Genomic DNA, 144,179 nt, shown 5'->3' with positions numbered 1-144,179 from the left:
GCAAATAGGAATGGGATTGGGGCTGCTCCAATGGGAAGGGAGGCATCGCGTTGCCTGAGCCTCGCTGCCTACGCCGCTCTCGGCCCTCCTTCTCTGCCTTCCATGCCTGACCCACCGTGCATCGCTTCCACCACCACCACCAAAGAACCAACAACTCAGGGGCTGCCCAGGCTCATGGAGAAAGGAGATAGAAGCTTCAGAGGAAGGGGAAACGTGGTGGTTGAGGTCAAGGCGGCGGCGGCCGCCCCTCTGCCACCGCCATTGCTGCAGTATCAACGTCCCGAACATAGTATTTATTTTATTTTATGTTATGTTATTTTATTTTATTTTATTAAGTGTCCCCGAATTCATTGAAAAAAATCTGGTAACCTAGGGTTACCCAGTGGGTTAGGAAGCTGATTCTCCCCACTTAACGTACCCAATGCTTTCCTCTCCTGTGTTTTGTTTCACGATATGTGAATTAAAACATATCCTTGGAAATCTGCACTGGTGTAAATTGTGCAAGGCAGTTAAATATATATATATATATGTACAAAAAATAATGCATATACAGTACTAGGGGAAAGTGTGCACATATTAATGAAGGTAACATACAAAAAATGAAATACATTAACAGAAAACTGCTTTGCAACAATATGCATATCAAGCAAAATTTGATACAAAAATGTGTATATTGGGAGAAATACACACTAAAATGCTGGTTTAAAACTTTTTTTTTTTTTTTTAAAGCCAAGTGATGCAGAAATGGGGCGAGCTAAATTTGAAAGCTGGAAGAATCAGACACCTAGAGAAACCGAAACTGACAGATTTGCCTGTCCCTAGGCTAATTGCACCACAGGCAGATGCTTCTATCAAATCTTGGGGGAGAAGCTATGGTTAAGACAACCACTGATGAAGAACGTAGTCCACCCTTCCTGACACTCTCCACTCCAAATAGAATTTTCTTCCATTAACCCAGATGTCCGGGTTTGTTCAAATAATATGATCAAAGGATAACACAATAATAATACTGTGGAAATACAAAATGATTGTCTTGTGAGTCGACAGCAGCTTCAGATCATCTTTGCGCAGCAAGGTGGGATATCGCAACAATCTTTTCCATAGGGTGGCTGAGGTTCCCTGCTTGGGTTCCTAGCATGATGGCTATTATATGCTGGTTTCGTGACAGGGATCCCTAGATTGTCCTTGGTATCCAACATATTACAAAATTCTGTCTGGATCTGATGTGTAACAGAGTCAACTATTTGGACCTGGTATGCTTTTTATTATTATTAATGGGTTTGTTTTTTTTAAATTACATATTCAAAAATACAGGAATACAAAACAAATCAACAATAATGAGAGAGCAAAACCAATAACCATTTATACAATTGTCTGGTCTGCCCACCGCACAGCATATTTATGCCTCCTTTTCTAACATATACTCCAGGATTAGGAACTGTCTCTCCCATCTATTGGGCAAGAAAGCATGTAAATAAGACTAAACCATTCTGAATAGAGCCTGTCTTGTTTTGTCTGGCCACTAAGCAAGTGAAACTTTGGGTCAGTTTTTTTTTCTGATCTAGCAAGGAACTCAACCTTCTACTTGCATCTCCCTTGAGATGAACTGGGGATTAGTTTCCCCAAAGCTGAATTTACATCCAGCTGGATCTTTATGTGAGTGAGACATGCTAAAGTGTACAGACCACAAGAGCTACCTGTCTTTAACCTCTTCATTATTAAAACCCACTGCAATGGGGCACAAAAAATTTGCTCTCTCTATAATTGGACAAATACAGTCTGAAGCACATTTGCTCTTGCTGAGTGCAGGGTAAGAAGATTAGAAGTGGCAAGGTTACTTACAGCACAACATCCGGTTTTATGAGTAATAGCTTAATCTTCCAGAAATAATCAATGTGTGGTGCTGCTCTGATGTTGTGGGTCTATCCAAGGAAATTTTATCTAGAAAGGTTTCCGTTAGTCAGCAATCTCTGTACTATAGTCATCAGAAATTCAGGCTGATCTAAAACATGTGTGTGTGTGTGTACCTGCCTGCTTTGTAAAATATCAGTGCTCCTTCTTCCATTTTTTTTTGGGGGGGGAGGTGGAGATTACTTTAAAATGTTTGCAGGACAGCTACTTAAAAATGATGTCATTGCTTTCGGCCCTCTGAATTGTCATTGTGGCATCATCATGCAGCCAGATCCTATTGGCTATGTGGCATCGTGATAGTGAGACAGGAGTGTTCATTATGTGGTTCATCCAGGGAAAGGTTATGACACTTTTTGCAAAAGCAGAAAGTGGCACATGATGGATAAAAAGGGGTCTGGGGATAGGAAACATTTGGGGCCTCTGAAAGTTCCCTTTTGACCCTGAAAATGAGAAAATATTCAGCTCTGCAATACCCCAAAAGAAACTAACATTTCCCCCATCTGTTACTCTGTATTCCATGACCACTGTCCATACTCATTCCTCATTGTGGGAGGGGGTGGGGTTGCCCCCTTGATCTTGTTTTGGTTTTGCTTTTTTTGTACTTCTACAAACTTCTGGGTTCTTTCAAGCATGGTAATATATCTCTCTTCTTTCTCAGTTGCCCAATTCTGCCACAATTCTGTTAGCACTCTTTGTCGGTACAGTGGTACCTCAGTTTTCGAACATAATCTGTTCCAGAAGACTGTTGGAGTTCAGAAATGGATTACGTTCGAGGTGCAAAGGGTGGTCTGCAAATTTAATTGAGAAAATTGGGGAAAATAACATATACGCTCAGTGGAAGCCATTCGACTTCCGAGGCACGTTCAACAATGGAAGCATTTACTTCTGGGTTTATGGTGTTGAAAAACCGAAACGTTCGTCAATGGAAACGTTCGAAAACCGAGGTACCACTGCTGTTAGAAGCAGTGGTTGTTATAGGCTGCTGGGTAGACTCATAAAGCCCATCAGATTGGCCCATGGGTATACCACAAATGTTGCATCCCCCATCCCATGGTAGAAAGAGGAATAACAAGGGGGATGGATAAACAAGATTATCTTGGACGCTACTTACAGTGCTTATAGTATAATTCTGTGCACATTTCCTCACAACTAAGTCCAGTCTCAGGAAAGTGTGAATAGGATTGTAGCCTAAGTCATCTCCAGGTTACAGTAAAATGTCAGTCTGGCCTTGTTGTGTTCTACTGTGCTTTTTGTCAGTGAATTTATGAAATCAAGTCTTCTGGCCAAGCAACAGAGAGGAGGAGAGCAGTGATCATATCTATGAAAATAAAAAGATATCAGGAGCACATGTTCAATTGGAAGATGCCAGTTGTTTATTCTTCTTGTTGTTGTGGTTATGTTATAATAACTGTAATTATAAGACACTGACATGGTAAAGCCACCGAGCTGCTAAGTTCCTCAACTGAATTTCACCACAACAATTAAAAGTTGGAGCATGTTTCTTAGTTCTAGGCTGCATGCTCTGTTCACCATGGAGACTTGGCATCTTCTTAGAGAGTATCCCACCCACCCTCACAGCTGCACGGCTCCGATTCCTGCTCCATGCCGATGGGGGTTACTAGGTGGGTGGTTGAGGAAATTATTTTCCAGGGAATTGGCTCTAGTTTATGCAGTGACTGGCATTGTGGCTGTGGGGAGGGAGGAACAAATCTGTCAACTGTGGGTTCTTCCACTTTCTCGCAGTTTGCCACATTTCCACACAAAATAACAATCAAACGTTGTGGGGTTTTTTAAACAACTCCTAGGGTGGGATTCATTTAATCACGCAAGTCGCCCTGGTGGAATGATCAGAAGAGTGTGACATTGAATTCCTCCCCTAATGAAAATTCCTCAGTATTTTAGTGCATATAACACACATCTTTTTGTATGCAGTATTGCCTCACATTCAATTTTTTGTAAACAATTTCCCCTAATATAATGTTTTTTTATATGCTATTTTCACAAATATAGATTTATTTTTAGGTACACTTTCCCCTAATATATACATTTATTGTGCAGATTTTTGAGCTGGAGGTGTGCTCTGAATAAATAGGAGAACTGCAAATTTCGAAGGAGAGCTGCACTTCAGATTGTGTATTCTTTTGGGAAATATTCATCTCAAAATATGAACCAAACCAAATCTCTCCCCTATCCCATGCGCTCTCTCTCTCTCTCTCCTCCTCTCTCTCTCTGCGTGTGTGTGTTGGAGGGGAAATCCGTGCCAGAAATGTAACATGTAGCCTGGTCCTATTAGTAGCTTTTGGAATTAGTAGCTTTTGCCCACAATTAATCCAGTTCTGTGTACACATTTTGCACTGTTCCAGCAGAGCTGCTATATGAAGAAGAGTTCACAGTCTGACTGATGCGGAAGAAAGCCAAGCCATGTGTTTGGGACAGTGCAAATGGGTCTATTATTCATTGATACACTGAATGTGATTGTCCTTCGGAAAGCTCATTGTCCTTTGCCACAGTTCACTGCTGCTCACTGCTGCCACTTCTGTCAGTCTCAAAGCGCAGCACGCTTATGTCTCTGTGTGGGAAGAAACTTACCTGGAGGTAAAGAAAACCAGAGTGTTTGTCAACCACAACTGCAGCATACAATGTCCAGCATTTGTTTACTTCAGGACTTTGCAGAAAGTGGTTCAAAGCAATACGTCATTCAGAATGGCTAGAAGCGGTAAGAGAATGGTTTGCCACAAAAGGAGTCTACGATAGCAGCTAATTTCCCAGCCTAGTAACACAGAGACAGATGTGCATTGGGGACCCAACCTCACCTTGATGCTGCAGCTCCCTGTATTGTGCTTGCAGTGCAAACAGACTGCCTCCATGTTCCCAGCTGGTCTCCCTTCCAGGCACTGAAGAGACACAGGTCTGCTCAGTTTCAGCAAGGCTGATGCATTGCATGCCTTCTGGTTCTTCTCTCCTATATTGTGCTTATACATACTCTTTACATAAAGTATAAGACGTGGGTGGCGCTGTGGTCTAAACCACTGAGCTTCTTGGGCTTGCTGATTGGAAGGTCGGCAGTTCAAATCCCTGTGACGGGGTGATCTCCCTTTGCTCTGTCCCAGCTCCTGCCAACCTAGCAGTTTGAAAGCACGCCAGTGCAAGTAGATAAACAGGTACCACTGTGGCTTCAGTCACGGTGTTCAATTGCACCAGAAGCGGTTTAGTCATGCTGGCCACATGACCCGGAAAGCTAACTGTGGACAAATGTCAGTTTTCTCAGCCTGAAAGTGAGATGAGCGCCGCAACCCCATAGTCGCCTTTGACTGGACTTAACCATCCAGGAGTCCTTTACCTTTTTTACCTTTGCATAAAGATATAAATCCACTGCTTCACTGGGATAATTTGAACTCTTTAAAGTTTCTTCCATGCATTTGTATTTCACCTTTCTTCTATCACAGAGCTCAAGGTGTCATACATGCCCCCAAAGTTGTTGGGCATTGCCATTCAAATGGTGTGCCTGCACCATGTCCTGTGATCAATTATGCTGGGTGGGGCTCCCCCCGAATGTTTTATTCAAGTTGGCACCCCTGATGAGAGGGCTGTATTGCTGATCCTTGGATTAGATCTTGGAACCAACATGAATATATCCTTTGACCCTTCTTGGGATTCTTGGTCTTTTTGTTATTAAAACCTTGAAATGATGCCCTTGTTTCTCAAAGTATAGACAACCCCATGTGGAGAAACCAAACAGCTGCGCTTTCAACCCATCACTCTTCAGGTCCACACTATTCTGATTTCACATCTCTCATCCTACTCTGAGTCCTTTCAGCCTTGTTTTGCTTACTGCATCTTTCTGCCAGTTTGTGCCCTCTAGGTGGATTGGACTACAACTCCCATCAGTGCCAGCCAACATGGTCAAAGATGATGGGTACCAGCTTGAGGGAGGCTGTCCTGTTATCTGCAGTTTGGTTAATCCACAGTCTCTTGTCCTTCAATTGATTAGTTATGTGTCAGAGTCTATTAATAGATCTTCCATCGCCCTCAGCTGCTCAGCAAAACTACAAACTGGATAGTAGGTTATGGTAGTTCCGTTTTAATTTCCCAGTTGACACACAGCCCTTTTTGACATGCAAACACTGCTCCTTTTATTCTCTTCCCCGCTTCCCCTCCTCCTGCATCTCAGTGGTTGGGAGTGCGGTGATGGTACAAGGAGAGAATAGAAATCAGGCGGAGCATGGTTCTGCTGGGATTTAAGAAATGGTGGATCTTGTTTGCTGGGGGTTTCCCAGCCTGCATAAAAAAGGATTATGTGGGTTTTACTGAGAGCAGAGACAAGAGAGGGAAAATGTGAGCTTACTGTTAATACCTTGCAAGATATTGGCTTTGCTTCTTTCCGAAACAATGGCAACAACTTCAAAGAACTTAGCCCAGAGCTTTGATGTGGAGGAGAAGCTGGGGTTTGGTAGACTGTGCACTGATTCTGCTCTGGCACTCTTACTTACTTACTTACTTACTTACTTACTTACTTACTTACTTAAAAATGAATCCTTTAGTGTAAGCCCTTGAGACCTTTCTTGCTGGCCCTCAGCAACATTTGATGCCCACCCAAGGGCTAAACAGGATGGTCCAGCTTTTCATACCAAGTGGCCACAAGAGTATTTCAACATGGAACAAGGATATCTTCTGCTGCTCCAGAGTGCAGGATCTGAACCAGTGGATGATGATGATTGATTGATTGATTGATTGATTGAATTTAATTTAATTTGTTTACTGCCCTATACCCGCAAGTCCCAGGGCAGTTACAGCATAAAATCATGATATAAAAACACAGAATACATAATAGAATAAAAACAAACAAACCAATAACCCAATATTAAATTATTCAAATTACATATTCCAGTTAAACATTAGGAAGATCTTTCTGACAGTAAGAGCTGTTCAGCAGAGGAACAGTCTCCCTTGGGAAGTTGTGGACTCTCCTTCCTTGGAGGTTTTTAAGCAGAGGGTAGATGATCATCTGCCATGGGTGCCTTAGCTGAGATTCCTGCATTGCAGGGGGTTGGACTAGATGACCCTTGGGCTCCCTTCAACTCTTCAATTCTATGATTCCATGAAAGCATTAAAAAGAATAAACAAAATAAACAATAAGTTAAAAACCAAATTAAAATGCATGTCAACATTCTACATGCCTGGATAGCCTTGCCTAAAGAAAAACCTTTTAAGAAGACACTGAAAATAGTACTGTGAAGGTGCCTAGACCACAAGTGGTGCCAATTTACACCAATGTCTTCTCACATGATCCCCACTTTTGAGAGAAGCCACATGTGTGGTAATATCAGGAGGAGAAGTGTTTGTATTAATGGTTAGCCAATCCTATTTAGCATGCATGGAGCATGCAAACCAAACTGCTTGCAAGGATAAACATACGGGATACTTTCCCCCCCCCCCCTTAATGGAGATCTTTCAATACTTCTCAGTTCAGCAGCCAAAATCTTTTTTAGTCTTTTTTGTTGTTGTTGTTGTTCCCTAGAACTGTTGGAGCCCTTTTCCTCAGCTAATTTGTAATCCAGTTCAGTAGCTGCTTCTTGTTTCTTGCGCTTTCAGAATTTGTAAACGGTGCTGCTTGCTTGACTTGCATTCCTGACAAACTGGCTGTGCTGTTTCACCCCAAGGTGGTATGGATCTGGGAGATGAGCAGCTTTGATCTCGCTTCTCTGGAAACTTAAAGCTGATGCTCTCCATCTAATTAATTAGAGCCAAAATATCAGATAATGCAGCGTTTTCACTCCTACACTGACTAACAAAAAGAAAGGACGTTTTATTTGAGGTTAAAAATTAAGACTGGAGTCCAGTTGGTACTCTGGCACTCGCGAAGGAGGTTTTTATTTTATTTTAAATCCATTGGGTTCCTCCATTAGTAGAAGGAGTGGTGGAATCACTATCTTCCCGCAGCTCAGAGAAATTGGCTCCAGAGAATGGCAGGGCCCTCCAAAACAGAATGATGGATGCCAACTTGAATTACTTTCAAAGAGGACTAGACAAATCCATGGAACATAAAGCTATCAATGGCTACTTGCTAGGATGGTTATGTTCTGTCTCCAGTGTTGGAGGCAGTAATCTCTGAATACCAATTCCTGGGAATAACAAGTGGGAAGAGGGTTGTTGTGTTCAGGTCCTTGTTGCAGACTTCCAGTTGGCCACTGTGAGAACTGGATGCTGGACTAGATGGGTCATTGGCCTACATTGGCTCCCAGTACGTTTCCGAGCACAGTATACCTGAAGGAGCATCTCTGCCCCCATCGTTCAGTCCAGGAAGAACTGACTTTTAGAAGACATCTGAAGGCAGCCCTGTTTAGGGAAGATTTTAATGATTGATGTTTCATTGTATTTTTAATATTCTGTTGGGAGCTGTCCAGGGTGGCTGGGGAAACTTAGCCAGATGTGTGGGATATAAATAAATCATCATCATCATCATCATCATCATCATCAAACAGGGCTCATTTTAGGCTCTTAGAGGGAACAAAGCTGCCATGGGGGAGATGCAAACATGAATTGGCAAAAATTGCATCTTCTTCTCTTCTGTTAAGAGATGTCAACATACCCTCACCTTGGAGGATAATAGCTAGTGATATCAAATGCCACATTTCTGGATATTCCTCTCTCAGTGTTTTAAAACTGGCATCTTTACTACAGCACCCTTTGATTCACATCAGAGTACCTGAAGAAGGTTGGAAGCCTTTAAAAAAATGCTTTAAAACTATCTGTGTTTTGTGAGTCACTGTTATCTCAGGCATGGAGAACTTCAGGCTGAGGAACCTAGCATGGCCCTCTAAGACTCTGCATCTGAGACTCTCCCTCGGTCATCCACCCTGCCCTTGTCACACCCTTTATTGCCCCTGCTTCATATCATTTTTCATTGCTTTTGCTTGGCTGGAATGTGTTCATCAACTCTGACAGTGCCTCCTGCTTCCCTGGGATGGAGGATAGAGCCGTGTGTGTGTGTGTGTGTGCTGTACAAATGTAAAGGGCAATAAAATTGGGGGAGGAAATTTCAATGTGTGCAATGGAACCTCCCCCGCCCCCCCATGACAATTCCAAATATTCCCAGAGGGTTGGGGGGGTGTCCCCTAGGACAGTTATAGAGTCAGTTGCACTCGGATAAATCTTTGCACTGAGGGGATGCTTGTTATATTGAATTCAACCGAATGTTTATATTAATGACCACTTTTGCCTCTGACTCCACCTACCTCTGGCATGTGGTCTTCAGAAAGTTGCTAAGAAGATTCTGTGGCCCTCAGATTGAGAAAGCTTCCACACTCCTGATAAATATGTTTGTGTGTGTTCACTAAATGGAGTTTTTCGCCGTTCTTCCCTCCTCTGAGCAACATTTATGTTAACCAAGAACACTTCACTCAGTCTCCTTTGGGCCAACTGATACCGCAGGGGTTCGTTGCTGGGCCTCTTCTCTTCAGATGCCGTGTGATAGCAGCAGATCACTGGGGAATTTTCTTTCCCTCCTGTTTACAATACTCTCGGTTCCTGTCACAGCCTGGCATGTTTACATCTGCTGCTCATTCTTCCAAAGCTTCCAGCCATCCTGTTTCCACATCATTCCCTGTGCTCCACCCACCCAGGCACAAGCTTTGGGTGGGCACATGAGTAGCAGTCTATTCTGCAGGCAACATTTCCTCTTAAATTCAAACCAACCCTGGAATTTCCTTCTACACCTGTGATTTATACTATAATTATGGTTTGTGGATTATTAATATTAATACAATTGAATTTATTAATAAATTGTTGGTTTATTAATTAGTTAGGCCCCTCAAAAAAGTGAACAAAATATCCATATAAATGAAAGATACAATAAAAGTGAAATAAGTCAACCAAAACAATATAAAATAGCACACTTACCAAATACCCACAAATCTCATTGGTGAGCTGCTCTCCATCATTCCACCTTTTATTTGGAAACCAGTTATTCTCTCCCTCGCCCTCCTTCCCTTCCTCTCTCCCTGTTTGTCTCATAGAATTGAGTTGGAAGGTACCCCAAGTGTCATCTAGTCCAACCCCCTGCATTGCAGGAATCTCAACTAAAGTATCCATGACAGATGGTCTCCCTGTCTCTCTCCCACCCACAACCAATTACCATGAAGGAACATCCTTATCCACATTATACCCCAAAGGAGCAATTCCCATTGACGTTGTTCCCTTTGTAGCCAACCCATCAGTGGCAACCCATCACAAATCTTGGTCTCCAGATATATGGTGTCCCCTCTCCCCAGAAACCAGCCAAAGTTGTGTCAAAGTTCTTACTCTATATATAGTCAAACCTTCCGATTCTTCCAACAGACTGTTCTTCCGCAGTTGCAAGACAAAAGGGCTGAGGAAGCTAAGATGCTCTCCATCTGACAGCCAGCAATAGTCATAGAATCATAGAATCATAGAGTTGGAAGAGACCACAAGGGCCATCCAGTCCAACCCCCTGCCAAGCAGGAAACACCATCAAAGCATTCCTGACAGGTGGCTGTCAAGCCTCTGCTTAAAGACCTCCAAAGAAGGAGACTCCATCACACTCCTTGGTAGCAAATTCCACTGCCGAACAGCTCTCACTGTCAGGAAGTTCTTCCTAATGTTTAGGTGGAATCTTCTTTCTTGTAGTTTGAATCCATTGCCCCGTGTCCGCTTCTCTGGAGCAGCAGAAAACAACCTTTCACCCTCCTCTATATGACATCCTTTTATATATTTGAACATGGCTATCATATCACCCCTTAACCTTCTCTTCTCCAGGCTTACTTGTTCCCTGCTTCCACTGTAATGACCACAGTACAACCATGATAGCAGAAGAAGAAGAAGAAGAAGAAGAAGAGTTTGGATTTGATACCCCGCTTTTCACTACCCGAAGGAGTCTCAAAGCGGCTAACATTCTCCTTTCCCTTCCTCCCCCACAACAAACACTCTGTGAGGTGAGTGGGGCTGAGAGACTTCAGAGAAGTGTGACTAGCCCAAGGTCACCCAGCAGCTGCATGTGGGGGAGTGGAGATGCGAACCCGGTTCCCCAGATTACGAGTCTACCACTCTTAACCACTACACCACACTGGCTCTCTGTGCTGCCAAGTTCAGCAAACTACAGTTCCCAGGATTCTTTGGGGGGAAGCCACGTGCTTTAAATGTTTGGTATGGATGTGACAATTCTTTCCCTCCCCCTCTCTCCCCATGATAGTTCTCCTCTGCTTCCTCATTTTGTATCATCCTGTCTCCTTTTCATGTTAACCCTCCCCACCCACTGCAAAGCTGTCACTCCTCCTGCAACAGCCACCATATTAAGATTGGCAGCGGTAACTAGCGTGACATATAATAAATTGGGGGGGGGGGAATCATTCACAAATCTTCTCCTAATTTCTCCCCCAGCGACTGCTTTAGTTGTCAGGAAGAAAGACACTTCTGTTCACAAACAATCCCTTTGCATCATCCATCCTCCTCTGAGGGCAGCAGCCAAACTCCACAAGTTTCAAGGCATATTATTTTGCAAAGCAGAGTCCTCTCTGGAAAACAAAAAAACGGTGCAGCAAAAGGATCAATCCGCATTATTGGCATTCCCTTCACTAATTAAAAGGTGCCATTTTTCTTCCATTTGAAAAGCACCATCTCCCCATCACCTCTCTCTTTCTTGCTGGCGGTTTTGATCAGAATTGGGCTGTACTCCAGAAACTCATTAAAAAGAAAGTGCAGCCAACTCTTACTTTAAAAGAAAGTGTGTGTGTGTGTGTGTGTGTGTGTGTGTGTGTTGGCGGGGGGGGGGAGATTGCTCATCTGTCAGAAGAAAGACAAACAATGTCATACGATTGGCTGCTAATTTGCTGTCCCCCAGGAGCTCTCCTTTATTTTAACTTTTTTATTAAAAAAAATATCTAAACACAGAAGGGAGCTGAGCTACTGAAAGATGCTGAGTCAACCTGGGTTCCTGTCAGCTGAAAGCACTTTCCTTTCTTAGAATGGGCAGGGAAACGACATGCAAAACTCTCCACTGCTTCCTCAACACCATGGGGGCCAAAGGGGCCAAACTCTCCTCCTCCTCCTCCTCTAAATAGCTTTAAAGCATAGGAATGAGGAATTTGCCTGGATAACACCACTACCTAATGTCTCTTGCAATATGCCACTGCAATGGAGTGTTAGGTGCGTTCTGGGAATTTTGAGGTCCAAGAGACACAGCCAGTTCCCCTTATGAGCCAAGTGTGTGTTATGTATTCAGTGGTCTGTATTTGCCTAAGCTTGAGTCTGGACTAAGGAATCTGAGCTCCTGTGTGCTGATTCGATACATGTTGTCCAATCACAGAACATTTCAGGATTTTAGCCTCTGCCATTGGCCCTTGAACTCTGAGTCATGACTGGCAGTTTGGAAGTGTAGACAACCAATCACGTTGGGAATGGGAGTGGCCCAGGCTTTCAGAAATGTATATACTGTAAGTAGTTGCTTTGCTTTGCCTCTGTTCCCCAGTTATGTAGTTCAGTAAAGGCTCTTGCTGTTATCACTGTGTCTTGCCTCGTGGGAACCCACCTACACTTCACGACCCAGAATCCTTTGCAAACACATTGGCATTCCATGGCTGTTGTGCGTGGCTACAGGGCTGGGGTCAAGAGTCAGCTTGACTGGGTGCCTGCCAAGGACTCACTCCCACTGGCACGAGCCTCCTGGACTTGCTCCTCCTCTCCAAGACTGCAACCTTGCTCTAGCCCAGAGGGGATGAATGACTAGGTCTAGGATGATGGCAACAACTGCTGAGTAACATCTGGAGGTCCACAGGTTCTCCCCACCCCTGCAGCGCCCACAAGGGAGTCCAAGGCTTTTGTTCTTCCAACAGCTGCAAGGAGATTTGCCAAGTTTAATGTCTTGTGTTATAATTCCGTAGGAGAGGCAAGCTGTCCCTGTGAGACTCCAACTCCCATCAGCACCAGCCAGCATGGCTAAAGTTGGGGGATTGGAAAGGGTGGTCTGTCAACAAGACTTTAGGATAGGGATGGATGGAACTGGGGTCCTCTGCTGCTTCCGCATCCGTGCTATGTAGGAGTGTCTGTTTTTGAAAAGGTCGGTGGGTGGGAGTGCCTTTTTATTTACAAGTCTTCTACATGCATATTGAAATCCTGTTAGTGTGGGAGCTTTTATCACTCATGTTCCTTCCACAGGCAGGCTGCAACTGAATAAAACAAATGCAAATTACAAAGTGTCAGCGACTTGGCCAAGGGTCAAAGGTAGCACAGAGGAGATGAGTCTGTGGTTTGTTACACATCGTTCCAGCATACAAATAGTGTCAGGTGTTACATTAATGAAACAGGTTTGTGAATAATTGTGTTTGTTTGTTTATTGAACAGGATTTCCATTTTGTGAAATTTAGCTAAACCAAGCAGTGCCCTTCCGTCACCATTGCTATGTAGGAGGAGGAGGAAGACACTTTCCAGGGCTAAACTGGGATATACACTCAGACCTCATAAATGTGGATGGGGAGGATAACTACATAGCTCTTGGACTGCTGCTGTGGAATCCTGCCAGTGGGTGTAGCTTGCAGGAAATCCAGTTACGAGTTCAATATCTGCAAGATTGCACCATCTGGCTGACTACAGTGGGAAGCAGGATGCTAGAATTGCTGGACTATTGAACCTATGCAGCAAGGTTTTTCAGATGCTTTTATGACATGGCACTACTGAATATGTAGGTTTGCTGTGGGGAATTAACAATTTAATTTTGTTTAAGTGTTTGCTAATGGATAAAACAAAAGGATCTAGACATGTAACAAGAGAGGGCACAATGGTGCTTGGTTGACCTTGGGGATTCTAGTGTGTGCTGAAGAGAGTGCTTAGGTCATTTGTTGTCTGTGCTAGAACTAAATGGTACTCTTTGGCTAGTGTTAATAGAGTATTAGAGACATGATAGTTGAATAAATTATATATTGCACTAAGAAGAAGAAGAAGAAGAAGAAGAAGAAGAAGAAGAAGAAGAAGAAGAAGAAGAAGAAGAAGAAGAAGATGAAGAAGAAGAGGAGGAGGAGGAGGAGGAGGAGGAGGAGTTTGGATTTGATATCCCGCTTTATCACTACCCAAAGGAGTCTCAAAGCGGCTAACATTCTCCTTTCCCTTCCTCCCCCACAACAAACACTCTGTGAGGTGAGTGGGGCTGAGAGACTTCAAAGAAGTGTGACTAGCCAAAGGTCACCCAGCAGCTGCATGTGGAGGAGCAGAGACGCAAACCCGGTTCCCCAGATTACAAGTCTACCACTCTTAACCACTACACCACATTGGCTCTCCACCACACTGAATAAATTATATCTTGCCATGTTCTTTGTAAACATTAATTGAAGACTAGAGACCTATAATGTGTATTTATCTACATTTAACTAAATGTGTACATTGCTTAAGGGACGCAGGTGGCGCTGTGGTCTAAACTACAGAGCCTGGGGCTTGCTGATCAGAAGGTCGGTGGTTCGAATCCCTGCGACGGGATGAGCTCCCGTTGCTTGGTCCCTGCTCCTGCCAACCTAGCAGTTCAAAAGCACGTCAAGTGCAAGTAGATAAATAGGTACTGCTCCAGCGGGAAGGTAAATGGCGTTTCTGTGCAGTGCTCTGCTTCGCCAGAAGTGGCTTAGTCATGCTGGCCACATGACCCGGAAGCTGTATGCTGGCTCCCTTGGCCTATAGAGCGAGATGAGTGCCGCAACCTCAGAGTCGTCCGCGACTGGACCTAATGGTCAGGGGTACCTTTACCGTTACACATTGCTTAATCGATGATGACATCTTAGTGTTTTATTAAGTACAATTTAAAACGTTCATTAAAAATAACACGATCTGTCTATCAGATTAACAATTTTAAACTGTTATAAAACAATGACACCTAATAAAAGTACGTTAAAATTAATATCTCTCGTGAATCTCCCACTGTTTAGGTTCATTGGATGACTGTGGGGTTCTAGTGTCACGAGCAAAACTTGCATGATCTTGTGCCCTTTTCCCTTTCACATCCCCCCTGCAACTTAATGAGTAATAGACTTTCTTCTGAATTATCAACAGTCAAAACCCAAATAAGACATCTCTGCTCATTTGTACATGCTGTCTCCATATTGTAATTTTTCTGCCAACTAGATTTTCTCCTCCATTAGATATTAACGGTTATTGAACAGTGTGCAAATCAGAACTTTGTCCTTCTACTATGTATCTGTGCCCACACATTTCTAAGCCTTTTCCTCAAAACCATGAGGACTACAAACTCCTCTTTAAAGGGAAGAATGAAACCTCTGATTGGGACAGCAATAGTATTCTGTTATAGCAGGGGTGGCCAATTCCCAAGAGACTGTGATCTACTTACAGAGTTAAAAACTGGCAGTGATCTACCCCCTTTTTTGGGGGGGAGGTTTCAGGTCAAAGTTGTTGAGCTTTTTGGGGAGAAGGAAAGCCCCATTTTTTAGGCATTCAGGACAAAGTTGTTGTTGAGCTTTTTTTAGGGCGAAGGAAAGCCCTGTTTTGGGGGGTGCAGGGCAAAAAATCGAGCTTTTTAAAGGGGAGCCAAAGTTGTTGAGCTTCTTTGGGGGAGCCAGTGATCTACCAGTGATCTACCACAGGTGTCCTGTTGGACGTGCCTATGTTATAGCATACTCAAATGGCAAGCTGGAAAGCCTTGTGGTATATTCCAGCGTGTGCATGGGTAATAATCAACAGCTGTTGTAGGATATTAAAAATACAGAATCATTGTTGGAATATGAGCCTCAAATCACATGTTTTTTGTGATTGCTTCTTAGTGTTTCTCCCTTAGTCCAAGGTTTCCTGCAGTTGTTTCCATGGAGATCAGGCCTAATGTGGCTGCTGACATGGAATATTCTTAGCCAGTTTACATCTGATAAAGAAATCTCCCCCCCCCCCACACTTCATTTTCTTCTCGAGTCCTTTGCAATGAGTTAAAGGCTGCTTGCTTGCTCTGAAAGTCACACAAAGTGGTGATAACTAAACTCAGAGAAAGAATGAGGAAATCAATGTGAAGGGAGAATATGCACACACTCTAAATTCACAAATTACACTATGCGTATAAAAATCAAAGTATTTTTTTATTTCTTTGAATTCCTGGGCAGAACTGGGCACTCCCCAGTATTTGAGGGGCTGGGGTATTGCTTTTGTTTGATACGAAGTTATGTATTTTTTGTGTTTTTATATTGATCCTCAGATGGTGGGCGGAATAGGATTATGATTATGATTATTAAAATGATGCCTGGTCTCTGGAATGCTGGGGGAGGAGTTGCTTTAGTGAAAGTATTCTAGGTAGTTAGAAACCAGTTGAGAGGATCTAAGGGACAGTGTGAGGCAAGGCCTTTTTTCAGCTGGAACTTGCCAGAACCTCTCAGGTGGGCGCCATTGTCATTCTAAGGGAATGAGGGAGGTGTTCACGGTGAGTTCCTGCATCATCTCTTTTTTTCTAGAAAAATAGCACTGGTGCAAAGCCTAGCTAGTGTCATAGAAATCAGGAAATACAACATGTGAGGATAAGGGTCAGAATAAAATGAAATTAGGGATTAACGAGGTAATCTAGTTGTTGTTTATTTGTTTGTTGTAAATTTGTCTCACTAACGTGCACAGAAGGACTTGTCAATTTTGGTTCTTTCAGTTTCTCATTTTCTAATCTTAAATTCAGTTCTCCACATTTTGCTACCCACTTGATCACTGGCTGTGGTTCACAGTGGTTCTCCAACCAGAGCCAGGCTGCTGAGTCTAGACACTGTTTTAATTTCCCCCAATGCCAGTTGTGGGGGATATGTATTTTAAACATATGCAACTCCTTCCCTGGGGAGATCTGACAAACTCCCTCCCTCCTTGTTATTAGGTGGGTGTTGAAAACCCTTTTTATTCATTCCAAAAGACATTTTATAATTGATTCTGCTGTTTTTATAGACCATCTGTTGTTGTTGATTTTTTTAACTGTTGGTTGCCACCCACCTCTAGTTGTATGACTGCTCTGGTTATTGTTAATGCTTAGTGTGTTTTTGTTGTTATATTTTATTGTTGTATGCAATTTAGAGAGCTGGTGTTAAAAATGAGATACTGATAACTAAATAAAAACATGTTGTTTGATACTGTCCTTTAGATTGCAATTCCCTTTCCTAAGTTTCTAGACATTAATATTTGAGTGTGTGTGTGTGTGTGTGTGCGCGCGCGCTTAGGGTATATATGCTAATTCATATTTATATTATTCTATTGTCTTTTTTGGCTTTCCTCTTTGTGCTTCTCTGAGAGTCTCAGGTGAACGATTAGATGTTTTTATTAAATTCATAAAATACTAAGGGCTGCTCTCCTGCTTGCTCTGCTCACCAACTTCCCTGCCATTCCCCCCATGAGCTTTCCCTTACTACCCCATGCAACTATTAGGCTTAATTTTCACCTTCCCAGCTCCATTTCTGAAGCCACTTTTCTCTTCTAGTCCCCTGACGATGTTTGCCTACCTTTTCACATACAGACCCCATTTTCCAGCAGTGTTTTGGGTAACTCAGGGATGGAGGGACATTGGAGTTTTGTTTTGTTGTTTTTTTAACGAAAAATGAATTGACCAGTTTTAAGGAGAAATATCAGAGATGGTTGCAACACATAAGCTAATATCCAAAAGCTAACACATCAAAGCCTTCCCAAACTCCCTGTACCCAAATCTTGTTTTAAACAGCTGCTTCCGCCTCCTCCATGTCACTCCCTGCTCACTCTACACAAACCTCTGACATTGTTTAAAATCACCACTTTTCCCCTGTCAGTGTCTCTTCTTCTGTGCTTTATTCAAATCTCTGCTGCTGTTCAAAGCGGCCACTTTTCCCTCTCAACATGTATCCACCCCCCCCCACACTTTACTCAAACTTCTGCCATTGTTTAAAACAGTTCCTTTTCTCCCTTTCCATATACTCAAATACCTCCTGCTTTTATTCCTCAGTTGCCTCTTGTGTGAGAGAAAGGATGCACAGCTCTCAAATATTAAATAAATCAATTTTAATAATGATGATGTCATGAGAAATTTGGAAGAAAGGTGAGAAATATATGTAATAAAACTACATCAAAATTATGTTTCTGTATTATGTCTTCAGATGAATTCTTCACATGAGTGAACATATGATGGTAAGGCAGAGGAGATCTCCAATGTTGATGCATCTTCCTAATCACACTCCCAACTGCACACAAAAGGCCACCAACCCATTTATTTATTATGATCAATGTCAGTAGTAGGTGGTTGAGAAATTTAACAAATAAATGTAAGTTATTAATTGCTTCCCATGAGGCACCTCAAAGTGATTTACAATATAATAAAAACATATATAAAATAGTTACACATGTAAAAACAATTAAAACAATTGCACATATACAATAATTGTTAGAAACCGTGTGTGTGTGTGTGTTCTTGAAGGCCTTCCCAAATGTTGTGTTTGATTATAATGTTTTGAAACAAACCAAAGATGAACTTGGCGATGAAGCACCACTCTGTTTTGTTTTATCTCCTGCCTTCTCTCTGTCTTCGGCTACTCTGGGCTTCAGGTTGGCAAAGAGCCAGGTTGTACTCGGAGTCTGGAGAACTTCCCTCCATTTGTAGTTGGCATCTTTTATCAGCCAGATTTCAGCAGCTCTCCTCTCTGCTCTCCAGGCCAAAAGCCAGTGTCTGGCAGCTGAGGTCAGTGGACGCAGAAAATGTTATGGCAGGCTGGAACCCTGAGAAATAAATTTATTCTTTTTCCTCCTGCCCTCCCAGTATCCCCTTCTTAGGAAGCTAGGCAATATTTATCTGTGGCTGCCATCCATAACACAGAACAGATGGTGCAGTTCTTCCCATGCTCCATTCTCACTCTCACACTCTCACTCACTTGTTGGCATGGGCGACTACCAATTTCAGTTTCTCAGTTTCCCAATCTTAATTTCAGTTCTCCACAGTGTATGTGTGTGTTTTGTTTTGTTTCAAGTTTGCAAACTGTTATGGTGAAGCCCTCATGAAAATTCACCAACATTTTGACACCAATTTTTCCTAATATGCACATTTTTATATGCAGTTTTCCCCAATGTACACATTTTTGCAAACCACTTCAATATAATACATTTTGTATGCTATTTTCACAAATATATCCATGTTTATGCATAAGTTACCCTAGTATGTGCATTCTTGTACACATTATTTGACTGGAGAGCTACGTTGCAAAATTCAGAGGAGTTTGAATTTCGAAGGATGGCTGTGTCTCAGTTCTCAGATGGTTATGGAAAGTGCATATTAGGTAGGTTTTTGCTTGCCCACATGGAATGTGCCTACGGCAAACATCTTGTAGGAATTTTCCCTCATCTATTTCACACAGGCTATGACAAATGCAGGTGGAGAGCTGCAAGTTTCTGTCATATTATGGCATTTTTGTCTGCATGTGTGAAATTCTGCTGTGTTCCTGCAAAACACTCAGAACTGGTGATCCAGGAAAAACTAAGATCCTGCACTCATGTATATTTTCAAGGGACACAGATCAAATATACACAAACAAATCCTTCATACTTACATCCATGTTTATTGTACTCAGTAGGGCTGACTCTCATGTTAACTGTTGATGACAGGGCCATATATTTTTGCACAACACATAAAGTGAGTGTTGACGCACATGATGCAGATCCTGCATAAAGGCACTATTCCACTTGGTACAGGCAGATAAAGGCAGAGGCAGGCTGCTCTTACTACTGATAGGCAAGGTGAGGCAGCCATCTCAGCAGGCCAGTTTATGGGTAGCACTTGTTGTTGTTCAGTCGTTCAGTCGTGTCCGACTCTTCGTGACCCCATGGACCAGAGCACGCCAGGCACGCCTATCCTCCACTGCCTCCCGCAGTTTGGCCAAACTCATGCCAGTCGCTTCGAGAACACTGTCCAACCATCTCATCCTCTGTCGTCCCCTTCTCCTTGTGCCCTCCATCTTTCCCAGCATCAGGGTCTTTTCTAGGGATTCTTCTCTTCTCATGAGGTGGCCAAAGTACTGGAGCCTCAACTTCAGGATCTGTCCTTCTAGTGAGCACTCAGGGCTGATTTCTTTGAGAATGGATAGGTTTGATCTTCTTGCAGTCCATGGGACTCTCAAGAGTCTCCTCCAGCACCATAATTCAAAAGCATCAATTCTTCGGCGATCAGCCTTCTTGATGGTCCAGCTCTCACTTCCGTACATTACTACTGGGAAAACCATAGCTTTAACTATACGGACCTTTGTCGGCAAGGTGATGTCTTTGCTTTTTAAGATGCTGTCTAGGTTTGTCATTGCTTTTCTCCCAAGAAGCAGGCGTCTTCTAATTTCGTGACTGCTGTCACCATCTGCAGTGATCATGGAACCCAAGAAAGTGAAATCTCTCACTGCCTCCATTTCTTCCCCTTCTATTTGCCAGGAGGTGATGGGACCAGTGGCCATGATCTTAGTTTTTTTGATGTTGAGCTTCAGACCATATTTTGCGCTCTCCTCTTTCACCCTCATTAAAAGGTTCTTTAATTCCTCCTCACTTTCTGCCATCAAGGTAGTATCATCAGCGTATCTGAGGTTGTTGATATTTTTTCCGGCAATCTTAATTCCTGTTTGGGATTCATCCAGTCCAGCCTTTCGCATGATGAATTCTGCATATAAGTTAAATAAGCAGGGAGACAATATACAGCCTTGTCGTACTCCTTTCCCAATTTTGAACCAATCAGTTGTTCCATATCCAGTTCTAACTGTAGCTTCTTGTCCCACATAGAGATTTCTCAGGAGACAAATGAGGTGATCCGGCACTCCCATTTCTTGAAGAACTTGCCATAGTTTGCTGTGGTCGACACAGTCAAATGCTTTGGCATAGTCAATGAAGCAGAAGTAGATGTTTTTCTGGAACTCTCTAGCTTTCTCCATAATCCAGCGCATGTTTGCAATTTGGTCTCTGGTTCCTCTGCCCCTTCGAAATCCAGCTTGCACTTCTGGGAGTTCTCGGTCCACATACTGCTTAAGCCTGCCTTGTAGAATTTTAAGCATAACCTTGCTAGCGTGTGAAATGAGTGCAATTGTGCGGTGTACAAACAAGACTGTGTACAAGACTTCATGGATCACTGCCTTGTCGTGGCGAAGGGGCTTGAATTACTCAGGGAAACTATGGACAGGTCAAGATGGACAGGTCATAGTGGAGAGTTTGGACCAAACGTGATCCACCTGGAGCAGGAACTGGCAAGCCACTCCAGTATCCCTGCCAAGAAAACTCCATGGACAAAGACAACAGGTCAAGATGGGTAGCACAGCTGGGGATAAAATTTGTCTGTGTAAGCCCCAATGCAAGAAACAACAGTTGGACAAGAACCCATTCATTTCATTAAGGGGTTCACAGGAAAACGTCCCGCTGCCCACGTCCTGTGTTAATTTGTGAAACTGCCATGAGGGAAGCATTACTGTAAACCAACCAGAGCCAGATTGTGACTGTAGTCAAGAGAGCAGTCTCAAAATCAGTTGAAGCCAGCATCCAAATACAATGGAGCTGCATTTCCCCCTTGCGTACCAGGGCCCGAGTACTAACCTGGTTGGTACACACTGTCAGAGAGAAAGAAGCAGGTTTACTATGCCACCCACCGTGTCAGGTACAAACCACATAAGTCATGAGGTTTTCTCAATCCAGAGGCTTGTGTGCTGTAACCATGAGCAAATTAAGAATGGCTCATTGCAGACACCGTCATTGGTAATCACAAACAAGTGCTTTCCCGTGTTTGGAACTTGCAAGGAAAAAAACACAACAAAGTAATTAACATTCTCCCTGTGTACCTTCCATTCGCTTGCAAAACAAAACAAAACAAAACAAAAAACCACCCATCCACGCGGAGGGATGACAGAGTGTTTGTGCTGAGTCAAATGAAGTCAACAGCAAGGGCCGTGGCTGTGCCCCAGTGAGCTTTGTGCTCCTTGAGCAAAAAGGCAGAGGGCATGTCTTGGAGGATTCCTGAAACATGCTTGAAATGCTGAACAAGCACTATAGGAAAACTTCACTGAGCGGGAGTTTAGAAGCGTCGCCAATACTTCCAACTGCTGCCAGGACAGAAGGGAAGGGTGAACGAAGCCCATGAATCTGACAACGTGGAGGTGCCCCTGGAAGATGTGCATGCGATCCATGTTTACCCAAAACAGCCCTGGTTTTTGCTACCTGTCCCAGGGAAGTAACGGTTCCTTGCTTTGTCCCCTGTTTTGCTGTTTGGCATCCAGGTGAAAATGCTGCAATGTGGGAGCGCTCTTGTTCAATGTGCCAACTAGGCAGCCAACTGGGCCCTAACCAATATTCCCATCTCTCTCACCTGGCAATTGCACAACATTGGGCTGTGTGGGGCAGCAGTTGCACACCGCAAAGACTGCTCATTCCCTAGCTGTTGTTGTTGTTTCTGCAAACCTTGATGTTCCCCTGAGCATTCTGAGACATCCCCCCTCTTCTTTCTCCATGGCCTTATTTTGGCTACAGTCTTGTTTGTACACACCAGCTGAGTTGGCTTCTAGAAGAAGCAATTGTGGGGTAGGGGACACCTTTCAAAAAAGCTACTAAGGTTTCCATTCGACATTTAGTCCCCTCCATTTAGTCAGTGGATGTTAACTTTTCTGATGAAAAGCTGATGCATCTTGTCTCTGGTACTGACATGCATCTCAATGTGCACGCATGAGCAGCAAGGCACTCTGCTTGCCCTTTAATGCACTGCAATAATTCTGCTGCTGGCAGAATTTTGACCAATGCAGAACAATCAGGGATGATACAAGGCAAAGCCTGAGGGACGGCCGCACTCCTGAGGTGTGATGTTTCTTCCTGGCATGCCTTCCCTTTCCTTTGCTCAGTAGGCTCTGTGCTGTCACATCAACATAATATCTAGATGCAAAGGGCAAACTGTACAAAGAGGAGGCTGAACAAAAGATCCAAAACTTGCTCTTCTTTCAGATTTTATGATGAGCGACACTATTTCAACATTCTGTTTTGAAAGATAATATTCATCACATTGGTCAAGAGTGATGAAAGCACTCAAGTCTACCTGGAACTTCCTCCTTCTGATCTAGGAATTCTACTCCCTAGTGTTTTAGGGCAGGTTGGCTTTGCTCATTTATCAGCTAGGGTTGATCCCCTAGCACAGTGTTTTTCAACCTTTTTTGGGCAAGGGCACACTTGTTTTATGAAAAAAATCACGAGGCACACCACCATTAGAAAATGTTAAAAAATTTAACTCTGTGCCTATATTGACTATATATAAAGTAATTCTCTTGAATAGGAATCAAATAAACACAATTTTTCCCACGGCACACCAGGCAACATCTCGCGGCACACTAGTGTGCCGCGGAACAGTGGTTGAAAAACACTGCCCTAGCAGGTGGAAATAAGGACTATCGCTCAGTGGTAGAATATCTACCTTGCAAGCAGAAGGTCTCAGATTCAATCCCTGGTTGTCAATGTAGACAATACTGAACTAGATGGACCAACTGACTCCCGTGTTCCTTTGTACATAGTTGTTGTTCAGTCGTTCAGTCGTGTCCGACTCTTCGTGACCCCATGGACCAGAGCACGCCAGGCACGCCTATCCTTCACCGCCTCCCGCAGTTTTAGGGCAGGTTGTACATAGTGCTGAGCCCCAAATGAGAACTGGCTCAAATCAAGGATAGATGTTTGACATTACAACAACTCTACAAGGTCTATCATATTTACCAACACTGAACTCATTATCAGAGTGCTGGTTATAGCCAAAAAGGCACCATTCATGAGCAAGATGGAGCTATTAGAGGGCTCGAGGGAACCCCAAGGGTTGCAGAGGTACAAAAGGGGAGAACCCTGAGAGAGAGAGAGAGAGAGAGAGAGAGAGAGAGAGAGAGAGAGAGACAGCCTAATGAGGACAGAGCATCTTCAGTGGCTTCAGAACGCTGAGCGCTAGTTGGGGGGTGGGGGGAGAGAGAAAAGAAAATGAAAAATGCCTAGAAAATGTTATGGCAATCTGGGACCCTGAGCAGGACCACTCTACACTGCAACATTTTGTTGCAGTCCTACTTATTACTCAAGTTGTGTAGCAGGGAAACAGAAATGGAGAGACATTTAGCTGCCCGATGCCACACCATGACTCCATGGCAAATGTTGGTCTATCTCACCCAGTCGAAAGATGCTAAATGGGGCCTCCATGTAGAGGGGCAGTGTACCTGCAAAAACCAGATAGTCCTGGCGACAAACAGCAGCAAACGGCCCTTACTTCCAAGGCCTCCCTTTGAGCTTCTCAGAAATATAGTGCCAGCTGCTGTTCAAAGCAAGATGCAGCATCTTGGGCTGATCCAGCACGGCAGTTCCTTCTGTTTGAGCCAAAAAGTCTCTCTCCATTGCATCCCACTGGATTTCAAGTGAAATTACATCACTTTGACTTTCAGCAGTGAGCAAAACTCCTCCAAGATTTACATGCTGTATAAATACCAAACAAGAATGCTGCTTCAGAACGAATCATCTCGCTTCCAAAAACACACACGCATACTTAATTTCCATGACTAATTCATAACCGAGTAGCTTCTGTATAACCCGATTGGGGCACAAGGCAGCAACCGGCTCCTTCGAACAATGTCATTCTTTCTGAAAGCAAGGGGGGAAAAAAGGCAGCATTTGATTCAAAGCCTTGCTGCTGTTTCTCCACTGTTACCAATGACAGCATGGCTTTGCAGAGCCTATGGGGGAAAGAGTGCTGCAAAGGTCTCTCTGGGGCAATTAGGTTTGCTGAAACCTGGGGTGTGCAACGTTTATTTGGGCAAAGAGCACCGCGCATAAATGAGACAGTGACGTCATGAAATGGATGTAAACAGGTGCTGCTTCAGTCTTTCTGGAGAGGGAGACCTCATGGAGCTTCCATTTTGCAGCGTTTTGGTGGGTGGTGTTTCAACGGTCTCTAAACCTTCCCCAACCCCCCTGACCACTTGAAAATTGCTGGACCAACTTAAATGATTTCCCCGCCTGTTCTAGCAGCTGGAATGGGCTGTGCTAGATGCTGTTTATGATTTTTCATTGCATTTTTACAGAGCAGTTGAATGAAGCTCATCGGCCACAGTTTGAAAACCCCTGATCTAGACAAATATCCATTGAAAGCCCTTTCCCCCTCCGCCGCTTGAGGGCCATGTTCCTTCGGGGGCAATTTGTTGGGGGCCGCATGTTGGTGCTGCAGGAGCCTGTGGAGGGCAAGGTAGGTGCCAACAGAGGCAATTTTAGGGTAGTACAACCAGTGAAGCTGCATTGGGTGCCGCACTGCAGGGGGTGCCACAACAGTGCTGTAGAACTGAGCACAAGAGGTAGGGGTGCCACATTTTAGCATCACACAGTGTGCCACTGAATTTTAAGAGCCCAAAGTGCACCACACTCTCCTTCTGCCACCTGCTTCCTCTTGTTCACCTGCTGCTTGCCCTCTGCAGGAGCCAGGGCCATATGCAATGAGGCTGAGGGCCACATGGAGTCATGGGACTGCATGCTACCCAGCCCAGCCTTAAAACACCTGAGGATTTGATTTCGCTCTCACCTTTTGATAAATAAAAAGCGATCTATGTAAAAAAGAAATCTCGTACGACTATAATGCCCCCTGCAACACATGGTAGGCACTGCTCTGTGACAGCATAGCCACCCATTCCCCAAACCCAGCTCTCATTAGGCCGCATCTAAAGATGGTTTTTAAAGAAGCAGTTTAATAACCACCTCTTTCAGCGGGTCTGGGAAGGCTCCCTCACAGAGAGAAGCATTCACCACCCCGTGAAGCCCATCGCCCAGCCTTTCCTGGCTAGCTTATAAGGAGACAGGTGGTTGGTTTCACTCGTCCAAGCAGCCTGTCCACATCCTCAGAGGTAACAGATTGGAATTGATCCCATGCAACTTGAAATAAGACTTGGTTAGTTCCACTTGTGCAGGGCTGGCTCCAAGTTTGACAGGGCCTGGGCCACATGCCCTCTGGTAGGGGAGACCCCTGGTTGAAATGCTGGTGGGCTGCTGCCAGTCATCGCAGGGACAGCACTGACCTAGAATCATAGAATCGTAGTTGGAAGGGACCTTGAGGATCTAGTCCAACCCCCTGCAATGCAGCTGTCCCATACAGGGATGGAACCTGCAACCTTGGCATTATCAGCACCACGCTCTAGCCAACTAAGCTATCCAGACCTAGGTGAGCCAAAAGGTCTGTCTCAACACAAGGCAGATTCCTCTATTCTTATGACTATGCAATGGAAGAAGGCTGCAGCCTTACCTCTGGATCCAGATTCAATACACCGTAACCTCTACTCTTCCCTGAATTTGCCCTAACAACAAGCAGCTATTTGTCCAGCAAACTTGGGCTGCTGTTGAGCAGCTGATATATTTCAGGCACAGCCTGGTCCTCTGAAGCCTGCTTTCTTCTAGGAACTGGAGTACAAAAAGCTACAAGAGCAGAATGCTTAGCAGCTCGCCATAAATCACGGAACTGAAAAAGGGGGAGAAGTCCGTGTGGAGCATCAGTTCACGCTGTCCTCTGTCGCAGATGCTTCCTTTAAATGTGTCACAATAGATGACCTGGATGTAGGGAGCAGGGGGAGGGGAGGGGAGCCGACCCTGGTAAAGCCCCTGAGCATCTTTTCACTGTATCATGGAAGTTACAGGCATCTCACACAAGGGCCCTACACTGCTGCTTCTCTTGTGCTAATCCTGTTTAGGCAGGCATCATTTAACAATCTGGGCTACCCCCGAAGGCCGCAGCAGCCAGCCAGAGGAAACTGCCCTGTCAATCTGAAAGGAAGCTGAAGGGCAGCCACTCCGCTTGTGTACAAAGCAGATTTGAGCCGGGGGCACGCAGATGCAAAAGAGAAGCGCAGAGCGAAAACGCAGGCCCACAAGAGCGTTAACCCCATGGCCTGCTTTAGACAGCAATTCCCCTCCCAGCCTCTCCCCAGAGAAAAGCAGCTGCTTTAGCTCTGCCAAAATGTCACCGATCAACCTCTTCTTTTTAGCAAAGCAAATGTTGCCTTCCCCCCCTCCCCATTCTCCAAGTCAGCACCAATCCAGATACCACAACCAACAGTGTGCCTGCCAGAGTCTCCCAGCAAGTAAGCAAAGCGGTGGGCTGGCAGGGGGAGAAGTGAGGGGGTGGAGAGGAAGAGAGAAAAAGCTGGAAGACGCTTGTCAAATCCCAATGGCTTTCTGTGTTAAGTCTGTAATGCACCCGAAAGATCCAATACGAGAATCTTCTGCTAGGGAAACTCAAGGGAAATTACAGTGAGTTGTAATACTGAGTACAAGGCAACAATGCAAGTCAAGTTCCCGGGAAAGATGACAGACCTTCATCAGCTTAAGATCCACCTGTTTAAGGTTAGAATTATAGACTTGCAGAGCTGGAAGGGACACCAAGGGTCATCTAGTCTAACCCACTGCAATGCAGGAATCTCAGCTAAAGCATCCATGACTATTAATAATAATAGTGCAGGTTGGGTTCTTTGGTGCAAATGGGGCACTGCCCTATCAACCTCAGTCTGCCCCAGGGAATGTTACATGGGCTGTCACCTTCCTCTTCTTTAGCTGCCATTGTAGAACTCAGCCAGTCATTGGGTCAAGCTCTGCCAATAACTGATCTAGCTCCGCCTACTGGTGACCTCTCTTCCTTCTGCCCTACTGGTCCCAATGGGCATCAGTCACCACCACTGCTGCTCCAACCATGGGGTGGGGTGTTTCTTACAATTCTGTGTTTCACTCTTCCCTTTTGTTTTTGTTTTAAAGAAGTGCACCGTTACAGATCATGTGTGGAAGATAAGTTACACGTTCGACAATCCAAGCTGGATACTTTTTTTCTCCCAGGGGTTCCACAACACAACCATAAACTAGTGGGAAATGAGTGCTGCATCAAAAACACTCTTTATAGCTGTTGGTTAAGCTACAATTCCGGGCTTGTAATGCAACTTTTATAGATTTTTATTTTTTTAAAGGCAGGATATTAATGTTTTAAAGGACAACAGAACCTACTTCATTGCCCTCTGCCCAGTTGCTGCCACATGGCCAAAGCCGTATGCATGATGAACAAGCAGAAGGGAATTACAAGTAGGAAGGCATGTTTTTAGTCAATTTGCTAATGGCTACCCACATTGATTCCATTCTCTGTAAATTACCAATTAGACCTGCTGTGTCTTGTTTTGATTGAGGGGTCTGTACAGTTGCTGGCCAAATAAGAGCTAACTCTTCAATGCTCCATAGCATTTGCCACCTCAGGATCCAACAGTGGCTTTAAGTACCTTTTAACAAAACAGGCCCAGCTCCCCGTCGGAGACTAATTCAACAGGAATTTCCAGGTCAGTTGGATGAAGTTTTTGACTCAGCTGTGATCAAGGGCTGTTTTCAGACCCCAATTTAAATAGGAAGACAAGCTGCTTGTATTAAGTATTACATAACTTGACATAAAAGTGGTCTATTGGTTTACACCTTCCATATACTTATGTGCAGAAAATGAAAAGACTGCTGGACAGCGAACTCTGAGCAAAGGGAAAGTGTGGCCAACAACTGGCAGCTGTTTGTCACAGAGATTAGCCCGTCTCACATGGTATGCTCTAAAACAACTTCTTGGAGGATTCTGACATGACTGAACCAGGATACTATGTGTAAGCCCAGTTGAGCCCCTGATTTAATGGTGGATCTCGACCTTTTCTCAGATCAGGCATTTGCCCTGGATTTTAGAATAGTTTAAATTAGATGTTCTTCTGAGCATCTTTTTGTAAAACAGAGGTATCAGATTAATCAAATCTTCTACTGTGGCTGTGTTATGGTACAGACTGCCACTTTGGGGCAGCCTATTTTCATCCAGCTCTCAAAACGAAGGACAAGCACGATATCCATCCAAAAATCATTTTTATTATTAACATAATCTTCCCATTGAGCCAAGTGGGTTTATAATGCATAAGGAATGTCGGTAAATATTCCGTCTTTAGCATCTTTTTACATATTTCCATTGATAAATAAACTCTGAATTCACATAAAAAAGTTAAACTTAAATAACTAATATTTTCTTTTCATTTCTTCTTCTTCTTCTTTTAAACAGGCATACATTGGTAAAATATAAATATTCTTGTACACAACCTCTCTTCTAAATAAAGGCAATAACAATTAGCTACACATCACAGTTATAAACAACTAAAAACATAAACCTTTCGGTTAATTTGTCTGCCTGGACTACTGCAGAGATGGAGCACAGCAAATTTCACATTTTGATTCCGGGCCCAGAGAGGTTGAAAGACATGAAGAGAACGGGTCTTTGACAGGCTTGGTTAAAAATAGGCTGCTCTGCCACTGAATTTTAACTCGAATCTATTATTCTACAGTTGGTGTTTGATTCTATTTAAAGTTTTACATAACACTCAGATGTCACCTAATAAAACATGGCACAATACCCATTTGAACAATAGCGTCAGGCTTTAAAACTACTATGGGGCGAAGATGTAGGTGATACACGGGTGGTGGCATGTGTGTGGTTCCCCCACACTTCTGGTTAGTTATTTCTCTGCATTAACAATAAGATGCTGTATCACTTCCATAGTCAGAATCCCCCACAGTAATGAGCAGATTGCCTGTTTTGTTGCATTACCTCTCAGCCCTTTGAATCAGGAGGAAGGCTTACGCAGCATGCTTCCCAACATTCTCACATGATGATTCATCAATTTACCAGGACAGCCTTTCAGAGGACTCGAGGGATGATGGTGAAAGGGACAATGGGGCTGCTGGCCTCGAGCTCCAGCGCTGTCAGGAAGCACTCTGTTGCCGCATCGTCATTGCCCTGAGCTTGCAAAACCACCCCGAGGCCATTCCAAACCTCATGGGCCGTGGAGTTCACCTGGACAGCGTCCCTGAGGATCTTCTCGGCCAGGCTGTACCTTCCAAGCTGGTGAAGTATCAAAGCCTGCATTGAGCAGAGAAAAGAGTGCCATGGAAAAGAGGTTGAGGGAATGGCAATGAAATACCGCAAATTTTAAAAAGAAGAGCACATTCTTCAGAAAGGGCAAATGAGAAGACCACGGCAACAAGGCTGTGCCGTTACCAAATCCCAAAATATTTGGATTCTGCGCTCTGGGCAGATTCTGTAAGAGGAAGAGCACATGCTAAAATGGAAAATGAATGGAAGATGTGTATGTGCAGAGCTTGAGCCTCCGTTGATTTAGCTGAGAGGAACTCTTAAAGGGCAAGTGTAGGTGTGCAATCCTGGAGGAAAAGGCAGCTATTCAAGAGCATTTCTTGCAATTTTCCATTACAGTTAAGACAAGCAGTATGCATTCTTTGTCAACACACAAATAAATAGTTCAGCTGTACACATTAATGTGCAATTAATAGATTCAGTGGAAGGGAAGCATTCCACCTCTGTGTCAAGCAATTGGGAAGGATGCCCCCATAAAGCAAGATTATTTTTCCCAATAGGAAGTTTCCTCTTTGGCATTCTCAAATAAGGGCAAGCTTTTAAACTCCTAGAATAATGAGATCATCAACCTATTAGTCAATTGAGGACTCCTTCCACTTCAAATTCTGGCAAGTAGAAGCTAGCCTTTTGAGAAAACAAACAGAACAGCAAGTGGCTATAAACTATGCATTGTAAACAGAGAAAACAAATTAAATGAGTACCGTATATCGCGGCGTATAAGGCGACTCGGCGTATAAGACGACCCCCCAACTTTTAATGTGAAAAAACAGAGTTTGGGGTATACTCACCCAGCCCGGGATCCATGGCTGCTGAGGCGGTGGCAGCGGCGGGGAGAGCGTCCCCCGCGCCACACAGGAGATTTCCGCGCTTGCCGCCCAAGCGCACAGCGGCCCCCATGGCTGCTGAGGCGGCGGCAGCGACGAGAAGCTCCCCGTCGCCGCAAAGGAGGCCTCCGCGCTTCCCGCTGAAGCGCAGGACGGCCTCCACGGCTGCTGAGGCGTCGGCAGCGACGCCTGGGGCAGCGGGGAGAAGCTCCCCGTCGCCCCAAAGGAGGCCTCCGCGCTTCCTGCTGAAGCGCAGGACGGCCTCCACGGCTGCTGAGGCGTCGGCAGCGACGCCTGGGGCAGCGGGGAGAAGCTCCCCGTCGCCCCAAAGGAGGCCTCCGCGCTTCCTGCTGAAGCGCAGGACGGCCTCCACGGCTGCTGAGGCGTCGGCAGCGACGCCTGGGGCAGCGGGGAGAAGCTCCCCGTCGCCGCAAAGGAGGCCTCCGCGCTTCCTGCTGAAGCGCAGGACGGCCTCCACGGCTGCTGAGGCGTCGGCAGCGACGCCTGGGGCAGCGGGGAGAAGCTCCCCGTCGCCGCAAAGGAGGCCTCCGCGCTTGCCGCTGAAGCGCAGGACGGCCTCCACGGCTGCTGAGGCGTCGGCAGCGACGCCTGGGGCAGCGGGGAGAAGCTCCCCGTCGCCGCACAGGAAGCCTCCGCGCTTGCCGCCCACGCCCAGCCCGGGCTCCATGGCGGCTAAGGCAGCGGTTGCGGCTGGAGCGCCGGGGAGAGGCTCCATGCAGCCAGTGGCGGGGCGGAACTCCGGGTCATGATGTTGCCGGCGTACAAGACGACCCCCGACTTCAGAGAAGATTTTTCGGGCTTAAAAAGTCGTCTTATACGCCGCGATATACGGTACATAAAGATCACTATACACTATGTATACTAAGAACCACCCCCCTTATGGCAGAGATTTTCAACCTTTTTGAGTCCACGGCTCCCTTGACCAACTACATTCTTTCTCACCCTTTTTCAAACACCCTTCCTTGTGGAGTGTTCCCCCAGCCTCCTCTCTTCTTCCCTCTCCTTGCGAGTTTTCCAGGCAGCTGCTGCTGCCACCACCTCTGGTCTCTGAGCTGCCCCCAAAGAGAGCTGCCTGGGACTTGTCTGTCCATTCCCAACAGCAAGGACTGGCGGAGTGGCTGACTGGGCTCCCTCACCTGCTTACTTGCTTACTCTGAGGCCGCCTCAGCTCCTGGCAAGTAGCACCCCTGGCCAGCCCCAGAGGCACCATTCACCTGGGGCGTTTGTAGCCAGGGCTGCTGCAACAAACACCCGTGCAAGCCTTTGGGAGGCAGAGAAGTGAGAGGGCCTCAGAGGAGGGAGAGAAGGAAAGAGGGACAGAGTCCAGTGTTGCCCGCAGCACCCGAGGGTGCCCCGGCACACTGGTTGAAAACAACTGCTCTAAGGTACATAGAGGTGACATTTCCCATTCTGTTGATTGTTCTTAATGAGCAGAATGTACTTTAGTGAGCTGTGTTTATACACAGTATACCTTTAAATAAAAAGAGTTCTTTTCAGCCAGCCACTATAGCTAAAGCATCATTATAATTTATTTATATTTCAGAATTCAACCATACTGGATAACTAGCATTTTTTAAAATAACAACGCGTTTATAACAACTCTGTGATGTGACTATGCTTGGAATATTAGTATTCTAAATTAGTATTAAGGGGAGGGGTATTCCAGCTGTATCAGTTGCACATACAGAGAAAGGTACAGGTTTCATACCGACTGCGAGGGCAAGGTTAAAAGTATATCAGCAAATAAATGAATCCAGACATCTCCTCCTCTCTAGGGATTTTATTGTCTATCTAACGGATTAAAAAGGTAGCAGGAGTAGCATGGCTGCTTCTCTAAAGGAAGCATGAAATGATCCAGGAAACTATTTATTAGTGCTTTCGTTTGAAGAAGGGGCATGTGTGACATTTAATCTGTTTATTCTAATCAGGCAAGTGCTTTGGGCAAACGAGATAAAATCTTAAAAGTGGCATTCAGATTCGAAAATATGAATTTAGTAAAAAAAACAAACCCAAGAGGGTTTTAGAATGCAAACATTCCTTGCTAATCCTTCCTCTCTACCTGACTCACAATTAATGAACTTTGCATTCAAATAATAAAAACTGACAAAATTAATGGGTACTCTACTCAAACTATATTTTTGTATCAGTTAAGGCTATTACCCCTTCATGGATCACTGCCTTGTCGTGGCGAAGGGGCTTGAATTACTCAGGGAAGCTATGGACAGGTCAAGATGGACAGGTCATAGTGGAGAGTTTGGACCAAACGTGATCCACCTGGAGGAGGAACTGGCAAGCCACTCCAGTATCCCTGCCAAGAAAACTCCATGGACAAAGACAACAGGCATATAAAAGTTATGACGCTGGAAGATGAGCCCCTCAGGTCGGAAGGCGTCCAACATGCTACTGGGGAAGAGCGGAGGACAAGTACAAGTAGATCCAGAGCTGATGAAGCGGCTGGGCCAAAGCCCGAAAGGATGCTCAGTTGTGGATATGCCTGGAAGCGAAAGGAAAGTCCAATGCTGTAAAGAAAAGTAACATGAGTTTGGCCAAACTGCGGGAGGCAGTGAAGGATAGGCGTGCCTGGCGTGCTCTGGTCCATGGGGTCACGAAGAGTCGGACACGACTGAACAACTGAACAACAACAAAGGCTATTGGAATTTAATATCCATTCTACATTCAAACACATTTTTTTTTTTTACATTATTGGGTATTAGTGATCCTACTTTATCTAGGGTCTTCAAGAATCCCTCTGGTCAATGGCAAAATTACGGCTTATTCAAATAGTTCTAGATTCTACATCTAATATTTTGGGCAAAACTTCACCAGATAATTTATTTTGAGTTCTTTTATTGGTGGATTATTGATAAATATAAGGAAGCACCTCTCTCTCCCCAGGTCCAAATCCTAAATATGCCAGGGGAGGGCTATCAACAAGATATTATTTGTTTAGAGATGGAAGGTTTTCAAAACATTTACCGGTACTTGTTTCTCTTCTGAAGGAAAAAGAAAAGGAAATAATTTTTTGAAAGTGAAGTTGGCAAGTCCTCACAATAAAAGAATTGAAAACTGAACTAGACAGTGGAACACTGTTTGTATGCAATGTATGTCTTGACTACGTTATTACGTTTGTTTTTCATGCCTGTTCCTGCCTATTTGATTGTACAATGCAAACTCTCTAGTATATTACATAAATGCAGCTGTGCTATAGTGAAAAGTCCAGTCCTCACTGTTGTTACCCTCCTGCCCTGTCGCCCTCAAACAAACCTTGGAGCTAAGGTGTTGAATTGCTTTCCGTTGCTGCAAAACTCTTGTTGCTAAGGGGGAAATGCTCTTCTGCTTGACAAAGTGTTTTCAAAAGGTCAGCCGTGGTTGTTGCTACACGCTGAACTTTATTTTGCTCCAAAACAACGACAAATGAATGCATGAAACAAATTAGTGCAATTCTAGAAGTCTTTAAGAAGAAAGCAGCTCCTTGCAGAAGAAAGAAAAGCTCTGTAATGAGGAACATTTGAAATGGCAAGAGGGTATGGTTTGTTTTAAGCTGCAGCGCTCCAGAATGACAAATGTGTATTTTAAACATGACAATCAACTGATGTTTCCACTCATTTCAAGTAAAGTACCGGTAATTAAATCAATTTCAAAAGAAATTAAAAGGGACCTAGATATATTTAAAGCAAAGAATGTACAAGTGCCGTTTTAGGTGCACCATTGGTCTAACTGGGCATGAGGATGCTTGCTGCGTTAAAACTCATCCTAAATTCATACTAGCCATAACAGCTCATATCAAATGAAGAAGAGCTGGAGTAAAATAAAAATATACTTCTATTTTATTGTTATTGAATTCTAAATCATTCTCTTTCTTGCTGAGAAATCTTTGTTTATTCCTTTAATGCCATGCTGATAAATGGAGGCTCATGCTGCTTATAAGAAAACATTTGCCTTCCCCAGCCTCAAGCCCTTCAGAGGTTGTCAGATATTACAACTCTGCATGGTCCCTGACCATTGCTGAGGCTGAGGGAAGCAGTAGAGAAAAAACACCAGGAGAGTACCAGCTTGGTGGTGGTGGTGGTGGAAGCAGGGGCGTATGCCCTGGTTGCCCTCAGTGAGGGGGGTGACATTTGGCGTGGCGCGCACCCGTGACTCCCAAGCCTACCCCGACAGGGTAAGGGGGGAGCTGTGCCGCTTTGCCGGTGGCATTCCCCCCAACCCCCTTCATTTTGACTGCTTGGGGGAGGCTTGGGAGTTGCGGGTGGGCAGCACACCGAATGTCCGTCATGGGCGGCTCGCTCCGTCCCCGGCTGTAGGGTGCATGCGCCACTCTGGGTACCCGAGCAGCTATCCTACGCCTGGGAGGGCACCCTCCGCCTGCCCTGGGCAGCACAGGCATATGCTCCACCACTGCGGGGAAGCCGAACTATTTATTTACTTATTTGCTTGAAATGTTTACAGCTCCTGAACACCTTGGGAGTTGAACGCTCTGGCTCCCGAACGATCGGAAACCGCAAGTTTTCCAGTTTTTGAAAGTTTTAGAAGTCGAGCGGACTTCCGGAACGGATTCTGTTCGACTTGCGAGGTATGACTGTATAGGCTGTCCTAAAGCAGAGGCTTACAACAAGGAAACAATTCGCAATTAAATAACAATATGGTAAATATGCTACAGAAGAAAGACAAGTTGCAGAGAATTTATTTATTTATATTTTTTAAAAAATCTTAAATACAGTAGATTAAAAGGCCTGGGAAGATAAAAAGGCCTTCACTTGGCAGCGAAACACCACCAAAGCAAGTGTCAGGCAAGCTTTTCTGCTGGGCATGATTCAGCTGATGTATCTTATCGGCCTAAAAATTGTGAATGCACAAAGTAGCACAACAGTATACATCTTTTTGACTTTGCAGCATGGGCAGGTTGAAAAACCAAGCCCTGTGGCCTATTTTAACAAGATGTGTAATTGGCCTGCAGTACTGCCTCCAGGTTCCTACGGCAAAAGAACAGAAGACCAACTGCTTGCCACCCTTAGATATCTATTTCTGTTTAAATCATAACACTTCTCTTCAAATGCAAGTTGCATCCACCCACACAACTCAGCTGCATGAGGCCTGAGTCACACACAGTTTTAAAATGCATCTCTGCAACAGGTCAGAGCTAGGAATTCGATCGCAGCAAAAGGAAAAGGGAAAAAACCTTTATTTTTTTCAGGAATCCAGCTGCACCGAAAAGCCAGTTTGTACAATGACAAACTGTCACTAATACTACCAGACAGACAGTTTCCCTTGGCCTCTTTTTAAATACATCCTGCTTTTACATAGGTTTTCTTGATCAACTCCAAAGCTCAAGCACATCATTTTCCTGCTTTTTGTCTCATTGCTCCATTTATCACCCTACCTCAGCGGGACAGTTATTCATTTTTTTCTCAGTAACTAACGGCTGGCACAAAATGAACATGGTGGCGGCGGCGGCAACAACAACAACAACAACTGTATACCACTTATGTGCATTTGGATGAACATTTCTGCAGCTTATGAGAATGCTGGTGCTGTAAAAAGGCTGCCCGAAAAAGTGCCTGTATCTCTCTGTGTACACACAACACAGGGCCCTCCATGAAGTGTGTGTTGCTTTCAGTGCTTTTTTTCTAAAAAATTTTTTAGGGGTACGCTCATTTTCCTACTTGCATTGAAATACTGATGAGTCGAGTAGGAGAATTATATTTCCACATTGGCACAACTTCTGTGTCCTTCATTTCTAAGCTTATTTTCTCACCTCCTGCTGGCCCTGCTGTGTATTTTATTTTATTTCATAGGTGTACAGATTCAACTGAGTAGCTGTTTTTAATTAAAAGCAACAAAACAAAATGAGATACGATGTTTTCGCTTTCTAGTACAACAATGGTTACTTAAAGATAATACTGGTTACTTAAGTCATCCTTCCCCAGTATAAGCAGAAATAATTACAGAGAAGCATTTTCAATCTGATATGAATTTAACATTTAATCAGAGGAAGAAAAAAGTAAATAAAAAAAAGATGATTGAGCTTTGTTTATGCAGAATAGATCTCTGGGTGACTTGCACTAGACCACCAAGGATTTCTGTTTAACAATAGAAATAACCTTTCTTTCTTTTTTTCAAATTAGGCTACTGAAACAAATAAATTGTTGTTGTTGTTTTTAAAAAAACCTGTTTTGTATCTTTTACAGGTATTATACAGAACAAAGTAAATGGTGTTTTCTGAACGGAGGGGGATAAGGAATCTTGACTATGAGTCCTGGAAGACCTGCTCCCTTACATGCCTTTTTCCACCAGGCCTGGGAGGGCAGGGCCTGGACTGACTCCAGCTGCAAAAGCTGAGCCTGCTGAACAGAATATTGTCCAGGGGTTTTTGTTTGGGGGTGGGTGTTGCTGTTAATTTTCTGTATTTTCATTTTGTTAATTTTCTGTATTTTCATTTATGTGGCAATTTTTCGATTTGGTTGTGTACTTTTTGATGTTTTGTTTATGACTACCGGTACTTTTGCTATGTTTGCAGTCAGATAATTTTTTTATATGTTGTAAGCTGCCTTGAACATGGTTTTAGCTTTGGAAAGGCGGAATGCAAATAAAATAACTGACTGAAGAATGGATTTTTGTGTGACAGTTCTAGTACAACACCCCCCCCCCAAAAAAAAAAAAAATTGGGCAGAAGAGGTGCTCTGGGCAGAAGAGGGCGTCTCTGCCCTTTTTTCAAAGCCACTATTTCAAATTTGCAAGAACAACAGACAACACGGTAATATAGCAGGATGTATAGAAATAACACAAACCGTGAAAGTATTCAATCATGTATATATGTGCAACCGGAGGGGATGAAATACATAGCAAATACTAATGTCTCTGAAGAGCCGGATAAGGCTTAAAAAGTGCAACGTACAATGTGCAAAGAGTCCAATGTAATAAAGTGCTAAAGTCTCTCAGGCGTCCTCGTCTGTCCTCCGACGGGCGGCTAGCTTATGTTATCTCCGTTTCACTGGTATAGTTTCTTCAAGGGACGGACTACATCTTAAATAATAATTATAATGCACTCTGTGAGCATTAACATATCCCCTTTTTTAACAATAAGTAAAATAATATCTAAAAATTACTCACCAACATGTTCATACACTAAACTTAACAAGGCTGAGACGCTCACACACCTCAACGGTTCCTGATTGGCAAAGCTAAATTCATCAGTAAATTACAAGGTTAAATACAAGTCTTCAAAAACCATCAATCATGACAGTTTAGTGTATGAACATGTTGGTGAGTAATTTTTAGACATTACTTTACTTATTGTTAAAAAAAGGGATACTGATGCTTTCAAAAAGTTAATATTCAAAGTCTTAGTTTTGTGCTAGTGGTTCAGCATCAAGGTCATGCGTTCACAACCACAAACTTTTTTTTTTTTTTAAATGAAAGTTGGTACTCCAAATTCCAAGCTGACTCAATGGGAGAAGTCACAGCCTGGGAAAGGAAAATGAATGAATTTGAGATGTTTAGGTCTGAAGAATGGGAAAGTATTGTTTCAGAAGACATCTGAAGGCAGCCCTGTTTAGGGAAGTTTTTAATGTTTGATGTTTCATTGTGTTTTTAATATTCTGTTGGGAGCCGCACAGAGTGGCCAGGGAAACCCAGCCAGATGGGTGGGGTATAAATAATAATAATAATAATAATAATTACTGCTGCTGCTGCTGCTGCTGCTGCTACTACTACTAATATCAGAAGGTAGAACAGCTGGATGTTAGCCTAGAGAGAATATTTTGAATTTTTTTTTTATATGTAACTGACAGATGAAAATTGGAAGTTCGTTCCTTCCTTCCTTCCTTCCTCCCCTCCCTCCCTCCCTCTTGTATTCCTCTCTTCTCAGGGTGAGAGACTCCTCGGGAGAGAGCTCCACAAACTGGATGCCACAACCACAAAGACTGTAAGAAATAAGAAGGGAACATCTAGTCCAGCAGTCTGTTCTCACAGTGGCCAATCAGATGTGTATGGGAAGCTCGCAAGCAGGACCTGACTGCCACAAAGCTTTCCCTACTTGCGATCTTTAGCAATGGGCATTGGCATAGCCAAGGAGGGGCAGCTGCCCCCTCCCCAAATCAATAAAAACCAATAAAAATACATAGCAAACTTGAGGTTCTGCTCCCTCAACAAAAGGTCTGCTCCCCCCAAACAAAAATCCTGGCTACACCGATGCCATTGGGTATTCAGGGGCACACGGCCTCAGACAGCGGAAACCGTTGACAGCCATCACAGCCAGCAGCCTTCTCCCCTCTTACCACTTGCCTCACCTCAGATGGCAGAAGGAGAAGCAAGAGCGACTCCCTTGAAAGTCAAGCCTTGGGTAAAGAATATATACTTGGGGTTCTTACTCCATTATTAACTAGTTACATGTAAAACACATTTTTATCTAAAGCGAAAGTGTAAAGAAATGTGCGCACAGCTCTTGGGCTTCCCGTGCATTCTGCTTTCTAGCATCTCCCAAAGAGGACTGCATGATGCTTAAGCTTTTAGCTCCCTTGTAATGCTAACAGGGCCTTTTGTCTCTGTGCTCTTTCAAGGCTGGTGGTTTGCTAATGGTCTGCTTTGCTCCCCTTTTAAAATCTGACCATTAAGTGCTATAAAAGATCCTTTCTTCCAGGTCAAATGCTTTATACGAGGAAATGTGGCTTTTGGGCATGGAAGCTTCCTTTTGGCATGCCTAATCTTTGTCAGCGTAACTTCTCCGCCCAATTTCCTAAGCAAAAGCCCCAAACAATGACGCAGAGCTATATTCCCAAAGACAATGTCAGGGTCTCAATTTGTATGTTCCGGACGCTTCCCTAAAAGCCTTGCTTTCTGAAATAATGCCACAATATAAACTATGGGTAAGCAGAAGACAGGGCATGGGGATCCATCCAAACGCACTCAGAACCCCTCTTCAGACCTTCTTGCTCAACACAGGAAAAAAGGGGATGGAGAGGTGGAAGCAGATCATGGAAGACCGAAGTCAAAATATTGCAGCGTGCAGTCCTCCTGTTCAGTGTTCCTTCCAGGCAGCCATCCTGTCTCCTAGGATGCTCCACCGAAATACCCCCTCTTGCTTTCCCACCCCTAGACACTCTGCATTCTGTGGCCATTGAGTACGCTCAATCCTTACTGGTTTATTTTGGTCTGAAGATTTTTCATACTTCAAAATGCTAGGGCTTCCCAGGATGTGCTGATACCTCACTTCCGTGCATGGATGATGCCAGTTTGGTTACACAAGGGTCCACACTTTTGGAGAACAAGTTCATTATTACACATGGAATTATTTATTGGCCAAGTTTTTCTTTTAGACAGCTTAATTGATAATCGCTAAGCACAAAAAAATCTAAAACTAATGTAAAGCAAAGAGCCAGAATCACTCACCCAAGGGGCACTCCTAGAGAGGAAGGTCTTTGGGAACCTTCTGACATTCACCAGGGAACTTGCCTGGTTAAACAGGTTTAACCAAGAGGAGCCACCACTGAAAAGGCCCTTTTTCTTCTCCCCACTGCTTGTATTTAAAGAAGACCAACTGTCCAGATAAAGGCCTTAACATTTGACAAAGTGAGAAAACACGATAACTATTCTGCTGCATTCTGGTGCAGCAGCTCAGTGCAAGGAAAACAGCATGCTGGATTTAAGTATAGCATCTCACAAGGCTATGCAAATATTACAACTGTAGAACTAAACAGTGACAAAGATCAGAGAGAGAAAACAGATATAGGCAAGCAGCAAAGAAAATTACTACTTTCATTGAATTGCCTGTAGCTCACCCAGTCCTTAAGGGTCATGGGGGGTAACGGAATATAATTTAATCTCATTCAATGTTACATCTTCAGTGCCAGTTTTGTAGCAAAACTGATAATCAGTTCTTAATTAATGTTATAACATTAAATTGCTTTAAAAAGCCTTGAATAGGAGAGCCACTCACCAAATTAAAAGGTACAGTGTATTATCTAACTGAGCAGACACTATAAACACATTGTCAAGCTTCCTTACTTTTTTTTAAGATGCATGTTCTTCTTCTAAAAACAACAACACATGCTATACTTAGTCAAAATGAAGTTACCATCAGTTAATACTCAGGAAATGGCACTGTGACTGAGCATTAGTCATAATTTAAATTGCTAGCTGATTAATCAGTTGATTTACTGAAATTATTAGTTGGATCATTTAAGTTTCTATACATAATTATGTCTGGTTCAGAAATCATGGAACCACAGTTAAAGTGGCCTGTATACTAGGCTAATATTGATACTGATACATTACAAAAAAAATGGCAAGCTGATACAAAATTGGTATGTTGCTGCACCAGTGGGCTGAAATGCAGACATTCAGCATCTCTTTGAATTCTGTGAAATAGGCTATGAGATTAACCCCACTCAATGGACCAGAATGTGGTCTAAATCCCCCGTTAAATCCATATCAACGAAAAGAAAAGAACTCGCCCTGAAACTCACCTACAGGTGGTATCTAACACCAAGAAAATTAGTGCTAATACGCCCAGGAACCTCACCAAAACGCTGGAGAGGGTGCACCTCCACAGGCACATACCTCCACATGTGGTGGGAGTGCCCCAAAATCCAACCATTCTGGACAACAATCATACGAGAAATATGTAAAATAACCAAACAAGTACTAGAAATCACCCCAGAATTGGCCTTACTAAACATCTTCCAAGACAACAATGCCCACTTACACCACAAAGAACTCATAACCCATCTACTCTCAGCAGCCAGAAACATCATAACCAGACACTGGAGAAACCTGTCAGGAGTTAGGATGGACGAATGGTACCAAGTAGTATGGGAAACAGCCCTACTAGAAAAACTCACCAGTAAGCTGAAACTGACACAGGGACAAATAGAAGAAGACGCCTTCACCCCGGTATGGCTCCCCTTTATCACACACACAGCCCAACAAGACAATGACAAGAATCCACTAACAGCATACAAATCGATATGGCTAACCTGATCAAAAACACCCACCCACCCCCCACTCACACAGGAAACCAAAGACCACCACAACCAACCACAAATGAACAATCACATCCTACGCCAACCCCAATCTCTCTCACCACCAAAGGACCACCAGTGAACAACAGAGAACTTGCACAAACAACGCTGACACCAAACCCCACATATATTACGTAAAATAGAAACACCGTCACCCCACCCCACCCATCTCCCCATCCCGCCCACCTTTCCCCCCCTTTTCTTCCTAACGTCTCAACAAACGAAACTGATTTGTAAAAATGTTACATGGAAAAAAATATATGAGAGAGACATTGTGCATACCTTTGTAAATCAAGAAAATCTTGAATAAAAATATTTTTAAAAAATTAGGCTAGGTTTCTTGCATCCTCAAGAATTCTCTGCCCATTCTTTTAAGGCAAAACTATACGTCAGGCTAAATGTGTTATTAATAACTACATAAAGTCATCTGAAGAAGTGTGCATGCACACGAAAGCTCATACCAAGAACAAACTTAGTTGGTCTCTAAGGTGCTACTTAAGGAGAGCGCTAAATATGGTCTGAAGCTCAACATCAAAAAAACTAAGATCATGGCCACTGGTCCCATCACCTCCTGGCAAATAGAAGGGGAAGAAATGGAGGCAGTGAGAGATTTCACTTTCTTGGGTTCCATGATCACTGCAGATGGTGACAGCAGTCACGAAATTAGAAGACGCCTGCTTCTTGGGAGAAAAGCAATGACAAACCTAGACAACATCTTAAAAAGCAAAGACATCACTTTGCCGACAAAGGTCCGTATAGTTAAAGCTATGGTTTTTCCAGTAGTAATGTACGGAAGTGAGAGCTGGACCATAAAGAAGGCTGATCGCTGAAGAATTGATGCTTTTGAATTATGGTGCTGGAGGAGACTCTTGAGAGTCCCATGGACTGCAAGAAGATCAAACCTATCCATTCTCAAAGAAATCAGCCCTGAGTGCTCACTAGAAGGACAGATCCTGAAGTTGAGGCTCCAGTACTTTGGCCACCTCATGAGAAGAGAAGACTCCCTAGAAAAGACCCTGATGTTGGGAAAGATGGAGGGCACAAGGAGAAGGGGACGACAGAGGATGAGATGGTTGGACAGTGTTCTCGAAGCTACTAGCATGAGTTTGGCCAAACTGCGGGAGGCGGTGAAGGATAGGCGTGCCTGGCGTGCTCTGGTCCATGGGGTCACGAAGAGTCGGACACGACTGAACGACTGAACAACAACAAAGGTGCTACTGGAAGGAATTTTTTATTTTATTTTGTTTTGACTATGGCAGACCAACACAGCTACCTACCTGGTACATAAAGTCTTTAAAACAATTTAATAGCAGTTACACCAGGATAGCAGTGTGCATGGAGAATTTAAATGTTCATTCCCAAGCTGTGATTTCATTCCCAAGCTGTGATCTGAATGAGCGCTCCCCCTGACTATGAGTCTTAGGAAAAAGTTTGAAGGAGTTACTAAGGACACTTTTAGCATCATGTGTCATTTGTCCTAGTAAATCGGGAGGGTGGGGCGCTATACCTTGTACATCATTATTATTATAAATGATGAGCTTGGCTTGACCCTCGGACAGAACACTGTTCTCTGATATGCACAATTTGACAAAACATTAAATAAAACAAGCTAAATAAGTCTTTTGAAGAATGCACCTTGTTAGGTGAGTGAAGTTCAACACTAGCACTTGAACCAGATACAAGATGAGCAAATTGCAATGACATCATAAGTTTGGATAGAAACGATTTACTTAGTTCAATGCAATTTGAAACATGAGCATGAAGTCGTTGCCACACCTCTAGCTTGAACACTGCCATTAATTTATATTTTCCAAATCACAGAAGTGCTTCTGTTTAACTGATAAGCAATGGAAAAGAGCATCTTTTCCAACGCTAACACACAAAGGAGACAATAAAATGGAAAGCTCACATGAACCTGCCACCCGCCATTTCATCTTCAAAGGACCACTATAAAAACTGTTTCATTACGAGATGGAAACTTTGCTTCAGTAAAATTTCCAGTAGATTTTTTTTTAAAAACTTAATGGAATTATCTGAACTCTGCCAACAGAAAGAAGAATATCAAACAAGATATTCTGACCACTGGCCACTCTCCTGCTCCTGTATGCTGTTCAGGCATTTCTCCTGACCCCCTCGAGCCAATTTTGGGAAAGGCAGGCTCACTATATATGCATAGATGCTCAGCTGGAGCAGCAAGGAATGTCAACAAGGAATGTTCTTCTGGAGAAATGGGCTCTTGGAGCAGAATCTAACTCATGTTAGCATAATAATGGAGCAGAACTGGGTGAGTTTGTTCAGACGTAAGTAAATGCCGGTTCACACAACAAGGCAGCGTACAGCAATATATACAATCAAATATAATCCACCATCAAAGCAGTACAAAATTACCAATAAAAGTGAATTATTACAAAAGTCCTAGCAGAGACACAAATAAAACCAGCATCCACCCAAAGAAAACTTAGCCATAGGAAACTAGAAACACAGTCAAAAAACCCTCTCTTCAAAATTTTGGGAAGTGTGTACGTAAACCTTATGCTACTGATCTCTTACTCATTGTGTTGTTACTATGAAGATTTGTTATTCCCATTTTACAGACGCTAGCCCTTAGCAAACGCAAACTGTGACTGCTCGCTTGCATGTATTAAGTAAACCCTTGACACAGAAAACATGCAAGTTTTCGGGGCAGCGTAGGACCCAGCCTGCTATAATTGGCAGGGGCCCAAAATGTAAAGGGGGGAAACATAAAGGTAAAGAAAGGCAAGAGGACATGGGGAGGATGGGGAAGAGGGCCACACTCGTCTAAATCTTAGAAATTTGTGTAACGTTTGTTGTGGAAAGGGGGGGGGAGGCTTCTCCCCAGCATTAAGGGAAGTTATCCTAGCCCATTTTCTATCAGCTGAGGACAAGAGTCTCTATGGCGTTCAGAGGAGTCTTTACTGGAAATAGAATAGAAACTGCTTCTTTCAAGTTGAATTCAAGTGGGCAAGGCAGGGGATTTTAATGTATGGCTTTTATTTTAACATAAGTGTGCTGCTTTCTGTCCACCGCCCACGCGCTTTACAAGGTACCTTTTAGCACTTGCCAATGTGCTTAATTATCTCGAACAGCCGGAGAACTAAAAAAGAAAAGAAAAAGAAACCTTCCCCTGTTCTGTGCTCCATTCTGGTGTTTTGCCTTATGTGCTCTTTTTCGGGATGCAGGGAGGAAAAGCCTCTCTGAATAATTTATAGGGGCCTAGGCAGAAACAAGCTCCCACTTTTGAATAAAGACGTTGGCTACAAGGAAGGGATTATAACTTTTCCACCGAGATCTATTTGCAGCAGAGATACTTTTGAACAGCTATGTTAAAATGGGACAGTGGGGTTTTGGTTTTTTTGCGCAGCTAAGCTACATCGAAAAGGCTACTCTGCAATACAATTCTAATGGAACAGATCAAAGATACCATTCCTGCTGGCCGAAAGGAGATTCCCAAACTTGCGCCTCTAACTTCTGAGCCGTCCGCTAATGTCAAACTAGACATGGCATTCCCTAGTCCCTCATGGATGGTTTTAACAAATAAGACAAATAAAACAAGACACTCCCCCACTCCAATAGGCTTGGACTGTGTTGTTGTGGAATGAGGCAGAGAGAGCAGGAATACCTTGCCATCCTGGGGTGCCTTCTCCTAAGTTATTACATTTATTTCTTTATATCAGAGGCAGCCCAAGTTTTGAAAGATTAGCATTCTAGCTACCATCATTAAACGAACTACCGTTTCCAGGTCTTCTTCCAACATTATACCTCTAAGATATCCAAACGAAATTGCTACTAGATCCCTTGGAAGATAATATCAAAAGTCCTGCCCCCCACCTTTTTAATAAGACAGTCTTCCAAAAGATCTGTATTGTAGGACATTCCCATATCGCTGGAAACATATTTGCATTGGGTGTCTTATATCTTTGTCTTGAATTATATATTATATATTGGGAGGTTGTGTGATTTTTGGCACCATCCACATGTTTGAAACTATAGAAGGTGTCACATTTATTAGTGAGAAAATGTAGAGGAAAACCAAGGGAATTTCGCTGTTGTGTCCCAATATTTCAGACTCCCCTTCCTCCGTTAATAGATGTGAAACACACACACAGCACTTAGAAAGAAAACTGATTACAAAACCTGCAACCACTTGAAGAACTGAAAAAGAAAATTGAAATCAATATTAATTTCCATCCACATGAAGCAGAAGACATGAATAGGAAAGAGGTAAAAATCTTGAATTAAGTTGTACCGAAAATCAGATGCAGCGAAATGCCTTATGCAGCAGTTAAATGCCTTATAAGTAATTCATACTGTGAACAAAATCAAAATGAGCATGTCAGCAGGTCCAGTGTTGTACTGCAATCTGGGAGAACAATCAAAGCTACACTAACACCGGTGCAGAACTTACAGCCCACAGCCTAATTAGGCTCACCAAGGCAAGCATGGTGGTTTGGGCTTAGTCAAGCCACACCCACCCAGGCCCATACAGAGCAGGAAACAGCTGGGTACACTTGCCCGGGTCTCAGAGGGCTAAGCTGATGGGGGCGCCATGGACTTGCTGCTTTTTTTGCTTGAGTTTACAACTTCATTCTAACAAGACTCCTGCCTGGGCTTCACACAAGCGCTGCATGGGCCTGCACCCACCTGCCCAAAATCTGGCAGCATATAGGACATGAGCTTTTTGGCAGGTACGACACACAGCTGGCCCAAATGTGGCTTGTAGAGGTTGCTGATCAGCTGATAGGTGTCACTTGCAGAACCCTGCACTTAGTCTTGCATGGGGCTCTTTGATGCTTGCAGGGAGCTGTGTTCCTGTTGGGTTTTCTAAGCACGGAGCAAAAATGGATCACTTGACACCAGGTGATTGAAAGGGGGGACACCCACCTCTTCTGGCTGTCTCATCTCACCTTTCCTGGGTGCCCTGGCTGACCCTGGGGAAGGCCCCTCTGGGCAAAAGGCCACCACTGACAATTTTAAGTTGTGTGAGTCAAACTAGCAACCCCAAGAGAAATGCCCCCTCTACTAGCTGGCGGCGGCTCATGCTGCAACTGTGCTGTGCATGGGAGCAGCACTGGAAGTGATTTGTTCCTTATTTTTTATTTTTACCTATGTGGTTCTGCCCTCTCTTTCTCTTCTTCCACCGCAGATAGCCTCACAACAGTTTTGAGACCAATGCTAGACTGCTCAACAAATTTCTAATTATCCAACTGTTTGGGGCGCAATAATAATATTAATCACAAAGCACTTGACATATGCAAAGCCTTTTCCAGTTTTTAAGTGCTTCGCATGCATTCTGTTGTGTAAACTGGACTTACCAATCTCTGCATACTTTTGACATGCGTTGGGCTGATAGATAAGGCCTCTTCATACCAGCGTTTGGCTTCATCAATATTTCCCCGAAGTTCTGCCACTTGACCTCTCATGTACAGAACGTTGTGAGACATTGGAAAGAGGTTAGCAGCTTCCTGAGTACATGCTGTGGCTTCTGCAGGTTTTCCAATTCCTATGTATACTTCAGCTGTAAGGAGGAGGGAGAGAGACGAATGAATGGTCCTCCCTAATTAATATTCTCTCCATTGATTGTTTTATGGCTAAGTTCCCCAAGGAAACTACCCCAAGCAAAGATTTTCTCTCTCAATTATACATATTCCAATCTTCATTAATTCTCTTGAGACGCCAGCTTTTGTGAATCCAAGGGTACAAAGGGTAGGTTGGGAAAGGAACAAAGGGAAACTTGGGCTTAGCTCTGATGTGGGACAATAATGAGGTCGCATGGGTTGTTTCAGGGCTTTTTCTCAGCTGGAACTCGCGAGAAATCTGTTCCGGCACCTCTCAGGTGGGCGCCATTGCCATTATAAGAGAACAAGGGAGGCGATCATGGTGAGTTCCAGCACCTCTTTTGTGCATGCACACGAAAGCTCATACCATGAACAAATGTAGTTGGTCTCTAAGGTGCTACTGGAAGGATTATTTATTTATTTATTTTGTTTTGTCTAGAAAAATAGTTGTTTCCATATGAAAGATAACCGCCTTCAAACCTCTCCCATCTCTATCCACGCTATTTCTATCTCTGTGAGCGTCTCCTCCCCCATCATTCAGCCTGGACACTGAGGTCCAGCTCCGAGGGCCTTCTGCCGATTCCCTCACTGCAGAGGGCCTTCTCGGTAGTGGCGCCCACCCTGTGGAACGCCCTCCCATCAGATGTCAAGGAAATAAACAACTACCTGACTTTTAGAAGACATCTGAAGGCAACCCTGTTTAGGGAAGTTTTTAATGTTTGATGTTTTATTGTGTTTTTAATATTCTGTTGGGAGTCGCCCACAGTGACTGGGGAAACCCAGCCAGGTGGGCGGGGTATAAATAAAAAATTATTATTATATTATTATTATTACGATCCTTGAACTTTTTTAAACAACAACAACAACAACAACAACAACAACAACAATATGGCCCTGGAACAGGAGAATTCGGACAAAATACATTAAGGATAACATGAACTTTGAGACCCTTTAAAAACACAATGGGTGGGATTCAACTAAACTGTCATGTGTGCTGAATAAGGTCCAGTCACACAATGTGACTCCCACCCACCCACCCACCCAAATCACCTGTATCAGCTCCTGGTTGGGGCAGAGAATCAGGCAACTAGTTCCAAATATTCAGGGGGAAGTTGGACTTTTATTTCTAGGAGAGCAACCCCTCTGTCTACTATAACAACTGCTTTTGAAACCGAGGGACAGTTTCATAAACTGTTAGCAATATGGGATGGGGAAGTGTTCAAAGGCGGGGGTGGGGAATCTGAGGAGCACATGCAAGCCTTTGGGGATTCTTAAAGTAGCTGTCTGGATCCCAGCCCAGTAAGTAAAGATTATTTTAACCAAAGGTGTGAAGGCATATATTAGCACTTCGATCTGCTGGGAACCAGCAGAGGAAGAATAAAGGGAAATCTGAAAAGTTTGATGAAGCCCTTCCAATAATTGCATAAAATTGCATCAAGGACCTCATAAAAGCATTTGATAATATTAAAGCCAAAGTTTAAGTAAATTGCAGCCCAGACTACAGTACAAAATGCCTTGCGATTAGGCTCAGACGGGTACTCAAGTCTGCCTCTCAATGAGTTATTAATGATGAGGGAATGCAAGCAGTTTGTTTCCACTGACACTTTCAGGCATTTTCTCTCCCTCTCTCAAATTCATACTGCTCTGAACTACCTCAATTTTCACAGAAGCAGTAAAGATGCTGATTTATAAATTCCTAATAATAATAATAATAACAATTATAATAATTATAATTATAATTTATTATTTATATCCCGCCCATCTGGTTGGGTTTCCCCAGCCACTCTGGGCGGCTTCCAACAGAATGTTAAAATACAATAATCTATTAAACATTAAAAGCTTCCCTAAACAGGGCTGCTTTCAGATGTCTTCTAAAAGTCTGGTAGTTGTTTTTCTCTTTGACATCTGGTGGGAGGGTGTTCCATAGTGCGGGTGCCACTACCAAGAAGGCCCTCTGCCTGGTTCCCTGTAACTTGGCTTCTTGCAGTGAGGGACCACCAGAAGGCCCTCGGCGCTGGACCTCAGTGTCCAGGCAGAACAATCGGGGTGGAGACGGAGGCCGTTTAGGGCTTTAAAGGTCAGCACCAACACTTTGAATTGTGCTCGGAAATACACTGGGAGCCAATGTAGGTCTTTCAAGACTGGTGTTATGTGGTCTCAGCGGCCGCTCCCAGTCACCAGTCTAGCTGCCGCATTCTGGTTTAGATGTAGTTTCCGGGTCACCTTCAAAGGTAGCCCCACATAGAGCGCATTGCAGTAATCTAAGTGAGAGATAACTAGAGCATGCACTACTCTGGCGAGACAGTCCGCGGGCAGGTAGGGTCTCAGCCTGCGTACTAGATGGAGCTGGTAGACAGCTGCCCTGGACACAGAATTAACCTGAGCCTTCATGGACAGCTGTGAGTCCAAAATGACTCCCAGGCCGTGCACCTGGTCCTTCAGGGGCACAGTTACCCCATTCAGGACTAGGGAGTCCTCTACACCTGCCCGCCTCCTGTCCCCCAAGAATAGTACTTCTGTCTTGTCAGGATTCAACCTCAATCTGTTAGTCGCCATCCATCCTCCAACTGCCTCCAGACACTCACACAGGACCTTCACCGCCTTCACTGGTTCTGATTTAAACGAGAGGTGGAGCTGGGTATCATCCGCATACTGATGAACACCCAGCCCAAACCCCCTGATGATCTCTCCCAGTGGCTGCATGTAGATGTTGAAAAGCATGGGGGAGATGACAGAACCCTGAGGCACCCCACAAGTGAGAGCCCAGGGGTCTGAACATTCATCCCCCACCTATATATATATATCTCCTTTCCTGTTCACTTGTACTTTAATAACCAAAGCAACATCTACACACACACACACACACACACACACCAAAAAAAAATTGTGTTTCCCCCCTACCCATCACTGTAAAATAATGTTGCTGATATATAAAAAACTGCTTCCATACGAAGATTTTTAAATAAGCGCTATTTACTATCATCAGCATGATAAGTGAAAAAGTGACAGCCAGGATCCCAAGGGCCATTCATGATGTACCACATGGACATTTACTTAACATACTTTCCACTGTAGTAACAGTGCCTTACAACAAAACAAAACAAAACAAAACAACAGCATACCTTTCTGACAAACCACCTCTTACTTTCTCTCCCACCTGCCCACCAACCCCAAATATTATGGGACCATCCAAAGTGGCGCTGCATGCAATGCAAACAGTGGGGTTCTGGCATTCAAGTTGGAACCCCTTCTGATCAAGGTGTGGAAGAGAGGGAGAAGGACAATTTAACTCAATGGCATCACACTGGTTCTGTTCAGGTGAAACTCAAACCAGGGCTCAGGAACATCTAGCTGCCCAGGTATGCCAAAAAAGCTTGGGAACAGGAGGGTTCAAAAGAGTAGCCAGGCTTAAACAAGGCCAGTTATGCAATTCCAACTCAAACAGAGGGGAGGCAGAGTCTGTGTGAGTCATAGGGTAACTCAGGAATGACTTGTCTGGCTGCCATGCTTTGGAATTTCATGCAATGGGAGGCTGGTCTAGTCCCATTGCCGATGAAATTATTCCAGCAGGCCTTTGACTCATAATGTAGTCTTGGCCGCTGCAAAATAGGTGCATTTTATCTTCCTTGTTTAATGTTTTCACTTTGCATATTATTGTGCTTTATTTTATTTGCATTTCATTGCTTTTGGCCACCTTGAGCACCATTTGAAACATGTCAACCAACCAAAGGACTTCATCTGTTTAAAGGACACTGTCTCAGGCTTGAAATAAGCCTCAAGGCTTTCTGAGGCTTAGGGAAAAATAAAAATAAAATAAAATAAAATATATGAAGGACTGTTGTTCCAAAAGAAAAGCTCCCCAAACACACAAGCATGTGTGTGCTACTATGACATCACATTTTTTCTTCTCAGAACTATTGGGCATACCTAACAACCTCCACTAGCTGGAAGAAGTCAGTACAGGGAAGGCATTAGACAAGTGTGATCTTACAGAGGACTAAAGAAAAAAAGAAAAAAAGGGAGAACTTAAGCTGCTGTAAGACTGGAGGAGATGAAACTTATCCATCCTTAAAGAAATCAGCCCTGAGTGCTCACTGGAAGGACAGATCCTGAAGTTGAGGCTCCAGTACTTTGGCCACCTCATGAGAAGAAAAGACTCCCTAGAAAAGACCCTGATGTTGGGAAAGATGGAGGGCACAAGGAGAAGGGGACGACAGAGGATGAGATGGTTGGACAGTGTTCTTGAAGCGACTAGCATGAGTTTGGCCAAACTGCGGGAGGCAGTGAAAGATAGGCGTGCCTGGCGTGCTCTGGTCCATGGGGTCACGAAAAGTCGGACACGACTGAACGACTGAACAACAACAACCATAAATTGCTCCCATTTATCTGTCCCCTTTATAAAGCATAAGAGATCACACCATACATCTTTATGTTTCCAACCTCAAGGCTCAGTTCAGATCTGAGGTCAAGAACAGTCTTTTCTTCCCTGCAATATTCTTCCTCTCTTTATTTATCGTTTTAGGAAGCAGTCAAAGGCTTCTGTCCTAACCTTATGTACCTGGGAGCACGCCCTACTGAACTCAATGTGATTCGTTTCTGATTAATATGCGTAGGATCACAATATACAGTTGCAAACCTATATGCCCTTACTGGGAAACTGGTAGCTGAGATTTCCTATTCTTGTTTTTATCATCCTATTACTACCCCTACCAAATATTTTGGAATGGTATTTGTCCCTCTGCCTGTTTTCTATGCATTTTGGACATTTCTTAATGAAATTTTTGCATGATGGTTTCTTAGATCAAGGAGCAGGTATGGGCACTATTGGATTCCATTTTCAATCAAGATGGCAGACCGAACTTTTCAACACTGCACTGAGTTTTTGCTTTCTCAGCGTTCTGGAGCAATGCTGGGCACAAGGCTGCTAGTTTCTCACCTTTTATCCTACTAATGCACTCAGGACAGTGTACATGTCCTGACACGCCCCCCCTCCCCATTTCTCATAACAACCTTATGATGAAGATTAGGGCAAGATGGGTTTCATGAATGAGTGAGTAACTAGCATTCTAGTTTCTGTATTTGCAGACAACATTTGGGAAAATAATCTGTGGATCTGATTACTCTAACTTGCTGTCTAAGACAATACAGCGCAGTTAACAGATATATCATATGGGTCTTTGGCTGATTTGTTTTGGGGCAAAGTGATTTCATTTCTAACCTGTATTTCAAAAACAGCATCGTTTCTTGAAATAGGTACATTATAGTCCCTGATAATAGCTTGGCACCTCACTTGTGGGTCGAACTGCCTTAAACTTTATTCTATAAAGTGTAATATCGATATCGCAATATACCTCACGTATATTTAACACCAGAAGGTTCAGTCAGCCACTTTTACTCTATTAAAGCACATTTACATGAGTTTGTTATTGACATCTCAAGTCAGAAGAGCATGAGGCTCTTAATCTCAGGGTCATGGGTTCGAGCCCCACGTTGGGCAAGAAGATTCCTTCATTGCAGGAGGTTGGACTAGATGACCCTTATGGTCCCTTCCAACTCTACAATTTTATTATTATACATAAAAATGTATTTCCTATTCTCCACCCCCCTCCAGAAATTAGTTTTAGCTTGCTATTTTCTTTTGCAGTCTGAAAAGCATATAATTGCAGATGGCATTTTATCCTTTTTGTCTGAAATTCATAGTTCGGGCTGCCCAGATTAAAGTTCACCAAAACAACGTCACTCTTAATTTTCAATGAGGCACTTTAAATTTCCATGACTTAACACAACCTGAGCAGTGGATGGAAAGGGGGTGGCGGGGGTGGGGTGGGGAACTCAACCTTCTGACAAGGTTGTTAAATACTAAATGCCATCCTCCCCTAGACTACTGTTTCATAAATTAAGCATACAATGTTCTTGTCTTGAAATGTAACGAAATGCCAAATTCCGAATAAGTGTCCTTAAAAGCTGTGCTTTTAGCTGACATACAATAAAAACATTCTGCCCCGCTGAAGGCAATGAATACAGATTCCTGTAGCTAATGAGCAGGAAAAAAGAAAACAGCAGCTGTGCCCTATTACCTGCATGAAGCCAGATTTGAGCCAGAGTCATCCAAGGATGAAGAGGACCTTGCTTTGGAGCACTGCTCTGCAAAGACGAGGCAACTTCAGACAGTGCCTGCTCCACTCTAGAGGCTGCTATCGACGTTGCATGGATCGAACCTGCGGAAATAATAGAAATAGGTTGCATTAGTAGAAAGAAAGAGAAAGCCTGGATTTCAGCTGCTTGCTGTTCTTCATTTTAACTCTGTACATGTAAAGGTGTTGCGAAACCTTAAAACATCTACGTATGACAGGCTCCCCCTTCCCCGATTATAAGGATGTTAGTGTTAGTGAACCTGCATCAAAAGCCTATTATATTACTAGCGGAAATGACAGGTGAGATTGGAGCAGCCACTCGTGAAACACAAAGCTTTCGACTATCGACAGCAGGTATACAAGTTCCACGAACACACATACAAGCTCGAAGACTCAAAGAGGTTTGGGGATGACGCTTATATGATGTAACTCTTACTACTTACTCTTCACTGCTAGTTATCACTGAACACCCCCCCTCCCTGGAGGGGTAATTAGAATACTATTTTAAGGATAATAATAGAGAGACTAAAATAACCTAAGAAATGCAGAATGATCTCAACATTTCCCTGAACAGAAACCAATTAAGCTGCAAAGACTATAAAGTTCACTTAATCACCAATATTAGCAGCTGGGGAAGTGAACAGAAGCAGTACTTCGTCCAAAATGGAGTTGATAAATCTAGGGGGGGGGGGAATCTAACCAACAGATTATTCTTTTCCTTGCTATTTTACTATATGTTACGCTTTATTGCTTTTAGCCAATTTCTATTTGATATGCATGTACAAATAAACAAGCAGCTCCTGCCATAATGCTAGATATCTTCATATATCAGTTTTTCTGTAGTTTCTAAACATGTGAGACACTCACTGCATCTCTCTAACGTGGTACCAATAAAACATGATGTTCAAAGACTTAAATGCACGCTTGACAAAAGCTGAGGTCACCAAAGAATATAAACAAAGAGTGAAGCATCAGAAATGTTTGCGAGGAGAAGCAGAGAGACGAATGCCTTCTTTGTCAAGATACAAATAAATTGGCACACTCATCTAATCACCTTCTATTATTTCCTTGACGGCAATTTTGGAACAGAGCTGCTAAAATGTACCCCAAATAATGTCAGGTGTTTACATTGCAACTTCTTGTTCACACATAAAGTTATCGGCGTCTTAAGTCTGGCAAGAGCTCCTGGGGCTTTAAGACCTGTGTGACAAGCAGAACATAATCGACTGAAACTTTCCCTGGCATGCAGAAAGGGTAAATGTCATCTGCTGAACTGCTTGCCCCACAGAAGCTCCAAAAGGAACAACTTTAAAAGGCTGTCGTTAGATCTCTGGCCACAATGGCTATGTTCTGCCTCCGTTGTCAAGAGTCGGTACAGTTGTACCTTGGTTCTCGAACTTAATCTGTTCCGGGAGTCTGTTCAACTCCCAAAATGGTTTGAAAACCAAGGTGCGGCTTCTGGTTGGCTGCAGGAGCTTCCTGCACTCAATCGGAAGCCGTGTCGGACGTTCGGCTTCCGAAAAACGTTCGCAAACCGGAAGACCCACTTCTGGGTTTGCGGCGTTCGGGAGTCAAAACGTGTGAGTACCAAGGCATTCGAGAACCAAGGTACGACTTTATGCCTCTGAATACCAATTGCTGGAAATCCCAAGTGGGGAGATTGAACTCGAATCTTGCTTATGGGCTTCCCATGGGCATGTGACTGGCCACAGTGAGAACAGGATGCTGCACCAAATGGGCCTTTGGTGTGATCCAGGAGAGCTCTTTTATTTTCTTATGACTGGAAATGCCATGGGCACCACAAATTCAAGATACTACATAAGTAATGACTTCTCATTATTGAAAGGGGGACTGCTATGAGAGGACATTCATACGTTTTGGTAAATATAAATGTGGTGAAGACTAACCAGGTCTCCCCCCAAACCAGCTTTGAAACCTGATTTAGTACATACATTATCCCTGGCATCTAGGATTCTGGCCCCTATAAAGCAGCATTCAATCAAGTGAGCCCCAACTGCAGTGTGAACCAACACAACCCTGATACAGGCTTAGCACCTCAGTGAAAATGAGGCCTATGTGGGAGATTGTAGGGATAAGGCAAACATCTAAGGCCCTCTGTCTAATCTCCATACACACATCTATCACAACAACTGTTCCATTACCTCCCATTTATGTTTTTCTAGTCAATCGCCAACTGGAGATTTTCTGCTATCAACTATGGCTTGCTTGTTTAACTAGAACACCCTTTTCATGGTCAGGGCGTAACTTTTTGAAAATAGCAAGAATCCAATATTCAGCTGTGGCTTCAGCCACCAAATTTGCTGCCTCACTTCTTATTAGACTTCATAGCTATTTGTCTACAACTTCACCCTATATCCGTTCCAGGAGTCATTATAAACTTAACAAAAGTAACTGAGCTAAGATTTCATTCACTAGGATGAACCAGTGCTTTGTTTAAACAGCTTAATTTTATAGTGCTTTATTTCAACAAGGGACACCTGCCACTATTTGAACCACCAACAAAGGAAGCCTGTCATTGTGACAAGATGATTATTAAATTTTCCAGCATTTTTTGCTAGTGTTTACTTTGAGAAGGCCTTTTGTTTCTGAACAGTTGATAAATTGGCTGACTCCAGCACAAAAAAACCCCAAAAGAAGACAATTCTGTATTGCTTTTCTACTTGAACGTGTATGGGAGGGATCCACTTCTTAATATGATGAGCATGTTGCTACTTCCCCTGTGTTTATCTTTAGGATTGCCAAGTGAATGATGAAATGGTAAATACTTGACATAATGCAAATCCTTCAGAGGCTCACCCCTCTCCTTGCTGCAAAATGGAAAGTTGCTTTTCAATCAAATTTCATGAGAACAATGTCTTAATTAAAGGAAAGGAAATGAGCAAAATCATGCAAGGTGAAAACACAACCCGATTTCACATGCACACTCAAAAAAGCAGGTGCCAGAGCATGTAAGAGTGCCAAACCGTGATACATGCAGAGATCTGTATGCCGGTGCGAGTAAAACTCTAGATGAAGAGACAGTACATTCTGTAGGACCAAATAAAACATGTATGTGTACGGTCTAATCTAGGGGTAGCCAAGTTTGTGCCCTTCGGCTGTTTGGAATACAAAGCCCATTAGACCAGTCAGCATCATCAATGGTCTGGGCTGATGGGTGTTACAGTCCACAATATCTGGAGGTAATACCACAATGGCCGTCCCTTGGCTAATCCCACAAGACGGCGGGCAATACCCAATGATAGTCATACTAAGAGTAAGACCATTGACATCAATGGTGTCCACTGATTTCAATGGATCTAGTCTGAGTATGATGAACATTGTATATCACTCTTTATTTTTTTATAAGAATTTATTGACATTTTTACTTATAACAACATACAACCTTAACCACACCTACATTTATACACATACAAAACAAATACAATTACACATCTATTACAAAAATTGCCATGATTTTTCTTCTTAATTAGACATCTCAAAAAAAAAAAAATTTCTTTTTCCAATCTTGACAGTTGACTTCCCCTGCCTTTTCACCTTCGAGTTTATATCCATAATCTACTTTTTAACCTCTTCATTTAAAAAATTAAACTTAATTATATATATAAAGTAAAACATTCATCTTAATCTTCATCTTAATCTTAATCGTCTTAATCTATAAACTTAAACCACTTAAATTGACTTTATTTATACTACATCCTCATCAATCCTCACAAATCGTCCTCATCAAATCTATCTCTTCTGTCCTTTGAACTGCTGCTAATAACATAAAAACTTGAAATATCTCTTTTCATGTTCAAACAAATAATAAAACAAACTATTGTTGACAGTGTTCACCCTCCAATTTCAAAATACCATAACAGATTGCTTTAGATTTTACTTAATACTTCACCCCACACCCCCTCTGTCCATTCTTCTTCTCCTGATGGCATCAGCACTGAACTTCCATGCAACTTCCCTCTCCCAACGTCCACAGATCCAGGCACAGTCCAAAGCTCTCCTTGCCACGAGCTCCGAGGTATCCAACTCTCCCTCTCTCAGCTTCTCCGGTTCTTTGTAGCATTCCTTTTCTTCTTGTAAATACCTTAATTCTCTGTCCCTGGCCCCCGAGCTCACACCTCGGGGACTGGATATAGCAAATCTTGACATCGCCTTGGGACTGCCACCCCCAACAAGCGAATTTCTTCTCCGAAGTAGCTCATTCATTTCTTCCCATCTTTCCATCCATCCTCTCAGCTCTTTGACAAGATTTTCTTCCAAAGTGTCAAAAGTTTTGTTAGCCTCCTCTGTGGGCAGTTGGTTCCATTTCAGACCCCCACACAAGACTTTAACTTTTCTGTAAATTAGTTCCACCTTCAAGGCAGTGAGCCTTTGTTCATCTGTTAGTCCAGAGTTCAATACCAGTTCAAGGACGAAACCCAGCATACTGGCAGAGGAGGAGGAAGTGAGTATCATATTTCTTCTCCTGTCTCTTTGTTCGTCGCCATTTTCCTAAGCTGGAGCGCAAACACCGCAACTTTAAATAGAGATATTTTCCGCTAGTTAGCTTCCCAAGAAAAAAGTTTGCCAGTCTCATGTATCGATTTTAGATACTTTATAACCAGTTCTGTGGCAGCAATCCCTCAAATTGGTTAATTTCTTAGGCTCGAAGGGAGGGAGGCAGGCTGCCTTTCTCCTTCCCCCCGGATCGTTCCAAAAACACGATTTCTGCCAAGATTATTTACTCACGACCACCGGGTTCCTTTAGCTCCATTCTTCACAGGTAGAACTTAGACGCTCACCGCGGGCTTTGCCGCCGCATTTGCATCCCGGTTGGGGCATATCCCCGTAAGCCCGGCTCCGTTGTCCCTTCACCCCCACTCCCCCTTTACAGGGGGGCAGGGGAAGGGTTCGGAGCCTCCGCGGGCGCAGCCGGGGAGCCCAGGGTGCGGGACGCTCTTCCCGCACCCCAACCGGAGCCGCGCGCTGCGGTAGCGCGGCTCCTAACCCCCGGGATGGACAAGGCGCTTCAGACCCGAAGCAGCCTTCGACCACCCGGCGATGGCGTCGCCGCCGGAAGTCGAACATTGTATATCACTCTTTATTAGCAACTGCAATAACTCACCCCCCACTTCCAATATGTTAAAAGGTTCGTCGACGTTTTGCGAAATGGGTGGTATACATTAACGAAGAGGAGCCAGGGGCTTCCATCAACAAAACAAAACTTTCTTTGTTCCATAGGGTTGGTACATGAAACAAGTATCATGCGCTTTTTGCTAATTGATCGTACACTGCCATTAAGTGGCCAAAATCTAAATATAATTTAGAATGATGCCAAGACCACATAAATGGCTAATAAATAACAATACAGTATTAGGCTTAAGAATGCCAATAACATACAGTATCTTAAATAAAAAAGCGCTTTTTTTTTAAGAATAGGTCAACCTTGCTTTATTTTCTTTTAAAATCTTTTTATTACAAGTTCCGCCCCTTATTCCTTCTAGCCAAGAGACTAGAAAATGAACTAACTGATCTGGAGAAATCATAAATATGGTGGATATGGACTTAAGCAATGGATTTTTATAAAGTCAGCCCCTGCTCCCCAGGACCTTTATTTGCAGCCCTCCAGAAATGAATACTGCCTCTTTCATAACAGAACTCTAGTCCTAGCTGAGGGCATTCAGATCTCATAGGACTGCAGCCTCAGGGGTGACTTGAATGGCTAAGGAGCAGCAGCCTTGCTTTGCACAATGTCAAACCTCCATGACGAATGGACACACATTTACATTCTGTGGTGGAGGGAAGGTGTTATTACTAAGCCTTTAGAAGTTTAAAAATAGACCTGTATAGTAAATACTACTTACAAACTGAAAAAAGGGAGAAAAAACCATGAAAGTAAGCATCTGGAGGGTTGCCTTTAAACAACAGATCAAACCACAAATTAAAATCACGAAGGATAACAGCTATAAAACAGAACTCCACATAAAAGCAAAATACACTTCTGATAACCTTCAAACTGCAAGCTCGTTTTCTTGTTTTTCCAAACGACAGTGAACATTTCGAAATAAGGAGTTTAAAATCATAATGAATTTCCGGTAAGAATTTGGAGAAAGTTCTTGTTAAATAAATCCCTTTCATGTCATGTTAACAATCAAACTGAATATGGAAAAACAACAGAGTATACATATTGAAAGCAAGAAAGCTAGAGGGTTTGGACCAATTCTATTCATATGGATTCAATGGGGGAATGAAAGTGCATAAACAACTGCTCTGAGGTCAAATAATTGAGGCTCCTACAAAACTGCCACATAACTATAGTTTTTCCCCCTCACAGACACTGCAGCTCTTGCTGGAGGTAGAAAATTCACAGCCTGCTTTTGTGCTTTCATTTCTGCAGCATCTCATGAGTGGTCCTACATCCCTATGTAAAGCTAAATGTGTTCGCGGCTTCACCAACAACACTCTGTAGAGGCTCTGTTTTAGAAAAGGATATTGTCTATCACACTTCCCCAGCTGTTAGCTAGCATCCAAAGTAATAACCAGTCCTGAATTTTTAAAGCGTTTTTTTTGGGTGGGAAATAAATCCCCAAAAGTTCATATCAGCAGCCGTAAGTGCAGGCAGCACGTGATTCCAACCACTGCAAAATAAATTCTGACACAGATCCACCAGAGACCAGTAGACGAAGACCAAATGACGAAGTACACCTCACAGCAATTTTCTGGCCAGCACCATTTCAGACAGCAAAGACCTTTTTTTCCGTATGCTCCCTCGTGAAGAAACCCCACCTCACTTCAGGTAGTAAACTAACACACCAAAACAGAAAGGTTTAGCACAGCATCCTTTCAGATGCACTACTTTACTGCCTGGCCTGCAGCCCAAAGTAGTAGAATCCAGCTTAGCTATGGCCTCGTTTTCTGTAAGGTGCAGTATGGCTCTTAGGGAGCGGTGATATTTTTTTTAAATGTCCCATTGAAGAACCAGGATCACAGAAAAGCCTCGGCAAAACAAATGGGAGCAGAATTAACATCAATATGAAAGCACAAGTGCTATCCTTTCAAACAGCATCTTGAATAGGATCCAACTACATTGTGACCTGATTAATTTGCACTCCTTTGCTACTTATTTTCTAGCACCTGTCATCCAATTCTGTGCCAGAGACGATTTACTCACTCTACTCCTCCGAAACGAACAGATTAAGCCAATTTACGATAGCAAAAAAACCCAAAAAAACACCACAGTGCAAAAGAATAAAACCTTTCCTGTCCTGAAGCTAGCATCTAGGAATGAAAATTGTTGCCAATTATATTTAATTCTGTCAAATAAAGGTCCTAACATTTAAAAACGAGTTAATTGCATGGATGAGAACAAAATCCAATAAAAAATTAAAAATGTTGCACCTATAGTACAAAAGAAGGAGCCGAGTTCCTACCACTCAAGAATCAGTACAGTACTGACAAATTTGGGGAGTTAAAATGGGAACCCCATCACTTCTTCTTTCTTCTCCTGGCTCACAGCCAAGACATGGAAATATTCCACATCCTGGTACACCCCCAGCGTTAATCCTAGCTCCACAGCACTGCATCGACAATGGGTACCAATCCTTGCGCAACAGACTCTTGGAACAGCTGTGCCACTGACCCATTGCAATATTGCTAAAATTGCCTTATGGCAGCACTTGCTCGGTGCTCTCAGGGAGGCAATGGAGCCCCCTGGTGGTCCCTCGATGTAACATTTCATGAGCCTTCCAAGGGTATTGGATTGAGGAGACTGATTTAAGAGCATGCCCACTTGAAACCATCACTGCTTACTTGAAGAAACATGGAGTATTGCAGCCTAAAACTCTGACAGTTTCAAATGCCCTAATGCTTTTTTTTTTTAAATCATCATCATCATCATCATCATATAATCCAAACAGGTAGGTTGCACTAATACCAAATACCTTGATGTTCAACAACATTTCAGGGCAATAGATGCTTAGCAGTTATGGAGATTATCAGAAGCACAAACAGAGCAAACTAGCACGCCTATCAGAAAGAGGAAATCAGTTTACAGAGTGGCGGTTCGCAGGGCCCAGGAACGAGGTCACAGTATGGATTGGTTGCATAGGGCCAGACAAAGGTATCGGATTTGGGATGAGGGTGAGGAGATTGAGGAGACATAAACAGGTGGAGAGGAGATTCTGTTCTTGAGAGAGGTGAAGATGTGGAGGAATCAGAAGCTAAAAAGTGAAAGAGAAAAATATAAAGAAAATGCCAGGAATAGGTTTTGAATGGATTAATGGATGCCATGAAAAGAAAATAATAATCCTAATAATGTATAGCTCATTTAACCCCCGCTAAAAAGGAAGCAACAGTTTACCACATGAAATATATTTTCCTACAAGCACTGCAAAAAGGTCCCTTTCCTTGTATGATTTTTTTTTTAAAATGTTTACTGAGATTTAGTAAAACCAGTTTCAATCAAGTCAAGTTATTTTGGAAAGGAAAACTGTTATAATGGAAAAATTTGTAAGGCAAGCTATTTGGCATGTCCATTAGGAATACAGATGGCAAAAATTATTTTCTGAAACAGGGGTAGCCAACGTGGTGTCTTGAAGATGCTTCAGACTCCAACTCCCATCAGCCCCAACTACTGTGGCAATGTTCAGGGATGACTGGTGTTGTAGTCCAACATCTGCAGAGCACCATGTTGCCCACTGTGTCCTAAAACCTGAGTGCCTGAAGCTGCTAAATGTTTGTCGAAGTTAGAAATAAAACACCAACTGTCCAGGTAAGTGATACTGAACTTCATTTAAAAAATAAATAAATCCTTGAATGACAGCAGACAGAAGGTCCGTTTCATCACCCTGTTCCATGAAAGGAAGGAGATCCTGGTGTCATTCCGCTGGCAAAGCATCCTGGTTCATGTGCTCAGGTGCGACTCGACAATTTGTTGCTCACACCCTCCCTTGACAATATCAAAGGCAATGTGTGTATTTATTTTTATTAAATCCAGTTCTTCCTCCCGAGAATTTACAGAGGCATATAAAGGATTATCCCCTTTTATGTAAATAAGCCGGGCAAGGCCTCAAAATAAAGAGTTGCTTCAAAGTAACTCCCAAATCCTCCCTATAATTCAAATTCTGTAGTGGAACTAGACTCCCTCCTGCTCTAGATGAGCCATTTTGCTTGAAAAGGAGGCGGGAAAACTTGTCAGAGCTGGTAGAGAATGAGTGGGTGGAGACAGCCTGGGTATGCTGGGCTGTGCACCACTGAAAACAGCTCTGCCGGATAACATTTTGCAGATTGCAGTCACTGTTAATTGTTTTAAAGAAGAGATCTATGAAACAACTGGTAACTTGTGTATCAGCTCTGATCTAGTTACAAACTCTCATACTTCACTTTTTTCTTCTGGCTCTTCAGTAAAACAAAAAAAAAATCCAGTGGCTATTTTGCAGTTCATGCATGGATGGAGCAAGCCACCAAGGATCAACTTTTACATTTGAACCTCCGTCTTGGGAGGTCCCTGAAGCCTCAATGAAGACCAGAAGAAAAGTGCTTAAAGAATGGCTAGCTTGCTAAAATAAGCACAAGCAGGAGTTTGTTCCAGGTGGGCAGCTTGCCAGAGCCACTAGCAAAGCAGCCTTTGACACATAAGCATAGGTAGGTTGAAAACAAATAAAACTTAATCTTCAGTTCTGTCCTAAAACCAGACTGGCAGCCCATAGTCTTAAAAAAAGAAAGAAGAAGAAGTCAGAATAAGGTCCATCGATGCTTGTAGTCTAAACTTCCCTCTAAACTATGATCTGGCTTTGTTGTACCTAGATCCAGAAAAGAACCTTTGACTCTGAAAATCGGTGAAGGGGATGGTTATAACGTGGGTGGGAGGAATCTGGACCACTTTAAAAGATTGCAAAGAAAAAAGTGAAGGCCATGCTGACTTTTAACGCATGGTCTACTATCCTCTGGCCTGGGGGAACATAGAAATTTACCTTATACAGAGTCAGACCACTTGTCCATCTAGTTCAGTATTGTCTCTACACTAACTGGCTGCAGTTCTTCAGCATTTCGGATAGGGTTATCTTCCATTCCTACCTCTAAATGCCAGATAAGGACATGTTTGCTCACAGCAAATTCAGAGCCCACCCTCTCTCCTTGGAGAGGGGCTGTAACTCTGTTGTAGATCATCTGCTTTGCATGCTGAAGGTCCACTTCTGACCAGTCCCTGTAGATCTTTCATCTTATACTGTGCAATTCCTCCTTCTACCAACCCTGCCATCTTCCCAGTCCCAGCTTCCAAACTTGCCTGACATTTGGACATTGGACATCAAATTGGGGAGGGGGGGAATGTGCAAAGGTCCGTAACTGAATGTGAAATCATTGCTTTAATATCAGAGAGGTACAGAGCAGCAAGAGATGGGCCCAGTTAGTGTGGCCTGATTCCACCGCTGTGTATAGATAGGCACTATATTGCCTGCAAAGAGCTTGTGAAATTTTAGCACTGAAGCCTGCCTAAATAACAACTCATGTAAATAACAACACAAAACATTTCAATTCCGACGTGAAGACTGGGAAACGCACCTCATTGCCAATACCCAATTGGAAAGAAAAAGAAAATAGGAGACAGATAGTAGATTAGGTATTTTCATTTAAAACACTAGACTTTTTCTCTTTAATATGGAAACTTTACTCTTAGCTGTTACGGCAACATTGTATGGCTTGTGAAGATCTAAAGTGGTTTTATATGCTAATGAAAACAAATGGGCATAAGAAAGAGACTGCAGAGATATAGTAAGGACCAATATGGATAAATCCAGTCCTGTGTTTACTTGATACTATGCCCCAAGGAATTCTGTGCTTTTGGCTCTACATATGAGGCTGGACTACATATCCCATCATCCATGGCCATGCTGGTTGGGGCTGATGGGGATTGGAATTAGCCACCCCTGCAATAGGAATTACCGGTACTCTTTAGTAACAATGCAGAAGATTGTAGCCCCAGGTGCAAAATTTGGATTATGAACTTTTGGCCCTTAGCATACATGGATGTTTATGTTAAGCATTTAACACAGGAGAGGGCTAACACACAACTCTAGAGTATGTGCCTGAATTTTTATTGCATATGTATAAATTTAATGTGTGTGTGTGTGTGTGTGGAATATGAAACTAAACATAAAATCAATAAATATACCGCAGCAAATTTCTATCTTGCCTCAATTGCTTTGATAGGTTCTAGATTAAAACATCTAGCAGACAACACATATTGTTTCTGACACTTTATTGTTGTAGACAGCAATCCTCACCTGTTTCAGGGTCACTGAAGTCTGGCAAAGTAATTGTACTAAGTTGTCGCCTGTCGGCAATGGCTCTGTCTAACAAACTGCTGCCCCGTCCAGAATCGCTGTAGGAAACAATGCAAGGCATTTGTCATTTAAGGCTTTTAAAGTGAATGTTTAGCTTACTGTACAGCTCTTCATATACAGAGCTCAGTGCTATGTGTACTTTATCTACCAACGGGATAGACAGCCCATATATCATACAAAAAACACTGCATTTTATGCTGATTAAAGTATTTTCACACTATGGTTCAGATCACTTCAAAACACTTATTTAATTGTGAGCGGATGTCTGCCCTACTGAGTCACTTGTGGCATGAAAATGATTGGCTCCACTTGGCAGATCTGAGAGACCTGGCTTTTAAAAAAGGAAGTCTTTCCATGAATGACTTCCACAGAATGAATGTATCTGAAGAAGTGTGCATGCACACGAAAGCTCATACCAAGAACAAACTTAGTTGGTCTCTAAGGTGCTACTGGAAAGAATTTTTTATTTTATTTTGTTTTGACTATGGCAGACCAACACGGCTACCCACCTGTAACTTCCACAGAATGAGATGATGGACCCCCTCCCACAAGGGAAACAACAGAGGGACGAGAGGGAAATCAAGGCAGGGATGCATGCCGGAAGAAAATGCAATGACTACCCATATTTATGGAATGTCTTCCACTTTATGAATGTGAATACCGCCAGTGTCGGCTCAGGAAAAGGAAATTAATTTCCTCTTATTTTGGCAATACAGTTGTACCTTGGATCTCAAATGCCTTGGCTCCCGAACAAATCTGCTCCCAAACGATCGAAACCCAGAAGTGAACTTTCCAGTTTTCGAACATTCTTTGGGAAGCCGAACGTCCAACGCAGGTTCCGTGGCTTCCGATTGGCTGCAGGATCTTCCCGCACCCAATCAGAAGCCACACTTTGGTTTTTGAACGTTTTGGAAGTCGAACAGACTTCCGGAACAGATTCCTTTCGGCTTCCAAGGTATGACTGTAAAGTATAGTGACAAAATGGTGAGGAATGATTACCGCTTATGGATGATGTTATAATTGCACCAGAAGTAAATATCAGACCTGGGATTTGGTGCTGCTCAGTTAAAAGCAAATATTATTCGTCCCTTTCTATAGGGGTGCAATACTGCTTAGTGCTCTTGTTGCATCAACACTGCTGTCAACCCTTGTGATCTGGTTTTTAAAGTGGTAGAAATCCTTGTTTCTTCACATCTATCCTGAGCTGGAAAATGGCTTCCTGGTTTTGAATCTGAATAAACTCAAAATTTCCTTTCGGTGAAACGTCTAAATCCATTTTTTTTAGCAATGTGTTCTATATACAGAATGAAACTATTTCCTTTTTTTGTCTGGCTGCTGTTAAAATGGTTTAACCCCCCCCCCACAAACCTCTGTAAGACACCCACACAGCTAATTCCTTGTGCAATGATGCAATTACAGTAATCCACAGGAAACAGAAGGGACCTTCCTTAGTTCATTTTATCAACCAATAACTATTACATCAGTCAGCACACATTTCCTGGAAACAGCTCTATTAATTACTTCCTTGATACTTGAACAATGCTGTGCCAAACGTCAGTGAGGAAGAAAATGAAGCTGAAGGTAAATAACCTCTTGTGAGGGCTCGGCTGGCTAGCACAGGTCTCAGTTGCTTCCAGCTGGGCAGCCCAGGCAGGAGCATTAATGGGTGAGAAACACAAGCTGCTGTAGTCCATAAGGATGGTTTATTATTTGCTATGCACACTCAGACACTGTCCATTATAAGTGTGTGTAGTCAGTAATAGGGATTCAGTTGGTGTACCAGCCACTGCACAACTGGTTCTGAATCTTGACTGACCTGGCAGAGAAGGTACAATAACTGCGTACTGAGACAGACCACTTGTTGCCACTGCCACCATACAACCCTGAGTCATCCCAGTTTTCATTAGGCACAGGTACGCAAAAGCATTTCGGCACTGAAAGCGGAGATGAGCGCCGCACCCCAAAGCCAAATTTGACTGACTTAACCATCCAGGGGTCCTTTACCTTTACTGGTGATTATCATAGAGTTGGAAGAGACCACAAAGGCCATCCAGTCCAAACCCCTGCCAAGCAAGAAACACCATCAAAGCATTCCTGACAGATGGCTGTCAAGCCTCTGCTTAAAGACCTCCAAAGAAGGAGACTCCACCACACTCCTTGGTAGCAAATTCCACTGCCGAACAGCTCTCACTGTCAGGAAGTTCTTCCTAATGTTTAGGTGGAATCTTCTTTCTTGTAGTTTGAATCCATTGCCCCGTGTCCGCTTCTCTGGAGCAGCAGAAAACAACCTTTCACCCTCCTCTATATGACATCCTTTTACAGTGGTGCCCCGCTAGACGAAAATAATTCGTTCTGCTCAAATTTTCGTCTAGCGGGTTTTTTGTCTTGCGGAGCGGCAATGACAGCCGCGCTCCGCAAAACGAAAAAAAAAAGACGAAAATTTTTCGTCTTGCGAGGCAGCCCCATAGACTTTTTCGTCTAGCGGGGCAGCCTTCCGCTAGACGAATGCCTTCGTCTAGCGAGTTTTTCATCTAGCGAGGCATTCATCTAGCGGGGCACCACTGTATATATTTGAACATGGCTATCATATCACCCCTTAACCTTCTCTTCTCCAGGCTAAACATACCCAGCTCCCTAAGCCGTTCCTCATAAGGCATCGTTTCCAGGCCTTTGACCATTTTGGTTGCCCTCTTCTGGACACGTTCCAGCTTGTCAGTATCCTTCTTGAATTGTGGTGCCCAGAACTGGACACAGTATTCCAGGTGAGGTCTGACCAGAGCAGAATATAGTGGTAATTCATGTGATGCAGGAAAGTTCTTTTCTTATATATTCAACAGCCAGGGAATTAATTGTGTTTTACTTTTTAGTAACAGATTATTATTTTTTAAGTCATCATTTCTAAACTCAAGGCAGAAAAAGCAATGTTACAACTGCACCCTAACTGACTTAGTAAGAAGCGGGGAAACTGAAACAGCTAACAAATGATGTCATTTGAAAATTATATACAGTACTTTCCACTGGAATGGTATAACTTCTCTGGTTCACTGCAGGTCAAAATGCACACTGCTCTCCATGATAATCACTACTAAAAAATATTTTTAGCCAAGAGTGCATCAAGCTCATCAGAAAAGCACTGGCCAAACATGATTAGATTCTGTGCCGACATCAAGCAAGCTGCAGAAGTTTGAAGGTTTAAACATATTACTGCAATTGTGCGCACATAGATATCATGCTGAAATTAGGTGTAAAAGGAAACTATCATCGCACTGCTCAAATCAGCACTCTGGAAACTCAGATAAGAAGAACATTTTGCAAATACAGAATGGGGAAATAGCTTCAAAATGTGTTTAAGATGAAAAAGGCTGCTTCTGAGTCTACTGATTCTATCAGGAACAGCAACAACTGTAATCCACTTTTTACTTAATCAAAATACAATTCGTAGACTTAGATATGACTGAAACCAACTTTTAAAATTTAGAGACGAGCAATTGATTTAACTATATATTTCCCAGATACCTACTGAATGAGGACAGGGTATTTTTATTAATTCAAAGCACAATCCCCCACGTATGTTCTCTGAATTAAAACTTGTGCACAGAAATGTGAAATTACTGGGAACTGGAAAAAAATATTATTTACATAGTAGTACTAAATGACTAAACAACAACTGCATTATTAAGGGGATGCGGGTGGCGCTGTGGTCTAAATCACAGAGCCTAGGGCTTGCCGATCAGAAGGTTGGTGGTTCAAATCCCCGCGACGGGGTGAGCTCCCGCTGTTCGGTCCCAGCTCCTGCCCACCTAGCAGTTCGAAAGCACGTCAAGTGCAAGTAGATAAACAGGTACCGCTCCGGTGGGAAGGCAAATGGCGTTTCCATGCACTGCTCTGGTTCACCAGAAGCGGCTTAGTCATGCTGGCCACATGACCCGGAAGCTGTCTGCGGACAAACGCCGGCTCTCTTGGCCTATAGAGCGAGATGAGCGCGCAACCCCAGAGTTGTCTGCGACTGGACCTAACGGTCAGGGGTACCTTTACCTTTACTGCATTATTATTATCATTATTATTATTATTACTACTACTACTATCATCAACAACAACATTTTTAGTATTCTTATTAAAAACAAGCCCTGCCCACACTACTGCTGTGGTCATAGGCAGATGTTATAATACCTCGAATCACTCATAATAGGATGGGTGGCAGGCACAGAATAAGATGCCCTTTTCGCTTGGTTCATTGCTGTATCTGATAACTGTTAACCAGTCATAAAATGAAGCCTGGGATGCCCCTAAACTTCTCGCTTTGCATGTCATGAGTCTATCTCATATGTTAGTTTCACCTTTTAAGTTGAATTCCTGGAATAAATGAACTTTTCCACGATATTTTAATTTTTTTGAGTATCATCTGTATATTACCTCCAGGATCAGAGGTGATATGTTTCTGATCATCAGTTGCAAAGGAACTGGGAGCAGGCTATTGCTCTAATGTTCTTCCTGTGAACTGCCCCGAAGCACCTGACTGACCACTGTGAGACACAGGGTGTTGGACTTGATAGGCATTTGATCTGATCCAGAAGGACTCTTCTAACATTCTTAAGGCTTAATAAACTTTTATGACTTGCCACCCCACAAGGAAATGTAGTGGTAATGAGGGGAGCAACCAGGTCTACAGAGTCACAGCCTTGTAATCACGTGTACCAATGACATAATGCATAATCCATAACTGGTAAGTTATACTTTCCCCTCTGCCTCATTTGCCTGCTTTATGCGCTTAAATGAATCAACATTTTGAAGGGGTGGAGGGGAAGCCATAAAATCCATAGCCTTTATGCAGAACATAAAATGTTTGTCTCATCTTGGATCACGCATTTGAAGTCTGACAGTGAATGACATCTGCAAGACTGCCGAAGTAGAGCTTGGGTGCATTTACTCCGAGCCAGTTCTCACCTGGCATAAAGAGAGCGCAACATGAAGGTTGTTAACTCACAGTGGGGCCAGAGCTATTACATGCTGGCTTTTACAGAATTTGAAAAGGGAAATGTGATACGCTGCATGGGGGACCTTGCTGATCTGATAGCATCATACAGGATGGAATATTACTCTGATATGCCTTGCTGCGGCACAACGTCACTGTATCTTTTCATTTACTTGACAGGAATGTAGCAGCAGAAAGTTGTAAAGTACTACCAGGAAAAAACCCAACGTTTCTACTCACAAGATTCTCATTTTGCCTTGCAAAGCTGGATGAATCCTCTCTTTTTACTGAAAGCAAATCAGAATTTCTGCTATTTGTACTGTACTTCAAACCACTCTAGAGTTTCACTCACTCGAGATTTTCATGTCTTCTTGGAGCAGATTGGGCATGCAGGGGGGGACGGACGAGGAAATGGGAAGGGGAAAATCAAAAAAAACCGTTGCCCTACAATCTCAACTAATGGAAGCCTCTGCTGAATCAAAGAGCCCTCTGTCAGCAGAATGCCACAATTGGATACAACCCAAACTTCATTTTTGTTTACTATCTTGAAGGTCACTCAAGTGGAACAGTTAGGATTCTTTCCAGTTAAATAAAGAAATCAAGCCGGTCCAATGCATATACACTACACCCATAACAGAAAAGCAACTAACATGGTAAGCAAAAATATATCCACAAAACCTTGCATGAAATATAAACTGGAGTATGATACCCCCCCAAAACAAGCTATGAGCAGAATTCACCTAACCAATCAGCAAAATTCCAGCACAAGGACATCTCCTTGTGCAACAGGGCTGCGCTGCCCTTTCTTCCTCCTGCTCCCCCATTGGCGAGGGGGGGGGGGAGAGAACACCCAGAACACAAAACGGTGGTGGTGGGGAGGAGAGGATTGTTCCATCTGGCAGGCTGCAATACTTGCACAAACAGAATGACTGGAAGAGTGTGATGTTGAATTCCAACCTTTATTTATATGCAAAGGATTCACTCTAGCCCCCTGCACACACAAACAGAATGTGTTCCATGTTGTTCTGTATTGTCCTACCTGGGGTTAGTGAGATTGTAACAGGATTTCCAGATCTGCAACATGTGTTTACAAGTGAGGAGTGCCTCATCTGGGCCCCGGCAGAGTGATTCCAATTTGACTTTTGAAAACAGTAATCTGAGAAGGAGAAGAAATCAAACTGTAATTCAATAATAAAGGACGTTAAAAACATGAATGCAGCCCTGATGGACAGAGCAAAGGCCATCTACCCCATCATCCCACTTCCTCCAGTGCCCATCCCAGATGCCTATGGAAAGCAGACAAGCAGCTTTGGTTCATGCCAAGTGATGCTAAGACTCAACAAGCCTAGCGGGTCGTTTTTTTGTGAACTTCAGTGCTTTCACAATTACTCTAGGTTACCCACATGAATGAGTTTCTCGGCAGGCAAGTCAATATGAAAAGGGTTCCCTAAAGATAAAAGGTTTTAGATCACTGTTCTAGAGCACAGAGGCAGATGTTCTCTTTGAAAAGAGCAAACAAGCAGCATTTTTCTTCTTCAAAAAGTAGCTCATGAAAGTGGACTCAAAAACCAAGCCAATATGTACACTCTAACTTTGAAAAAACTTTAGTCAGCAGCCAAAACTAACCAATTTTCTATTAAGCTTTATGGCAGCGAAAAAGGAACCATTACAATGCTGAAGAAGTGTGCATGCACACGAAAGCTCATACCAAGAACAAACTCAGTTGGTCTCTAAGGTGCTACTGGAAAGAATTTTCTATTTTGTTTCAATGCTGAAGAAATTATACTTGAATAATGCAATGGTTTATTCTGCTTACCAGTTTGTTTTGCTAAAGGTTGCATGCCTCTAAATTATATTGGAAGCAATTAGGAGGAGCGAAAACTAACTGTTATAGGGAAAGCAAGTGTATTAGAGGTGTACCGAATGAGAAATGTGTTAAGTCAACTAATCTGTCAATTCCATCCACCAAAATAGAACATTTTGAACTGGTTTGTAGGCGTAATTCTAAAAAAGGCAAGCAGCCCAGAAACACGAGGAGGGGATTTGTGAGGGTTTTGCAAGTTTTGCTTGGAAATGCACAATTGCTTTCAGCAATGGGCAAGAAAGTGCCTGTGGGATTGTGTCAAGTCAGCTGGTCTGATCAAGTTTTAATTATGCTGTGGTAAAATGTTTTCAGAATTTCACAGCTGTTTTCAAACACTGAGAAAGATTCTGCACTTGACTGTTGCATCACTTTTTTTGGTAGATTTAAATAGTGGTCCAGTCATGTACCACCCCCTTAACCAAAACCCTCTCTATTAGAGGGCATCAATTCTACAGACTCTGGACTCTAATGAAAACACCAATTTGTGTATCAAAAGTATGTATCAGCCTCAGATTGTTACTACAACTCAGTATTCCTATAGTTCAACAGTAGGATGGAATATTACTGGGCTGGTTTTTGGTAATGGCTATGAGCAGGCAGCAACTCTCAGTACAAAAGTCAGATAAACAACTGGAACCCAACCAGCATGACTTACATCTTCAGCATATGTGAAGAATCTGACCCTGTTTTTTGAGAAATTTAGTACTTGTAGAAGGAATTTCAGGCACAACTAAAAACCAGTTAATCTTAATGGCCCTATTTCAAAACAGTTATCTGCTAACACGAATAAGGAAAGCAGTAATATCAATGAGAACCAACAGTGATGCCATGTAAATGTACCCCTGTTCTGCGGCAATAGCTTTAGTGAGAAATCTTCAGTGTCCTAAAAAATATTTGAAAGCTACGATGGAAAGAAAATCATTACCCATTCTTTTTAACAACTATTCCTTTGCTTCTCCATAGAGACTTGGAGCAATAAAAACTGAAGTAAATAAATGTATTAAGGGTCTTTTTAAACAACACAAGCAACATCTGACAGATGTCTACTTGAAGTAGAGTTTGTAGTTTGATATTTGTCCACCAGGAGACCATATTTTTCTGATGTTCATTAGTGATGATGACCATATTTTCTGATACTCATTAGTAATGAAAGGGAAAAAAATTAATACAAGTTTAACCAAAGACAGAATGCCATGATAACACTAAGGTGGAAAAACAATAATTTTGCAGTAGAGTGGTTCATTTTCCAATCCCAAAGCATCAAGCTGTTTCCCTTCTCTCTACCAATCTCTAGAGATGCTGCCACAGCCAAATGATATAGTGACTTTTTAAACCCAAGAATCGCATATGGCCCACTAAATAACTTGCAGTCCAATACTATGCAGAGGATCAATGGTGGCAAGGAGAAACAACAGATTGCAGTTGTCAGGTCTGAGCCCAGAGTCAAATCTGAGCCGGAGGCCAGCAGAGAAGGAGAACGAGCAGATTTGGGCTTTGAAAGCTAACAGTGTTTTGGGGTCTTGGCTGTCTCACACTGGAGATCTGATGCTGCCGTTGGGAGCATTTATGCTGTGCTCCCACATATGCTCAACCTGAATATTGGTAAATAAACCCAAAACTTATAAACTGCCATAACCCATCATTAGCCAGTTCCCCACAAAAAGAAGAAAAAGAAGAAGAGTTTGGATTTGATATCCCGCTTTTCACTACCCGAAGGAGTCTCAAAGCGGCTAACATTCTCCTTTCCCTTCCTCCCCCAAAACAAACACTCTGTGAGGTGAGTGGGGCTGAGAGACTTCAGAGAAGTGTGACTAGCCCAAGGTCACCCAGCAGCTGCATGTGGAGGAGCAGAGACACGAACCCGGTTTCCCAGATTACAAGTCTACCACTCTTAACCACTACACCACACTGGCTCTCAAGCTTACTTAAGTACTGCTCCCTGATCCAGCAGGGCTCTTAGGTTCTTATACTTGGGTGGCAACTGGGGTTTCCTAGAGCTCTGCCTGTCATGAAATTCAGCCCTCAGAAGCAGAAACACAGGTCTACACTTGTGTGTGTGTGTGTGTTTCAATATTTACATTTACTTTAATAGTATTACACTACCACCAGGTAGAAATATAACACTTATTCCTAAGCACATACATTTTTCTGATAATCATTACAACACCCCTATAAGGCAGGCCAATATTACTACACACAGCAGGTTACAGGGGTAGGGAATCAAGCTGAAAAATGGCAGCTCGCTTAAAGCCATTAAATGAGATCAAAACTGAGTTAAAATTTGAACCAGGAACTTCCGACTCACAGATCATGTTCATAACCACTCTGATACACTACTTGTTTTTACAGAATGATAAGAACCAGTGACATTGTAAGCACATCAATGTGCACACGTCTGCTGAATGAGTGCTACCGATATTTGCCGTTCAGCTGTTTTGTGATGTGGCTCTTTATTCTCATTTATTTATCATGAAAAGCAGCAAGATAATCTACTCTATGGAACCCATCAACTTTGCAAAGGGAGGCCATGTCTTTTTTAAAAAAGAAAAGAAAAGAAAAGAAAAGGAGAGGACGAGAGTTTGTCATTTTCATTCTATGTATCATCTAAGGTCTGTGAATATTACTGTGCAGCAAAAGCACACCAATGCAATGAAAAATAAGAATTGAGGAAGCAGAATATCACATTGCTATTCACAACGTTTGAAAGCTATAGCCTTCTGCAACATGGAAAAGGGGAGAAACGCAATGCACAAAATTTGCAAGGCCAAAAATGGCTCAGTCATTTCAAGGGTTTAAATTTTGTCTCATACTAAGCACGCATATGCATAGAAACTACCAAAAAAAACCAAACCCTACTCACATAAAGTTTTCTGGGTATTCGCTCAAGGCCATGTCAATGATATTCAGAGCATCGTGATAGTGTTTCTGAGCTGACAGCAAGAGGGCAAGGAGATGCAGAGAGTTAGCATCGTCTCCTTGAAGCTGAAGAGCTTGACGAACATATCCTAAAGCTTCTGGTATCTATTTGAAAGAAAAGTTGAAATGGGTTATTCTTATCACATACAGTATAATTTCCCCTGCATTTGGAGATTAGGAAGAAATGGGAATGGAAAGTGCCTCCACCAATGAAAAATTCACACACACACACACACACACACACACACACATATATATATATCTGTTCCCTACAGAAAAGTGTCAAGAGGCACTGATGATCTTGCCGCTCACTGGCAATGAAAAGTAGCCAAAGTATGTGACTCCTATTAGCTTCCTAAAATAAACTTTAAAATTTTCCCTTTGCACTCAAAATGTAAAGCAACTTGGAACAAGCTTTGGTGTTTCAGGTGTTGGGATTTTTGCAAGTTAACAGATTTTCTTCTGACTAAACAAAATTCAGCTTTGTAGCATTTTATGTAACAAATTAAAACATCAAATAATCTTCAAGAAACAAGCATAATTACACAGGAGGCCACCATTTTGGCTGGTGTTGATGGTCATCCAAAATTTGTTATCAGAACAAAGCCCTGCCGTTCAAAATGAATGATGAATATGGAGTGGTTCTAACTACACCACATGGTTGGGGATGAGTGAGGTCTCAAGAATAACACTGCTGGAAACATCAGTGGTGCCCCTTGCTTCAGTGCTACCACCACTGTAACTGTGGAACATACATCAGGCTTTAATACAGAGGTTTTGTGCAAAAACTCTTTAGCACTCATGCGTAAGACCTTGGTTATTTAAAGGAGCACAGATATAGAAATACCTGGACACATATCCAGAATGGAATAAAATAATGGTGGGGGGAGGGGAGACCACAAAAAACCCCACCCAGACAAAATTGCCAAGCTTTAGTCACCGGTATGGACAGCAAGAGACAGAACAGCCATGAAAATCAATGGTTGAAAAATGAGAATGTGTGGAAGGTAACATGACAGATGCACACTCAGAAAAATCTGATATGAATGACTCATTTGCAATAGAATGCCTCCATATGGAAGTACCCTACAACTCTCTCAAGAGAACAGAAAATAGAAAGGCAGCAAGGGACTGGATTTCATGTTGGGATGGTGCTTGCAGGACAGAGAAGAAGGCTGAGTAAAAATATAGAAGCCTTTGTGCTTCTGGACTTTGAAGGCTAGATGCATCCCAGAGATATCTCCAGTTCTTCTTAAACACTTCAGCATAAGAGCCTTGTTTTCAAGGTACGAAGGACCTGAAACTGTTCTTTGCACTTCTTGGTGGACGAAGAAAACGTTCGTTCCACTTCTTAGAAACAGGAAGATCAAGAATAAATATGAACGCACAGAGATGATCATTAACTAATACAGCTATTATTTATACTTCCCTAATTATCCCCCTGTAGGGATTTTTTTTGTTGACCCCCTCCTCCACCAGCATATATATTCTGTTGAAAAATATGGGGGGGGGGAACCCAGTAACGTGACAATTGCAGAACTAACCTGTCGGGATATAGCAAACTGTAAAGCTAGATAAAATGCTGCCAGGTGATCAGTTGGAGACAAGATGTGAGCCCTGAAAAATAGTAAACGTATTTAGACCATCAAGTTACTTTTCAATGTCCAGGTTTACCTTTGTATTTGTCAATTTGTACTGCTGATAACTGATCTACCAGCAGAATTTTGTTCCTGAGCAGGAAGCTAACTCTACTTCTCAGCCTTCCTAGCATCCCCATCTTCCCCATCTTCAGCCACAACATTACAGCCATCAGCCTAATGTATCAACAATACAGTTCATGTGAGGATCTCTGCTTTTATTTACTCCATCGTTTTGCATGTGGTGGGCGTTAAAAACAAAAATCAGGAGCAAATTGACAGGGTGTAAGGCAGGAGAGGCAAAGGTGAACTAGAAGAAAGAGAGTCCTCATATTTCTCATGACTCTCTCTGTGGCCTTCTACCACAGCTTTGCAAAGTAAGTCTCTAGTTCAGAGTGGGGAACCTGTGGCCTGCAGGCGTTGGAATATTTGAATACATACATAAATGCAAAATCAAATATTTGGAACATCTGAGGAAGATGGCAGATGGAGGCACTTTCACGCGTTTCCCAGGGACCTATTTCAAGGTTTCCATTGTCTAGTGCTCACAAGCAAAATATGCAGTGAAGTAATAATATTCTTGAATTAGGAAGAATACCTTCTGCTCTGAGGTTAAGGGGCAGGGGACCTTTAACATTTTATTCTATTTTTAAGAAGTGAATTAAAAAAAACTGATAAATAGGCAGCTCATTGAATTAATAATGGGATACAGAGATTTTATCTTGTAGGTTACTGTTTCAAAAATCCAGTTAAAGCTAGGACTGACTTAAAGTTGTTACCATCTGGCAGCTGCCCACTGATCTATATGACACCCATCAATTTCAGACCTCTGTAAATAGCCCAGAAATAATCCAGATTTAATACTGCTTGCACAAATGCCTGCTATGGTACAGGAGATGACAGAGGTGATGCCATCTGTAGCAAGAAAGTGTATATGATAGCTAAATCCATATTTTCCACTGCTGGAGGGTCATGAGTAAGAGTCAGAAAGGAATTTCTCCAGAAGCCTTCTAACTCAGAACATCCCCCCCCCCCCGTAAAAAAGCATGTTCACCCTGTCTTTATGCCTTAATTTCAGCTGTGCTTTACTAAACAATTAAAACATCAGAAAGGATCAGGAAGTTCAAGTACTAACAGGTGTGGGGTGTCTGTTTACATAAAAATGTAAATTTATTTATTTATTAAGGGCACCAATCAGTCAATCACTATCTTGCTTGAGGTACAAATTAAATTTAGAGACGGCTCACAATCATGTTACTATCGAATGGATCTGCCCTAATTCTCTGCTCATGCAACTATTCTGCCTGTGTACATAGTTAAGGAGCTAGAAGTTGTGACTGAAGATAATAGGGTATTTCTCAGTCTTTTATTAAAACACAACTTGATTGCAGTAATACACTATTTTCATCCTTCTGCTTTATGAGAATTCATGAGCCACAATGCAAGTCAAGGTGAAGACACTGCAATTGCTCATAACCTCTTAGAATAAGAGGGTTTAAATCTCTGAATGAACAATAAATACTTTAAACCAATCTAATAAAACAACATCAATATCATATACAGTATATTCTGTCAATTTTGGGAATGCTATTCAGAGCTACATTTTCTTCTTCTGGAACAAAATGTGTATTCAGACAAAGAATCATTCTTTAAACAGATGTTGCACAAACATTATTCTCTACTAGCTGATAACAAAAATACCTTTAATAATGAAATCAGAGGAAATCCAGTCTGATTCCAAAGGATTTGCCAGCACTACTTGATGAAGCAAATGTTAACGCAATATGTTCTGTACTCATGCACGCAGACTCCCAGAGGTAAAATCCGCATTACATAATCATTTATAAATATCTCTTTTAAAAAATACACATAAGGTTTTTCATTATCTACAGCTGAATGAAAAGATTAACACCCACTCACCTTTGAAATGCAAGAAGAGCCTTTCGCTGCAGGACCTCTTGTATCCCTCGCAAAGAAGCTAAAAACAGGATTTAATTAGTCATATTAAGCAGAGGCTTCAGACCAAGCATTATTTTAAATAATAAAAAATGGACATACAATGAATCCTTTTGACTGTTTGACATATTTCTAAATGTTCTATGTTGTTGACACTTTACCCTTATAAACTGATATGCTTACCATCTGTAGCTTGTAAGCTGTAAGTCAGTCCCAGGGCTAAGAAACCTTTCGCTTTGAATTCTGATGTTTTGTCCCCCATTTCAACCACCGTTCTGGCAAACCGTTCTGCTTCTTCTAACTGAAAACAAAAGCACAGATTTATACGATTTTACTTTCTTGGGTTCCATGATCACTTCAGATGGTGACAGCAGTCATGAAATTAAAAGATGCCTGCTTCTTGGGAGAAAAGCAATGACAATCCTAGACAGCATCTTAAAAAGCAGAGACATCACCTTTCCAACAAAGGTCCGTATAGTTAAAGAAGAAGAAGAGAAGAGTTTGGATTTGATACCCCGCTTTTCACTACCCGAAGGAGTCTCAAAGCGGCTAACATTCTCCTTTCCCTTCCTCCCCCACAACAAACACTCTGTGAGGTGAGTGGGCTGAGAGACTTCAAAGAAGTGTGACCAGCCCAAGGTCACCCAGCAGCTGCATGTGGAGGAGCGGAGACACGAACCCGGTTCCCCAGATTACGAGTCTGCCGCTCTTAACCACTACACCACACTGGCTCTCCAGTAAAAGCTATAGTTTTCCCAGTAGTGATGTATGGAAGTAAGAGCTGGACCATAAAGAAGAATTGATGCTTTTGAATTATGGTGCTGGAGGAGACTCTTGAGAGTCCCATGGACTGCAAGAAGATCAAACCTATCCATTCTTAAGGAAATCAGCCCTGAATGCTCACTGGAAGGACAGATCCTGAAGCTGAGGCTCCAATACTATGGCCACCTCATGAGAAGAGAAGACTCCCTGGAAAAGACCCTGATGTTGGGAAAGATGGAGGGCACAAGGAGAAGGGGACGACAGAGACGAGATGGTTGGACAGTGTTCTCGAAGCTACCAACATGAGTCTGACCAAACTGCAGGAGGCAGTGGAAGACAGGAATGCCTGGCGTGCTCTGGTCCATGGGGTCACGAAGAGTCGGACACAACTAAACTACAACAACAGTTTATAGACAGAACCCTGTTCACTCCAAATGGTCACAGATCTATTTCAAATGGGGTCTGCTTAAATGTTACAATCAATTGGGCTGCCATTCTCAGTGATTAATGGGTAGGCACAATTATAGAATAGGGTATTTATAGAAGGTTGCCAGGGTGTTTTTCTGTCCTGACTTTATCAATCAGTTTTGGTCTGGAATCTCCAAGTTGGAAATGATTGCATCCACCTTTTTTGGAGATTATTCTCATATGGTTGGTTAATTGTGGATGATCTGTAACAGTGTGCTTGGTGTGGCATGCATTTTTTTTAAACTGATACATTTTTATTAATCTTCTGAGCAATCAGATGAACTTTTAAGAATCGCAACCTTTGCCTGGGCAACATAGAATGATAGGGTTATCCAATCCAACCAACATGCTGCTTCACAACTTGCACACCCCAGTTTTTGAGAGTATTCATGTATTCCAAAGAGTCGCACATGCACCATAATTACAAGTCAATTTACAGCTTTTATCAACCTATATATATTAGCATTCTCCAATGCTACCTGCAATTACCAACCCGTTTCCAATCTGAACCAAGTTTACCCATCTCTAGAAATTAGCCTGACACTCAGCTCAGGGTGCTCAAAAATTCTAAAATGATTGTGGCAGTGGTTGGGGATCTCAACACTCTTTTAAAAGTATATTCTTTTCAATCTGATATATTCTTGGAATTTTGTTATTTTGACCTAGCAAAAGGAATCACATTTCCGTTCAATATAAATCATGCTGGATCAAAAACAACAAAGCAACGGCATGTGTGCATATTTCTTTAAATACCCATTTTTCTTGACTCAGAGAACTAATAAACAACTTACCCAATGAAGGGATCCCATACATAATTTGGCAGCAAGAAGTGGGATTGTGGCATCGTCCGGTTTCAACCGTATACACTCTTTCAAGACCTTCACAGCTCGAGCAGACTGTACAAAAACATGTCTCGGGATAAGACAACCAGGGTAGCGGAATATAGTAAGAATTTTGCATTTTGCCATTTAAGCCCCTTCCAAGCTGTAACAAAAGAATTCTAAACAAATTTCAAATAAAAGGCATTAGTTTAATTCCATGATAGGATCAATACCCACAAATCTGATTGTGAGTATCTTTTTTTCAGAGAATGGAATAGGTATTGCATCCTGTGCCACACAGCCAGGCTATCAAACATGGTGGGTCCCAGGCTACTTGTCTAATTTCCAAGCCGCAGACAAGCCAGTAAGCTGTATTTAAGAGATGGAGGAACACTGCCACACTGGTATTAAAATAAAATAGTCTGGTATTAACAACCCAAATATTAGCAAGAACTACCACCAAATACCTCCCCTTTATGGCTGTTTCCCCCCCGGCACAACTTATGTTCCATTTCTCTCCCATTTATGAGTGAAGAGGCTGCTCTAAAGAAAAGGGAACGGAAGGGAGGGAATATTTCAAAACCAGGGAACTAACAAATGCCATTTCATATTTCTATCCATCTAGTTATCGACCTTTTTTCTCAATTTTTTTTTAAAAAAATAGGGCAGAATTTCTGAATAAAACATTGACAGTGACTGAAAACACATCTCCTGCAGGGATTAATTTTAGCAGATTATTGCTAAAAAGTTTCAAGTCACTTGAAACAAAAAAAAAATGGAATTCAACCTCTTTCAGCAGTATGCTAAGCTAAATGGTGAGCATATAAAAGTGTTTGCCATACTGAAATTATATTCAGTCTTGCACAAAGACAGTAAACATGGCTTAAAGTACTTTGGTGTTAAATGGAGTTAAAGCTACAATCCTGCACCCAAGTACAACCCCCTAAAACACCACTGATTTAGCATGTTCAGGATTGCAGCCCACATTATAAGTAGCAGACCTCAATAAAACAAAATCTGCAAAGAGACCTACTTTTCCTGCTGCCATTAAGGACAGTGCAAACTGATACCAAAGATGGAATTCTTCAAATGCAAATTTCATTGCTCTTTCCAAGCACTAAAACAAGAAGAAACAACACACATTTTCAGTTGAAGTAATAGAATGCATCTTTCCAACAGTAGCCTGGAAACAAAAGTTATAAGGCACTTGGCTTTTTGCAAGTGCTATATAAATGAGCAACAATTAAATAAATCTCTCAATAAAATAAAATTGCAATAAAAGTAATATTTCAGAATGCAAAAAACGGAGGGCTACTTTTACATTTTTATGACTCATGAAGTGCACATCGCTGCATTAACTTGAAGAGCGCAAATTTATTACAATTGTAACTTGGGATTTTCTTTTTTTTACACGTTTTCTGCTAACCTACTTTTTTCTCCACACCACAATATGAACCCATCTCTCAGGTCTCCTTCCACAAGGTATTGGGCTTTCTTTACACACCAAAGAAATAACTTAATAACTTCAAGCTATGCCTTAATATTCTGGTTTGTTTGTAAACCGTTAGCCAAGGTTTCTGGGGTTCCACGTAACGGTTCAGCCACTTGTGTACTGGAAGGAACAAAGCAGAAGGGTGTCTTCATGTGGGTGCACATAAGCCATGAAGGAAGTTTTGTGCATGGCTAGATCACTGCTTTTTCTTTCTGTGGGTTCTACTTTCTCAGTGCACAGAGATGAAATCCTAGCCAATCGCTCCGTATGTAAGGCAACGTACAAGAGAGAGAATGTGATGTGTGAAAACGCAATGTGTGCAAGAATGGGGTGCATGTTTCTTCTGGCCCCACCTACTCTGGACATGCGGCCCCTAAGCAGTTTCTTCCAAGGGTATTTGGCCCTTAGGGGACAAAGTTCCCCACCCCTATCACTGGAGATAGAAAATGGATGGGCTGAGCATACTGCAGATCTCTTGCATGGGGCCCACAAAATATGGAGTGAAACCTGCTTTCTGTTGTTATTACTTTTATTTTTATTATTACTATTACACTTATTATCCGGCCCTCACCAGCAGCTCCCAGGAGGGAACAGTAAACACAAATTGCAGCCCTAGGAATAAGGCAGGTCCTGAAAGCACATGTATCAGGTGTCAGAGGCAAGGGAAAAGACATGAGTCTTCTGCACTCCTCAAAAGCTGTATAGGGAAAGTAAAATACACATCTCTGTGGGGAGGGAATTCCACAACAGAAAATGTATTCTTCCAGGCTGCCACTACCCCCCCCAAAAAAAAAGCTTCTGAGAGTAGAAGAACAACCAAGAGCATCCCTTCAGCTGCTCTTAACTCTCAAGAGAGTCTGTAGGGGAGGAGGTGGACTGGTTGGAGGGCTTTAAACAATATACTACTCATGCTGTCTAATAACCTCTCCTTCCTCTTCCCTCTTTTAGGGGGGGGATTCTGTAAAATTATGAGCAACTTAGCTTCTCTTTATCAAAGAATGCAAATCCTCCCTTCTTTTAAAAATTTCACATTTAAAGTAAACCCAAACTTAATTTTCCCAAGAGGAACAGATTGTTCATTGCATTGGGGAGAACCTCTCGTCTCTCTTCTTCCTTCCCTCTCTTTTCCCCTTAACTCCTAGCATATTCCTTAAGCCACTTCATAAAAACTCTTCATGCTGAGATAGATGCAGGAAAAAAGCCTCTCTCAAACACTTTAGGTCACAAAGTGCACAGCTTCTGAAATCTCTGATTTATTCCAGTTCAAAAGCTCTACTGATCAAGACAACGGAATCAATAGAACACAGATCAGGAGGACAAAGCACAAGCTGGCTTTATCTGTGTCCGTAAAAAGAGTAAGATAAAAGGGAAAAGTCAAGGGAAGTGTAACAAGAAAGTTCCAAAGTAGGTTCAAGGTTACAGATACGACCTTCCAAAGCAAAAGTGCATGATCCAAATTGGAAAAGTGAGAAATGTAGGTCAACTCTTTGCAAAAAGGAAACCAGCTACTGTAACCATCATGGTGATCTCCTGGCAAGTATACTCTGAATATTTCCATGCAAAGTCTTGCTTGAGTTGCTCAGTTCCTCACAGCTGCATGCATCAGTCCAAGTCCTGCATCTACTTGCTGTGAACCATTGATTTGTTTTTCAATGACAAGATTAAAGTATTTCCCCTCACAAGTATTTTCCCTATATTGTTTTTCACAATATAGAACTTAAAAGTTGAAATATTTGATTCACCAACACTCAGCCATAACAACAACAACAACAACGCCAAGCTAAAGTAGTGAACTGGGACCATTCAAACTTTCTGACCTAATACAGTCATTTCCCCACATCTTCATCTTCTAGGTAGGCCATTTATTACGTAGTCACAGAGAGAAGTTGTAGCATGAGTAGCAGTACTATGTTTTTACACACTTGTTAGTAATAGCACCCCTGATGTGTGCACAGCATACCATTTTCCTCCCTCGCTTTGAGAATTCAGGGGAGTTAAATAATTTTAACTTGGTCTATATATATATTTGAATATCTATTCATACACGCACACTTAACTTGGCTTTTTAAATAAGCGTTGATAAATTTTAATTTATTTTCAATAAATGTCAAATTTAAAAGTTACTTCAAATACCCCAAAACAATGCTATACATGTCTATTCTGAGGCAAGTCCCCCAGAATTCTGTAAGTATTACTCTCAGGTAAGCTTGTATAGCATTGTAACCTTAGAAAATAACAGGACTCTGCATGTATATGATTTTTTTCTTAAAACAAAACAAAACAAAATCGACCCTAAGAATTCATTTGCAATATTGTTTTTATCACAGACTCTAGTTATAAGAAGACAAAGAAAACATTCAAGTTGGTTTTGCCTAATGTGATGGTGACTTTTTCTTCAACCAGGCTTTGAATCACTATGGTGATTCTCATAAAATAAAGGTCGGACATTCATTCACTTATTGTGGCAGTAAGGAAAAAGAAAAGCCTGTCAAGGTAACATGGTTTCAAAATCTCAACTTTCAACTCACATTACTTTAAAAATGTGCAGAAACTTCATTGAGGTATACATGTTGACACTAGCCAGACAGAGAATTCAACTAACAATCTATGGGAAAAGCCAGAATGTAAGATACCTAGGTTCAAAACCATTGAAGCCTTTAAAGATAAAATTCAGCAGTTTGAATTGGGCCTAGAAACAACTCAAAAGCCACTGAAGTTGGCTCAATATTAGTAGTAAATGGTTTTTAAAAATTGGCTTCTGTTAAGCTGTAGCTGCTAAATTTTGTATCAGCAAGATACAACATCTTAAAGACAGTCACAAGGTGGGATCACTCAAATACCCAGCTCAGCAAATTTGGTACTGAACAAGTAATAAAGTCTCCTAACTATAGAGCAGTGTGAACCTGAATCCAACTGTTTAATTTGGGACAAGGTGTGCCAAACAAAAACACTACAATCATCTAGTTGAAGAAATGTGTAGCTGCACTGATTATGAATTACATTCCATTATTTGTGTCCACATTACACAATGACTGTTATCTCTAAGACAGTGTTTGTATTATATCCAACAAAGTCAACGTTCAGCTGAATGATACACAGATTGCTCCATGCTATGCTGAATTGACGAGTTAACTTTTCATATGCTCTCAATCCAGAATGTCGCCTAGGTGAACCTCTGGGCCTTGGTTTCATTGGTCACAGCCTACCTCTGATAACATTTCATATTGACCTCTTCTTCCCAAGGCAATGGTAAGCAAGTCATAGACTACAGACGCACTTTGCAAACTGATGATGCGATCATTTTTATGTTCTGGTATTCTGCTCAGCACAGCATCGCGATTAGCCTGGATAGCAAGACCAAAAATGAGAAGAGAGGATCAGTGAACAAAATATATAAAACCAAGTCCCATGTTTGGGGTTCTCCAAAATGGAATAGCAAATTAAAACTTTTGTTGCTTTGGATGAAGGAACTGCATCACAACTACCATAAATACCTGAGATGTTCAAAAACATGAAAAGATGCTGAACAACCTCTCTCCACAAGAAGAATAGTACATATGGCATCTGTTTATTCACCTGGTGAATGCCTTAAGCAATAAAGATGAATTGCTCTAAACGTATTCCTCTGTAGGATTTTAGATATAAATTAGTAGATAATTTACTTTTATATCCGACCAGGGGAGAAGATCGCCATGTCCTTTACTTTTCAACAAGACTTCACACTCATAGTTGTCTGCCTTTTTTAAAAGACGCTGATGACGGCCAATGGTTCGAGTCAATAAAAATAAGTGAATCAAGGTAATCAGTCACCAGGGTAGGTTTTCAAAGTGGTCGATAAGGAGCACTCTGCTTTTAGAAGCTTAACTACTCATATATTGCCTTGAAAACACATCCTCATAGATTAAGAGTATAATTCCCCTTGAACAAAACTGACATTTCCTTTCAGCCCTGGATCTTCTGGCAGCTCAAAAACATACACAGTTGCAGACACCCACGATGGCAATGCCAGAAGCAGTACAGATCCTACAGAGTGCCTGAAGTATGGTACACCATATGCTCATCTTCAAAATGGGAGTAAATCATAGTGTGAAAAGGTTGACTAAGGTTAATAATGCAACGGCAGGAATGTAAATGAGGGTTCCTTCATAAAGAAAAATGGTTCACTTACCATAGATTCACTAATCAGCAGCAGCAAGAGCGCTTCTTCAGTGTTCTCTTGAGGACAGAAAATGCTGTTAAAAATTGAGTATTCATTACCGTAAAAATCAAGTTATTCAAGATTCATTTACATACAATAATTAACTGCTGTGTCACATTTTGTGTTATTAATGATTTACCAAAACACTGTTTATGAAAACCTATTTTGGGTTTCGTATCTTCAGCAAATCAAATAATGGAAATACAGCTATTTTTAAAAGATGTTTTGAAAATTAACAAAACTTCAGTAATTAGGATCAACAACTAACAGCTCAAACCAATTTGCTATTTTTGACAACTACAAATTGCCACACTGCATTTGTGCTCAAAGGCACTACCTTCATGTTTCTGGATTTATAGCAATACACACTCAATAGCCAACACTAAATTTTCTCTCTAGGCTTCTTATATTTGGATCACAATACCTTGCATTTTAGCTGCTCTCCAAACTCTTAATAGCATTAATTTGCTTGAACCACTTTGCATTATTATATTCTTTCTTAGAAGATCTACAATGCCAGTCATTTTTCTGCTTAATTGGGAATATGGAGATATGGAGATAATTACTCCCCTCCTACTTTCCGTACCAGATCACTCATCAGCGGCCACAATATTTCACTTGTTATTGGACCAGAACATTCAGACAACAGAGAAGGTCGCCAGATTCATCGAGAGGGCAATGAGACTAAGGGCCACAATTTGGTATATATGACTAGCCCATGCACCCGAGGCCTATATTTGTCTCAATTGGCATATCTATACAGCCCTGAGGAACGAGAGAATCTTACCATCTCTACTGACCATTTTAGGCTGCCAAATTAGGGCCTCATTGCCTTACCTTATTTCTAGTAGGAACAGAAACAATAACATAGAAAACCGTTTGACTCTCTGAGAACGACATCACTATTAAAACGGCCATTTAGCCTGGGGGTTCCATATGATCTACTAGTATACTCATATACCCTGTTTCTCCTAAAATGAGACATAGCCATAAAATAAGCCATAGCAGGATTTCTATGCATTTGCGAAATATAAGCCGTTCCCCAAAAATAAGCCATACCCCGAAAATAAGCCATAGTGACGTGGTACCTCCCATTAAAACAGCCTGGAGAGCTGTGGCTATGCAGCGTACCAATGCGACACGGTTAAAATAAGACATCCCCTGAAAATAAGCCATACTGTGTTTTGTTGAGCGGAAAAAAATATAAGACGGTGTCTTATTTTAGGAGAAACACGGTACTTGTATATCTGACTGGTTCTTCTCCAGTGTTTTTATCTGTTTTATCTGTATTTTTAGTTGCAAGGGCCTGTTGGCTACATGAATAAATATTTTTTTAAAATAATAATAATAATAATAGTAATAATAATAATAATAATAATAATAATAAGGGAAGGTTGGCAGGGGCAAGGGGAATGCTCCTGAGATAGACAGAACTTTGTGGAATGCCCACTGAAGAAACAATAAACTCAGATTAAATTACATGATGATGTTTCTCCTCTGCCCCACACTACTGAGTTTTCAGAGGTACAAAGCCAATTCCATTTATTGAGTGACTGAGTGATTTGCATCACTGGTCTTAGGCACCTGTCAGTCACTGATATCTCCTGTTTAAAAAGATCAAGAAACAGGTGATGGGAAAGACCTCTGTCTGAGGACCACTTTATTTCTGGTCCACGTCAATTTTACATGTGTTTATTCCTGTCCATTCTACCTCATTTCTGCATTAATCTGAACATTTAAAAAAATCTGTATGAAAATTGGTATTGAACTACAGTCACACCTTGGAAGTCTAACGGAATCCGTTCTGGAAGTCCATTTGACTTCCAAAATGTTCAAAAACCAAAGTTCAGCTTCTGATTGGCTGCAGGAAGCTCCTGCAGCTAATCAGAAGCCACGGAAGCCCTGGTGGACGTTAGGCTTCCAACAATAGTTCGTAAACTGGAACAGTCGCTTCTGGGTTTGCAACGTTTGGGAGCCAAAACATTTGAGAACTAAGCTGTTCGAAAACCAAGGTACGGCTTGGTTTATCTTTATACATCTTTTAGGACAACATAATATTTATATATGCATCTTATCTCAATGTGCACATTTCTAAATGTATTTTATTTATAAAATATGTATAGACCACTTTTTCATGAAAAGTATCAAAGCGGTTTACAACAAAAAGACACAAAACTATATTTTGAAAAGTTAAAAGCAGACATCAATTAACTATTGTGGAAAGATGCATTCTTAATTGCTTGCATAGGCCTGGTAGAATAGAAAAGTTTTCAGCAGGAGTTTAAAAGTTAAAACAGAAGGCGGCTGAATCTCTATTAGCAGAGTAAGCCGCAATCCTGGGACGACGACACTAAAGGCTCTATTTCCTGGTATTATCAAGTGACCAATGGCATTGCTGCAGACGATTTATCCTAAAGTTCATAGTTTTTAACTCATTTTGGTATGGTTATGAAGTGATAACTATATCACAAGATTTAAAGAAGTGCAAAATCGGAAAGGTAATTATATCCCACCTGCATCAGTGCAGGAGGTGCAAACAATTCAAAGTGTTGGTGCTGACCTTTAAAGCCCTAAATGGCCTCGGTCCTGTATACCTGAAGGAGCGTCTCCAACCACATTGTTCTACCCGGACACTAATGTCCAGTGCCGAGGATCCTCTGGCGGTTCTCTCACTACAAGGTTACAGGGAACCAGGCAGAGTGCCTTCTCGGTGGTGGTGCCCGCCCTGTGGAACGCCCTCCCATCAGATGTCAAGGAAATAAACAACTATCTGACTTTTAGAAGACATCTGAAGGCAGCCCTGTCTAGGGAAGTTTTTTAATGTTTGATGTTTTATCGTGTTTTTAATATTCTGTTGGGAGTTGCCCGGAGTGGCTGGGTAAACCCAGCCAGATGGGTGGGGTATATCATTATCATCATCATCATCATCATCATCATCTAGATCAATTCACCTGAAAGTGCAGCCCAAAGTGGTTTTCCACCATTCCTACTTCTGCCCAAGATCCTGGAGAGATGCTACCTGCCAGAGTAGGCAGTATAAAGCTTCAATGACAAATAGTCCTATCTGGTGTAAGACCTACTTCCTGTACTTCTGTTCTTCTTGCTTTTTCCTCCCTTCCCATAATATTAGCAAAGATCAAGCTATTTAGGAATCCTCAGAGGTATTAAATACAGAAAACAAACTTCTTTATGTAATAAGGAAAGGAAGACCAGAAGAACATTTCTTCTTCTTCTGGGAATTTACTTTTGTTACGCCTTTAAGGAAATGCTTCACTAATATTCTACTCTATGCATAATTCAGTATATCAAAAAAGTCGGATAGAACAAATTTCACTCCACTTACCAAGTCCAAAGTGCCAAATGATAGCAAATGCAAGTGAGTGCATTTAAACATGCTCGGGGAAATCTTTCAGACCAAACTAAGGGAAATGCTTAGAACCAATTTCCCCCTGCAAGTTTCTGCACTTGAAAATCTCTAACCAGCTCAAAGCAACATAAATACAGGCCCAGTCCCTGTACTGTAAGAATCATTTCTGGAATGGCTTTGCTAATTATTCATTTGAAATATTTTAAAACACACATTTAGATGTTTTCATTATTGCTAATAAGAGACTGCAATAATTGTCATTTTAATTGCTCTCCTGCTGTTCCGAAACAACGCTTAGAAAAATACAGCTACAAATCAGCTTTTCTTTTCTTTTTGAACTTGGACACCTTTTCGTAAGCACTGTGGGTGTAACTCAATGCTGTGTGTTGTTCTGGGGTTCTCCCAACCTACCAGAGCCAATCTGGGAGATGGGCGGGGGGGGGGGAGGAGAGGAGAGATGGGACAGTCCCATTGCACAAGTGGAAGTCCTGGGAACTTAAACGCTTTATCATTTTAGAAAGCCTCCTACAAGCTATTGGAACAGGTCCCAGCACATGAAAATTATCAACAACGTTGCACTACAGCAATAACAATTTTAGAAATTTAAATATTGGATTGTTTCATTACTTCATGGAACAAAGGCTCAAGGCAGGTAAAAATTCTGAAGCTCCAAAAATAGTTCTAAGGTAGGAAAAACTTCTGCATGATCTTCAAAAAAATGGTGGGACCTGCCAAGAAAACACTTCTGAAGATGTTCATGCTACTCTAACTCGACAAGCAGATGACTGGGAGGCAGGGGAGATTCAAGCTACCACTTTTTGGCAATTTTAAAGAGAGAGAAAGGCAGTGCCAAACTAAGACCATGCCACTGGAGGACTCCAACTTTTTAAGCTAGTACACTGCAGCCCACTTAAAGCATCTCTCAACAAAACAGGCATAATATCCAAATAGCTTTAACACAAACCAGAAAGTATGGATTTTGTTCTCCACCATTCTTTCACTCATATGCGCACTGGCATAGTTTAAGAGTTGTATTCCTACATTTTATCAGCCCAGTTTATATATCAGCAATACTGTTGCAATTCTTAGTAACGGATTTAAAAAAATCATCATTATCATAAACAAAAAGCTTACTTTTCTCCAGAGTACACCCGTGGTCTTCTGCTAAGCGCATAACTCTTAGTATTTGCACCTTTCCATAGGGGATCATTCAGGGGTGACTCGTAAGGAGGGTCGTCCAGTGGATTCCAGTAACTTTGTTCACACATGCCTCGTAGCAAGATTTCAGCTAGCTGCCTTGCTATTGTCTGTCAACAAGGAAAAGTATTTCCCCGAAAGTTAAGGGTGTACAAAAAGCAGCAGTAGGGACATAAGTAAAACTGTGTAAAATTATGCTTATGAGCACGAAGCAAAACAAGCAATTGCAACACCTAACTTCGGTACGACAACGGAATGTGCCACCAACATATTGCATTTTGCTCAACGTGTTCTATACCTTCTTACAATAGTACTCAAAGCAATTAACATAAGATGTCACTGTAATACATATTGGAATGTAACTGGCTAACAAAAACAAAGTTAGCAACAGAATCAACCGAGCAGCTGATAAAAGATACACTAATAGGTAGCTCATTCTCCGAGTGTGGATCCTTACACAGCTAAGAGGTCACTCTACATATGGGTAGAGATGGTGCCAGGTTTGAGGAAGGCCCCAGAGACAGTGCATTCCATCCACTGGCCACTCCATCCTTTTTCCACCTTACCTTTTTAAACTTTCCTGCGTTTGTGACAGTAGTGGTAGCCCAGAACTTCTCCCTCTGTGCCTGGCTAGCTAGCTGGGTGAGCAAAGCTCGCAAGTGAGGCAAGACTGATGGATGGCACATTGTGAAGCGCTGCACTGACCAGATCCCTCTGAGGATCCATGCATTTCCTAACCCCCACAGAGTGAGAGTGGCAGCAAGTTCAGCCAATGAGATGTCAGCTTTGGAGTTGTGGGGCTCCCAAGGCCATCTGAGTAGCAAGGGGACAGATCAAGCCTCCTCAGCCCACCCACTTCCTGCTCTCATTTGCCTCACAACCCCAAAGGTGGAATCTCATTGGCTGAGCTCACACCACTTCTGCTATGGGCTCATAAATTTTAAAAATCAAAATGGCAGATATCTAGCACCTCTGGGGCATGTCCAGGGCTGTTCAGGAGCTCCTGGGATGTGTGGGGCCCCAGAGTTGTGCCCAGAAGTCCATCCACAGTAGTCCCACTATCAAAAGGCGTAGGACAACCCCAAGATTACAAGAAATACAAAAAAAACCTTAGCAGGAACAGCCCCCCTCCCAGCAAAAAGCAGGCCACTGATTGTAAATGGAGCCTCTTAACAGTTTATAAATGCAGGTCCCACTTGTCAAAATTTTAATAAATAGGAAATGCTGGTCAAGGTTCTTCTCTGAATTGTTAACTTTTATTATAAGCCTGCACAGGCATGCATGTTAACCACCAATTGTAACATAATAATATTTTTATCTGCTGGTTATAGCAAGGGTCTTTGCATTACAATACACCAAATATTACTACAGTGCATTCTTATGAAAAGTCCCACTTTTCAATATGTTCAATAGGGGCTTACTCCCAAGCAGAAATGTATAAAATTGCAGACTATAATAACCACTAATCATCCATTTTTAACTATTTGTAGTTAATTGTAGTTAAGAAAACTTACCATGCGTAAATTTTGTGTAGTTCTCGTTTCAACAGCTCGTAGGATCTCTCTAAATCTACCGACTCCTCTTGTCAAATTCCTGTATGTATACACAGAATTCCACAGAAATAGTATTTCCAGCTAATATGTTAACATTTAATACTTTATAAGGAAGCATCAGTCCCATCCCCCCCATCACCTGCCCAGTTACTAAAGTTGATTTATCCACTTTTGTAAAGATCAAGTAACTTTTTACTCTGGATCACAAAAAAATACTATTTCCTCAAATCCAAAACTTAACATGTATGTTTCAGAGAAGGCAAAAAACACTGGCACACAAGAAAGGCCAAATGGTTGGCATTTGAGCTTTCATAGTCTGCACCCCAGATATGCCCAGATTACAATTAATTTGTCACTGGACAGCAAAGCAATGTTTGTTATCTTGCTTCTTCTTCTAGAATAATCCAGAATGTAAATCTGGGCTGAACAAAAATTCCTCCCATCCCTCAGAAATGTAAAGCAATCATAATGCTGAGATGGAAAAGTAAAGAACTGGATGGCATATCTTTAATATACACTTGTTCTGAAAACAACTTTACAACCAACTTTAATTTTCAACAGTACAGGGTTTACAGGAGAGGTAGCAAGTTGAGCAGAAGGGTACCACAACATTTAATTCACTATTCTTTCTTAAAATGAGAATGAACCTCTCGTCATTTTTTTTTCTCATAAAAAATGCATTCCCATTACTGCTAAATAAAGGGAAATAAATGAGGGACCGAATGAGCGCAAGAAGTGCATGTCTCAACCATATAAAAATAGCCTTTTCTCCAAGGTCAAATAAACCTGAGCAACAGTAACATGAAATTAAACATCAGGATTGACAGCAGACTTGGGACACTGGACTTTGCAGTAAAGCTGCAGTACACAACTTCAAGTTCGGCTTGTCAGAATGTGAAGACCTCTGCAGTGCTCCGAATGATTCACAGCAATCCATAAATGGAAGCTGTATATGACAGAACATCCTGCACCCACCCCTGCTAATTTACAAACCGTTTCCCCTTTCAAACAAAGCATTTCCCCCTTCTAACACACAAAATCCCATATCAGTTTTAAAAAGGAAATTTAGTTCCTCCTTTATTGCAAAGCATCATCATCCTAAATATTATATATTTATTATTATGGGCTTCATAGCAGACTCAACTCATCACCAGCACTAGAATCCAGAAGATGTCAGCATATATCACCAAAATGATGCATGAAGTTCATATGGATTATTGTTCTATGCCTATTTTATGCCTTCCAGCTAACTGATATTCCCAAATTAGGAAAATACTCATAGTTGCCTTTCCCTGCTTATGGAAAGTTCTTAATACTTGCAAACATGTTCATATTCATTTACCTGGAAGTTAAACCCTACATTGTTCCATACGACTTGCTTCCAAATAAATGTACATGGAATCGCAGCCTTCAATTAACCAATCATGCTTAGTATCCTTGCATGCGCACAGAGTGCAAAAACTGGCTCCAAGTTTTTGTGGGTCTTGAGGACCACATCACCATTTGCCCCAACCAGAGTTAGAAACTGAGATGTGAAAGCTAAATGGCACCTTAAACCTAGGTTATGGGCGCAACAACGGAATGTCTAGGCACACTTCTTTTACAACAAGAATACAAAGCTGAAAATGAATGAACTGCAGCTAAAATCTTATGTTCATTTCTCACATGGTCTAGTTCTCATCTGAAGACTGCAAAAAACAAAGCCATGCTTCCCCTGCCCACCCCTCTAATATTCTTAAAGAGGGCCTCTTCTCCAGTCTTCAGAGAGTGGCTGGAAGTGGGGAGGCAGAAAAAGGTGCTCCTTTCCTTCCACTTTGCAGTTTTAATCTGAAATCTTAGGCGCAGTTCTGTGTGCCCAGAGCCAATTCCCTGTCGCAAAATGCGCCTAGAACAATGGGAGTTTCGAATGCTCGTCCCACCCACCCCTTCCTTTTACAGAAGCTGCAGCTTTTGTTGATTCTCCTCGTCGCCTCACTGGCATCAATAAAGAAGTGGATGCTAGATGCACACCCTCCATTCTTCTCTTCGTTGGATAATAGAAGATCATCCTAGAAGCTCCTATATCAACATCACATTGTGCTCTTTTTGCCCCACAGCAAGTTAAGCTCTGCTACCTCCAGGTACCTCTTTGTAAAAATGACCTAAAAGAACCTCTGGTAAAGCAGAGACTTCTGGGATGTTTTCCTGCTTCTCAGCAGGATGTTCCAGAAGAGAACACAATTAATTCTCTTAAACTCCCTTTATCACTAGGCTTAAAAGGAGGAAAATATTCCCCTTGGAAAACTACCCAAGAGTTTTGGGGGGAAGTGGAAGGGATGCCTTGATGCAGAAGAAGTATTTCCCATGATCTGTTCCCTCCTTGCTTATACCCCTATAGATAAAGGGACCCCAGACCATTAGGTCCAGTCACGGACAGCTCATCTCGCTTTACTGGCCAAGGGAGCTGGCGTACAGCTTCTGGGTCATGTGGCCAGCATGACTAAGCTGCTTCTGGCGAACCAGAGCAGCGCACAGAAACGCCGTTTACCTTCCCGCCGGAACGGCACCTAAATCTACTTGCACTTTGACGTGCTTTCGAACTGCTAGGTTGGCAGGAGCTGGGACTGAACAACAGGAGCTCACCCCGTCGTGGGGATTCGAACTGCCAACCTTCTGATCAGCAAGCCCTAGTCTCTGTGGTTTAACCCACAACACCACCCGCGTCCCTATACCCCTATATATCAACATAAATAAAGATGTAACTTAATTGTACACTACAGTTTCTCTGAATTACATGAGAGAAGAACAGCAGGAGAAAAAGAGAAAGCTATTGACACAGACAGAAGACCTGAGAGAAGAAATTGTATTTCCTGGAGTTATCAAGAAACAAACTAATTACAGTATGCAAATTCCCTATGCTAATTCTAATGTTTGTGCAAAACATGAAAATTCAGACACTTTCACATTATAAAGAGGGCTATCTTGATTATGCAAACCAGGCAGATATCAAGATGGTGCAGTTTCGTAATTCAGGGGAGGAAATGCAGACTTCTGCATCAGTTAATTGTCCAGCACACCGACTCCATTTGGCTGAGACAATTACACTCCAGCATAATAAATACTGATTTACATTATGCCAGGGCACCTGTGACCCAGGCAGTGCACTGATGCAAGATTAAAATGCATCACAAGTTAGTTAATCAGCACTTTTGCCAGGATAAAAACAATCATTTTGCAGTGCAGTGCACTTTGGCATTGCGTCAGGGCTTACGATATTTTCTTCTGCAGTGTCTCTGAATTGCTTTATTAAACTTCCTAGTGCAGAGTAGCATAATATCTGAAGATCATCAGACCAGAATATTTCTACACCTAACAATAAAACAGTGAATTTAACCTGCTAAGCACCTTCTCACCTACACTGTCTGTGTTCTAACTTCCTATCTGCACTTTTGGGCACTGTTTATGGAAGGGGCACAGAAAACCTGTCCCCCATTTTGAAGGTGAGTTTCTTATCTGAGATCCCAACTAATAATAATAATAGATATCTCTCTCTCTCTCTCTCTCTCTGTGTGTGTGTGTGTGTGTGTGTGTGCAATTGTTGCAAAATACGGGCTTATATATCTTCTTGAATGTTAAACAAAATAAAAATTAAAAAGCACCCAAACCAAAAGTGCAGCTTCTAGTTTCCTACTGTTCTTATAAAGGATCGATCATAGCTCAGTAGCAGAGCACATGCTGTGCATGTCTCAGGTTCAATCCCAGGTATCTCCAGGTAAAAAGGATAATGTATTAGGTAGGAGAGCGATGACGCTAAGGGGCTGGTCAAAGGCAGCTTTCTATGTTCCTAATGGCTTGCACAAAATCTTCTGTGCTGGTCTGCTACGTCACAGGTTCCTGGTCATGTGGAAAGTATGGCTTCTTCCAGAACCATAACTGGCCCATCTTCTTGGAGGAGCAACATTGGCAAAGACCTGGAGTTTCTGATATTTCCAGTGTGGTGCTGGAAGGAGACACCTTGTAGTACTAACCATGCTGCTGAGATAAAAGGCCCTATTTGGAAAAGGGCGCCATGGTACCAACTCTGCAGCTGCTTCTACCCTGACAACCAACAACTGGCCACTCTCTCTCAAGCTGCTTTGGGATTGGAGGGGGGGGTTATATGCCAGTTGGGGGTGCATCTAGGCTACACACCACTATGGGAGCATAGAGGGAACAAAAGGGTTTTGGTGAGGAACAACTAATGCAACTACTTTACTATGTAAGATGTACTATCAATTTTTGAAAAGGTTTAAATATGAATCAGCATGCCACAAAAGGGATTGTTCTGTGAGAGTACTTTATTCAAATGGACAGCCATAGTGGCTATTGAAATAGAGCTTATTGTTAAAAAATAATAATTCTGAAAACTGTACAGGAACAAACATTCTCTAATTTAGAAGGGACTTCTGGAATCAAACATTTGGCTTCGGGGCATCAATGTACTCTAAACTGCATCCCTATCCTGCTCTATCATCCCACACAGCCGGTATTTTTAGATATTTAGGATTTTAGGAAGAGTAGACTTCATTTTAAATGTAGCCTGGCAACGGAAATGGAGGGTAGCTATAATTGTATTCTAAAGAGTCACCTCACACTGGTCTGGTTCGCCTGTCACATTAAACCACAGTTTGAAACAATGTTTTAATGTGAACAAGAAATGTGCATGCTGCTCAAAAGTTCCAGTTGCTGCCATGCCGTGAGTGAAGCGAGCCAGAGTCTGGCATGTTGTGCTATCCAAACCCAGGTTCACGATTTGTTTCTCCCGAACAACACACAAGCAGTTAGCAAAGAACAAACCTTGGTTGCGACTCTTCATTTATTTGGGAAAACAAACCACAAGCCCGTTTGGATGGCATGACATGCCAGTCTCTGGCTTCTTTCATTTGTAGCAAAGCAGGAACAACAGGGTAAGGGAGGAACACTATGGGAGGTTTTGAGTAGTTTGCACCAGCACATTGTTCATTCAAATTAAAACATAGGCTGTTTTAAACCATGGTTTAACATGGGCTGCTGTCGCACGGTTCTTCTCGTGATAATACAATTTCTGTTCCTTACACAAAGCTTGCAAAAAGCACAGTCACAAATGTACTACTGTACTGTAACAACTGGGACAAAGGTCATTTTAAGAGGTTTTTAGTACAGGAATTTTCAGGAAATCTGGTTCACCAGATAAACTCCCTGCTAATAGATTTTTCCATTTAAAAGGAAGCTGTGAATCAGTTCGCATGTTTTCACGCTCACTTACTGCCAGACTCCACAACTTCTAATGAAAAGTGGCCCACTCTGCTTACGTAGGAGCCTGGAAACAAGAATGCTAAGGTGGGAGTTTAAACTTTAAAGAAAGGATTTATAACCCCATGAGTTTAGAAGTTCAGAAATCCCTCCAAGGTTATCATCTATACAAATGCACATCCTTCGCGATGAAGCAAAATTCAACATTGCACAGGGCCTCCTCTAATGGGGCTTATTAGTTGAATCCCGCCCAAAGCCATTAACAGTTTCACAAATATACAAATACAGTGGTACCTCGGGTTAAGAACTTAATTCGTTCTGGAGGTCCGTTCTTAACCTGAAACTGTTCTTAACCTGAAGCACCACTTTAGCTAATGGGACCTCCCACTGCTGCTGCACTGCCAGAGCACGATTTCTGTTCTTATCCTGAAGCAAAGTTCTTAACCTGAAGCGTTATTTCTGGGTTACCGGAGTCTGTAACCTGAAGCGTCTGTAACCTGAGGTACCACTGTATGCTGCTTTTATTTTCAAAATCACCAAAGGGTCCGAATATGCTTGCCTTGCTTAGAACAGCAAGCCCCTCAGCAAGGTCCATGCTATCTCCTGTATATGAAGAGCCTCCACCCTCTCATGAGCTTGAACCTGGCGAGACAGGCAGAGATCAACAGGAAGTCACTCTGACTCTGAAGGAACACCCAGGACTTCTAAAGCTCTGCTCTGAGCCTCCACTATTCCTCCAGGCTTGGAATCAGGAGCAGGCCAGGGGATTATCCCTGCCACCAAAGCCAGGGAAAGGGATCGTGACAACCAACGACAATCTAAATCTGGGGAAGTCCTGACCAGAGGGCATTTTTATACATCATTGAGATGGATTTGTAATCTGCCAATGGCTCAGTGGCCATTGGAAAAGGAGCAGCTGCTCCCCGCAGCTAAATGGGTGGATCTGGATATACAGCACAGCATTATGTGGACTGTGCATGAACAACCTCTGTCTTTTTGTTTTAAAGGGAAAGAAAAGGGGGATGAAAAAGTCACAGTGCAACGCATACAGCATGCAAGGAATTAAGGACTCCTGCAACATGCCTCTAATCCAGGAGGCTCCATGGCCTGAGGAGGTAGCAACTGATCAACCTCTGTGCTGGACTGATATGGCAGAAAGAAGTATACTCAGCAAAACATTACAGTGCGTGTTTGTGTTGGATGCAGTGGTGGATCATAAACCTTAGATTTGGTCAACAACTTCATTTTAAAAAACAACTACTACCTGCTTGTCCAGATGTCTGATTGTTCCACATACTTCACCTCACATAAAGATATCTACAAATGCTTCCCCCTTTTTCCATCCTGCAAACTTCCTGAAAATTGTCTACAGTCACGTATACAAAAGGAATTAGCGTAGCAGGGTAACTCTCCTCTTGGATGGGACATTTAACCTTGTAACCTCATTAGTCCGGTTTGTCAATTCTACCCTCGACTGGGTGAAACGCCCTTTCCACCCAGTCAATGGAAACATGCATTTGCCATCCATTTTACGTGTTCTTTTTTGTTTTTGTTTTAAAGAGAGGGAAATGGTATGAACTAACTAGATCTCCTCTTGAAAGGAAAACAAGCTGTTGTGTTTCCCTTCTAGGGCAGGTTTAGGATTTCTCTGCAATGGTGGCACATAACTGACAGAGAAGGGGCAGAGAACCTTCTTTTTCAGCCAAGGACCACATTTCCTTGTGAGCAACCTTCTGGGGGGCATGTTTCAGCAGTGCGCAAGACCACAGGCAAAAATGAGCAGAGTATGGATGCTACTTTCCCCTTTCTAGAGCAGGCTACAGTCGAGACTCACAAAAGTCAGAGCTTTCTACACATAAACCATCCACCAGGCAAGCAAGGGGCATTATTCAAGGACACATTCAATCCCGTTAAAAGCAGTGTCTCCTTTTCCATCTTTCAAATGCCGGTAAACTCTCAATCCCTTCATAAATTTACCCTTGTCTAAAATAGTTTAATTCTACAGCCGAGCCCTACAAACTGACCACATTGCCTCATATCACAGAGGTTGAGTTCCTTGAGAAGTAAATTTGTCCCCCCAGAATCACTTGAGCCTACGTGCTTTTGGAGAGCCTCTTTGAAAAGTAGGGTGGTGGCAGCTCTGATGCCTTTGTAAGCTAAAGTGAGACCCCGAGAAGATTTCGGCACCTCAAAGAAAGCAGTGCCTTTCAAACTTGGAAGCTTCTAAATTGGAAAAGCAGCAGCAATGGCACATAGGGGAGATGTAAGTAGGCAATCAGAGCAATGGGCTGAGAGCCACTTCTAGCCTTAATCTGTATTAATTACAAAAGAGTCAGAAAGCTTTCACCAAAATTACAAAGATTTACAACCTTGCCATTTACAAACAAAAACAAAAAACACCCTGCAACCTCTTATTGGCAGCTGATTAGCTGGAAAAAGAAAACAAGATTGCTTTATGTAGTACTGTCATGGACTTGCCACTCTATTACAGACTATATTGTGGGGCATTAACATTTAAATTAAAAATACTTAAACTGGTGTTTAGGACATTTTACAAACTTCAATAAATATATATAAGCACTCAAAATGCAATTACAATGAAAACCACAGTGAATACAGAACAGAGAAAAGTGAGTATAGGAAGAAATTATGTGCTGAATTGGAATTAACTAGTCCCCTAAAAACACTAGGAAAACAGAAGTGCCTTCGGACACTTTTCAAAAGGTTAGAATGAAGGAGCAAGTTCAAAAGGGCCAAGACGGGTCTAGTACAGGGTCCATGCCTTCCGCAGCTCTAACAGCTTGCAAACTGGGAACCAGCCATAGTACACTTGCTCGTTTTCCTTTCCTCCTCCCGTCTCTGGAGTAATATCCTCCTTCTCTCTCCAGCATTAAACATTGCTTCACAGTGGCTGAAGTTCATCCTTAGCCAAACCATGGCTTAACATGTGTGGGTTCCTGAAGAAGTGATAGTGATTGCTACACTCATCCCCTAGACAGCATCAACCTAGACAGCATCTTAAAAAGCAAAGCCATCACCTTGCCGACAAAGGTCCGTATAGTTAAAGCTATGGTTTTCCCAGTAGTAATGTACGGAAGTGAGAGCTGGACCATAAAGAAGGCTGATCGCCGAAGAATTGATGCTTTTGAATTATGGTGCTGGAGGAGACTCTTGAGAGTCCCATGGACTGCAAGAAGATCAAACCTATCCATTCTTAAAGAAATCAGCCCTGAGTGCTCACTAGAAGGACAGATCCTGAAGTTGAGGCTCCAGTACTTTGGCCACCTCATGAGAAGAGAAGACTCCCTAAAAAAGACCCTGATGTTGGGAAAGATGGAGGGCACAAGGAGAAGGGGACGACAGAGGATGAGGTGGTTGGACAGTGTTCTCGAAGCTACTAACATGAGTTTGGCCAAACTACGAGAGGCAGTGAAGGATAGGCGTGCCTGGCGTGCTCTAGTCCATGGGGTCACGAAGAGTCGGACACGACTGAACGACTGAACAACAACAACAACAACACTCATCCCCTGGTGCTGGTGCTGATGTGCTGCCAGGGGCTAAGCCAAGGTTTCGTTAGCAGGCCATCCAAACCGAGCTCATGGTTTGACTCCTCCTGGCAACCATGGCTGTCACATGCAAACCACGTCACTGCATGTGTACCAACATAAATTCTGGTTAACGCAAACCAGGATTCCCCATAAATCCTGGACTGAAACAAGTTCAAAATAAGTTTGCAAACCATGGTTCTAAAGGATCACAGTTTGAGATAACCACAATTTTCAACAGTAAAATGACAGGGAATGCTGGGAAACAAAGAGAGAGACAGATGTCACTCGTGATTATGGAAGTGCAAATCACCCATTGAAATATTTAGAGGGAGGAACAGCAATCTGTTCACCATGTAACTAGAGCTATAGTCTACCATCTAACCTTACTGTAGGAGCTGCCACATAGCTAGCAGTCTCAAGGAGGAGGCTGTTGGTTTGCAACCATTCTACTTGAAATAAAACAAAAGAGCTTGCTTTTTAAATAACACGATTGCTACTGCTTAAAGCATATCTTGTTTCCTCACAGCCTTTAGAGAGAACCCCAAATTAAGTCCATAGTGTCAGCCAATAAAAGACTTTTACAATCCTACTGACCCTGCACAATAGCAATTTAACAAATCTGCAGGTTCAAACTGTTAACCACACAAAAATGTAGAAGTCATTCAAACACTGGACATAAACTTGGTTTAAAAAAAAAAAGTTAGAATGAAAAGCACAAATTTAATGAAAGGAAGTTTTGTTGTTGTTCACTTGACTTTATAGCAGAAATGTTTCATTCTGCATTTAAAAAATACAGTGTGGAATTTCATTGTGAAACATCTAGGCATTGTAGTATAGAAATTTCTCATTGGTATTCCATTCCAAAATCAGCTTCGGACAACACTGAGAATGCATGACGTGGTACAAGCAGCTTTAGGAGATGCAAAACAATATCCCTAACCTGTTATCTTCCCTGAATGTCTAAGGAGATGTTCTATTCTGTTTGATTCAGACATATTTTTCTGTTCACTGCAGTTCTAATGAAAGCGTTATCCATAAAGGCAAGCGAAAACAACTGATTTACTACCCCTGTTAATAAACAAGCCTAAAAGTTGCAGGGAGTCAGTCCAGGTATATAAAGTCATACCCAAGGATATAAAGCAAAGGGTGATGTGATCAAAGCAAAGAGAAAGAATGATGATCATTGCAGAAAGAGATTCCAAGTTAATTAAAAGAGAAAGGCAAGGAAGGAGGTAAATGCCAGTGAAGAGTAGTTTGCAACAGATAAAACAATATGGCTCTCATTCTCCCCTTGAGCCAATTAATACATGCTGGGCTATGCCTGAATGCTGAAGTTGTTGATAAATTGTCACTCATGTGAATGTGACTGCAAAGATTAGCTTTGCACACTTGGTGATAAATGAGTCCGAAGACAGTATAGAGATAGGCATGATATTATTCTGGCCTCACGTACATTACCTCTACATGGAAGGATCCCTGTAGGGCTCAGCACAGCTCCCATTTCCTCTCTCACCAGTAAATGAACAAGAAGCAAACTAGGAAATGGAAGGTTGTGGGTGACTCTCATTTGCTCAATCCAGGCTTCCTTTTCTAGTGGGTGTATATTATGATGAGCAAAGTTTCGAGGCGCATATAGATTTCTCATTTTCTGGATTGGTGCATTACTCCCATGTGTATCCGGCAGGAAGGAGACAAACAGGGTTCTACTAAGTCCTGTGGAAATCCAAAACTATGACATCCCTTCTTTTAAACTGTAAAACAGACCTAGCTCTGACTTGGTTCCAGGCACTGGGTCTTCAGATGACTAACTAGATATTCCATTTGAGGAGCAGGTGGGGTATTCTAGAACCAGTGCTGAGAATCACCTTGATGGGTCTTCTTCTGGAAGACCAGCTGAAGACCCCTTGGAACTGTCAGAGGGCGATGTTGGGCCACCCATCTGTCCTCAAGAATGCTGAAAGGCCAGGGCTAGGCCCAAGAACAACAACATAGCATAAACATATGGACCAAGATTTGTCACTCCACTTGCGAGGAGTCTACTCATGAGTAAACAATCCTTGGGTTGGTATGGGTATGGTCTAGGAGGCCACAGTATATAAGGTCTTGCTCTTGAGTTTGCCAGTTGCTGGAAACAACATAGGCCTCTAGTTCCTTTTTCTCCATTCTAATTACCTGCCTCACTGGGATATTCAACCTGTGATATATCAATGTGACATTGACCTCTTGACTGTTTCCTGATCTTGGTGCTGGATCACAGTGCGGACTTACAACTGATTCTCCATGCCAGACTAGAGATGTGAAGGCCCGGAAAAAACCCAGAAAAATTCAGGGGACCCCCCCCCCCGGTTTTTTCCCTGAAGCCTTTTTTGTTTTCCCCCCAAAAAATTGGAAAAAGTTAAAATTGTTTCAATCTGAGCAAACATTCAGTTTTTATAAGTCCATAATAACTGTGATAATGACAGACACAACAGAGTAGATGCAGAAGCAGAGACTGAAACTGATACTGATCATTACAGCTCAGGAAATGATTCTGATTAAATTTCATGCCCATTCATTGAAATTTAGTTCCACTTCCTTCTTCAGTTCTTTTTATGAGAATGTTTTTTTTTAATACTGTGGAGAGGAAATATGAATAATTGTTACTTCTGGATTTTTTAAAATTGTTTTGTGGAGGGTTTTTGTTGTTGTTTTTGTTCCACATAAACAAGTAAACAGTTCAGGAGATTATTGCTCCATTTGTTACAAATACAAATAAATATTATTTTAAAAGTAAATTCTGTTTGTAATAATTGTTTGGATACACTATATTTTTAATATGCTAGTTGTGATAATTTTATGCCCATTAAAATTGTCCATAGTTATATTTTATGTTTCTAAAGAAACAGAATGACTTTCAATCTGGAAAATAAAAAAGAAGTGCTAATGTGGCATCCCCCCCCCCAATTTTTCCCAAAAATTCCATTCCCCCCCGAAAAAAACGGGGTTTTTTCCGAGCTTCAAAATTTCCGGAAATTTTACATCTCTATGCCAGACCTTGAACCCTGCTCTCTTGGGAAAGTGCTTTGATAAAAGGCTTTTACTGCTTTGGACAGAGGGTAGGAGCAAGACCCCCTGGGCAAAGTGACAACTGGATAAGCAACCAGAAAAAGTTGCTTTGTTCATGGTCTTTAATGTAATTTTAATATTCAGAATACTGTTATGAAAGAGAGACTGCATTTGCATATTGGCACCAACCCATAGTTTCATATGATGTGCATGAGCAGGAATGAGTCACCACAATCCTTGAACTCACATGATCCCCTCTTCCCATGCAGTCAGAAGAGGGAGTGTGGAGCTTTCCCTTCTGCTGTGATTAATCCTAACTATGTTTAGTTTAAACAAGCCAGCTTCAGTAACTATAGTATGACATTGACAGGATGAGAGGGACAAAGCACATAAGCCTGAGGCTCACTATGGCTCAGTCCCGCTTGAGCATGTCATACTAAACTATGGTATAGCATGACATGCGACCACAGCCAGTGAATACAATACCATTATTTTTTCCGTTTTTCTCTACTTTTGGGGAGAAGAAATTAATGACAACTTGAATGATAAGAAGTGTACAAATTATATATGGTTATAAAACGGGGTCAGACTTTGAGAAGATAATTGATTTTCCATGTCTCTTCTAAATGCTCCTACTTGCTGTTTCAGTTTACCTAAAAGGTAATGGATCTTTGAAGTTTCATTAGTGTCTCTAACAGCAGGTTAACATTTCTGTTTAAAAGAAAACCTTCACAGAAATAGCTAATAATGGAACCAATTAAATGGATCACTTGGTCCACCTTAAGATAAATTATTCTGCTTCAATAAGCAACAATATACAACACCCACCAGTGTGATGAGTCTAACCTTTTTACACATCTAGTATCTTTGCATATTTTCCAAGTAGGGTTTTTATTCCTCTCATATACACTCCCATAAACACAGCATAGTGAGAGTGCAATCATTCACATTGTTCAACAAAGTGCTAGAAAATAAAATGCATTCAAACAGACTCAACTGCAGGGCATTCGGCCAAAGAATTCTGTAAGCTATATCTGTGAGAAATGACAGAGTTTTCACTGCTAACACAACCCTCCATTTAATGCTTTTAAAAGTATCTCTTTACATGCAATCAAATTTTCAATGGTTTATCATTTACGAAAATGCTAATGCTGTGTCAAACTCCTATTTCCATTGCAACCCTTTCCTACAGACAGCTGGAAAACACATATATTTAAAAATCTAACATGTGTCACAACTGTGAATACAAAGAAGCACCAGCAGAAAGTGCATGAAAACACCCTAGGATTTTCTGTGTTTTGACCCATTTTATGTTGCACCCAGGTAGACAAGTTTACCACCAAGGGCACACTCAACAGGGAGCCACAGTCAATAACTGCTATGTGACACATTCACTGCATTCACATAATCCATTTTAAGTGTGCAATTAACAGATGAGATGTGCAGCTAAAAAAATAGAAATGTGTGAAATGGCCCAAAATATAGTATGTTTTTTTCATTGGACTGGCCATGTATGAAAAGGGAAGCAATTACTATCTTTGTAGGGAAGACAATGAATGAGGTATTTAGGAGAAAATAAAAATTCCTGCACAAAGAGATATCAAAACAATGGGGGCTAAATTGGAATAGCCAAACCAAGTGTCATGCATCAAGACTGTTCAATATTATCACTCAGAGTAAGGATTGATTTGAAGACCTTCAAAAAAATTCTTTGTGTTTGCACTATGGCAATGAAAATTGTAAGTTACAAAACAGATATACCTAGAAAGACCCACTACAATGAGACATAACTGCAATGCATAACCTCGATTCCCGGAATGGTGTACAATCCTGAATGATTGACTGGCTGGCTAGACCAGATGACAGTAGCCAATGGGTCTCAAACCCTCGGTGAGTTAAGGATTTTCCCTGCACGCAAAGACAGGTTCAAGCAGAATGAGCGGATTGAGACCAACAGAGGGTCCAACAGTCAAGAAGGCGGTTTCTGCATATGCTGTAGAGGGAAGTGAGGGACAAATGGAGCTCATCAACCTGGGGAAGTAGCCCATTTAGGAGAAGGAACACTCTAAACCTGCACAGCCTTTTGAGATATCTTTGGGAGAAGAAAAACCTAAGGAGTAAATCCTATACAAATCCAGAATGGAGTCCCTAAGATGGTGGGATGGCACCTTGTAAACTTCCCTCCGGCATCTCCTGCAGCCAAGCTGCTGCCAAACAGATTACTCTGCTTTTCTTTGGACCACATCAGCAAGACTGGGGGGGGGGGGGGGGTGTCATCTGTGCAGCCCAGGATCTCCATACACACTGCCCAGGCTTGTACCCCGTGGAGGTCACTTCCGTACTGCTAATGCAGAGGTTTGAGTTCACCCCCGGAGGTGCACTCCATTGTCTCTTGAGACAGATGGATCCCAACAACATATAAATAGCATGTTATTTGGCTGACATGCCAGTCAATTGACCAGTCAAATATTTTCAACTGACCACTTATTATTTGACCATGATCAAATACTGTGAAATATCCCCAAAATGGCATTGTGTATATGGTAGCCAGCCTGGACGCCTGCCTGCCTGCCTGCCTGCCTGCCTGCCTGCCTGCCTGCCTGCCTGCCTGCCTTTCTTTCTTTCTTTCTTTCTTTCTTTCTTTCTTTCTTTCTAAATATGACTTTTTCTGTAATGATGGTGTAATTTTGCAAGGGCAGAGGATATGGGCAAAAATAGCAGCAAAGCAAAGCTTCTCCAATAACTGCAGGCGTTTCACAAACAACCATCAATGATAAAAGACACTGCCTAGTGGGAAGGTGTCCGACTAAGATCAGGGAGAACAAGGTTTGTGCCCACTTTCCACCCTGAAGCTCGCTAAGTGGTGCTGGGCCAGTCACACACACTCAGGTTGTGTGGATAAAATGGGGGAAAGGGGATCCCGCTTCAGGTCTCGGTAGAACAGAATAAAAATGTAATAAAATATACAATCCATTACATTTTTAGAATTAATGTAATTATTTCACAATAGCAGCTGTGGTTATTTGTGTGGTTATTTTGCAATTAGTGCCAGACCAGAATATAATCTTATTCGTTGCCATGATGTTGATACTTTAAATCAGTGTTTTTCAACCTTTTTTGGGCAAAGGCACACTTGTTTCATGAAAAAAATCACAAGGCACACCACCATTAGAAAATGTTAAAAAAAATTAACTCTGAGCCTATAATGACTATATATAAAGTAATTCTCTTGAATTTTTCAATTTTTCCCACGGCACACCAGGCAACATCTCGCGGCACACTAGTGTGCCGCGGAACAGTGGTTGAAAAACACTGCTTTAAATAACACATGATCAGGCAAATGTTTCTGAAGAGGTCAAACATCCAACCTTAGCCACTTATATTGTTAACATATCTACAAGCCACTTCTAAATCTAGCATTTTCACATAAGAATGCACCAAGTTACCTCCAGAATGAAAACTGGATGCCTGAAAGGGCCATATTCATAGATCTTTGGTTAATTAAGAGCACAAGTATGAAACCTTCACTCTGAGGAACAACCACAAGAGTGTAGGAATGGCCTTAATTCTTCAGAACAGAAGCCAGCTAGTAATTCATGTTTTGTAGGAAGAAATGAATTATCAGGGTGAATAATTTACAAAGTAGCAGCCATGCTAGTCTGTTTCTGCTGCAGCAAACACAACAAGGAGTCATGAGGCACCTTAAAGATTAACAAATTTATTTTGTGGACCAGAGTCCACTACTAGTTTCTTGAACTGAAATAAAACTAGTTCATTGTGATCAGCCCACCAACCCTAAGCCCAGACTACACAAACTATCTGTGTACTTAAACAAGAAAATTCCTATATTTCTCCTATGCAAAGTTTTAGGAACATGCATTCTGTAGCTCATTCTTTTTTAGTATTTCCCACTAAAAACTGAAATAGAGCACAACATTTCCTTCCTCCCCTTCCCCCCTGGCAACCTTATTTACTAGGGGTACTCGAAAAATGAAATTTTAATATTCCATTTTTCATCGAATTAAATAATGGTATCAGAACTATAGTACAACTCGGAGGCCATGCATTATTCCATATTGGTTCTCAAAACACTAAAAATGGGACCTATATAAAACTCAAATGAGCAATTACATGCTATGTTTCAAAACTTGGAGTGCTTTTCACCAGCTACGACATTTATATCAAACACAGTTTACCAACACAGCAGGATATTCTACTCTTCCTATAAAGGTTTACTTGAATCTAAAATGTTATAATAGTCACATCTTTCAGAGGGTTGTGGGAGTAGCAAACTAATCTAAAACCTAGTGCACCAAGTTTTGAAGCCTTCAAAAATGAACAGAGGCTTGAATTCCTTTCTTCATTTTCTGTAGCATTTGGATTTCTTATATACCTTAGTAAACTATTCTTAGGGAAGGTTATTGCAAAATTATGGATGACCTGACATGCAGAATCTACAAGGATCTACTGAGTAGTCACAAATGGAAATATGCATATACATACTGTTGGTCTTCATGCACGTTTATCCTGCAGCACAATATTAAAATAAGTGGTAACTGAAGAGACTTGGAAAAAAGTTTTAAGATCAACAACTCTTCTTTTTCTAGCATTCTTCATTACTAAAACTTTACCACCAAATGGTGAAATCTTTAATAAAAAAAAAACTGTAACCGATTACATTCCCATAAAACATACTGAAGGATCTATTTTGCACACAATTCAAATTATTGTGCAATGAAAAATTGACTGTCACGAAGGAGTTAATATTTTCAAAGTATCTGTACTTTTGAAATATTAAGACATAACCCAAGGCTGGCCTAGTTCACTTTCTGGCAGATTCTTAAATTTATGATCAAGGAGAATATTGAACTATGTCTTACCCATTTTTGAAGTACAAGACATGGGCTCTCTGAAGTCCTGTTTCTAAAAAATATCCAAGTTCTTGTTCGTGTGCCGCAGGCCCTGGCTTAGGGCTTCTGTTCTGCATATTGGCCATTATTACCTGGGTGATCACACAACGGAATAAATCAAAATTACCCAAGTTACTACCTTTCTCCCAAGTCAACTTACACACACATTATTGATCTTCATACATTGCTTTTATCATCTCAATGTGTATTTCCTATTCCATATGTGACAATAGTGGTGGATGCCCAAGAGAGGCTCTCATGCTCCCTTCGCTGTGCAACTGCAACACAACAGTCCTGGTGTGCTGCCAGTAGGTTTTACTCCACGGCACAGGAGTTGCTGCCACCAACCTCCCACTTACTCTTGCATCCCCAGATGGGAGGGAACCTGGGAAGCACTAAAGAAATTACTTTTTTAAAGGTTCTGAGCCACTGTCCCAGCACTTCTTCGTTCAACCTACACCTTTGGGGCTTACTGTAGAGGCAGCTCACACTCTCTGAGTCTTTCCCAAACCTCGGAAGAGTGTACTGGTCATTACAACTCCAATCCTAAACTTCTACTGGCCTGAATACCAAGTGTCTAAGTATGAGTGTGTGGGGATTCTAAAACCCTGAGGTTGGCAACCACACGCACACTCCAGCAATCAACTCTTGGCTTAGCATTACATACCAGCTGCAGATCTTGGTTAACATCAAAGCACTGGTTAGTTGCTAAACTGTGCTCCTGGTTAGTTGCTCCTGTGTTGACCATTGCTGTGTTATAAACCACAATCCCCAAGTCATCCATAACGCTAAACAGAAATTCTTTGAAAGTGAAACTAAACTAAATGCATGAGCCCCATATTTTGCTCAGGCTCATGGAGTCTCATCAAGTAGTGCTCAACCACGGTTTAGCATTACTTTCAAATGGGCTCACTATTTAGCCTTTGCCAACTTGAAACCAGATATTTTGGACTCCCAACAGCATGGGTGCAGCTGCTCCCCCAATCAAGTAAAACAATGTCCGCTCACCCCCTCCCAAGAGGTAGGCGGGGTTTGCGACACCACGTGGGATTACCTGGCTAGGTGCCACCCACCTGGCTACAGGGTGGCCATCACCCCAACACCATCTCAGCACAACACTGGGCCAAGAAAAGGCCGACGCCCTTCGGCCCAGACTCACTTGCTTTTCTTCCTGGAACCACTCAATATTTTGGACTCCCAACAGCATGGGTGCAGCTTCCCCCACCCCTGATCAAGTAAAATAATAGAAGTACTTAACCAACTGACCAATCATGTCAGTTATGCCCTTCCTAACGAAGTCCTGCCCCCCACAACAAAAATCCTGGCTACTCCCATGATCAACAGCCCCAACCAGCGCAGCTGATGGAAGCTGTAGCCCTAAACATCTGGTTGGCAAAGGCTAATCTAAACTGCTATAGCACTCAAAACGACTTCCACACCCATCCTGTTCTCCCTTGCCTTGCCTTTAACTGCATTTTATGTTAATGTGATTCCATTTAATGACCCAATTTGCTGCTTTCATTAATGTTTCACTTCCTGGTCTCACTGTCCTGTTTTTATTTTATGATTTCTGTTAACTGTTGCTTTCTTACTCTACTTTAGTGTTTCATGCCTAACTTTGAGGCTGGCAAAATGTTATAAACAAAGATAGCAAGAACCCAAGTTGCTTAAACAAGTGGTAAACAGCTGTTGAGACCACTGAGGAAAGAATGGATTAAAAAGTTTTTTTGGAGGGTTTTTATGTTTTAAGAGCAGATAAACTCCAGTACATTCCTATGAAGTCAATTTAACAGGTTGGGAAAATGAAATGCAAGGTCATAAATAAAATCCAGGAGTCTGCATGTATTTCAGGACTACAAATTCTGTGTTGTAGTTTAAGATTACACAACCAATAAGCCACTCAGGCATGCCAGCTTTCATTAAGAACAAAGCTGCAACACATTTTCCACCACACACTACTGGTACATTTTTGGTGAAAGATTCTTTTTACCACGTGAACCCTTAGGAGTTTTCCTGTGAGTTACGCAATCCACACTGTCATAACCTTGAGACAGTGATAAAAAGTCACAGCATTCTGAACAAAAAGTGCTGAACAGCACATGATGTTGGATTATTTTCAGCTGGAATGTGTAAAGAAATGAGCCATCAATAGGAGCTCAGTTCCAGCAAATAATGAGATATCCCATTCTGGCATGCAGCCAGATTTATTAAAATAATGCACACAGGGGTCAAAGAATGAGTTATTTAATCTTCAGTAAATGTCTCCAAATAGTGAATTAGGCATTAAAGCTGTAAATTAATGCTTTACTTAAAGTAACAAGGGGTGCTATATTTTAGATGGCACACAAGTTTCTGGAAATTTCAGGAGAAAAAATAAAGTGCAGAATTGCATTGCTGATCACAATATGCTGCTGATAATTTTTTCTAATCAAAATCATGCATAAATCAAAATTGGCATGCTCTGAGCATCTCACCCAGGTCTTTCTCTTTCCACTAATACGTGGAATGCAAAAGCCAGGACAGACTGACATCTTCGAAGTAACCTTTTGAATTTATGGCCAAGGTAGGTTTTTAATCAAGATCAGTACCATACTGAAGCATACCAACACTGATATCTTTCCCTGAGTTGGTTCAGGAATCACAATAAACTACTGAGCTACAGCCCTTCCCAGGTATGTCTAATGCTTTGTTTGAGTGCACAGAAACTCATCCACATAGCACAAAACCATAAATTGTCATTAGATGCTAATGAGGCTTGCGTGGAGGAACATTTCCTTAGCACAAGTGTTGGCCTGATGGAACGATCCAGTCCTTTCCAGCTCTATAGTCCTATTTCACAAACCAAAGTATGTACATGAATTTATACAATTAAAATTAGTCCAAGTGAGGAAACATACATTCAGTTTTTCGATCTTTAGGTTTCATGAATAAACATGATGGCCGATACTACCCTAAGTTACATAAAAATGATATTAAGAGCATTTTATACCAGTGAATATGTGCAATGTGGTTTATATATATTTTCTTTCAATCGTTATGAGAGACAGTTGACTTTCCTAAGACTGTAAATACATGCATAGTTATCTGGGAGTATGGTGTGGTTTAGTGGTTAGAGTGTTGGACTCCGGGAGTCTAGGGTTCAAATCCCTACTCAGCCATGAAGAAGAAGAAGAAGAAGAAGAAGAAGAGGAGGAGGAGGAGGAGGAGGAGGAGTTTGGATTTGATATCCCGCTTTTCACTACCAGAAGGAGTCTCAAAGCGGCTAACATTCTCCTTTCCCTTCCTCCCCTACAACAAACATTCTGTGAGGTGAGTGGGGCTGAGAGACTTCAGAGAAGTGTGACTAGCCAAAGGTCACCCAACAGCTGCATGTGGGGGAGTGGAGACGCGAACCCGGTTCCCCAGATTACGAGTCTACCACTCTTAACCACTACACCACACTGGCTCTCATGAAACTCACTGGGTGACCTTTAGCCAGTCACTGGTTTTCAGTCTAACCTATCTCACAGGGCTGTGATGGTGGCTGTTATTATAATTTCTTGCCTGCCCTTGAACCTAAGGTGGCAGGGTGGGTTACAACAATAAAAACACAATGTTAAAAACAGTTTCGAACAATGTACAATTTAATGTTGTGAGCATTAAAAGGGGAGGGGGAGAACCATGAATATCACCTTGAGCTTACATTGAAGAGGACTGCGCTAGGCATTACATCCTACTATGGAATAAATCACATCCAATATTTCAATTGAACTAGATATTCCATCTTACCCTTTCTATCTCCTGGAGGTACAGAAGGGCTATATCCCCAGCCTTCTCATAGCACATAATAATTTCTTGTTCACGATCTGCATGGAGGTTACTTGTTGAAGAGGAAATTGGCAACTTTTCTAGACAAAGACCTAAAAATAAAATATATTTCAATGAAAATAAAATAATCAGGTGCTAAGGCAGTCTGTTTTCACTAGCCAAGCAGAGAAACCAATACAATAGTTAATTGTGCAGTGCTGCCCTTGTAAACTGCTGCACCTAACAGAAAAACCAGGGGTATATCTGATTTGAGAAAATCCATGGATAAAGCAAAGCGTTCTTCCCTCCTGCCTCTGCCTTTTCCAGACTGTGGCAGACCTGCTGTTTAGAAAACTAAATTAACTTCTGTGCATGTAGTTTATTGGATGATAGTCCAAAATGTATGACTACATATGTAATAGTATCCATTATATATTTTGGAAGGTGGTTTCCCTGTTCACTATGCATTTGGACACCTCTAAGGAAACCCTTACCAAATTTTGCATGACGGTTCCTGAGATCAAGGAGCAGGTTTTTGTCTATGTTCAGGTGGTGGTCTCCACCTTTCAAGACTGACCTGATTTTTTGCTTTCTTAGAATTCCCAAGCCACGCTAGGTACAAGGCTGCTAGTAGGTACGATTTTTTCTGATAGAGGTACATTATTCTATACTTACTGAATTCAGGGAGGAAGATGCAACACTGGATGGCTTCATAAACAACAAACTGTAAAACTGAATTCCTTACTCCTTATTAATTTAATAAAAGAAGGCTTCAGTGCTTAATAGGCTAACATTTGTTTCTGGTAATAAAATAAGCGTTTTTAAATCTATCATAGCAGCGCTAAGAGGTAAGAAATTAGAAATGACGGGAAACTCAGTAAAATTTGTTCTCATCGTATTTGGACAGGAAAGTAAAGTGGAGTAAAAGGCCAACGGCCTCTTAAGGCCGAGAGACAGATGGACGGAGGTTTCTCCAAGTGTGCAATCATCATGGTTTACAGGCAGCAGTGGAAAGGCTGGAGGGGGGAGCACAGGAGCAGCAAAGGGGAGTCTGCGGCACTTGCAAGGCTGCAACAGATGCTTATTTCTTAATGTGTAATGTGGGTCTCTAGAGAGGGCATAGGCAGCTCCTAGGAGCAACACAAGTGAAGAGAGCTGCCCTCATCCTATTTGACCAGTGCCAAGCTATCACTGGGCATCAATCCATACCAGTGTTGCCCAGACGCATTAGGGAAGTGCCTGTCAATTACCGGTAATAAGGCCCTATTTGACAATATTTTGGTTCCCTGTGACCCCTTATTAAGCAGCAAGTTTTCCCAGAAACCTCCCTCATTGCCAATACCTCATTTTGCTTGTTGCAAGTACAGCTGTACCTTGGAAGTTGAACAGAATCCGTTCTGGAAGTCTGTTCCACTTCCAAAGCGTTCGACTTCCAAAGCGCGGCTTCTGATTGGCTGCAGGAAGTTCCTGCAGCCAATTGGAAGGCGCGGAAGCCCCGTTGGACATTCGGCTTTCAAAAGAACATTCGAAAACCGGAACAGTCACTTCTGGGTTTCGATCGTTCGGAAGCCAAAACGTTCGAGAACTAGGCTGTTCAAAACCCAAGGTCCAACTGTTAAGGGAGAGTAGGTTTTCAAAACAACTTTGCAACATTAACTTGTCTGCAAAAATCTACTCATTTCACTCAAGCCAAACAATCCTTTCGTACGGTGACATTTTCCTTAATCTTTTTCCTAGATCAGAGACATTTTTAAAAGCATTAAAATTAATTTTAACATCTATCCATCCCTTCAAATTCGAATTCTATTAAGCCTATCAGGAATCCCACACTCCTACCATGCTAGGCAGCAAAATCTCTTCACTGCTATATGACTAGCAGTTGGACTGAACTGTGCAGGGCATGCAAACGCTCAGATTAATTTTAGAAATTATTTAGAATCAGTTGTCAATGCTACCACTGAGTCTGCTCTCTCTGAAGAAAAACAAACCGCATAGATGGCAAATGTTTGCTCTTCCAGACAAAAGAAGCAATTCCAAATGCATCAGGGCATGAAAAATTCTATACCCCAATGCACAGAATCTGCTGTGTTCTCAAAACAATGACCCAGCTTTCTGTTATGCACGCACACTGCAGAACATATCTTGACGCTGAGGCAACACTGCCACCTATAGAAACTACACCAGTATTGCACGGGGGAAAATGACCCAAACCTATCCTTGCCCTTTTTAATTTCTAGATGCTGTTCATAATGATAAAGTACATCAGCATGAAAATAGAAGGAAGATACTTTTGTAGGAGGGAACATCAAGACATATTCCAAAAATGAGTTATCTGAAATCAACATCCCTGACAGGATGGCTGCAGGAAGCCTTGAAAATGTACTCTGATTCAATGTTTTTGCTGGGAATCTGGGGTATATTCCAAAATCACAGATGAAGGTTTGATTAGACAACCTACTCCTGCAAACATTCCACTCTTGTCTATTCCTAGACTATAAATAATGGCCCCAAGCACACAAAGAAAAGCCATACATATCATATTATACCATGCCTTACCATAAATACCAATAATTTGCTATGATGCAATTGTAATTAGAGCTGTTTATTTCCATAACCTGCTTGCAGAAGGTAGCTACAACTGATTTTCTGGGATTCTACATTCCACCCCCATTTAATGGGACCCTTCATCCTTGGAAGAGACCTTTCAAGGGGGCAGGAAAGTCAGCTCCCACCAGGCCCCTTCAGTGCACTATTTCCTGGATCAAACCCATATTAATCAATGTCTTTAAAGAACAACAAAATAATAATAATAATAATAATAATAATAATAATAATAATAATAATAATGTTTCATTATTTATACCCCACCCAACTGGCTGGGTTACCCCAGCCACTCTGGGTGGCTTCCAACACTTATAAAAACATAATAAAAGTTCAAACATTAAAAACTTCCTGATATAGGGCCGCCTGAATTTGAGTTCCTTTGCTGAAACATTGTGGAAGAAAAGCATGTATCTAATTCAATGAGTTTTCACCTTGTAATTTTAGTTAATTTAAACTAAATTAAGCATAATATTCCTCAAAAGTATTCCTGGGTCTGTTCCATCAATAAACATGATCAAAATAACTGCTTGTAAATGACATCTACTTGCGTGAATAGTGTAAAGTCAGAACCACAGATTCACACTAGATTGTGCCTCCTCTTCTGTGAGATGGAAAAACCAAACGTTGCAATGTACTAGTTTGGGGGAAGAGAAGGCGTGATCTGGTGCAAACCTATGGCTCCAGGATGATGATCACACAAGTTACAGCTTAGTTGGATGGATGGTTGGTTGGTTGGTTGTTGGAACCAACCGTGGTGCCTTTTGAATTAACAGGTTAACACACTGAGAGTGGGACACATAGTGGAACCTCTACTTACGGACATAATCCATTCCGGAGCTCCATCCGCTGGTCGAAACAGGATGCTAGAAGAGACATCTTGTGCGCGTGCGCATTTGGTGGTAGCGCACTTCTGTGTATGCGCAGACGGTGGCAGCCGCTTCTGTGCATGCACAGATGGCAGAAGCCGCTTCCGTGCATGCACGAATCGCGGCAAACCCAGTGTTTACTTCCGGGTTTGCCACGGATGCAACTTGGAACATCCGTGAGACGAGGCGTATGTAAGTCAAGGTTCCACTGTACTTTGACCAAGCTGTGTATGCATAAATTTGAATTGCTAGGCTTCTTATCTCTGCTATTTGCAAAGAATCATGCTTCTTCCTATGCAGCCAAAATGTTAACAGGAACAAGCATCATCAAGTTTCAATTTGGTCACATGTGCAATGTATTTTATTTGAAGATGATGCGGCGGGGGGGGGGGAATCACAGAAGAACTGAAAGTCATCTTACCTTTGGTAGAATATGCTTCGGCTATCATCCTCAGCCGATAAGGAGGTACAGCTACTAGCTGCAAGCCATCGAGACCCACTCTCGCATATATGTTAAGGGCTTCTTTGTAATCACCTTCCATATAGTTTGATTTGGCCATAACCAAGTTGGCTTCTTGTAAGAACTCTGACTGGAGGAAAGAAATTGCATATATTTACTCCAAGAAAACACAGCATTATCTGCATTCTTACCTTGTCCAAACACTCAATCTAGTATTGTGTATAGTTTTATATTATAAAGATGAGGAATTGTTGCAACTGAAAACACGGGAAACAACTACACTCATGAAATTTATTTTTAACACAGTCGCAAAAACATCCTGGATAACATTTCACCTTGCAGCAAAAATGCAGCTGTGAAAATTGCATAACCGAAATAAAAATACCAAACAAGAGGAAGAAACATGAAGAAGAGTTTGGATTTGATATCCCGCTTTTCACTACCCGAAGGAGTCTCAAAGCGGCTAACATTCTCCTTTCCCTTCCTCCCCCACAACAAACACTCTGTGAGGTGAGTGGGGCTGAGAGACTTCAGAGAAGTGTGACTAGCCCAAGGTCACCCAGCAGCTGCATGTGGAGGAGCGGAGACACGAACCCGGTTCCCCAGATTACGAGTCTACCGCTCTTAACCACTACACCACACTGAACTAATAAGCTTTTTCAAAATACCAGCTAAATAGCACTTTTAGGCCCTGTTCCAGTGTATAGAGATGGGATTGCACATGCAGATTGCCTTGGAAATCAAATCCTGCACATGCAAGAATCCAAGCTGCAAGTGTGACAAACCACGGCTGGGGACACACTGATTCGATGTGCAGTATCCAGCTTTTATCTGGAAAGGAAGGAGGCAGAGAAACTGAGTACAGCCCAGTTTCTGCCACATGCAACAGTCTGTGAACTGCACTGTTAATGTACAAAGTGTTTTAAAATTATTGCCCATCTGCACAGCAGCCCTTCTAGACTGGACATGAGCTTTTTTTTATTTTCAAGTGTCCCTCCGCAAATAGAATACTCGGATCCACCAGAAGCTTACATCAGAGCAGAATGGGGAGGGCACAGATTTTTTTTTTACTATTCCCTCTCCCCACTGCCCAGCACCACCCATGCTGTTCCTCCAACACTTATGGTGCAGATTTGGGGGGTTGGCAGCTACATGAAGGACGAGGAACCACCAAACATCAGGTTTCTCCATGTTCCACTGACAGAACCCTCCATTGAAGGACAGAGACTTCCACCAGCAGAGCGACAACAATGGATACAACCCACCATTTTCCCTATGTGAAACTAAAACCAAGATCTAAGGAAGTTCATGGAATTTAATAATAACACCCATTTGAACCTAATGCCCAGTTCTCCTAATAAAACTGGTCCCTCCATAGGTTTAATTGAGTAGCATGAATGCTAAATTAAGGATTCTACATTTCCATCCAAAATGTTGCTGCTTAACGAAGCCACCACCAGGTGATTTGGGAACAAAATAAGTTCACCCATCATTGTTCCTTTATAGGAGAATGGGAAGAGATTGCACCACTGCTTAGGCCCGATGATGCCAGCCATTAAGAATCAACCCAGCTCCTTTCTGCACAGCCCAGCCCTTTATCTGCATAGCCCCATCCTGGGTTTTATTCCTTTGTCCATTAGTGTGCCACAACACTGGGGGTGGGTGGGGGAATGCTGGGAATTTGCTGTTAGATTGCTGGATGAAACCATAGTAAAATTTAACAAATGACCATTAAAGGTAAAGGGAACCCTGACCGTTAAGTCCAGTCGCGGACGACTCTGGGGTTGCAGCACTCATCTCACTCTATAGGCCAAGGAAGCCGGCGTTTGTCCACAGACAGCTTCCGGGTCTTGTGGCCAGCATGACTAAGTCACTTCTGGCGAACCAGAGCAGCGCACGGAAACGCCGTTTACCTTCCCACCGGAGCAGTACCTATTTATCTACTTGCACTTTGACGTGCTTTCGAACTGCTAGGTTGGCAGGAGCAGGGACCGAGCAACGGGAGCTCACCCCATTGCAGGGATCCGAACCGCCAACCTTGTGATCGGCAAGCCCTATGCTCTGTGGTTTAGACCACAGCGCCACCTGCATCCATCAGATACGCTGATGATGCAACCTTGATGGCAGAAAGTGAGGAGGAATTAAAGAACCTTTTAATGAGGGTGAAAGAGGAGAGCGCAAAATATGGTCTGAAGCTCAACATTAAAAAATCTAAGACCATGGCCACTGGTCCCATCACCTCCTGGCAAATAGAAGGGGAAGAAATGGAGGCAGTGAGAGATTTCACTTTCTTGGGTTCCATGATCACCCACAGATGGTGACAGCAGTCACGAAATTAGAAGACGCCTGCTTCTTGGGAGAAAAGCAATGACAAACCTAGACAGCATCTTAAAAACAAAGACATCACCTTGCCGACAAAGGTCCGTATAGTTAAAGCTATGGTTTTCCCAGTAGTAATGTACGGAAGTGAGAGCTGGACCATCAAGAAGGCTGATCGCTGAAGAATTGATGCTTTTGAATTATGGTGCTGGAGGAGACTCTTGAGAGTCCCATGGACTGCAAGAAGATCAAACCTATCCATTCTTAAAGAAATCAGCCCTGAGTGCTCACAAGAAGGACAGATCCTGAAGTTGAGGCTCCAGTACTTTGGCCACCTCATGAGAAGAGAAGACTCCCTAGAAAAGACCCCGATGTTGCGAAAGATGGAGGGCACAAGGAGAAGGGGACGACAGAGGATGAGATGGTTGGACAGTGTTCTCGAAGCTACTAACATGAGTTTGGCCAAACTGCGAGAGGCAGTGAAGGATAGGCGTGCCTGGCGTGCTCTGGTCCATGGGGTCACGAAGAGTCGGACACGACTGAACGACTGAACAACAACAACCTACTGTAAACAATTCTAAAGCGAAATGAAGCCGGATGGGCAGAGCCATCATCATGATTGCTCCCCCTCCATCCTCAGACAGCCCAAAAAGGAGCCCCTAGCAATGAACTGAGCCAGCCAACAGGTGGAGCTCAATTCTTGTAGCAAATACAACCACACACGGGTGAGAGCACACAACTGCACCTATCAGATGGCATAGGCAGTGGCAGCAAGAAAGCCTACTTTGCTGCATCATCAGTGAACCACCCAGCGGAGCCTTTTTGAGCGGTGAATGGGCTACTGAAGTCCAAGCAGAAACAGCTAGTCACCCAATAGCCTTCAGCGACTTATTTGTAAAGCACTTTGAGGTGTCAGGTTCGTATGCATTTGGAACTCAACGCCACAATTGCTGCCAGTCCAGCGGAAGTTACTAAATCACCTTGTTGTCATATTTTGTGGGATCGGTTTGTTACAGTGACCCAAGGATGTGGACGGGGTGCTTGCAGGGGTCAGGCAAGCCATGCACTCTCCTGATCCTTGCACAACATCTCTCCTGATCCTTGAGATTCAGTAGAAAGGGACAGGCCATGTGGGTCCAGGAAGTGGTTAATTAATGCCTCATCGTTGTGCGGCGGGTTAACCGAAGGTTTGTGGTTTAAGACATTTTAAGGATTGTGTACACTATTCGGAGCTCCCAGCTGGGAAGAAGGGCAGTATGGTAATAAGAATATAGGAAAGATGTCCACCTCGCAAAATCCAAACACAGCAATGGAAAATTATTTCACAAACCTGATTCCAAAAACTCGATGAAGACTTTATACGTTTACTCAAAAATTCCCAGATACTGTTTTAGAAGTAGCAAGTACCTTTAGGTTTCCTCGGTCAAGGGCTGCAGTGAGGTGCTTCCTGACTTCAATTAACTTTGGCCGGGGACCGCAGGGGGTTGCACCCTGCTTAAGAGGGTTCTCCTTCAGAAAAAGTTCCAGCTTGGATTCGCCAAGGAGGAGCTCTGCCATGTCATCTATGGAGAGAGAGAAGATCATTAAGCAGATCAATGGTCTTGCACATGCTGCTAACACCAGACGCCGATCATAAGAGGACACAGAAAGCCTACAGCCATGTTTGTGAAATACAGTGGCAGAAATGATTTTCAAGAGAGTAAAAAAATAAAAAATGTTTTCATTCCCATAGCTTCTCTTGCAGCACAAAACACTTCTTTGAACAGAGTTCTTGACTCATAGTCCAGAAGGAATGTTGCATGTTACGTATGCGCAGTGGTAGCTCACTAGCCCTTATAGAACAGGAAAAGATTACTAATTAATTAATCAGTTAATTAAATGTGGATACTGCCCTATACCCACAGGTCTCAGGGTGATTCACAGGATAAAATCATAATATAAAAACACAGAATACATAATCAAAATGAAAACAACAACAACCCAGTAACTCCCCCCCCCCATACACACATTTTAAAAGGGCATTGAATGTCAGTCAACCAAAGGTCTGGTTAAAGAGGAACATTTTTGCAAAACTAGATGGAACTAGATGGAGAGCTCAAGGGTAGAGGTGACAATTAACGTGCTGTTTCCCAATGCCAAATTGCCTCTTCACAAGCATCTACACAAACATTTAGAGAATTTCATGGTTTCTTCCCTGCAGTGAAAAACGTGGCAGGGGCAGAGGGGGGTAGGCACTGCAACACAGCAAGAGGGGAAATGCCACTCTCCCCTCTCTGCTCTCACTATATATAAGGGTCCCTCTCACTATATATAAGGGTCTGGTGACTTCTGTTTCAGTGTATCTGAAGAAGTGTGCATGCACACGAAAGCTCATACCAAGAACAAACTTAGTTGGTCTCTAAGGTGCTACTGGAAGGATTTTTTTTATTTTTTATTTTGTTTTGCTCTCTGCTCTTGTGTCTCTCCCCTAGGAGTGGCTTTTCCTGTTCCTTAAAAAGGATGTCAGGGTAACAGTAGTTCTATATTTAATGCGCCATTTGGACTGAAGAAACCTTGTAAAATGCATTTTCATGGGCGAAGAGGGTCATGCACTTACTTCAGTTCTCTTCTTCCCTCCTAACTTCATATATCTTCTACACTTTTTTACGCGCCCATCAACTGCCAAGTTACAACTGTGTACTTTTGCAGCAGAGGACCACACAGCACTGTGACCAACAGCTTGCACAGCTCATATTGATTTAACGTATTTAGGCTCCTAAAAAAAAATCCACAGACAAGCACTGATATCTGAATTTGTTTGCCCTCCTCCTCATGCTTTTCCCCACAGGATTGCATCTATTAGATCAAGAGCCTTTGGGCAGGTATTGTCTTATCCTTTAAAATCTCTGCATTGCATTTAAGTAAATTTCGGATGCTTTATACAGTGACACATAATTGCTGTACAACAACTTTCAGAATTAGGCATGCATAACAGAATTATTTATATATGCAAATTAGAATAGGGCATGCATAACTATATGTATGTCAAATTTGCTTGCTATACCAGTAGCGTTGTTCTAAGTATATTTGTTCTAGAGGTTTTAAGTTTCTAGACAGAAAGAAACTCAGAAATGTATTTGATTTGAGTCATCTTTGACCAGCATACAAACAATATTGGTTACCGTAACTGTCTGTAACCACACACAGATGACAGACACTTTGAGAACTTCAACTGTCTACTGCGTGAACGTTCACTTAATGAAAACTGTAATACCAAAAGGATTTATGCCCATGTCTACTTGCCAGGAATCTGGGAGAGGCACATTCAGCAAACTCCAATCTGATTTGTGGGTAAACAAAACCATAAATCCATCTTGTTAACAGTGTGCATCATAGCCCTAAGACATTCTGCTATGCAATAATTACCAAAGTAACGGGAACTGCTGTTCATTTATTACTGAAGGAAGGAGTGTTCTACAGCTTTTGTAAACATAGTTGATATCTCACTCTGGCCCATAAGCCATAGTTATAATTTCTAATAACTGCTTTGCCCAAGCAGAAATTATTAGCATGAAGAACACGATGTTCGGCTCTAAGAATGAGTTGGGGAGCTACTGGCATAAGTTTGGAAATCAATCATTCCGATAGTTAGGGCCCCAAGAGCCATAGCTAAGTGTAAATTTAATCTAACAGCTGCTTCTCCTTTGCAAAGGGCCTTCAGGAGGGAGAAGATTTGCAGTGGTTGGAGGCAGGAAGCTTGATCCTGCTGGCCCATTTGTCCATCAAATTCACTTTTCCACAAATGCACTGACTTATATTTACTCTGCAAACAGGTGCCTTATCCAAAGGAGAAAAGCAAAGTTTCAGGCGAAAGGATTAATTCCCCCACTAGTAGTGGGCCACAACAAAAGTCAGGCTATCATTACATGCAGCTACAGTTGTAAATGTTTACTTTGGACCCTAGACAGTTTGAAAACCAAATCCACTTTGAGACAAAAGGAACTGATTTCCCAGTTTGGTGTAGTGGTTAAGAGCGACAGACTCGTAATCTGGGGAACCGGGTTCATGTCTGCACTCCTCCACATGCAGCTGCTGGGTGACCTTGGGCTAGTCACACTTCTTTGAAGTCTCTCAGCCCCACTCACCTCACAGAGTGTTTGTTGTGGGGGAGGAAGGGAAAGGAGAATGTTAGCCGCTTTGAGACTCCTTCGGGTAGTGAAAAGCGGGATATCAAATCCAAACTCTTCTTCTTCTTCTTACTAACTCTTAGCATTTCTAGGTTGTTGTTTTTTAAGTCTACATTCCAGGCTGTGCACAGCCAAGAGCTTTATAGAGATTTAGAGGAAGATTGTAGAGCCGTCTTTCCTACACATATTTATGTGGCCTCTGGTCAATCCTGTTTTGCAATTGAAACTGCACCCTAGTAAAGCTGTGCTAAGCCCCCTGACGACCAAGCAGGGCTGTTGCAAGAAATATGATTGTGGCCTATTGAATAGTACTTTTAATGACCAATTTGCTCCCCCACAAAAAATAAATATAAATCCCTGTATCACTTTGTAACTGTTTGAGGCCAAGCTGAACTACAGTCATACCTCGGAAGCCGAACAAAGTCCGTTCCAGAAGCCCGTTTGACTTCCAAAATTTTCGGAAAACAAGGTGCAGCTTCCAAATGGCTGCAGGAAGCTCATGCAGCCAATTGGAAACCGTGGTACCCATGTCGGATGTTCAGGTTCCAAAGAACGTTCGCAAACCACAACACTCACTTCCGGGTTTGCGGCGTTCAGGAGCCAAAACAAAATAAAAAATTCTTTCCAGTAGCACCTTAGAGACCAACTAAGTTTGTTCTTGGTATGAGCTTTCGTATGAGCTTTCCAAAACGTTTGACTTGCAAGGCGTTCGACTTTCGAGGTACAACTGTATTTGCATCTGCCATGAAAATTTCCCCTCCTTCCAGCACTTATTTAGATAAGCAAAGGTGCAAAAATTATCACAATGTGCCTTCCTCCTCAAGCCCCATTCAAAGAGAGGGTAATGCTTCTAGCTTTGACTCTGTGATGTCATTTGAATGAATCTGACTGGCTAGCAGCATGATGTCATTGCACTTGCAATGTAATCCTCAATTGGCTAGGATAATTTAAGTAGAAGAAATCAGAGCTCAAGGAACAGTAAAGAGATGAAAGACTGGGACTATGAACAGGATGGAAATAAAGTAGCTTTGGGAGGTTTTTAGTACAGTGGTACCTCTGGTTGTGGACGGGATCTGTTCTGGAGGTCCGGTTGGATCCCGAGGTTTCCGCAACCTGAGGACCGCTTCTGCGCATGTGCAGACCACTCGTCTACCACTTCTGCGCATGCGCACACGGCAAAACCAGGTAAAATACTTCTGGGTTTGGCGCATGCGCATCCCGAAGTTTACGTAACCAGAGGGTTACGTAAATGGAGGTACGACTTATTATTCATACTAGATCAGTGGTTCCCAATTGGTGGTCTGTGGACTCCAGGGAGTCTGAAAAAGTGAATCCGCTGTACTTAGCTATTTGGGAACCACTGTACTAGATGATAAACTGTAAGCACCTAAAAGTAACCAGTAGAGAGAGAGAATTATTAACCTGGAACAACCAATGAAACTTGTTTCACGTGATCATGGTATAAAGGCCATTCTTGGACACCACCTTACCATATACTGGAAGCTCGAAACACCATAAATAATCTTCCAAACAGTGATTGCCAAAGAGTGAAGTCAAGAATTAATGAGCCAGGGAAACCAGCAGCTGGTTGTTACAGCGCATGCAGTTAAAGACTGACAAAATGTCTATCGAGGTTTCATACTTTACTTAACTTTAAAAAAAAGTTCTTAACCCACTGTTGATTTTGAATAGCTTGGAAGTGGCCAATTTCCGTGTATACTGAATTAGATAACTAGAAAAATCCGCAATCAAATATTTATAGAACAGCATAAGGAGTTGATTGTTTAGTTGCACAAGAAAGCCAGCAAGTACAGAAGGCTACCAATACTGATTGCATCACTTGAGAAGGTTAACAAATTGCCACGTCTCAAGCTTTAGCACTGCTCAAAAAATGCATGTGGCATTAACAGGGGGAAATGTGTCTATACCAGCAGCGGCATTTTCTCCCTACATATTACATGACTACTGTATATGGAAACCACATTGCTGCCCCCTCCCTTCCTGGTCAAGTGAGGTTTCCTGACACTGCATACTCTGAAGAGCAGCAAAAACACTTAAAGATATCCACTCTGAGAAGACAACAGCAATGAGGAAAACAAGTCCTGTAACAGTATTAAGTAAAGGAAAACAGGATATGTTCAACACCATAGAATGGCTATACTGCACTAGAGAAATTGCAGTTACAGGTAGGTAGTCGTGTTGGTCTGCCATAGTCAAAACAAAATAAAAAAATAAAAAAATCCTTCCAGTAGCACCTTAGAGACCAACTAAGTTTGTTCTTGGTATGAGCTTTCGTGTGCATGCACACTTCTTCAGATACACTGAAACAGAAGTCACCAGACCCTTATATATAGTGAGAGGGTGGGGAGGGGTATTACTCAGAAGGGTGGTAGAAATGGGTGATTGGCTGATGGGTGTGGAAAGACATAAGCCTTCTCCCTTGTCTGTCTGTCTGTCTGTCTCCCCCCTCCCACTGCCCCCCACCGCAGGATATTATTCGGCATTGCTGAATAGCCCTAACATCTATTGTCAAGGCTATTGAAATCTATTGTTTCTTGATAATTATACAAATCAAGAAGAGGTCTTTTTCAGTATGTTAGGGATATGAGCAGCAGCATTCACCTTAATGTTGTGTAGTTCTTATTTACCAGGAAGCAAAATTGGTAAGAATTTCCTTCCTTTGCTGCTTAGCTGTTGCCATAACCTTCTGTGAGATTCCTGTTTCTTTTTGCTAAGTAGCATTATGAAGCAGTTATGCAGATCTCTTAGCAACTAATCTCATAAGTAGACTGCCCTAAAGTGGTTGTGTTTTTTGTGTGCATGATAAAAAACACGGATTTGTTCTGTTTTCTTGACCCTGCCTCTCTCTGGTTCAATTATATTCAAGTAATCAGAATTGCAGGCAGTTATTCAATAACTCCTATGCACTGGAGCACTGGTGCAAATTGCTTACTTCAGTTTCCAGCCATGCCTCTCCCTTAGAGTGAACTGCAACTCATTACCAAAACTGCTGAATTGCAACTCATTGTTGTTCAGTCGTGTCCGACTCTTCGTAACCCCATGGACCAATCACAGGTCCTTAACAAACATGTGGCATCCTTTTTAAAACACTGGTTTGTTGCAAATGTGCTTTCCATTGGGGGGGGGGAGTGAAGCAGCCCTCCTACTCTAGTACTTGTTTCATTTCTTCCAGCAATCCAACAAAACCATTTCTCTGACAGCTTCTCAGTCCTAAGAGTTCAGCACCTTCCAGATTTAAACTTCACCCTATGGTCCAAAACTCTTTGATATAAGTAAATATATTATATTTCTTAGCTTAACACCTACAAGCAAATTCTGCTGGTATGGTATGTACTCTCAAATAAATATATTTATCACATTGCTTTTTAATCCGTGATAGCCACTGGCAGCAACAACACACCCCATTCTTTAATCGTAGTACACTCTCATCACCATATCCCGGTATCATGCTTTCCCTTACTCCAAAACATAAATAGAGAAGCTTACTTAAAAGAATGCCTGGAGGGATATCGTGACTAAACGGACAGCAGTACTGGAATACCACAGAGTGCTTTGCTACAAGAGAAGTGTGGTATCTCAAATATCCTCTAAAAGCCTCTAAAGCCATTGGTATGAGAATCACTGTTGATGGAAAAGCTCTCAATACCCCTCTGCAGATAGCACTGCTAATAAACACAACCCTGGAATGCTTCACTAAACCAAAGCACACTGGAACTCAAAATATCAAATGCACACAATCAATGAAGATAGGTTTAATGACATATTCGTATCCTCTTATCTTGTCAGCACACTTTGTGTTTTTGGCTTTTTAAACAGTTATCAGACTTGTTTACAAGAAATAAAAGAGCTAGTTGGGGAGGGAGTAACATGTAGATATGAAGATGTAAAAAAAAATGTGATCAAAACGCTATGAAACCTCATTCAAGCCTTCCTCCTTTTGGGGCAGAAAACTGCTTCCTTCTACACAGAGATTCCTAAATTCTATCCTATAATCCAGCAAGATACCACCACTCAGAGCACAACTACCGTGTTTCCCCGAAAATAAGACATACCCATAAAATAAGCCGTAGCAGGATTTCTAAGCATTTGCACGATATAAGCCACACCCCAAAAATAAGAAATGGTGATAGTCATGGCTATGCAGCGTACTGACACAGAGTGGTTAAGAAGACGAGCAGCAACTGACGTAATAAAAGTAAGACATCCCCTGAAAATAAGCCATAGTGTGTCTTCTTGAGGAAAAATAAATATAAGACGGTGTCTTATTTTCGGGAAAACACGATATAACCTGCAATTGAAATCTTCAGTAGTAACTACTGTACTTCTTGGTTGGTGGCAAGTGTGTAGGACCTCGTGAGTGCACATGTGAAAAGACCAACACAGCTTTAGTAAAGCTTGTTAGGTTGCTTCCAAATGACCAGTTTATTGGACATTAATCCAGATTATTTGCACATATTTGCAGGAAGGTTAGATAACAATGACTATTTAGTTGTTCATTCATTCCAATTTGTTTGTTAAGGTTATATTAAGTTATCCCATTCATTCCAGTGTCGTAACCCCAATCACTTTCCTTATCACAAAAAGTCTGATTTGGGGGGAGTGATGCAATTTGAATTAGCCAGTACATGACTGAAGGCCAACCAAAAATAGTGACAATCTGGAATTTTAAATAATCATGTTAACATAGGTTTGTGTTTCAACTGAAGTGATAGCTGCAAGTGTTTCTTTCCGCACTAATATTATTTTTATAGCTTGCAGCTGCCCACTACAAATTATTCATTTCAGTAAAACTTATTTCCAAGTATGTACATATAACATTAGAGCCTGTCTGATCCAAATATGCTTATTCAAAAGCAAGTTCCACTTTACTGAATGCATTTTACTTCCCAGTTAATTGTATGAGCTTGCAACCTAAGTCTGCTAAACAAAACACGTGGACTGGGAAGTAAATCCCACTGGAAAAAGTGGGACTTACTTCTTCATAAACATGCTTAAGGTTCTTCTTTAAAAGTTGTTCCTTCTTATTTTATTTATTATTTATTAAGAATTTTATATAGCTCCTTTTCAAGAATCCCAGGGTTCCCTGTAATGCATTTTGAAAGACACTGTACAGTACTAAAAACTGAAAGTACTACACCACAAATGTTCACAGTAGCTAATGACCACCTTGCAATTTATAACAGAAAATGCTACATTAATATAGAGGATTTTTTTTAAATTAAAAAAATGTTATTTTCAGGACTTACAATTACATATAGCAACATACTCTTAACCATAAGGCTGACAAACTGTGCAACTGACCAGTCTAATATTGTCAAATATTCCAAAAATGCCACTGTGTAGATGGCAGCTTACTTGTAAAAATGTCATTATGGTGAAATTAATCGTTATGGCAGCAATCATGGGCAAGCCTAGAAGCATCACACAACTTCTCAGATTAGCTCCCTGATGTAACTACAGGTACATAGTCGCCTTTGACTGGACTTAACCGTCCATGGGTCCTTTATCTTTTACCTTTTTACACACATCCTTATGTGCATCCCACTTGTGCACAACTGCATTTATGCAGGTCACTGCAAAATGAATGAATGAATAGGCCTTTCCTTACTTGGGGCTACTGCCCTGAAGTTGCTCAAGAGAGGGAAGGTGTCCTTTGATTGACCAGCAGTGCAGGGCAGGAGGTGCCGTCTCCCCATCTCCGCTGCGCATCAACACCCCCATTTTGGCACCAGCCAGCCAATGCCACATGTAGTGGCTCCCCGTAGGCAGGCAGGCAGGCTCAGGACAGGTTTAGCAGTGGCCCCAAGCGATTTCCAGGACGAGTCTCTCTCTTTCTTTCTTTCTTTCTTTCTTTCTCTCTCTCTCTCCTCACACACCCTCCCTATTATAGTGAGGAGCTCCACACTTTAAGCTATTTCACTTATGTACGTGGGGGCCTGGAACGTAAACCCTGTGTTAAGTGGGAGGACGCCTGTATAGGCATAACCAAACAGGAACACAGCTATAGGTCTAGTTCCAGGTAGGTAGCCGTGTTGGTCTGCCGTAGTTGAAACAAAATAAAAAATAAAAAAATTCCTTCCAGTAGCATCTTAGAGACCAATTAAGTTTGTTATTGATATCAGCTTTCGTGTGCATGCACATTGTGTATCTGAAGAAGTGTGCATGCACACGAAAGCTCATACCAATAACAAACTTAGTTGGTCTCTAAGGTGCTACTGGAAGGAACAGCTATAGGTGGCAATGGCCACGGCATAGTGAACAAAGGATGAGGCTGGAACCAGGGGGCAGTAGGCTGAAATCCTCACTCAGCCATGAAGAACATCAGACAGTGTTAGACCAGTCACCTTCCCAGCCTTAGTCAAAGCTACCTCACAGGGTTGTTGTCAGAATAAAAGGGCTCCATAAGGCATCATGAGCTCCTTGGAGGAGGGGCTGAATAAACATGAAATAATCATTACTGTTTTACAACAGCTCTCTCTCTTTTGTAAGAAGCTTAAGTATGAAACCTGTTGATAGTTACCATCTTTGTTGATCCCATACAAAGGTTTTTTTAAAAAATGCATGAGCAATATTGGACCAAATCTTTTTAGATTGATCAAATTCCAAATTCCAGTACCCTGCTCACAGAAAGACCATTTTACGCCATAGCTCAATGCATCAGAATTCCAGCAAGGGGTGTTCGGAAGGTTGGCGGTTCGAATCCGTGCGACAGTGGTGAGCTCCTGTTGCTTTGTCCCAGCTTCTGCCAACCTAACAGTTCAAAAGCACACCAGCGCAAGTAGATAAATAGGTACTGCTGCGGCAGGAAGGTAAACGGCGTTTCCGTGCACTCTAGCACTCATCACAGTCCTCTGTATGCCAGAAGCGGTTTAGTCATGTTGGCCACATGACCCGGAAAGCTGTCTGTGGACAAACGTCAGCTCCCTCGGCCTGAAACGAGATGAGCGCTGCATCCCACAGTCACCTTTGACTGGACTTAACCATCCAGGGGTCCTTTACCTTAACCTTATGTTTCCACTTTTTATTAGTTAAAGCAAACATTACCCAACACATGAAAGAAGAACAGGTTTACCATTGTTTCCTCATGTTAAGTGAACAACTCATAACTTTCTTTTTATAGGCCCTGGAAGTACAACCTGTTAGGAGTTTTTGGTTGTTTTGCTTTCCCCCTACAACTCTTCAATGCATGTATTCCTATTCTAGGGCTCATAAATATCTGCGCCTATATAATTTTATTGTTCCTAAGTATGAACATTGTCAGATTGTCAATATTAGTTATACTCTATCAATATTGGTGATACTATGAGATCAACTTCTCAAACAGGGAAACCATTTAGAGGGCCAGTCAAAAGGAGCAGATCCAGCCACAATTTCTCAGTGTGGAGAATACTGAAATTAAGTAAATTGAAGCTAAGGCATGAGCAAACCTTGGTTTCTATGGAGTTGAACAAATAATGAGCCCAGGTTAACACATGACGCTAAAACAAACCATGGTTTAGCTCCTGGTAGTGCAGCAGTACCAAAACCAGGGGAGGAGTGAAGTGGCTGTGATTTCCTCCCAGCACACTTGCTCATTGATGCTATTGTTACTTGCTAAGCAAGCCACAGATTCTCAGGCCTCCCTGGAAGTCATTTTTGCTAATGCCAAATTATGGAGGCACTAATTCTGGTTAAGTGGCAGGAAACTCTACCTGGTGTTCAGATGAGACGCAAGCTCAAAAATCCTTAGCCAGAAGTCCTTAGACCTCTATTAGATAAAATCACACAGGTGCACACTATTTCAGCACCACCATCAAAGACCTGAAGGCATAAAAACTTATAAGCAACTCCTCGCATGTATGAAACAAACAAAACCAAAGCATTCTGCATCTGACCAAAACAAACAAACAAACCAGAACCATCAGTTCACACACCCTAACGCTGCTCTTCGGGGCTTAAATTTGAGGCTGGCCTAACACCATGCATTAACCGCAGGAAATTCCCTGCCAGTTTTCAACCCAAGATACTTCAGACTTTATGCCAGGAGACGATATTAAAGGAGAGAGAGATACCATAGAGCATGCACAGACTACCGACATCACTCTGCAGCATCAACATGCAAAAACACAAGGCACCTCAGGTGGCAGGGTCCCACCCCGCACCCCACTCAATTGAGCACCCAGAGCTTCATCTGTGGGGAAGAGTAGGACGTCGTCGTCGTCCCCTCCGACCTGGGAGCCTCTGCCCTCAGTGCCAGATCTGCGGGGGGCCGCTGGCGCTCATGTGGCCCGGCGGTGGCGGAGGACCGCATTCTGCACATGCCCAGAGGCGCCCCTCTTCTTGTTGTGCAACCGATTAAGGTGGTCTACCCACTGCCACGCGAGGGCACCCATCCCCTGACGCACCGCGGCTGCCTACATGGAGGGAAGCTCTGCCTCGACCGCCCCTGCGCCTTCCACCCTCGACGGAGGAGGAGCAGGTGGGTCGGGGGGTGGGGAGGTCCGGGCCCACAGCTTCCCTTCCCCACCTCCCCCCCCCCGCAGGGCCGCACCGTTCGCGATGAGCTTGGCCGACAGCTGCTTGACGAGCTCGGGGATCCTCTCCCACTGGCACTCGGAGCGGCACCTCTCGATCTCGGTTTCCAGCCGCGAACCCCCTTTCTTGGTGGCCATGGCGGCAGGGGGAGGCTGGGCGGCCCCTGGGCGCCGCGGGGGCCGGGCAGGGGTGGGGGCAGGGGGCGCAGCGGCGGCGGCGGCGGCGGCAGCAGCAGCAGCGGGCGCCTTTTCGGCGGCGGAACGAGCCCGGCTGCGGCCCCGGAACGGGAACCGGAGGGGGAACCGAGCGCCGCTCGCTGCAGCGCCACCTGCCGGGCGCTCGGAAGAACGAGGCGGGGGCGGCGCGGGCGGAGGAGGAGGAGCGGCGGCTCCTTGGGCGGGAAAAATGGGACGGGCGGGAGAAGAGCTCAGTCGCCACAGTTGCTCGCTGTGCTCGGCTCCCTCCTCCTTCAGGGCTAGGGGAGGCAACTAATATTGACCATCTGACGATGTTCATATTGAGAAGCAATAAAATTATATAGACACAGACATTTATAAGCCCTAGAATAGGAATACATGCATTGAAGAGTTGTAGGGGAAAAGCAAAACCTAAAAACAAACAACAGCTAATAATAACTGGATGCCTCGGTTCAATACATATCCTGCAGCATTTCTCAGATGAATGAATGAATGGTTTATTATTACTGCTAAACAGCCAGCATAGCATTTCTCAGATGAAAATAGGAACATCTTATTCTATTAATTATTATGAGTGCTTTTTTTCTTTAAAAAATGATTAGGGGTACTCTCATTTTCCTACTCATATTGAAATGTTGCCCCTCAATGAGGCCAAACTTAGATTCACAAAACGTTTAGGGGTATGGATACCCGTGTACCCCCAGAAAAAGCACTGATTAATAATAATACCCCACCCATCTGACTGGGTTGCCCCAGCCACTCGGAGTGCCTTCCAACATATGTAAAAACATAATTAAACATTAAACAACTTCCCCATGCAGGGGTGTCTTCTAAAGGTCATATAGCTGCTTTTCTCCTTGGTTCAGGGGGTTGCCTAACTCCATACCCTCCCAACATTTCTCCGATGAAAATAGAGACGTCCTAAGGAAAAACGGGACAAAATCAGAAACTAGGACGGCTTCTGCAAATCCAGGACTGTCCCTGGAAAATAGGGGCACCTGGAGGGTTTGTAATGATCACCAGTCTTCCCTTCCTTCTCACGTTACTCTCATTTTTTTCCCCAGAGGGGTATCTGGGGGGAGTTGAGCCAGTGTGGTGTAGTGGTCAAGAGTGGTGGACTTGTAATCTGGTGAACTGGGTTCGCGTCCCCGCTCCTCCACATGCAGCTGCTGGGTGACCTTGGGCTAGTCACACTTCTCTGAAGTCTCTCAGCCTCACTCACCTCACAGTGTGTTTGTTGTGGGGGAGGAAGGGAAAGGAGATTGTTAGCCGCTTTGAGACTCCTTAGGGTAGTGATAAAGCGGGATATCAAATTCAAAACTCTTCTTCTTCTGCCGGTTGCAGCATCAGAACAAGAAGTTCTCTGGTCAGCTTAAAAGGCTGAAGGCGCAAGTCTCAAAGCACCCACCTCGCCCGCCTGGTGCCCTCCAGATGTTTGTGGCCACAACCCTCACCAGCCCCTCATGGGCTGTTGCTGATGCGAGTCATGCTTTGAAAGGTGGCTTGCTGGTGAAGGCTGCAGTGCAGTAGCCACTAACCTGAGGTCACTGGGACTTACTTAGAAATTATATAGAACTATAGAGTTGGAAGGGACCCCAAGGTTCATCTAATCCAACCCCCTGCAATGCAGAAATCTCAGCTAAAGCATCCATGGCAGATGGTCATCCAGCCTCTGCTTAAAAACCTCAACAGGAGGAGAGTCCACAACCTCCTGAGGGAGACTGTTCCCCTGTTGAACAGCTCTTACTGTCAGAAAGTTCTTCCTGATCTCCTTTCTTGCAACTTGAATCCATTGATTTGGGTCCTACTCTCCAGCTTGCTCCATCTTCCATGTGAACGCCCTTGAGATATTGGAAGATGGCTACCATCTCTCTTCTCAGTTTCCTCTTTTTCAGGCTAAACATACCCAGCTCCCTCAACCATTCCTCTTAAGGCTTGGTTTCCAGACCCTTGATCATCTTGGTTGCCCTCCTCAGTACACATTTTAACTTGTCAACATCCTCCTTAAATTGTGTTGCCCAGAATTGGACAAAGCACTCCATATAGGGTAGATACACATGCTGCCTACAGTGGTGTTGCATTAAGGAGAATTCTGGCCATTACAAACCCAATTTTGAATTGGACTGGTATTACACATCCAATAAAAACAAAAACTTGAATGACAAACACCCTGAACTGGTGCTAGCCGCAAAGCCCTTCTCCCCATGCAATGGAAGGGGGCAGTTAATGTGTCAGGTCATAGTCATGCTATGGCAGAAACATGAGTCCATAAGGTAAAGATTGTACTTCTGGCATAAAACTAATTTTGTTTGCTTGTTTATATATAAACACAATATTCAGGCAATGCCCTCATGGTGCTAAAAAATAGTAACAAAACATCTGCCAAGCTGCTTGTTAATGGTACTCCAAAATCTGCTGCCTGAGGCCTGCATGAGAGTGCCTGGCCACCAAGCTAGGTGACTCTTAAGAGGACAAATGCATGGAGGAGAGAGCTATTGGAGGCTACTAACCATAATGTTTATGCTCTGCCTCCACAGCTGGAGGCAGCAATGCTTCTGATTATGAATTGCTGGAAACCACAGGAGCAGGGAGTGCTCTGGTGCTTGAATCCTGCTTTTGGGATTCCCACAGCCATCTGGTTGGCCACCAAAGGATATTGGACTATAGGCTATTGGCCTGATTTAGGAGGCTCTGCTTATGTTCTATTTTCTTTTTAACCACAAGGGCATGTTTCCAAGCCCTAGGCAATGTGAGCATGCAGGACAGGAGGTTACCCTGTCCCTTTAATGGTTATGTATATAAGGGATTTCAACAGAAAGCCCCTTTGTATTCCACATTGAGCTACTCTGCCAGAAGGAAGTGGTTGAGAAATACATACCTAATAAGTTCTTAGTAAGTCTAGCACAGGCATAGGCAAACTCGCCCCTCCAGATGTTTTGGGACTACAACTCCCATCATCCCTAGCTAACAGGACCAGTGGTCAGGGATGATGGGAACTGTAGTCTCAAAACATCTGGAGCAGTGTTTTTCAACCTTTTTTGGGCAAAGGCACACTTGTTTCATGAAAAAAATCACGAGGCACACCACCATTAGAAAATGTTAAAAAAATTAACTCTGTGCCTATATTGACTATATATAAAGTAATTCTCTTGAATAGGAATCAAATAAACAAATTTTTCCCACGGCACACCAGGCAACATCTCGCGGCACACTAGTGTGCCGCGGAACAGTGGTTGAAAAACACTGATCTGGAGGACCGAGTTTGCCTAGGCCTGGTCTAGCAGAAGTCTAGTTCAAAAGCAACTATCAGTAATAGGTTAGAGGGTTCTAGCCATTCTCCAAAGAAAGGAAGCATTTAAGAGAGGCATCACTTCAGGTGGCACTGTGGGTTAAACCACAGAGCCTAGGGCTTGCTGATCAGAAGGTTGGCGGTTCGAATCTCCGCAACAGGGTGAGCTCCCGTTGCTCCATCCCAGCTCCTGCCAACCTAGCAGTTCAAAAGCACATCAAAGTGCAAGTAGATAAATACCGCTCCAGCAGGAAGGTAAACGGTTTTCCGTGCGCTGCTCTGGTTTGCCAGAAGCAGCTTAGTCATGCTGGCCACATAACCACGAAGCTGTACACCGGCTCCCTCAGCCAGTAAAGCGAGGTAAGTGCTGCAACCCCAGAGTTGTCCGTGACTGGACCTAACGGTCAGGGGTCCCTTTACCTTTACCCTACTCCACTTCCAGTTCACACTGGAATTGGGATCCAAAGCTGCAAAATCATGTATACACATATCTCTCAAAAGACAAATAGGCTGCCCAGCACATGCATATGATTGGCTTGATGTTGTGTTCTGTTTGCTGTCTTCTAAGCAAAAACTTTTTCAGTTTTACAGCAGTTTGTTCCTCTAGTTCCTGCAAAAGGGAAACGAAAGCGCCACTTGCGATATAGAGAATATTACTGCAATGATCCCTCTGCTTGTCTTATGGATTTAGCTGTGTACAGACATCCAGAGTGGAGAACCCGTGGCCCTTCAGATGATTTATCCAGCTCCCATCAGCCCCAGGCAGCGTAGCTAATGGTGAGGGGTGAGGGGAGCTGAAGTCTAGTAATATATGGAGAGCCGCAAGCTCCCCAGCCCTGGGGTATGTAGTGCAGATGTGTAAAGCTGCTCAGATTGCATGTGTGTTGCACCAAAATCCCACTTCTTTGTAGAATGCAAATGAATAAATCAAATGAATAAATCAAATCAGAAGTGTATCCATTCAAAACCAGAAGCCACTGAAAATAAGGAAGCATAGCTATACAGTACTAGCAGTAAGCACCCCATATGCAACGGGTCGTGCTCTCTTGTGTTTAGGATTGCAGCCTTACCAACCAATGTTCCTTGCATTTTCTTGGGCTGCGGAAAATATTTGTCCTGTAGAGTGTGTGTGCATTGCTACAATATATTTTTTTTTGGGGGGGGGGAATACCTGTGCTCAAACCAGTTCCCCGTTAATGACTTTATCTGACCTCAACAGCATCTTAAAGAGTTAACTAAAAAGAGATGGGTTGCTATGACAACGACAAAGTGATGGTACTTTCTAGGAGCTGGCAGGCATTTCCCAACCCACCTCATCTGACTATATGCCACTGTCATCCTAGGAAAGAGAACACTAAGCCAAGGGAGGTTGTGTGTTTGTGTGTGTTTTGGATGGACTAGCTGGGGGGAAAGGCAAAACCTATGTGAAAGGCAAAAGCTATGTGTTTGTGGGCCTTCCCTGGAAACCTATTCAGGAGACAAGATCTGTTGGATCTTTCTGAGCACTAGGTCAGTTCAAAACAAAACGCATTTCAGATTGTTAGTGGGAAAGAAATTCAATCTTTAAAGCAGAGGTAATACATATAATGGAGGGGGGCACACAATAAGATGCTTCAGGTCCAAAAGCTACCCCCAAAAGAAAGATTTTGAGACTTAAGAAAACAGAATACAACACAGTACATGGATAAGTAACGAGAAGCATCATTATGCTGCTGTATGAGGAGCATAATTCTGTTTTCAACAAAATTGAAATAAAAATACTTAAACAAGAGATTGAGCTTGGGAGGAGGGGGAAGTGCGGGTGAGAAGTAGCCTTTACTTGGTTAAGACTGGACTTAAACAACAAAAATCACCCACAAGAGATTTAAAGGAAGTTTAAAACAAAATTACTAATTGCATGGTGTAGAGCAGTATTCGACTTTTCAGACCCAGGACCCACGTTTCACCTCTAAATTTGGGGCCCCATTTCTTAATCCTTTCCCATATGTGTACATGGTGGTAGTGCTACCCACCTTGGATCAGCCTGTGACTCACTAGTGGGTCCTAACCCACCAGCCAAAAGCCAGTGGTACGGAGCTTGTTTTCATCTTCTTCAGCTGCAGTAATAAATAAGAAGCAAAAAAGTCTCCTGGCACCTAAAGACCAATAGAAGTTATTCTACCCCTAATGAAATAGATCCTTAAACTCCTTTGAATGCCAGCCCCTTTGCCAATACACAGCAAACACACATCAAAAACTGCAGCACAGGGAAAAGCTATAGCAGGGAGTGGAAGAGTTAAAAACTCCTTTCCTGCATAACATCACCCTTCTTGTTATAATCTAGTTCTTCAGCCAAGACACAAATTTCTAGACTTAAGTCTCCACCCCCTATCAATATATCACCCAGGACCATAGCTGTCAACCTTTCCCTTTTGTTGCAGGAAATTCCCTTATTATAGCATTGGGAAACAGTAGGGAGGGTTGACAGCTATGCCCAGGACCGGTATGAGGGGCAGACTGCAATGTTGGTTTCACTTAGTGGTATATTGCTGATGAAACCGCTTTGTTCCCAAGTCCCTCTGCTAGCGGTGCAACTTCATCCAGAGGGTGCTGCTAACAGAGGGACTCAGAAACGCAGCACCAGCGATACACCATATACCATTGAGTGAAACAGACATCGCGGTCTGCCCTCATATGGCGCAGAGGGAGAAACAAGCTGCATAGTCGAGGATTGGATACACCTTGTTCCTCCCTCCGCATCTTTAAACTGCTCGGCTGAGGACCGCCCAGTTGCCGCTCCCTTCAGCCAAGCATTTAACGGAGCACCCAGTCTGGCTTGCCCAAGCTGACAGTGGGGTGGGGGCTCCACAAAACTGCCCCCACCATCTGCGTGACCCCGGTGCCCCAGGAGCATTGGATCACCTAGCTGGGGTGGGGGGAGGCTTCTTCTACACCCCAGCTGTGCGAAGCCCGATGCTGCAGCGCCGTTGGATCGCTCAGATGAGACATGGAAGAAGCCTCCACCCACCCCATCTGAGCGATCCAATGCTGCAGTTGGGGTGAGGGGAGGCTCCTTCTATGGCACAGCTGAGCAAAACCTGATGCTGCAAAGGTGTTGGGGCTAGCCCAGCTGGGGTTGGAGGAGCCCTCCTGCCCCCCAGCTGAGCAGCAGCCTGGGCCAGCTACATTGGCCCTAGTCTGCAAGGCACTGGAGTGAAAGGGCCCTAGCTCTGGCAGTGAGAGCTGCGGCAGTTTCACCCTGCCTCTAGCCAGCTGGGGCCAATGTAGTTTGTTTCAACATCGCAGTTTATCACCAGACCATGATGTCTGGCTGGTGATACATCACAATGTTGAAAATCTAACATCGCCTGGCCCCATCCCACCCCCAACATCGGGTTCTTAGTTTTAGAAGTGTAAAGAACACTAGTATTTCAGCAAAGTGTACACTACAATGAATACTTTGTTGATAAATTTACAATTAAACTGATGACACATGTAGTACTTTGTACACAGACAAGTTTATTTTTTTAGGGTAGAACAAATATATTTGAACATATGCACAGTTATGGAATTGTAATAAGCCCTTACTGCTTTTAAAATTTAAATCCACACATAAAACATTTCAGCAAACTTCAAGACTTTTTTTGACAATGCAAGTTTCAACTTTGTTGCTTTTTGAAGTTGATACAACTCATTCAAGACTTGCCAAATAAAGGGAGACCAAATTAAAGACATGTAAAAAGCATGCATCTTTGTTAACATTTACACAAATACTTGTCAACACTGACAATTAAAAGTAAATAATATAAAATCCCTTAATTTGTGTACAGTATTTAGAAACTGTTGAATGGCAGTATTGACTGTAACAGTAATAAAACATCCAAGAAAGATTAACACAGCTTAATGTGTAATATATATGTAACCTTGAGGATTGGGATGCTGGAGGAGGAAAAACACATAAATTTTTCTTTCATCAAAATAATTCTAAAGGAGCCTATGTTCCACTGTACACAATAAGTTAGCAAGTTCTAGCCCAGCTAGAATGAAACAATCCCAACATTTTAAAACTACTGTTAATTGTTTGCATATAAACAATATAAATATTACACTTTGGGAAGATGTCTGAATAAAAGCCTTTATTGTATATATTATATTTGCATGGAAAAAAAGAAAAAAACCTATTATATATTTAATAAGAACCTGTAAATTAATAATTAAAATTAAAATTCTATCATGGTACAAAGTTTGCATATTAAAAAAAGATATTCTGTGGATAGATATGTTTCTATCATAGTTCCCAAAATGTTATATATCATTAACAACTTCACATATAGAAAGAGATAACGTACAAAGGAAATACACATTTAAAATATCAGTAAAGTGTTAAAGTTCACAAAACAAGCAAGTTCTTTGTGAAAACCACAAAGATCTTGCTTATTTGATCTACAGTTAAATGTTTTAAAATAGTTATCTCCTTAAGCAAAGCAAAAGCTTGTGCTTCACAATGCAATCCTCTGTCAACAGCTTCCAGCTTACTCAGTACTTAAGATGCACCTTGTTCTATTTTCTTCCCTTCTCTTGATGTGTTTTCCAATATAGTCAGATCCATCAGTTGTACCCACAGTAGCCTCAGCAAATGAGAAATTAGTCTCAAGTCTAACACACACCATGAAACACACTTACAGTGCAACCCTAGCCATGCCTACTCAGAAGTAAATCCTACTGAACTCAACGGGGCTTTCTAATAGGTACCGGTAATTTAGATTAGGATTGCAGACTTCTATAATAGTATTTATATGCTGCTTTTCAGGGCAAAGTCCTCCCAAGGCAGCTTACAAAATATACCGGTAATTAAGACCGTAAAACAAATGTTCAAGATACAAATAAAGCAATCCAATTACAAAAGCTAAAAACAGCAATGGTTTAAAGCAGTCAGATGCCCTTCTCACTCACACAGAAGACTAGTGGAATGCACTTGCTGAATTACCAGAACTCCCATACGCCCCTTTCCTGATGCGACAGAGCATTCATAAAGTTACATGAGCACAGCTGATCAATTTGAAAGGCCAACAGCGAAGGGAAAATTATTCTTATACCCTGATCCTAGAAACTATCCAACCATGATGATCAAACAGGTCTTCATGCCAAAGCTGCTTTTGTACTCAAAATGGGCAGAATTGGTTATGGGGAGGAAGCAGCCTGACAATCCCCTTTCCATGTTTCCACAGCATTTTATCGAATTAGGATATATGGATTTCTTCCTAAATTTAAGGCACGCATATACAGATGTCTATGCATGCTAGTCATCTGCCAAGCAGGTGAATTATGGGTCTACCAGCTCAGTCCAATTCCCATTTCCTCCTCTTGCCTCTCATTACCAGGTTATTGGTGCTAGAGGTGTCCATTTTTTTTTTAGTTGCTTCACCTTGGCTTCAGACCTTTACAGTCAAGGATTAATTCAGGTGCCTCTTATCAAGCTAATCTGCTACATAAGGAGTACAATCCTGTCACTGGATCAGGGTGTGGGAAGGACCCACACTGATTTCCATTTTACACATGTACTTTATGACTCTACATGTTTTAAAAGGAGATAAGAAGATCGTTCATTTACAGAAAAAACCCCGTTTATCCTACACTGCTTCATTACATTTACCACTAGGAAATGTGTTGTGGGTTTCAACTGTACATTATACTTAAATACAGATACAATAAATAATACATTATCTCCTAGAACACCACAAATAGCATTTGTTAATAAAAGATATTTGGAGAACTCTGACTAATGTTGTGGTAACTATTAGGGAGTTATATCCAAGTTCTTTCAGAAATAAAGGAGTAACAACACAAAGGAAGAGAAATAAAATTGTTAAGAAATCCATTCATTTTAGAATAAAGAGGGGGGAATTATATTCAAGAGTACACACCAAAATTGTGCCTCATGTTACAAATGTAAAAATAAGTTATTTAGAAGTGTCATTATTCTTGGGTGTAACCTTTAAAAACAAAATGTCATAATTTAAGAGACAAGCTCTCTCTCTTATAGTACTACTTTTCCTTTCATTTCTTATTTTTCTGATTTACCAAATCTATAAAACCTTTAAAATCTATAAAACCATTATGGAACACTATTTACCCTGATCTGCTACACAAGCCAAGTAGGTGAACTGTAGCACATACTCTGAAGAACGTACCAGTACAAAACTCTGGAGTTGTTAGGAGCATAAGACAAACCAATGGTCCAAAGACGTGCCTTTTGGATCAGGCCAATGGCCCATCTAGTCCAAAGTCCTGTTCCTAGTGGCCAACCAAATGCTTCTGGGAAGCCTGCAAGCTGGAAACGAGCACAACAGCACTCTGCCCACCTTCAGTTCCCAGCAAGTGGCATTCATACTGCCTTTGACAGTGGAGGTAGAACATAGCCAGCATGCCTAGTAGCCACTGATATAGCATTGTCCTCCATGGATTTGTCTAATCTTCTCTTAAAGCCATTCAAATTGGTGGCCATCACTGTTTCCTGGGGAGCAAGTTCCATGACTTAACTATTTGCTTCATGAAAAAGTGCTTTCTTTTATCTGTCTTGACTCTTCCAACATTCAGCTTCATTGGAAGTCCATGAGTTCTGACATAATGAAAGAGAAAAATGTTTCTCTATCTACTTTCTCTATGCTTTCATGCAGAAATTTTTAAATGTCACCTTACTTGTCTTCTCTCTAAACTAAAAAGTCTGAAATGCTGCAATCTTTCCTCTTAGGTGTATGTGGGGTGGGGGTTGCTCCATCTCCTTGATCTTACAGATCCCATTGATCATTCTCTCAGGATAGCCCTAAGCATCCAGAACTAATTTTCTGAGCAATGAAGGGGACATGAAATAGCAATACGTTAATGAAAACATTTGTACAAGAAGACTAAATGACATAAAATTCCTTCTCAGTTCTTCTTTAATGCCCTGAAGGAACCAGGATATCTAAAAATGCTTGTATCCCCATCCCAAAAAATGTGCCCAGCCAGTACAGTCAGCCAATAATGAATATTGCAATATGACAAGGCATCTGTATCCACTCTACAGTGCCTATGCAATTAGAAGCCTGCTTCCATTCACACATCTTCCCTGCTAGATGTGTTGGTTATATATGCTCTGTTCTTTTAGAGATTAATTATCGGAATCCCAAGCACACTAGAAACAGAACACTGAAAAACTGCCAACAGAGCAAAAATTAATATGTATGAAGTTTACCTATAGAAAAAATAATCACTGAGGGACAGAAAAAGCATAGAATTTGAAAACTCTATTCCAAAAGAATAGTGTTTGCTTATTTCTTACTTTCCAAAACTTTTCAGTTAGCTTCTTAAAACCCCATCTTAATTTTAGTCAAAACGAAATTTGTGATAGTATCTCAGGAACATACTTATCTCTTATGCTAGTAGTTAGTTAGGGGATGTCACTTTTCCCCCAGCAGTTAGCATTTCTTTTGTTACTGCAAGTGTTTTGAGGAAGGGGATTGTACAAGTATCATGAGCATCTAAAGGTGTGCTTATAACATCACTGGAAATGTGAAACATCAATCTCCCAATTATCCTGGGAGAACTTGTAGAGATTTTTTTTAATGTGCTGGATATATACCCTTCTATTGTGCAAAGCAAACTTTCTTCCACCACAAAAATAAAAACACTGCAAACAGTTGCAACTCTCTCGAGACATGGCTTTTTTATCCTTCCCATTCATTCTAGCACTTTAAAATGGCTGAGGCTTCCTCAAGAGATTTCTAAGTGCTCCACCCTGTTTACGCCACCACCCTCACTGTTCCGAAGAGTCCCCCAACCCTGTGGAGCAGGTTTGGCTAAGCATCCAGTGTCACCCATAGAGGGAGGCAGATGACACAAAATGTGCTATTGGGCTAGTCTGAAGAAGAGTGGCAGTTGTAGGAAGAATTTATATAAATAAAATTAGGAGAGACCAATCAATCAAAAAGATTTCTTGGCTTTAAAAACAAAAGCACTTTTAAAGCACTAATTATTCCTAAACTTCTAGAAATATCCCAACGAATGTTTAACGTACTTTTTATCCATCTATACATCTTTCAGTTCATGCCTTTTGTGTAAGCCTAAAATAGCATATAAGATCTGGCTATGCTGTTTCTAAATCGTTTCTAAATATTTGTCATAATTAAGAACGTTATTTAGAAATTTTAGGGACTAATTAGGAAATATATTTAACACCTAGCAAACAATATGCTTACATTTATTATATTTTGACAATAGAAAAGGACAGAAAATTCTCAGCAAGTTGAACAAACATGCTTAAAATGGAGCTAATTGGATTACAGATAAGGGTTTCGGAATTGTATTATGTCACCTAACACATCAACATTTTGAGGCAAACTTCTATATTAGGGCCACAATTGACTAACGCCTTGATACAAAACCACACTTCGTTTAGAAAGGGGGTGTTTCCAACTCAGTTTAAATAATCTATGGTAGCAGGACTGGAAAAGAGCCTTGCCTTAGATCCTGGAGATGTACTACTGCAATTCATACTGTATTAGGCTGGATGGACTAAGTCAATAAAAAGGGAGATGGAAGTAAATAAAGTCTATTGTTTTGATTTTAGTTCAACTGAATTAAACATTCAATTGACTATGCAGGATTATGGACAACACAATCCTATGTATATTTACTCAGAAATAAATCCCACAGAGTTTGATGGAGTTTACTCCCAGTTAACCATGTAAAGGATTTTAGCATAAAAACATTAACTAGTGAAGGACACAAAACCAATTAAGGGGAACAAGCTTTGCACACAGATAACTATCATAACAATTCTGTTTCATGCCACAAATCAACATTATCTTCTCTTTTGTAGCAATATAAGCCTTAAGATAAACACATCAAAAAATTATATATTTAGCCATACCAATATCTGTGTGTTTACACTGCTTACTCAAAATCACATCTTCCCTGCTTCCTCTATGTAACAGTGCATATGGATTGTTTTTATGTATACCTGATACAAATATTTTCTCTGTGAATATATTAAAACATTTTTTCCTGAAATGAAAACCAACCCCCCCCCCTAAGTTTTCTAGCTTCACTGGAGGAGTTTACTAAAATAATATTGCACCAACCTTACTGGTGTCCTGGAGTATCAGTTAACAAATTAGCCAGAGAAGAGAGTCATCCACAGCCCTGTCCCCAGTTCTGTTGCACTGTGGACAGGAAACAATATCCATTTGCGTGAAAGACTGAACACTAAACAGGATCAAGCTATGAGAAATTATTTGCTTCACGCTTTTAGTATTTTTTT

The 144,179-nt window shown here is 42.3% G+C and overlaps 1 protein-coding gene across 5 annotated transcripts; it reads right to left on the bottom strand.

Moving 5' to 3' along the window:
- Positions 1–28,735: 28,735 nt before the first annotated feature.
- Positions 28,736–131,609, bottom strand: TTC7B (tetratricopeptide repeat domain 7B). Of its 5 annotated transcripts, XM_033141195.1 has the most exons (22): positions 131,430–131,608; positions 120,120–120,274; positions 116,355–116,523; positions 112,446–112,576; positions 108,648–108,769; positions 108,271–108,294; positions 91,886–91,964; positions 90,309–90,481; positions 85,778–85,841; positions 84,816–84,953; positions 81,151–81,234; positions 80,088–80,192; positions 78,250–78,367; positions 78,031–78,088; positions 76,018–76,090; positions 74,418–74,578; positions 70,733–70,849; positions 64,662–64,759; positions 61,431–61,598; positions 53,326–53,466; positions 47,006–47,208; positions 28,736–29,797 (listed from the first exon to the last, which is right to left on the bottom strand). In XM_033141195.1, exons 1-22 carry the CDS (start codon positions 131,548–131,550, stop codon positions 29,576–29,578), a joined length of 2,724 nt encoding a protein of 907 aa, XP_032997086.1. In that variant the 5' UTR covers positions 131,551–131,608; the 3' UTR covers positions 28,736–29,575. The 5 variants fall into 5 exon arrangements, with proteins under 5 accessions (XP_032997086.1, XP_032997096.1, XP_032997105.1 ...); XM_033141205.1 differs by lacking the exon at positions 108,271–108,294 and having other exon boundaries at positions 131,430–131,607; XM_033141214.1 differs by lacking the exon at positions 61,431–61,598 and having other exon boundaries at positions 131,430–131,606.
- Positions 131,610–144,179: the final 12,570 nt, after the last annotated feature.

This window comes from Lacerta agilis, chromosome 1 (assembly GCF_009819535.1).
Source record: "Lacerta agilis isolate rLacAgi1 chromosome 1, rLacAgi1.pri, whole genome shotgun sequence".
Lineage (NCBI taxonomy): Eukaryota > Metazoa > Chordata > Lepidosauria > Squamata > Lacertidae > Lacerta > Lacerta agilis.
The sequence above is the reverse complement of the archived record's forward strand: the minus strand, read 5'-3'. Positions and strand labels throughout refer to the sequence as shown.

What these genes read in the sequence shown, in the direction of transcription:
- TTC7B (XM_033141195.1), bottom strand. Translation starts at nt 131,550, where the DNA reads ATGGCCACCAAGAAAGGGGGTTCGCGGCTGGAAACCGAGATCGAGAGG. An exon ending in ACCTCCAGGAGATAGAAAGG is followed by an intron (nt 108,770 to 112,445) that starts GTAAGATGGAAT and finishes GTGATCACCCAG; the next exon opens with GTAATAATGGCCAATATGCA. An exon ending in AGTTTGCTATATCCCGACAG is followed by an intron (nt 74,579 to 76,017) that starts GTTAGTTCTGCA and finishes TCTTTCAAATAG; the next exon opens with ATACCAGAAGCTTTAGGATA.